Genomic DNA, 141,026 nt, shown 5'->3' with positions numbered 1-141,026 from the left:
CAGCTCGAAGCAGCAGTGAAGGACAGTAATCATATTTTCAACTGTGACACGAAGCGCAGCAACATTTTCTTCAGCCCACGAGAAGCATGAGAAATGCATAAGAGGCGCAAACATCTGAATCATCTCCAATATGCATCCTTCCCAGCTGAACCTGACTTTCCCACAGACGGAGTTTCAACATAGCTGCGTGGTGAAACCTGTGTGGTTTCCTTCACAAGGGCCAAAGCTCTGATTAGAAAAGCAGAGCAGGGATCCTCCTACTCGCTGAGCAACGACTTCCAGGCACTACTCCCTCCGGTCCCTATCCCAGTCTAAAGGCTTAAGTGACAACAGGCCTGGATGGAAGAGACGGAGGAGGAGGCAGCCATGGAAAGGACAACACATTAGAGAATTGAATATAATGCTGAACTTCCTATTGTACAATCCATAACTCAACTAGTTCAAGGGTGAAAAATCCTTTACTATTCTGGCCTCTGTCTCTACCCTTCACCTACATGCCTTCCTGACTTGAAGTGGCTGTCCTAAGTGATCACAACTCTTACATTTCATTTCATACATAGTCCCAACTCAGCACATGTACGTGACCTACACTACTTTCACAAGCCAGACACTCGGCACACATTTGTTAGGTGCACGCTCCTGGCCCAGCGCAGACCGGTCCTTCATTTCTGTAAAAAAGGATGTGACTGATAGCTCTGGCTAAGCCTGGAGAGAAGCCCACTGCGCTACGCCTATCCTCTCCTCCAGGGTGCAGCTGTCCATAGGAGGAGCTCCTCCATCATAAGAATAACATCGTGACTCCATATAAAACTCCAAACATTTACATTACAGCATAACCACAGCAGGCCTCCTTTTTTCCCTCCACTGTGGCTGTTTTGTGCTTGGGTATAACCAGCTGCTTATGAATAGCAGAGGCGACCACTGAAACACACCCAAATAAAAAAGAAAGAGTGTGACACTTAAACTGCGCTAAACGGGGCATGAAGCTCTTTGAAGGAGCCTGCAGCTCCAATAACTGGCTCTACAAAACAAGCGCTTATTGGCCAGATCTGACCACACCAGCGTATGCAAAGGATGTCATTACACTGAAGTGGCCTCCTTTCTTTTGTTTTATTTCCTTCGTCGCTAGGAGAGATAGCAGATGAAATGGCAGCCTTGTGATTGTGGAGTGCTGTATTAAGTGAATTAGGTGATCCTGCAATGCAATTTCTTTGCAGGATATGAAAATATTAATGGGATTCCTAGTATAGGCAGAGGAATGCCATGGGATTCACCTAGGGAGGCCTCGGGAACTGAGTTTGTGCTTCTCCAGAGCCACCAGAGTTTATTTGGGGCAGGGACACGAACGGAGGAAGTAAGATCACTGGCCCACTGCCCCGACTTTTTAAACCTGGAAGCTTCCCTGTCAACAAACAATACAGAGAGAGCTGCCTAGCAGTTCAGCTGCACCTGAGTCATATTACAGTGTGTGTGCGTGTGCGTGCGTGTGTGTGTGTGCAGGAGTACATAATGCAATACAATCACTATCGTCACTTGTGTGGGTGGCTAATCTAAACACAGCGCTGATAGGATTCTCCTGGGCTCTTAGGAGAAAAACCTGCCTTGCCCAATCCAAGCAACACAGCTTTTAGCAGCTGGTCTGCTGCTGGGTCAATCCCCACTACATGCTGTGCTCCAGTGCGGAGACTAGAGAGAGAGTGGATAAGGGAAACGCAGCCAGAAGACTATGCTGGGAGAAGAAAGAGGTCAGAGGCATAGTCACAGATGACTCACGATGGGAGAATGTTTGTGTGTGTGGGAATATTCTGGTGGATGTGGGAATAACAGCGACAGAGCTAAAGAGTGAGCGTGCGAGTGAGCAAACAAGCGAGGAGAAGCAGTAAAAAGCACATGAAATGGCATGCAGCTGCATTACCTGTGGCACAGAGGGCAATGAATGTCTGTGTGTGCTTGCGGACCATAGTCAGCTTGTCTTTGGGGATGGGCAGCCTACGTATGATGAGCTCTATGAAATCATTGGGAATGACCGAGGCCATGTTCCACTTCAACTTCCCCAGCACCACCAGTTCCCATTCCTGGAAGACAATGGAGAGAGCGGTTTGGTGGAAAATATGTCACGGCATTGTTAAACAAACCATGCATGTATAGAGTAGATTAAACCGAGCGGCCTGTAGAAGTTTGCTACTTAGTCAGAGGGTTCAATGGCATAATACCATGCTTCGGCTGACCGTGAAAAAGATCACAGTCCATCCTTATTCCCAGAGGAATGGCTCTGTAATAAGAGTAACATTTCTTCTCTTTATCTCTCCTCGCTGTATCTTATTATCTGCATGCCTTTCTCATTCCTCTCATCCTTTGTCTTCATATCGCCGGCATGTGACAAGCTTTGCCCTGCTTAGAGGCCCTGCCAATGAGACAGCTAGCCACTTCCTTCCTGTCACAAGCCTCAAACAGCTCGAATGGGTTTGCAACTAGACTCGTAGCCATGGGAAGCCGCCTCGACAGAGAGTCCTCGCCCCAAGGAAGAAAAGGTGTAAAGATTTCATTATTCTGACTTATGAAGAAACGTAGCTGTGTTGAGTCACAATCAAGGCCCTACAAATTTACTAGCACGTGATAGTGCATGTGATCCATATTACATTCCTTTCCGGTAAAGCTTATATAATATCTTAAAGGAATGAATGAAAGAGCGATGACACAACTGTAGCAAAATTCACTCAAAAGCTATAATTAAATGAATGAAATACAAAACACAGACTATTGGAGACTGATTTAACATGTCATTTTGGCGACCATCAACATGCATATTTATGTAAGAAGCTATATTATTTGTCCTATTGGTGTTTTATCTGACAACAATAAAACATTAAGATCTTTATAGTGTCTTAAATGAATGACTGGGATTAAAATTGATATTACTTTTACTTATGGTTGGTTTAGCATTCTTTTGTCCAAAATTTTGAAAGAAAGTATTAAATACCAGATCAAAGCAATATACAAGTTATGGACAAAATCCTGCCACAGCGAAATATCTTACTAGCTCTGAACCAGTGTGCAGCAGCATGCATTTCACCTTCCAGTCACCTATGCAAAGGTTAGACAACTTCTAATGCAACAGCTCTGAGGGATGATCTCATCTCATCATGCATTTTTTTTTCTATGCGGAAGTGCTGTGCCCAATTAAGGCATCAATTGTCACCGAGTGGTATGAAAAGCATGACCATGACATCACCCATATGCAAAGGACTTCTCAGTCAACACACAGGACATTTGTTATATTATTATGAGGATGGATAGTCCAAAAGAACCAGTAGCATTAATCTTTCATTCTAGGAGATGACTGAATCCTGCACCATTACAGAGGGAAATGTTTCTGCTTGCATGTCCTGCAAATCTTTTACTATTTCTCATAAATAGGCCGTGGTGTGCGATCAAGAGAAAGAAATGGATGGTAAAACTTTAATTGGTGCATGATATTTGCTGGGAAACATGTAAATCAGCACACCCAGAAAATTATACAACTAGACCTGGGATTTCAACTGTTGAAAAAAATGCTGTGAATAATCATTATTTCATGTTATTTCAAGTTATGTTTTGAAGGTGTAACTACAATCAGTTCCAAATAAAGTGGATTGGAAGCTGCTAGATAAGATCTATTTTGCATTTTTCTTCCAATAAATCAGGCAGCACAAGCCAAAAAAAAAAAAAAAAAAAAGAAAAAAAGATGGTACACTGAGCTTTGTGAGACGTGGCCTTCAGTTTTGTTTTTTAACACTGCAAAGATAAATGCTGACAAACTCAACTTCTTGCCAGCTTCCTCTAAGGAGATGTGTCACTAAATAGCAACACCCAAAACCCCAGGGCTGGCAGGGACAGTCCCCCCGTGCTCCTCTCTCACACGGGGCAGCCCAGGACACTGTCGACAAATGTCATCCGTTCACATGGGCTTGCTACTTACCTAACCTGCTGCACATATGCAAACGTTTAACCTATGCTAGCCCCTGCGGAGAATGTTGACTGTGGATGAGTGGGGCGGAGGTCTGCTGCGCTCACTTCCTGGCCAGCTGCCCTGACACAATCCCCCCCTTAACCTCTCTCTCTTCCAGCTGAAGCACCAACAGCAGCGTGTGCCTTATAAAGGGAAGAGCTACGCCATCTTCCATCTACCCATTGACTTCTCTGTGCATCCTGAGAGGATATCCAGGAATCTTAGGCCTTATGACAATATAACATCAAACAGGCCAAATGTCATTTCCCTCAGCAGCTGTGGCTAAAGAGAGGATGCATTAAGTGCCTCTGGAGCCATTTGGTTAAAATAAGAGGCTGGTCTAGGTTAACCTCCTGTGCCATGGTGATGTTTATGGTAATATAATCACTAGTCAGACTGTCAGACGCTCCCCAAATAAAACCTGAAGGTCTCCTGGTTGATTAATCACACACTGGTCTCTTTGGTTTGTTTGAGAGGAAGCGCATGTTGGTAAAAAAAAATCAAAAATGCTCTGGTGACTGCTGAGAGGCAAAGAGGGACGTGCTGCTCTGGTTTGGGCCAGTAGGTTATGAGCGTCTCTGCTCTCATAATGCAGCCATACCACATGACCTTAAATATATCTGAGATACTGAGACCCATGTGCATAGGCTACTGTATGATAAACCAAATTCTATACTGCATAACTGACACTAGATGGCAACACATGCCACTTCAGTCCATGGCTCCAAAAGAGGGATACAGCCTGTATTGTGTGCAGCTTAACTTATTGGAGAAAATGGGGCACTTCCTGTGAAACCAATTCAGCTATTAAGGCTTAATCTATAGGAATGATAGCCTCAAATGTGACATTGCACTTTACACCCCGATGAATGTGGCCCTTGAAAGATAAGCTACCCATGCTTACCAGCAGTTCCCGTGGTGTGATGGAGTTGTCTGTGTACATGCATAGCTTTTCTGCTGATAGTGGCCGACTGTCCTTTAACTTAGAGGCCAAGAACATGCACACAGCTCCCAGAAGCTGCAAATAACACTTTCTGGTGGGCATCACTGCTAAAAATCTGTCCAAATAATTTATGGCTAAAGGGAAGACATCTTCGGCACTTTTCTCCTCTTCACACACCTAGAGAAAGAGACAACATGTGTTCAAGAAATGTATTAGGCTATATATTTCGTGAATAAATCAACACAGGCCTGACAAAAGCAAAGCCAGCAGTAAGTAAGGCCTTGGAGCAAATGAGCAGTTAAAGATGGAGGTGGCTTTGCTTAACCCTGTGTTTCCTCTAGGCCAACTGCTGTCATTATGGGTTAAAGGTTAAATCACAATTTTTCCCATCTGCTTGGTCAGTCAGAGGCTGCAAAGTCAGCCAAGGTACAAATTCATTAGGCTATAGGTGCAGTAGGAAGTCTTTCAACAAAACCCACGCCTTTCCATTGGTCTTCCTCGTTACATCCGTCATCTTTTCAAAAAATAATTAAAAATAGAAATAAATTACCTACAGACTTTAAACCTTTTGCAAAATGTTGAAAAACTATTCTAAAATCGTTTCCGACAATTGCACTGACTTGTTTGCCTGCACGAATCGCTCATTTTTAACTTTAGAGAGGAGAGTTGTTTGCAGGCATGCTGCTCGACAAAAAAGCACCGAGCCAAGGCCTTTTTAAAAAATTTATTATAATTACTGGGAGAGGAGAATGTCGATGTTTCGTTTACGTAAATTAAGAATAAAGCCTCGCCTGTCGCCTGCGCTATCAAATCAACAAAAACTTTTGACTTTTTCGCTGTTTTCCAATGTAAATATGTGGCTGGCTGTGTCTTTGAAGCTGAACTTTCTTCGTGTTGGAATTTCCGAGGCTCCCACGCCTTTGGTGAGTCATTCTCATTCAATTGTCAAATAACAGCCGTGACAACTCTCTCCGGACTAAAATAGGCCTATTCCATTCATGAGCCCAAATTTCGGACGCGTTTGAACATGCAAAAAAGGCCAAACACACACTTTAAAAAACTCTTCATGACAACCGAGTTTTGAAGTCGTCGGTAGCAATGCAGAAAATGCCCACAAACCTCGTGCATCCAGCCTGCAACCATTTTTCTCATATAGGGCTGAATATCCTTCTGGACACGCTGGAAATAGGAGCTCTGCGGTAGAAACCTGTCCTCAATTGTTAATAAACTTTGCAATACTCTTTCATCATAGAGGATGTTTGGGTCAGGTGGGGCTCTCGGTGCTCGCTCCGACTCGAGGCACATAAGCTCCATGTTCTCGGCTCCTCTTCTCCCCCTTTTTTTTGCAAAATAAAAATAAATATGGTCCTATTGTCACAATACTGCCGGCAGGACTGGGGACAGTGGACAGGAGGAGAAGTGCCCAGGACGAAGCATGAGGCTGACACTGCAGGGTTTGGGCCAGTCAAGTCCTGCCTCTCCGTCTGCCTCTTCCTCTGGGTGCTGCTGCCCCGCGAGCCCGTCAAGTCGGCCACATTACACAGCAGGACGTCCTGTTGCAGCTTTCACAATAACACACGCTGCCGATGCAATGGCCGCCTCGCCTCTGCAGTGGGCTTTTGAGAAACTTTTATTTTGAAGGCGAATCCTCCCGGATTAAAAAAAACTTCCGGCGTTAGTCTGGATTTTTCTGCGTGGCTTAATTTAGGCTGTGGGAGAGTGGGGCTAGCTGCTGTGGGGGGATTGTGTCTGTGGCTTCATCTCTGAAACATGTTGGAGTAGGCTCAAGTCCAGTGGAGCTGCATAAATGTTCACTTTTGGAGCTGCAAAATGCAAGGCAAAACCATCCTGATCGGTCCAAGGAAATAATTACAGTGTTGTAGCCTACTTTTAAATGATTTTTCTTCATATTTTTGTCCTTGTATTGCAGTCAAAACACTTAATCTAATTATAATTTGTTACATATAAAAGCAGGGCTCACCTATAACCTGATTATAAATTTGAATGGTTTAGCAGGCTGAGGCTTTGTGCAAGCACGGGAACTTTGTGAGGAGTGTCTTATTGAGACATATTGTCTTTTTTTCCCCTTTCCCTTCCCCAGAGAAATAGCTTTACATTCATTGTTTTCTGAATAAATATTGTTGTGGTAGCCTATGTAACATTCTCAAACCTCACTACTCAACCCTCAAACACAGAGGGTAGCCTATAATAGACAGATTTATATTATTACTGTTTTCTTTAAGGAGACTTTTTACATCATAAATCATATGAATATGTATATTAATGTACCATACTGTTAGAAATAGTATCGGATTTTTGTTTGTGCATCACAAGTGAAGTGATGGATAGGCTACCTGATGCGGGTTACATACCATTTTCTGAAATTATGTTGTCTTCAATACAACAGTGTTTTTCATCTTATTATAGTATTTATACGTAGGATTAAATGGATATGAGAGCACCCACATAGCACAATAAGTCTGTGTCACATGTCCTGTCATGCAGTGACAACATGTCCTGACATGGAGTAAGTTGTCAGACAGCATTGTATCAGTAATAACTGAAGCCTCCAGTGAATTATACAATATGTTAATAACGGCATCTTGTAGAGAAAACCAAGATAGACATAATTATTGCATCTTAATGGGAAGACACTGCTGAGAAACACACTGTGGGTAAAGTGTGACAACACACCCATGTCTTCCCCTCTTTCCTATAGCTGACTATTTTGAAACAGGCAGACAGGCCAAACATGAGGCAGTGCTCTCTGCTCCACAATTGGTTTACAGACTCATGCTGCCTTCAGGTGCTCCTGGTAAGACTGTAAATATGGCTTGCCAGTGCATTCATGTGCTTTGGTAAGAAATAGCCCCAAATAGTGCCATTTTCCTATTGTTGTTATATGAATTAGTGCAGAAGTGAGTTAAAAAAAAAAAAAAAAAAAAAAAATGATTGAGTAATGTAAGTAAATTATAAGTGTAGGTCCTTGGGGGTGGAGGGGGTGGTTTCTTTAACATGAAAATGTTTTGGGACATTTTCTATCAATTAAACTGTTCACAGAAATATATTGTGATGTAATTGCTACTACTTTTGATTAGATCTTATCTTTTACATTTGAATGACAATTAAATGTAAGAGAAATGAAGTGTGTGGTTCCTTAGACCTGTTTACTTTTCACTGATAAAACTGGAGTATGCCTTTCATTTCTTTCCATCTGCAAATGTGTTAAAAAAAAAAAAAAAAAAAGAAGGTGACTGTACTTGGTACATGTATTCTGTTCTGCACTGAACCACATGCTTACTGACCTTATTCCCACGGTGGCCGCGTTGAATACTTGGGGTGGGTAAATATACTGGGAAGGTTGGCATAAGCCTATCTATAAAGCTGGTATTGCTCCAACACATATGTGAGGTTATCGCAATAAATAGCAATATTGGGAACAACAACATCTGAGTGTATCCAGTGCAAAGTTAGTTATCTTACTAGCTAGCTGCCAAGATTGTATGTCTAATAATTATCACTCTGTGTTCTGTACAGGCCCATTATTTTCCATTATGTTTTGTTAAAGAAATGTGTTAAAAATATGGTGAGTTTCTCACCCCGAGTGACCCCAGGCTCAAAGTGGCTGCAGCAGGAAGGTTTGTTATTGTGCGATGACCACTGCTGAGATTCAGCACATTCTCTCTCTACAATCATTGGTTCTTTTCATCAGATCATCGTGCTGCCAGATGAGCTTGAAGCCATAGGGCATGTGGCCTATAAAGGTGTTATGTTTTCAGATATCCTCACATAGGTGTGGATGGGCTGTTGATCCCTTTCTGGAGGAAAGTTTTCCATAAAGGATGTCCTTTGGCATTCAACCACCTTCCATGAGGATGGACACGCAAATCTGCAGAGAGTGCTTAATATTCGTGATCTATTTGTGATCTGTTCAGGATGTCTCAAAGTGTTTGTGTCTTTGTCCCTCCAAGACAGGACTTCTGCAAAACAGTAGCTTTATAATGTAAAAGGAAGCCATGAGGCTGTCAACTGCCTCTAACCCTTGATCACTGAAGGCCAGGGTTCAGTTCCTTGTGTTTTCTCAGTGCTGACTTCCTTCTCAAAATAAAGATGTGAAAACAAAAATGGCAAAGTGTTCGCACATAAAAATTAGACTTCACCAGTCACGCACTTACAAGCTCACAGAACAGCCATTCACATGTTTTAAGTGGGGCTGAATGACAGGGCCTGAACTGAGTGAGCCACTTCTCACTGGAACGACTTCACAAACTTCCCCCTTCACAGTCACCACCAAAGAGCTGAATGAGATATGGAGTTTCATTGAGAAAAAAAAGAGCACTATTGAGTTGTTATGAGAGCAGACTGAAGTGAGAGTGGGAACTGTCTCTGAGGGAATGTCAAGGTTAGCCAGATTAGTTCTACTTCAAAGGCAGGGATGTTTGAGAGCATTCATTTTAAATTTGAGTTTTTCATGTCAGAGGGTTCTCCCATTGCCCCTGCACAGAGAAGCTGACAAATCCCTGGGTCATTGTCATTGTCCAGAGGGGGTCTCTGCACTCAAGACCAAAGGAGCCTGCCATACCAGACAGGCAAAGTCCGACACTTGAGGGAAACAGAGGTGTTAGACAGATAAAGCTCCCTTACCCTGTTGCTGCTGTTTGTGCATGTGTCCTATGATAACACATGTCAGCCGCTATCACACACTCCGAGTCGCACAGAGGTAACAGAGAGCGCCCGAAGCCCTGGGAAAACGTGGAGGAGCGTGAAATCACCTTGATCCAAAGATTCCTGCTGCATACCAGTCCACTGAACCCACCAGAGCACAGGGCCCTGAGATGGCAGATTGCACAAACAGGGCCACAGATTAGGAGAAAGAGAGAGGGGAGACAATGAGACAAAAACAGAGAGAGGAGAGAGAGGAGGGGGTAGCGGGGTGATAGTCAAGATCTGTAATCCGAGATTGCCCTGAAGCTTAACATCATCTTATGCATTTCCTGTGCTGGGGCAAGTTAATCATTCCATGAGGGAGGCCTCTCTAGGATATAAACACAGGATTTACTTTGACATGCCAGTTTCAGGGCCAAGCTTGATTACAGGTTGCCCATGTGCTATGAGTCAAGTTGCCTGTTTGGGTTTACTGACAGTAGAGAAGAGGATGCTATGGCTGGAATGCTGTGGTGTGAACAGTGGTGAACACTCCTCCCAGTGCTGAGTGATAGCTGGCGTAGTTCAGCCAGGGAGCAGATAAAGTGGCTTCTGTATGTCACATGGTTGCATACTATATGCTTTCACATCAACTGATTACACCCTGCTGGAAGTAGACTAACCCTCCGCCCCCCCCCATTCCCAAACATGAAAAGTAGGCTACATAAATTCATGGATAGTTGCATGTTCTCGCTCTTTCACATGCTATTCCTGTCATGCTATCAGTGCCGTGGAGCGCGCCTCTATCGCCAGTGTCATACATCAAAGCCATCCTGTCACTGCCACTCACCGCACAGCAGCTACAGGAAGTGGGAAAGAGGGTGTTTTCCAAGAGAAGTGAGATGACTCACACAGGGGTCAGATTGAGACAATGGATTCACATGATCCTCTTCGAGTCCTGCTCATCGTCTGATAATTTGATAATGAATTATTGAGTTACCTTAATGACAAATAGCTCTGAGTTTTTGAGTGACATGGGGATTAAGACATACATTAGGGTTATGTATACACGTGCAGTGCCTTTCCCTTTCAGTCAACGCTGTCAATGTGTTTTGAACAAAAATATTAATTAGCGGGAGCAGCATACACCAGTGTGCCTGTCTAATCAGGATTTGATAATTATGTTTTTGGGGATTGTGGAAATCCTACCGCCATCAGTCTTGTGGCGCAACCAGTTAATTTGCAGTCAGCTACCCAACCAGATCGGAAAGCAAATGGAAAGTTATCAAATCAGCACAGGAAAACGAGGGTGTTTCCCACACTGTGCCTTTGGAATGTTTTGGCTAAACTAAAAGCCATCATTCAAACCCAAATGCCAACATTTGAAGAGACAATGACGGGACAGATAGCAACATCCGGGCCTGGTTTTTAGTCTGGGTTTTGAACACAAGAGGGTTTCTTTTCTACGGCTTGGGCCTGGGTCACTGGTGTGTCCCCCTCCTCCTCCTCTTCCATTAAGTCTGTATACAACTGTGACGTCCAGCAGCTTGCATCCCTCACTCCTTCCAGAGCCTCAGAGAACATTGCCCTATTCTCCACCATGCACTCAGGAGTGACAGAAAGAGAGAGAACCAGAGAGAGGAGGGGAGAGGAAGAAGGGACACTCTAAACAAAATGGGTTCTATGCAGCACCAGAATGTGCTTATACCATCTTGTGCTGTAGTGGAACCCTACATGGTGCAGTAATGAACTCTTAAAGGCCATGAGAAATATCCAGACTCACAGTATTAAAAGACCCTCTTAAGAGCCACACTATATACATTATTCTGATTCACCAGTGTTTGCTTTTACGAAAACAGATGGGTTTTTTTTTTGGTTCCATATGGAACAACGACCCTAACTGAGGAACCCTTCTTTTTCTGTGTGTAGGGGGTGGGGTGGGACACTTAGCACAAAAGGAAGCCTGGATTAAGTCATGAGCAGTAAGTGACATAGGTTGGATTTTAAGTGGGTGAGATCACATCCTCTCAATTAAACTGTGAACAAACTCATCTTCTCTTCATGTCCATCACTCTTATAGTCCAGGAGATCAGCTTTGCATCTTTGTCTATGCCATAAAACATAAAAAATGAAAAGTGCACCTATGTTCAAAGTTCGATGCGTGTGTGTGTGTGTGTGTGTGTGTGTGTGTGTGTGTGTGTGTGTGTGTATGCACGCACAAAGGACTGATGTTCTTCATGTGAGCATACTGCTAGTTTTCTGGGTGTTATGTAACTCTGCTGAGGGGCCCACTGCTCCATTTGAGCAGTCGATTCTGAAGCTCCCCAAACTTGCCTCCTCGTTTGCTTCACAACACACAGACGTCTCAAGGCGGCGCAGAAGATGGGGGGACTGGGCCGGGGCCAAGAGGCAGCGGCAGGCTGTCATAAGTGAGCAAGTGTGTGTGGTCAGAGATTAAGGAAGGAAGGACACAAACAAAAATTCCGGTGAAGGAGCTCCTGTGGCAGCTGTGGTTTTCTGAGTGGAGAGGATGCTGGACAGCTGGAGCAACCTGATTGGCCGCTGAGGCCAAGTGGGTGTGTCCTGGCGATAGCCAGCTTCCTCTGTGAAGTCTTAACTGAGAAGAGTGACAATTCATCAGAGACAGGATGTCCAGTAGGACGATAGATCCCAGGGGTAGATAGAGGGCCTTGCAGCTGGCCACTCAGTGACCTTGAAGCAAATAAAAGTTAGTTTTTCTCTCTCTGTCCTCTCTCATTTGCTCTCCATAGAAAAATGAGGCGTTAATCAGCAGCAGAGAGCTTCCAGAGGATTCCAGTAAGTCATTTATTTTAAAGCAATGGGCCTCACTGCTCCACAAATAACATTGCTTTCTTCGTCTCCTGACTTCCCTTAGACTCTGCAACATTTCCTCTCCAGCACACTTACATTTCCCTCCTGAGAGAGAGGAGGAAATGGGGGCCCGCGCAATGTGAACGAAAGTGCTTTGAAAGTTGCTCTAGTGAGGTGATATGCTCCTTGTAAATGGCGAGCAGGGAGGGAATCAGGGGGCAGACTGCTGGGGCCTGGACTGTCTGGGAGCTGCCTGGTGCTTTCCTGTGTGTGATACATGCTCACACTGGGCCTCCTCAACTTCAACAGCGGTATAAAGAGGCCTCTGTGAGGCTGAGTCAGCTCCAGTCTTAATTCACCTCATTGGTCTCATTGCTTGATTAAATTCAGACAGAAGACGAAGAAGGCCCATATTTCCTGTCATGCAAACACAAGGATAAAAATCATCCTGTCATTAGTATGGGAGTTGACGTCTGTCACATTAATGGCCCTCATGTAGAGAAACTGAGAGAAACTGAGCGTGAACTGAGGCTGGACTAAATATGTTGATGCAAACCGATAAGTACTGTCAATCCAATAAGCTTAATGGGAGTGGAAAATAGCATTTCTGTGAGGTAAGTCTGTTTCCTAATGACATTGTCTTAAAATTGAAACCATTCTAGGAATCTTGGCTGAACATGGCATCGCAGAACAGACTACATTTATCAATTCAAGCACTAAGGGGACAAAGCAAGAGCATCTGAAATGTAGACAGCAAAAAGCCTATTCTGCATGATATGGTCCTGCACTGACCACTTCAGTTCCACCACAAACCAGCTACATCTATGGGCCACACTGACCTCACCACCGCAGCCAGCAAGACAAACAAACAAACACTCGGGGTGATGGCGAAATCAAACATTTCTCCTTGCTTATTGTGTAATTTAGCATTCCAAAGAGCCCCAGACAAAAAAAACCCAAGACAAACAGGGGCATACCAGGCCTATCTGCAGGAAATGCCATGATATGAGTTAGCGTGGTGACGGTGTGCCCAGGGGCTGATGACTTCATCATTCACCTCTGGTCTTCTGGCACACAGCCTAGCTTTGATCCTGTCATGGGGCGGGGGGCTGCCGTGGAGGTCCAGTGGAGCAGAGGGGCTGACCTTCTCTCTGCAGACAGCTTGGTGGCCTCCGCAGGGTGCTGGGACCATCAGCCTGGTATGCCACTATTGTATCCATCAGGGCGTTCCTCTCTCTGACCAAGCCAAGGGATTTCACATTCTGCCCACCACTGAAATCATCCCATCTCTTACTTAAGAGGAATATGAGACAAAACATGCCTGGTATGGAGCCAGTGCAAAATGGTAATTGCCCCTTCCTCTGATACAAAGATTAAGTGTGTGGTCTGTGTGTCCATCCAAGCTCCTCCTCCAACAAATAACAGAAGAAGAGAGGAGAAATGGGTTTGATTTTTCTCCCATAATCCCCGGCCCCTTAAAAACAATCTGTCTTTCCACAATCCATGATGACTTTGGGTGCAGCCCATTTCAGCTCAAAGAGCCCAAAATCCAGTTCAACAGGCTGAGCTTTCGTTTAGACACGGAAAGAGAGCAAAAAGTACTTAGCAGTTGAAATCAAAACCTGGAGACTGGCGTTAACAAAATAACAACCTTGAAGGACCACATAGTTGGGCCTTGTCACCAAGCTAAAAGCTCCAAGCTATGTGAGGCGGATCAAGGTGATCATGACACAACACGCTTCACACATAAAAATAAGACATTTGATCCAACTAAACATTCTCACAAGGAGTGCCTTGTTCGGCAGTCTATCAAGTCTATTAATAACAGGTACCGCCCTCAAGAGATGCTTTCCCTGTTGCCTAGGGTCAATAAAGCGGAAGTCATTTATCCTTCTCACTGAAACCCAGGGAGGAATGGGGCTTGATTTACTCTGTTGTAATGGTTATCATTCAGATGTCAGTGCTAGACCGGCCTGCACCGGCCCACTTGTGTGAGACAGGGCAGAGAGAGGTTCACAGTGCTGTTGTGGCTCAGATCCTAGGCCGCAGCTTCCCAGGCCCGAGGCCTCGTCCCTGGGGGAACGCTCTTGCAGTTCCGGCCATATCGCTCTGCATCCTCAGCATAATGGGAACACATCGCATTAGCATGACCTATATACTGCACCCACCCAGAAATTGTGCATCAAAGACATCAAATATATAGTTCAGTGGGTTTAATCTAAGTTGCTAGTCAGGATCTTGTGAATGCATATCGATCAGACTCAAATGACATGCTTAATAATTGATTTTATGGTATGAATGCATGTAGCTTTGCATTGCTTTACCCTTCTAACCAACACCTAACTAACGATAACAGAATCCTGTTATTGTGCAAAAATGTCCCTCTTAATCATTTCATTCTCATGGAAATTGAGGGGCCAGGCTGATTTCCGGACAACCTTGAATGTCTTTGTTTCCGATTCTTATGTAATCATTGATAACAGGAAGTAGTGAGGCATATGTTATGGTTGGAGCCATGGCCAGGGCTCAAGCCCTTGGTCAGGGTTCCCACTGTCACTGAGGAAATGAAAGCACAGGGAGGCTCTCTTTATGGTTAGCCCATGAAGACATAAATACTCGCTGGGAGAAGCAGGATTTTCAATAGGAGTGCTGAAAACTGATGACTGGGCAAAGAATGCATTGCACAAGATGAAACAGCTTGATAGAACAGGCTCTAAAACTGCACAAAGACTGTAAGACTCAACGCAGCATTGGATTCATTCTCCAGCAGTTGTGCTCATGACCTGGTAAAACAGCAAACATTCTTGAGGAATCTGTGAAATGTGTAGCGTGGGAGGAGTGGTTTGACACATGTGGCTGTTTGCTAGACATGAAAAACAGCCAGGGCTTTCAAGGTGCGGCTCCTCTCTCCACCCTTTGCAGTCGCGGCTGTCAATCTGATATGTGTTCTCAGATGTGAGGGGACTGTGTATGTTTGTATTCGTTAGGGTCTCCCTGGTTCAGTCTGTGCCCCCGGGGCATGCAGATCCACTGATGCTGAGGGGTCAGTGGAAGTGCCTCGTTCCCACAGATACTCTTTACAATCTGCTTTCAAGATCATGTCACTATGCAACACCAAAAACATTCAACTCAACCAGTTGCACCCACATGATCACACTAAATTTCGACACGGTTGATGATTGGAGAGCAACTGCCCAGGCCCAGTGACTTTGCAAGAGCACTCAAACACACTGCAATAGAGAATGACAGACAGAAAGACAGAGGCACAGATCGACTACAGCAGGCAGATGGAGGGTGTGTCAAATAATGAGAAGTGAACTAACAAGCTGGCAAAGAGCTGGTATCTGAGATCTTGAACGCGACGTCTCTTGCGGTTCTCGACAGAGGAACAACAAAGGTATCAATGGCCAACAACAGCTGGGTCTGCTTCCTCAAGAGAGTGGTCGTTGATGGATGGGGAACATGATACAGACTCTTCCACTGTGCAGCCGCACAACAGCCTACATGACATTTGATATTTCAATGCACATGACCAGTCCAGACTAATAATCTTGACAGGACACCCGGAAGCATTCAAGTCTAGATGGACAGAGGACACGTGTCATTCTTGTCCAAGTTGTGAAATGTGCTTCTTCTCATTTTACAGATAAGAAACACAAATATATGACATTCAGTGGTGGAGAGAGTATGTACAAGAGAGAGAAAGTGATAACACATTCCCTCATGCTATAATCATTTCCTCCCTCCGGCACAGTTTCTGCCTCGACAGCTAGCTCACCAGCTGAGAGAGAGAGAGAGAGAGAGAGAGAGAGAGAGAGAGAGAAAGAGAGAGAGAGGATGTGCTGGGAAATGTGCCTCGGCAGCAACAAAAATGAAAGATAGGCTACAGTGGAATTTTTTCCTTTAACTTTAAATTTTACATCCAAAGTAAATGTGACTGCAGTTTACACAGCCACCTGCCCATTCAAACTGAACTTTCTGTCCTTGGATGACTTGATTTAGGAAGTGAAGAGGGTGAGTCATTATCATTAGAGTAACTCGTTTCTCGCCAAAAACAAAACAAAAAAGAAAACAAGCAAAAAAAAAAAAAAAAAACATGGCTACTGTACCGTTTTTGCTCAGAGACTTAAACATGGAAGCTTATCAGTGACACACACTTACAGTGGACTTTAAACACAACCTGTATGAGTCACTCCTCCTGCAGTCAGCATGGATATGAATGGAAATATCTGTTTACAGCCTAGTGCATCTGGCTCATGACTTTTGTCGCATGCGTCATCAATCTGCCTCCCATCTGTCAGGTCACTCTAATAAAGATACTCAGTGCTGTCGGAAATGAACTGAAGATGACTAAACAAAACAAATATTTATTTACTTCATAGTGAACCTCAAGGTCACGGCATCTGGTTCGAGTCTACGTGCTACACAAGTTCACAGCTTAGCTCACGGCGTTCACAGGAGATACTGATAGTGAAAGTATAAAAAACCAAAAACAAAACAAACAAAAGAAAAGAAATACACACATCGTTCCTATGAGAGCAAGCCTGCTCCTGGGAGAGTTGTGCTTGCTCAGCTTTTTGTCAACAGACGCTGAGTTGCATTTTGGTCATGACAGGAACTCTGATGTTCTCACCACCTACAGGTTCACTTTTTTGACCTCTGCTTACCACGAAGACCCATTTGTCCGTCTGTGATGTGGGACAACAGACAGACGGATGGGCACGTGCCAACACGCTGAGCTGTGCACCCAGATTCAATACAGCAAGCAAAGCATGTTTCACCAGCAAACATGTTCTCGCAAATGTTCTTGCAGATGCTAACAGAGATTTGGAGGTTTATGTAATTCTCTTCTCAGGGAACATATCAGAAAATCGCCTCGCCTCTCGATTTGTGTACAACAACCACATAGCAGGAAGCATGGTGGCATGACTGAGCAGCCTCTCTATAAAAGATAAAGGCCGTGCTTTATGAGAACAGAGGTATCCAACATCTCTGTGCAGCCCATATGCGGTGTGTATGACTGGCCACAGGGTAGAACCAGGTTTCATTCACAGATCCACTGCAGCCAATTAGCCTTTACTCATGTTGCCACATCAAATAGCTGCCTACAAAACTAATGAGATTAGTTGTTTTTGCATGTTATTGTCCTGCTGATGTGATTTGGGTCTACAAGACACCCATGTGAACCTGCAGAGGTTTAATCGTCTTTCCAGATGTTTTACCCGCTGGCCATTATTCACATGTGCAAAGAATTTTAGAATAAGAGAATGCCTTGTGGAGCTTTACATCATCTAACATCGGAAATGCATCCACGTTGCGAGGCATACGAGCCACTTCAAAACTGAAGAAACGGAGAGCTGATTTTAATATTGCAAACAATCACTGGTTATGGCTCCTCGGCAGCCCAGAGGTGCAGCGGTTCAGTCTAACAGTAATGGAACATTGTGTGGGCTGAGAGCACATTGACGTCGGCTCTCAGAAAACTTCCAAGAACACATGAAAATGCTTTTTGCAATGTCATAACATAGAGAATAGCAGTTCTATCCCGCCGACTACAGCAGTGGATTGTGCTGCAGATCAAACAGACTGGCCTGGGGCACATTATATCAGATTTCATTTTGGGTTGAGGCCCCTTCATTCATTTCTGACATTTACAGTTGGATCGGTGCGCCCCTCTTCGAGGCCTCTTGGCTCTCACTCTGCAGGCCCCACCAGCCTCTCTGGAAAAACCCAGTGCATCTGACTTGCATTGCCTGGCTCCACTTGTGTGTTCTGTTTGGCCCGTGCCGCTGGAGGAGGAGAGCAGGCCAATTACCAGCCGCTGCTCCGAGACCAACATGATGTCATCCTCCCGCTCCGCCATAACAGGCTGCAGATGAGAGGGCTGGGTCTCTCAGCACTATTCGCTTAACGAAAAGCAGGAAAAGCATGAAAAATCAACATAGGATTGAATATCTGTGAACATTAACATTTTTCTCAATCTGCATTATCGTCCATTAAGCCAGTCCTTTATGTATCCCCGCCTGTAAGGAGCATGACAGCCCTCAGACGGTGTGGATAATAGCACGCTATTTATCTCATGAGAGAAACACCTCGTCTGAATAAGACTGATAATGACCCAAGAGAAAACAACAGGAGCGTCATTGCTGAATGGGTTTCAAGGCCTGTTAAAGCTGTGAGACAGAAGTGAAAATTGTGAGGCAGGACACGTGTTGCCAGTGAGCCACGCCCATGAGGACGGATCACCTGCGTGATGCCGTGTGCCGTGCCCCTTTGGCCTCTCACACCGACCGCACTGACACTCCCTCACTCTGTGGCGTGCTGCAGTCAGCCAACTGTGTCCTCACATATCACAGGGGCATGTGTTACAATGACGCCGGATGTCACATAAACACTGTGATGTACACACAGACAGATACAAGCACATGCATTCACTCACACTCAGACACACGCTTTGGCGGCTGCTCAAGTGCTATCCCAGAAAGCCTTGCATTTTCGAGGAAATGTGTCTTGAAGCCACATCAGAGAATTCGAAGGGGCCTGTGGGCTGCAAAAGATCTCTCATTTCCATATGTGCTCCATCTCAGACGCCCCACAGCCAGTCCGCTACATAAAGGCGTCTTGAGGCGACATATTGCCTGCATTGTTGGCACAGCTTAGAGTAAATATAAATCCTCATCAGTTAAAGCACACTAAGCTGTGATTTTATCTTCTCTTGATATGAATCAAACCAAACCCTCTGAGAAAACAGGCATCAGTTCCAAGTGCCAGTGTTCATCCACAGGTGAAAACGTGGGGAAGGAACAGAGAAATGCAGGGGATGTGTGAATACCGCCAGTCATTCAGTGATGTGTTCATGCTCAGGATGTTGAGCAGAAGTCTTCCACTGTGACAGCGAGTCTGTGGTTGCTCAGTGTGATCTGCAAGGTGTTGTTTAGCGAATGCTTATTTGCAGGGTAAGTATAATTTACCAGAGACGGTGTGCACTGAATGAACAAAACACCAGGGACCCTTGCTGCTTTCCCTCATTAAATCTATATCAATCACAGAGGAGGAGATGCAGATGAGGCAGAGAGGCAGATGAGTTAAAGAAAAAAATTTTAAGCTTGAGAAAATTAGGATGTGGATTGTGCAAAAGGGGCTATGAAGATGTTCCTGATATTTTGTGCAATATGACACAGTATGACAATGACAGGAAATGAAGAGGTCAATTTCAAAATGTAAAAGTGGCAGTATCAGTTTTTCATTCAAGGAATTTGTGACCTCTATCCTTCATAAAATACCTTAATTTGATGTGTGCGACATAAGTCACTCAAAAAAGGTGCCACTTTTGTCTACATCTCTTTTTGACTGTCTCACTGCAGATCATTTCTGTTCCTCTTTCCTGTCTTTCTCTATACTTGCAGATGCATTATCTAGAGTATCTGTTGGTATCTGTTGTGGGAGAGTGAGCAGCTTTTGATGGTAAATTCCTCTCTAAATCTTCACAAGCCGTGGTTCAGATGCAGCTCAGGGGAGGGTGGTTGAAGTGGGGTCAGACACTTCACCCCAGCATGTGGCTGTATCAGAATCAACTTCATTCCCTCACAAATGAGAGAATGAGCAGTAGGATGATGCATGGTTAACGCAAGGTAAGCACAGCAGTTTCTAATATGCCATTCATTTCCTGGTCAGAGTGCCGACATTACGTAGCAGACTCAAAGAGAGAATCCCAGGAGAGATTGGGATTCAGGGAAAAATGACTAGATCTTCCACCCACACAGCACACCCAAGCTCTACCCACCATGTCTGTTAAATAGATGATTTAACTGTCTCTAAATACCATAAAGAAATAATACAGCCAACCCAGTCACGTCTACCTCCTATCATCCTCTTTCACGCGGGTTATCTCCTTTCTCAAAGAGGACCTCCACCTTGTCAATGTATCTTTGGGGCTGTGTCATAGAGACTGTGTGAGCTATGCCCCGCTTCGCATTCCTCTGCCATCCAACCTCTGTCCTGCCTGGACTTTCCCACAGAACCCTAAACCCTGTGAATGAGAGTGGGCCTTTGTTTCAGGCATTTTTCATCCTGATCCCAGCAACTTCCCCATGGTGGAATGCAACAGGAATGCCAGCGCCAGCTACCTGGCATTAGAGAGTCTTTGTCCGGAAATAGGAGAGGCTGAAGGAGAGAACAGGTCAAAGAGGTTTGACAATGGATAGCTCACTCTCAAGGTGCCCAGCCCACATTACTGAGCAAATGAACAGAACAACCCAGGTCAAGTCTCTTAAACACGTCAAGGTGCACCAAGGAGAAAAAAAAAAAAAAAAAAAAAAAAAAAAAAACATTGTTTGCAACTAGGACAGTTTCACTAGGAGTTCTGTCCTCTGTCATAAGACTTTCTCCCAATGTACAAATCATTAACTGGCACACTGATATAGCAACTGATTGGCATGCATACACTGGCACAGTTGAAATGTGTGTCTGCAGCAGTTAACAGGTTGTTGTGAGCTTATCACTGGCTGGGAGCTGGAACAGAAAGGCAGCGGTTAGCCTCAAGGTGCAATTCCATTCGTTCTTGTATACTGACAGATTGGTGAGGGAGGCGCTCACACTTAAATTAAAGAATGCCATGTGCAAAATGTTTTTTTTTTAACTGTTCAGGACTTTTCCAGGCCTTTTCATCTCACGCATACAGAGAAGTTTGACCAACTTTTTAAGTGACTTTAATTTGTGATATGTTTCTTGAGCTTGGATATGATGTAATGCATCATATGACTGTATTAAATGTGTCAAAACTAACAGGCTGTAAAATCATCTAACTGGACAATAAACCAGGAATCTGAAAACATTCCATCAAATGAGAAAAATCATTTGCACTGATGGCAGAGCTACACAAACCAGATTCCCCTTAAGCGTGGGAACAAACATGGAGGCATGCATGTCAGAGCAGGAGTGTGCTTTGTGGCGGGACGAACAGACAGACCGACGGTTAACTGGGCCCGTCAGTAAAGCTATTTCACCGGTAACCTGAGCAGCCCTACCTCTGAGACTACGGCTGATCTTTCCTGGATCCTGAGTCTGATGATAAGGAGCTGAGATAAGGTGCTAACTGAGGGGTAACGACAGAGCTAAGAAGACAAGGGTGGGACATCGAGTCGTATATCCCTGCATGTCATGTCTACAATTACCAAGGGGCCCAGGTTCACCCTCTGGTTGAAGCTACATGTAGTAATCCACTACCTGCTGCCAACTGTTATGGGCTGGACGTCAACTGATTTTCAATTCAAGAGGCTGGATCTTCTGCAAAATTAAAAAATTGAAAGGGTTGAAAAATAACTCTTAGGTAATGCTTAGTATTAACCACTGAACAGCAGTGCCACTTGCCGTTCTAAGTAGACTTGAACTCCAACCCTGGTTCCGGTCCAAACCAGACTGAACCGAACTCGAACCGCACTTTTTCTCCGGTGTTTAGTTGTGGCAGTTTGACTGTATAACATCCTCTTTCCTAGAAAATGCAGCAGATGTGCTATTTATTGCCCTGAGGCAGCCAAGAATCCTGGGGAGGAGAAGTGAACAAGTGAAGAGAAGCAAACTTTCTGCTGTCCAGACTCCCGTTCTCCCTCTAGAGAGGAAATTTTATGAATCCAATTGGGAAAGATAAGGTTTCCTGCTTGACATGATAGCCACTACGACAAATTCCACTGAAATTATCGGAATATATTCATACACAATCATATGTGATAACACCTGAAACCTTGAAACCAATCTAAGCAGATTACTGCAGAAACAATAGCCAGCATTCACAGCCAGTACTGGCAGCATATGAACCAAGATTGGCCATCTTGAAAGCAGAACTTTAAGTGTCACAGGTCACCAATCAAAGCAGATCAGAGGCATGCCTCCATATCACCAGATGGCCGCAACACCTGAAGGAGCAGCTGATAGGGGACTAAAAATATTAAAGGGAAATGTGTAATTTGCTCATATTTACCACTAGACCTCATTGAGATAAGTAATTTGAATCATGTAGGATTTTCTTTTCATGACGATGCAGATAGTTTTCAGTGCTATGTTCCATTATCTGATTTACCAATTTTTTTGAATAAGGGAGGAAAAATCTAAGTCATGCAGCAGACATTTGCCCTCAGTTCTTGTTTGCTATTTACAAAAGCAGACTTCACCATGGTCACCGGGCCTGCACACCCGACAAGGAGAGAGCAAAAGAGAGTCATTTCCTATTTGAAACCCCATTATGTAACCACACAGGGTAGCCGAATGAGCTGGCTGAAGCTTCAAGAGATCTGCTGCTAAGATAGGTTATGTAGGATTAAAGTAGATTAGGGATAGTTGTGATGGGGCTTGTGAATGGATCTCTGGGGTAAGGTAGTTTTGACATCTTCCCTTTTACACTGATCTCATAACTGCAACCGTGTTGCAGAGCTGTCAGCCAATAACCCAGTATAACTCCAGTCGCCATTCACAATTGCTGTTCTGAACAGAAAAAAAGGGAACCGTGTAGAGACAGTTCACAAATTTAGTTCCTTTCTATTGAGGTAAAAATAAAATAAAAATATGGAACCTGTGAATTTTGAATGAGACCAGCACTTGTGATAACATGAAGACTCTGACTTCTTGGCAAATGGAAATGACTGGAAGTGACACTGCAACTGATTCACCATCAGATAGACAAAGGCTGGGATACTGGACAGATGCCAACAGATTCAAAAGATTCAGATCTTACCAAGCAAGGCACAGGCATTGATCTAATCCTGTGAAAATCTCTACACAAAAAAGGGAAAACTGAAGAGTGTTTCTCAAATAGCCAATTCCCATTTTCTCCTTGACGCATCACGGTGCTGTGCTCACCTAGTAACTGGTAAACACACATCAACAAAGGCTAAAAAGCATTAATGAACCTCGAACATTTCTCCAAAGAAAACAGTATGGGTACTTAAGTGCTGCCACACTGCAAAGTCTGTGCAACATCATCCAGGCTACCAGTGTGCTGGGACCACGCTCACACACAGGGACACCAGCACTTGGAATGTGGTTTTGTCTCCTTGATTTATTGATCAATCACTGTCACGGTTTGAGAAATGCTATGTCTTAGCAATGAGATATGTAGGGGGCCTGGCAGGCCGGTTAAATCAAGATTAGAGGCACACTAAATAGCAGAGATTACAATCTCCCATAAGGTGTCTGAGTAACCACAGCTTGGGGCCAGAGTTCATGTTCAAACAATAGAGACACAGACATCAGGCACGCGCTTCAATAGAAACTCTGACATCCATTGAGTCAGACTTTAAGTGTGGCCTCTGGGTGTGTTACCTATATCATATTGTCGCACTGTGAGAGCCTCTAATGTGGTCAAGGGCAGGGTGTGGCTCGACAGGTGCTCATCTGACTTGTGGCACAAGCCGGACACATCTCAACATCTGCGGTGTTTGATGCATTGTCATAGAACATGAATAATTAATTAAATCCTACAGAGCGAAGAACTGGCGCTTTAGAAATGGAAGAGTTATCAAATTCCATTCAGGTCCCTATGTTGTGCTTTGTGATAAGAAAATCAGCTAAAATTTCAATGTATTCACCATCAGGGCAATCTGTCTGGCTCTTGCAGATACATATACCAAATGTGTCTTTAAACAAATACTGAGTATTACATTGCCAATGGCAGAGCATAATGTTTGGGAATCCTCTTTGGCAAACATTCATTTTAACACTCCAGTTTAAAAAGCACATAGTCTCTCTGTGTGTATCTCAACAGCCCATAGTGTTATTCTTTCCAGTATCAACTTTTAATTTCTTCTTGTGTGAGCTAAAGTAATAAGAGACGGGGGAATAAAGTGATCTCATGTCACAAGTTAAATGTGAAATCTAGCCTAATCATCATAACCATGGTCTCCACTCACATGCAGAGAGCTGAATCTAGCATTGCCAGGTTCAGCACCCCTTCCACCCACACACCCGCATTACCGCCAGTGTACATATCGTATACATCTAGCCCTGGCGCTGTGCTGACTGTGGGTGGGAGATACCACTATATAGAAGGCTGTGCTCGGGCTACATGGCAGCAGGATGACTAAGCATGAGGCCCACTGCCTGTGGCACTGTGCAGACATGTTCCATTCTGTCAGAGCCGAGCAGCACATAGGCACCATTTCACATGGTCCCCCAATTCTTGGCGAAGGCACTGGGAACTTCTGAAGCTCTGCAAACAGCCTACCAAGCATACATTCACTGTGGTTGGGAGTGCAGGCCAAAAAGTCTTTTTATCTGTCCTGACCCAGAATCCCAAGGTGGTTTTCTCACCGCATTGTCATGACAAATATAGAACATACAGGTAATCGTCAGCATCAGCGCTGTTGGTGCACTGATGGGAAGAGAGAGGGAGGGCAAAATATCGCCAAAACATCAAAGAAAATTATTAAGGTCAATCATAAGAAAAGAAATCTTGTGAAGAAATGCAATACTTAAAAGCAAATGCAATACTTAAAAGCAGTGTCAGTTGCTGCAGGGGGTATTTTTTTTTATTATTATTTTGGAAGCTCAAGTGAAAAAATGACTTCATTGTTCCGCAAAAGTGAGTCATATTGAGTGTCAGGAAAATGAACACTAAGGCCTTTTGCAGGTATTTCCCCTCAAACAGCGAACATCTAAGCTAAGCATTCTCTTAAAACCAACCCCTAGTATCATACAGTGCATTCACAATGTGTGTGGTCTCAAAAAAAAAAAAAAAAAAAAAAAAACGCATCAACGTTTTGAGCACCAAAACATTTGCTTTAGCACCACCTAGTGACCTATGGCAGGAAGAAACAAACATCAAACCTCTCACAGTTCTGTTGGTGTTAAAAGTCTCTATATGAGCAGTAAGATAAGAAAATGTTTCAAGCTTAAAATCCATAACATCATATCACCATTTACATTCAATAAAAATATACTTGATCAATTTATTCCTATGAATTATTAATATGTTCGCCATGTTGAAGGTGTAGTGCATCATGGTCCCTGATTTTAACAATTACACGTCTTCATCCATCCAGTCAGCCTGAACAGTGGGGTTGCTCTTCCTCTTCTTTTGCACTTCTTCTGTACATTAACATGTATGCTGTGTCTCTGTAAATAATAACAATACACTGTATTTATACTGCACTATTTAAAACAAAGTTAAAGTTGAAGAGCCTCCCAGAGTTAGGATAGAAAAAAGTATTTAAAAAAACAACGATTGAACATGGAATACAGTTCATACATATGGTGAGTTTTCAACTCATATTTTAAAGAAGACACACAGATTTCCTCAAGTAAAGAGTCCTGATGCCAAAAGCCCCTTGTCTTTAAATGGGACTGAGGAATGGACAGCAGGGACAAAGATCTCAAACTACATTCTGACAAGTAAGGAAATAAGAGCTCCCAGATTAGGTGGGTGAAGCCTTTTAAGACTTTAATGTAATTAATAAACTGTTAAAATTAACTAACAACAATGCAGTTTACTATGCAATGCAATGCAAGTCAACTGAAGGAGAGAGTTTTATAAATGAGACAAATAAAAGCAAAGAAGAAAAAAGCAACTTTGTGTCATAACAGGGAGAACTGATCTAACTTTAAATATAATTTAAGAGAAAGCAAGACTTAACGATTTAGATTTAATACTTCCACATTTTGATAGTTTGATGTTTGATGTTAGTTCTCAGATGTCCCAAATTTTCGATCATTTTGATTTGCTCATTAGGTTTTTCCTCAAAGAACATTAAAAAAAAAAAAAAAAAAAATGCAGACTTGTCCTTACTTAAGAAAACTGAATGATTTGGATATCATTCAGACAAGCCTTTTGTCATTGGATTTTAAAGGTATATGTGTTACGTATCATCAGTGCGACAATAGAAAAAAACATCATGTCTACAAAATGTCAAAGGGTAATGTATAGATAGCGAATAACAAGAGAACCAGAATGGAGCCCTGATGCACTCCACGGTCAGTTTTAGTATGGGAGGTGGAGGAGTTACCTGGGGCAACAAATCTACCACAATGAGAAATACATTGTGGTAGATCAAGAGACATTGACTCTCTGTTTCTTAAAACTAACTAATTAAAATGTTTTGATTAACTGGGCTGAAAGCAGCACTAAGTAACTACCAGAATCCAACTTTAACCAGCATCCACTGCTAAAAGATCATTTGTCAGTCTTAACAAGGTAGTCTCTGTGCTAAACTTTGCACAAAACCCAGATTGGAATCACATTTGCTCATGTGGTCGGTTAATTCCTAATTCACAATTTATGGCACTTTTGACAGAAATGGTCATTTGGAGATAGCAGAGGATTCAAGAATCTAGGCTTTTTCAATGGAGGCTCAATAAGCATTCCGTTTCAAGTATGAAGGAACAGAGCCAGAGGATAGTAACCCATTTACAGCACTCGGAATATGAGGGCAAATGGTTTCCATTAGCTCTTTTAGTCTAGTCTAGTTGGAATCATATGTGGAGAACTTATGTGGAGGACAAGAAGTATACTACATTTGGGATACAATCTCAAATGATTGATTTTTGAATATTCTTGCCAAATCGTAACTGTGGGAACTGGCCTGGTTTTAAAGGAGTTACAGCATTCAGCGTAGGTAGACAAAGGTCATTAAAAGCTATTAACCATATCATCAGTGTGAGAGAAATTCAACCAACTTTGACCGAATCTCATAAAAGCTGATGAAAGCAGAAAGATCAATGAGTATGCAAGCACAAGTGGTACACTTTTGCAGTGGGAAACCAGACTGCAAGACCGTGTGTAAAGGAATGCATCTGTGATCTGAGATAAAATCTTCCATGTTAATGTGGCTTAGAGACAGGCCCAGTGTAAAAACTAGGTCTAGGGTGTGTCCACAGTCATGCATGGGGCCCAGTGCATACCGAGTTAAATTAAAAGTCTGTAATATCTAACAAGTCAGAGGCAAAACCATTGGAGGGCTTGTCAATATGAATGCTGAAACCACCTACCAAAATGATCATGTCTAAAACAGGAAATAATATCAGAAAACATCAATAAGAATCAGAAATAAGGGTTAAAAATAAGGGTTTAGACTGTAATTATACAGTATTTTAGTTTGGAGGTCATAGTTCAGTAAGTTGCCTACATTTGCTGGGCCTTAACCATGTTGCTGTGAGGAACAGAAAATCAATTAAAAATGAACATTTTATCTAATAGGGATCTGAGATTCAACAAATTCAGTTGAGAATTTTTGGATGGTTAGGGTTTGGGGCTGGACCATGGTGTAGTCAGTAATTGATGCAAGGCGAGCTTCAACTCAGTGCAGTTGAAATAATGTCATATTTTCAAAATAACTCAATAATATTTCAAATATTTAGCATTTTACCTGTATCTTCCTCCATATGTTGATTGTACCTTCTCCCAGGTGGCCTGAATGATGACATGCAAATCACAGTCCAAATTAATCACATAGATACACACAAAAGAAAACATTTATATAAAAAAATACTGCTTTAACATTTTTTTTGTCTCTGCTGAGGAATCTTCAAGGGAATATGTAACTTTGATAGACTCCATAACAGTTCATGAGGGATCTACAATACTGACTGCCTGTGCTTCCTAAGGAAGACACAGACCCTTTTTTTTGTTGTAAAGAAAAACAACTTTGTCTAGAATTCATACCTGTAACACAAATACATGCACTATGGCAAAACAGACCCAGGGATTAATATTTCATTGTAACCAGATTCTACTTTGTCAAGTTTTGTTTGCTGTTCAAAAAGGTCTGAATACTAATATTGACGATAGATAGAAGTGATGGAGCCGACTCTGACTGCTCCATCTCCTATAGAAGTGTGCACTGAAAAGCAAGCTAAACTGTTTTACAAAAGCGAAATACCACCTTAAAGTATAAACCAAAGAAATGGTGTCATACATTTCAGGCACTAACTTCACAACCTGCATCGCTGATATAAAACTTTGAAGAAAAATCTCTTCGAAGCTTTGGGAAAGGAATCTATATGAGTTTTCATGTTTATCTATCAGTTAACGCTGGCTTTAACAAGTTCAATTTGAAATATTTTTGCTCTGGACCCACCTCTTGTACATGGCTGTCATTTGCATAATACCAGCCATGGCTCCCTTTGGGACGAACATAGGCTGTGTAGTGTCCAAACACTGCACTGCCAGAATGCACTACCACTGCATACAAAACATATTTGCAGTCCCCCTGAAAGAACAGATAACAACCTTTAAATCAGGCACTGTGCAATCTTTGGGTATACTCCTTTAAATAGCGTATGAAGTACCTTGACAAAGTCCCGTGAGAATGCCTCTTCTTTCAGGTTCTCCAAAAAGTCAAAGGTTTCTGGAAATGTAACTGTGCAATCAAGTTTGCGGGTGTAGCCACAATCACTGCGAAATCGGTGCAGTTGCACACACAAAACAGGCGGCAGGGAGACAAGCTTGCAACCCTGAAAGACCAAAGAGAAGATTGAGCATGTTAGTCGGTACTTATTCTGGACGACATTAAAACCAGTCCTCACCTGCTTAGACGGGGTTCTTTTTCCACACCATGCACAAAGGCAGCTGTTTCTGCCCCTTAGCTCCTGAGGCTCAAAGAAAGATGTAATGCAACCATCCTGAAAAAAGTTAACATGTTAGAAGTGGTGCTGAAGAAGAAAAAAATGAATGCAGGGGACCAGTTATGTCAAAGATTCGACATTTTACAAGCTAACCAAAGAATTGTGGCCCTCTCTTATATGCAGAGGTAGGTTGAGTAGGTAGCTCGCCATAGACTGAACAGAGGAGCACTCTGAACACTGAAGGTGTGTCTCCACTGAAATCTTGAACAGATTCTGGATGTCACCAGCCTAGAGGAGAACAGGTAAATGTAGTCAGTGCATTTGAAGACCCCCCCAAAAAAAACAAAAAACAAAAAAACGGGGATTAAAGACCAACCAGGACTTCGTTATCCATCTGCTGCTGTATGCGGTTCAGAATGCGGAGGAAGACCTCTTCAGCGTCATGTTGTGTATTAACTGCAAAACAAAACATTAATGTCACAGAGTGTGGGTTAAACCTAGTTGAGGTAAAAACACACAAGGTGACACTGAGCACCGGTATGTCTTGAGCATGTAGATAGTTGGTTACTCATACGCCGAATGCGGTTTCTGTCCAAACAGTGCAGGAAGTCGTGATGAGGAGCAGGCTGGATCTGGTCACTCTGCATGGCCCTAAGAGCTTTCTGTAGCTGCAGAGGGACATTATGATTGGCCTCTTGAATATCAACTGGCTTCCACCTGGTAAAATATGATATTAATCAAAATTATTCACCTCCACAGGAACTGCTGGCTGAACCTTCTGTCTCCTAAACGTCAACTTTTCAGGAAACAGTGCTGTGCATTTTTAGGTTATCTGACTGTTTTTTAAGGGTTTCAAAATGGTTTCTTAACCAATACAGGACCATGCCATGCTTCAACTGAAGGGCAATCACCTAAACTGGTGCTCCGAGGTTTACACACAGCCTCACTGACTAATAATTCAGATTCATAAACGTGTGGACAGTGATCCAGGTGAGGGTCACAGGACTTACCTGTTTAGTAGCTCTGTTAGCTCCCAGGTGGCAGAGAAGCACTGCAGCAACGTGTTCACGCAACAGGACAAACCATCGTTCATGAGACCTCTCACACCTGTAAAATACCACAGAGGCACAAGTCTAAAAAAAAATGTTTGTTTTTTTTTGTCAAATTTTGTTGCCAAACACAAAATGTGATTATAGTGGGCCTTGAGCAGATCGCTCTAGGTGCTGTATAATCTCAAGAACAGCGATTCAAAGCGGGGTCCCAGGACCTCCAGACCTCCAGGGGTCCACAGCAAAATGAGCAGTAGTCACATTTCACTGTTATTTCCCTCACAAGAGGACAGCTCAGTGAGTGAAAGAATGTTAAAAAGTGAGAACACAGTTCTGATCAGAGTTTCATTTCTCTCCAATTACAAAGCTACCATAGTACACTTATAATTTGTAATCAGCCTTAAAGAGCAACATTAAATACAAATGGGGATCCCCGGGCTAGTATCTCATAAACTGGGTGACTGTGGTTTAACCCATGCCCCTCCGGGTTCCTTTACAGAAAACAGATGGGAAATCTTTGTTGTACACATCAGTGCAAACTTAGCCTCCATTGTAAGGTACATGCTTCAAAATCAGTAAATTACCTGAAGAGCTGAAGAACATGTAGTCGACGAAGGAGAGCAATCTGCCGCCTCTGTCTGCCATCCAGCGGCTTGCACACATCGCAATAATCAATCGTCTCCCGTATTTGACACAGAAAAAGTCAAGAAGCAGCCTGTACACTTCGGGCTGGACGGCTCCGCAGCATCAGCCTCAGCGCACTTTCGTTTTCCACTCAGCTGAGTCTGATAACGAAACCATGCAGGAATCGAAACCTACCGAGTGGGCAGGCGCAGACCTTTTTAATAACACGGTCATAAACAGAACAAATATGTAAAACATCCGGCATTGGAATAAACTGCCGTATGTTCATTTACTGGGACTGATGTCGCTGTCAACTTTGTTTTTGTTTTGTTTTTTAACCCCTGTGATGTCACTTTAACATTCAGTGGGCGGGTCTTATAGCCTACTCAACTTAATTATTGATAATATTATAATAATGGCGATGCTGTCACAATATAGCCTACAATATTCCTACAGGGAGTTGCAGTTTATTTAAATTGTGTCGTTTTTCTTTAGATTACATGGTGAACAATTATCGAAGTGTATGATTCAGGTTAATTAATATTTCCCTCTTTTTTTTTCTCGAGCACATACGTTTCTGCACAGAACATAACTCCTGCTTCAAATGTCAGTGCGTTTTTGGTGCCAGATTTAAGTCAAATGCTGATGTATCTAACCTCAGTGTCAACCTGTCAGTAGCCTAAAACTCAACCAAGCAATTTAATATTTTTACAGTCCAGTCCAGTAAATATGAGTAACTCCCACAAAGCTGCTGTCAGTGTCAATGAAAATCAGTCCCCTATTTACCGTCTATGGGGCAATACCATATTTGCATCTTTAAGACATAAGTTTTGAGTCTATGGACACTAGTTTAGGAAGAGATAGACTTATTCACTTTACTGTTTGGACTGGAATTGGAATTACATACATTACATACATAACATTTTTCAAAGTGACAAAGACAATAAAGTTAAAAAGACCATGATAAATTTTCTCATAAACCATCAGTTAATGATGGACTCTTTACTTGCAATCAAATACACTGAACAATGAATCAAAACAGATGGACAGAAAAAGATTTACAGTCCTTTGCTCTGAGCAAGTGCCCGATAGTACGGTGCAAACATGGTGTTCCACATCTGCTTCAGCAGCTCAAGAAGTTTGGAAATCCAGACGAACGAAGAGGGAAATGCTGTGAATAAGAAACAGGGAACAATGCACTGATTAATTTCCAACCACATATTTCATTCTTAAACGAATCTGGTGCTGAGAAGACATCATGTAGTTTGGCCAACCTGGATCTATTCGAACAAGAAGCATGTAGAGAAGGACAACAGCCAGAAAGACTCTCCGCAGAGGGAATGAGCCAACGCTGATCGACAGTCTTCTATACAAAAGCCTCAGCATGGCTTCAAGTCTCTGGATCACAGCACCTGTACAACGCAAATAAACATACTCAGAAATACAGGTGATTTTATTTATTTTTAACTATGAGGCTCATTACAGGGCATGTCATGAGGGATGAACTGAAATCTGTGACCTCGAGGTGAAGCTCTGTGTGCTGTGTTTTCAGGGCTCGGGCTGCGGCTGGGATCTGGAGGCGGCTCCTGATTTTGACGTTGTTTTTCCTCGACAACATCCAGCGCTACCTGCCTCTGGTCCTCTGTGAACGCGCCACTTCCAACCTCACCGAGAATTAACTCCCGTGCCTCGTCCATGTGACCCAGAGGCACGAGGACGTGCAGCAGGTAGAGCTCTGCCACCGTCCCGTACCCTGCCAACCTGCTGTTGGACGGGCAGTGCAGCCAAACTCTGGCTGCCTCCTGCATCATGGCTTGTTCGCCCACTTTGGTGTAGAGAAGTATGCTGCCAAAATGAGAGAAAATGAACGCAGGAATAATTCATTTTCAAAATGGAAAACAGATTGGCAAGTCGCTCTCTAGGCCCTGACATTGAGTCAAACCTGAGTGATGGACTTTTTTTGCTTACATAGGTCAATACTAAACCTTGCTATGGTGAAATCAATTTGAAACATTTAGTTTAAAATAAGTCATGTTTCTTTCAACACCGTCTGACATTTTTATTAGCAGAATTGGAACTTTCAGGTCAAGTGGGAGAATATATGTTTGATTGATGATTAAAATACAGTTTAATGCAGGTGCATTTTTTAAAAGTTTGATTGATATGATTCAGTACATCCAAATTACATGCACTGACGACAGTATATAAATGTAGAGGATTTGTTGCATTTAAAAGCCAGAAAGTGTCTGGAAGAGAAAAATTCAAAAATGGAAAGTGACTGAAATTCATTGCATTCAAAAGATGAAATGAATATTAAATTAAAAGCAACTTCTTCTGATGACAGGTTATTTTTTCCCAGACATATGATTGAACCCTTTCCTTCACAGTTCTCTGCAGTGTAGATTATTGGACATGCCAAGCCTGAGCCAAAAATCAAAGTTTAGGGATCTGTCCCTATTCCACGTCCTGCTTATTGTCCAAACTATCACCTGACTCCTTTCACTCTTTTCTCCCCTTGTGCATTTATTCCCTGGTCACTTCACTCTTTCTCCCTCAGTCCCTTCTGTTGCTGTGTGGGTGCCATCTTCTCTGTCATTCATTTAAGATGTGAGCTACCACACAAATGTGGTCTTTAGGCCTGTTGATAAACGTATTTATAGATTTAGTCATCTCGTTCAAAGGTAATTCATAGAATTTCATTATCTTTGTCACATAAGTATTCATATAACATTTGCTCTGTGCTACTGTTTTCATTTTAACACACTGTCCCAGTTTACCTGAACTGCCATGCTCCACTTCATCTAATACTGGCTGGCTGAGTTGAACAGATAACGGGAGCCTAAAAAAGACATCTGAAGAATCTGATTTTGAATTTGAATTTGATTTCTGAATTTAAATCTGATGAGACAACTGCAAATAGCTTAGCTTCAATGTCCCACTCAGCCTGAAGTCACTCTGCTGATATCTGCAGTGTGTGCCTGCTGTTGGTGTGCAAGACATGTGAGCCATAAGCAAGTTCCTCCTCACCACATCTGCATTATCTTAGCAGGTATTTCCTCCTGGCGCTCATAATGCTGAAGGATCCAAGACAGTACCCCATGCCACTGATTCAGTTCAGCCAGGGCTTGAATCCCTAAAATGCAGAGGGCTGCCTTAAACTCTCCACACCTAGGGACAGAAGAGGGTCGAGTCAGACATAAACGTACAAACAGTCTTCAGTCAACAAGTGATGAACAAAGCAATCAGGCAAATGTGAGCCTATTGGTATGGGTCCTAAGTTCCCACGTTCCCAGTGTCCTAAGTTCCTATGTTCCTAGATTCCTAGGGTCCTATTTTCCCAGGGTCCTATGCTTCCGGTGTGCAAAGATCCTAACGTCCTATGTTTTCAGGGTCCCATGTTCCCAGTGTCCTAAGTTTCTATGTTCCCAGGGTCCTAGGTTCCTAAGGGCCTATTTTCCCAGGGTTCTAAGTTCCCAGCATCCTATGTTATCCAGTTAAATATTCTGTAAGAAAAAAAAAACGGCAAACGTCATCCTCCTGAATACAGAGCTGGGGAACATCTTTTTCAGAGCTGGGGAACATCAGGTAGGAACATAGGCTCTTGTCAACAGAGAGAACACTTGGAGAACACAAATGTGGAAGTGCGGGATACAGGATCCTTTGTCATTTTCCCAATATGTGCCATATAAATCTGGACCCAGAGGCCCCTGGGAACACAGAGATGACTTTAGCCCCAGAGGGGAGTAACAATGTCGGAGTGGCGTCACATGCAGCCTGTCAGTCACTTACCTGCTGTCCTCTTGCTCCACGCTGGCCAGAGCCTCCAGGCCTCTGTCACAGGCGTCGAAAGCTGCCTGGAAGTCCCTGTGCAGCACCAGTCGCTCCGCAGCGGAGTCCAACAGGCTCAGTGTGTGTGCTAAACTGGAGGACAGCGGCGGGCTGTGGCGCACCGAGCCGAGGCTGCGAGCAGGAGCCAGGGAGGCTGAAGAGCTCATCATAACTTTACCTTTTACTGGAGAGAGGCCAGCTGAGAGCAACGACGATATAGGCTGCTTTACGTCCCGCGGCTTCTACAGACAACGCTGCTGAGTGCAAAATAAAAAGCAAAGTGCATAATGTGGGTTCACTGTTTTGTTTACGATGTGTCGGGCTTCCTGGATTTGCAGGGGCTACCAATCAGATGCCGTGATCTTCGGGGTTGACTGAACCAGCCAATCATCTTCGAGTTTTTTGGAGCGTACGTCATCGTTTTTTTTTTTCCACCACTTGTAAACACGTGTGCCTTGTGCCTCTCTGTCTTCCACGGTGATTTTCAGCGACTTAAGTAATTACATGTAAGTTACGGCTGAATATTTTGTCATTGTTGATTTTTTCTAGCTGTCTGTTGTTACACAGCAGGTTAAATTAGCGGAGAGGTGACTGTTATGAAGAGAAATGTAGAGTGGAAAAGCGGCTAGATAGCCAACAAGCTAACTTAGCTATCTGATAGCCTGCTAGAAGTGCTGCTGTTTGGATTAAAGACATGTGATGTGACATTACAAGAACTTTGTGACACCTAATTTAGCAAAAAAAAAAAAAAAAGTAAAGTTAGCCAGGCACAGTTTTCAGGTAGAATGCCTGTTTTAGATTGCTACGATTGCTATGGTTGTATGTACCTACCTAACTACCTACCGAGATACAGTCAAAGTTGAAGTTACAAACACAGTTAAACTTGGATTGGTGTGTTGTGCTTTTCTCAGCAAAACCTCAAAATGGCAAAAAGTCTGCGAAGCAAATGGAAGCGAAAGATGCGTGCGGAGAAGAGGAAGAAAAACGCGCCCAAGGAGCTGGCCCGTCTCAAACAGGCTCTGGCCCTGGACGGCAAAGGAGAAGTGACCATGAGCGACATCCAGGAGATCGCCACTGTAGTGCCGTCCGACAAGGTCAAGAAGCAGGATGCTGAGATGGAGGACGCAGAGGCTGAGGGTCAGTGAGCACCTGAACGCATCCCAGCCAATAAAACTCAGCAGCTGTCACTGTCACAATAAAGTTCACCTGCTTTTATTACGACTTTCCTTTTAAAGCTGCCAGAGCATAAGGTAGACTGTTCCTAACAGAATATAAAATTATAGTAATTTGCTAGGATTACTTCTATTTGCTCATAATCAAGTCAGAAGTCTTGCACGTGTAAGTTAAGCTCATTCAGATCTGCCTTCCTTAAGAATTAGATTATAACTCTGCAGTGTGACACTAGGAAAGCAGCTGCCACAGGGTGTTTGAAGGCTAAATGTAACTAGTACAGAGGTGAATATTTAGATTTGATATCCTGCTAAGGACAAAAATATAATTTGAGACCCACTACATTCAATTTTGTAGATTTGCCAGGTGTGTTTAGTTGTGCTAGGCTGATTGGTTTGCTCCGTATGGCAAAATAGAGCCTACTGTTTGCGAGTGTGCAGCCAGGGCTGCTCAGGAATTACATTATGTGTCAATGAATTGACAGAACCTCAGGAAACTTAATCACATTTCTGCACATGAAGGATCAGTATACTGCTGCACCTACTGGCCCTCTGACAGTACATGCCAAGGGTGTTAACTACACAAAGGCGACTAAATCATATTAATTTAATTTTGTGTTATGTATTGCAGATGGGAAAATGGACATGGACAGCAAGCGCAACACGAAAACTAAGTTGGATGAGCACGGGCAGTACCCCGTATGGATGAGCCAGCGGCAGGCCAAGAAACTGAAAGGCAAACGGATGGCAAAGAAAAAAGGCCACACAAAGAAGAAGGGCATTGCCTGGTAAAACAGTAGAAACCGAAGGACTTAAACTTTGCCTTCAGAACTTGTGTGACACAGGGGCCTGGGATCAAGTCATGTCTTCCTGTAGTGGATACATGATTAATGTGGACTTGCTGCTTTTGAATCCCTTCCTGGTCAGTGGATGGTCACATTTTCTTCATGGTTATATCACAGAACCTGTTATTGTACCGTATTTCATTGCAGGTAAATGTTCTTATTGAACAAAATGAGTCACAAGGAAATCAGACGTACACGCTGCAGAGCAGGTTGATTCATGTGTATTCTTTGCAACAAATTAAATCAAAGGGTTTTCAGAGGGAAACCGGCATTTACAGTCCCATGCCTTGTTTTGTTCCGCTATATTTTTGTGAGTTTGTACGTATTTGGTTGCTTACCACTCTAGGTTATCAGTGATGAATAATGGACTGTAATAAAACATACAAAGGATACAGAAAAGTAATTTATTGACTCCAGTCAGTTCATTGAAGACATAAAGTGCAAGCCCTTGCTATCAATATGGATTTACTGATGGTGATTGCACAAAAGTATATTCATAGATCAGCATTTTGTTTTGAGATTTTCATTGCCATGGATGCATACCCTAAAGCAAATATGACATGGTGCAAAAAGTATTTGAATTATGATCAAAAACTATTTGGCATAAATAGGTGTTTTTTATTTTCCAATACTATGCTGTTCCTCCTGCAGACAGGCTCAGTGTATGAGACTTGATATTGTATAAATGAGTTTTGTGAAAAGAGTTCCCGGATCAAAAGAAGTCTCTCGGCTGTTGTACCATCACAAGAACAACCTGGCAATGAAACTCATTACAACATCTTGACAAAGGCAGCTGGGAACAGACCGACGCGGCCATGACACTGCCCCCTCCACCAGCCTTCATCCACCATCTCTATGTTGGTGATGACATCATCTGGGTCGAAGGAGATCTCGTCGTCTGCCTCTGCAGGAAGAGCAGACCAAAGGATTTGTCTCACAAACGTTGACAGATAAACACGAGGGATGTCACAAATCACAGTGCTAGAATTTTGGTAGCTGATACCAATACCAGTGAAATTCCACGATTCTCGATATCAGATTTGATACCACCAGCAAAATAATAAAACCAAGTAAAATCCTACATTATCCAAGTTAAACATACACACAAATACAGAGAACCCAACTATAGAGCATGTTCACTATTGAAAAGCTACCCTGTACAATGACATTGCGAGAAGGGATTTAAAAGAAGCTAAAACAGACAAACGTTCAATGTATTTAAATATATAGGCAACGTTACATGAAGAATGCCACGTTAGAATTGTAACATTTTTACAAACACTAGTATTGGTATCATTATCAAAATTTTGTGTTGACTTGATTCCTTGGTATTGATTCTTGTTTGCTGTAAAAAAAAATTTTTTTACATACCTCCCTGGTAGTCATAAATTGCTACTGCCATCTGGCCACTAGACAGGTCTTCATAGTCGTTTTCCACAGCTGTAGAAGAAAACACACACCATGAGCATTTTATATGTCACAGGGCAAAGTCAAGCCCTGCTCGCTGACTAACCTGATTCAGGAGGTGGTGCATCGATGTCTTCGTACTCTCCCTCATCTTCCTCCTCCTCCTCGGGCGCTCTCCCTGGCAGCGGGGGTGGCTGGTCTTCGTCTGGCTCCAGCTCCAGGAAGTCTTCTGAGCGTGGGGGTAAGCATGGTGGCTCCTCGTAGTCTGGTTCCTCCTGGAGAAATCACAGAAAATCTTTGGTTACACGATCTCTCCACATCTGCTTCTCCAACTTTTTGGAGATGAGCTGATTTCCACGAAACTCTCTAGCCCAGGGAAGAAATGCGGTACAATGAGTGGCAGTAGTTAAACAGATGAATGGAATGATTTCCATTTTTAACCACAGTTATGACAGAAATTTAGCTAAATCGGCTTGGTGCACCTTTGCCTCTGGTTCAGGCACTTCTTGTGGTATTTTAGGTAAAGGCCGATGGATTTCTGGCGGAGGCGTGTTGAACTCTGGAGCCGCATCTGGAACAGGTGGGGGACAAGACCTTTCTTCTCTGTTGCTCTCCTCCTGCAGGAAACACAGCAGAACAAAACAAGAAATTAGAGTGATCCCAAGGTTTCTAAAGACACCAAATATATCCTGCTGAATTACAGGGAAATGTATAAAATGATGCACAATACATCTAGATAATTTCTATTGGCTGTGGAGCCATAAAACAATGATATGTTGGGTTTTGAATACTTCATTTTTGGGCTACTCAAGGGGAAATTTAGGGGAAATCAGAGCTCAAAAGGTTATGAATCTCCAGTGCTCACACATAAATCTGGATTACACAGTTAGTTGTATATATTTAAAGCATTGTGTGTGTGTTACCTGCTGTCTGCGTCTGGCCTCCTCCTGCTCTCTCTTCTCTCGGGCTTGCCTCCTTGCTTTCTCCTCTTCTGCTCTCTTCCTGTTGTCTTCGTCTGAAGCCTTGGCCATGCTCTCAAACCGTGCCTTCAGCTTGCCTGCACCTGCGCTTGCTGCGTGCACAGATACAAAAGATACAGTTCATTTGCAGTGTTTTCCAACTCACTGCCAGTCATCTCAAAAAAGGAAACAATTAAACTCTCTTGAGGTAAATTGCTCAACAGCATAGCAGCTGTGACTGTGATGGAAAAAAAAGTGTAAACTTACAAGCCTCCAGTGGCTGTGTCTTCTCATAAGCAGAGGTAGGGGAGTCCATGTCTGTGAAGGCAGCTGCACTCTGTTTTCAGCAGGAGGGGGATCAGCTTAGTGAGGAAAGTGAAGGGAAGTCATTCTCATTGACCATCATTAGTTTTTCATTCCTACCTTATCCATGCGGTCTTCCTGTACGCCATAACGACCCCCAAAACCTTTTGAATAATCTGAAAACAGAGATAAGTGGGGTGAGTTTTTCATAAATCACATAACATATACGATGGTGTAAACTTGCGGTTGTTTCCTCACCTTTTTGTGACTCGTGTTTCTCCGTCTCGCCCCTATAATCATAGCCCAACGCAGCTTTATCTACTTTGTCCTTCTCGACACCATACCTGCCCCCAAATCCCTTTGAGTAATCTGGTGAAAGATGAGCGAACGCAGACAGTAAAATAAATGCAACATGCGATCAGTAGCATCAAGACTGACTAATGCTGTGCCGCTGTCTCACCTTTCTGTGACTGGTGCTTCTCCGTCTCTCCTTTGTATTCGTAGCCCAAGGCGGCCTTGTCCACCTTGTCTTTCTCCACCCCGTACTTCCCTCCAAATCCCTTTGAGTAATCTGGTGAGCATAGAAAATTAAATAACTACATATATGTTATAAGTGCATTAACATTTTGTTATCCAGTTTCAGTGTTGTATTCTGTGACTTGTGTTGTTTTCTGTGCTTTCATAACATCCATTCCACAATCTGGGAAAGGGATCGCTCCTCTGTTGGCTGTAACTAAAGGTTTTCCCTATTTTTCTCCCACTTAAAGTATTTTTAAAGGAGTCTGTCCTTGTCTGATGTGAGGGTCTTAGGACAGAGGATGCTGCATTGCTGTAAAGCCATCAGCCTGACATCAGCTTGTACCAATAAAGTTGATGTGACTGTAACATGCAATATTGTGAGGCCAGCAGCGTCAAGACTGATGCTCTGCCATTGTCTCACCTTTCTGTGACTGGTGCTTCTCCGTCTCTCCTTTGTATTCGTAGCCCAAGGCAGCCTTGTCCACCTTGTCTTTCTCCACCCCGTACTTCCCTCCAAATCCCTTTGAGTAATCTAAAACCATGTGCATTGTAAGAAACACACTGCATGGCATAAGATGATGGGCGGTTATGGTGCAACTTGCTTTTTTGAAGCTGAATTGATGGCCTACCTTTCTGAGATGTATGCTGTGCCATATCCCCCTTGTATTCAAAACCCATGGCAGACTGCACAAGTAACACAACACAGGGCATTATAAGGCTTGCAGATGTCTACACCACCAGCACCTCAAGACTTAAGCACTGGTAAAGTGGTAGAATTGTCTTCTTACCTTATCAACGCGGTCTTTCTGAACACCAAATTTCCCACCAAAGCCTTTTGCAGCGTCTGTCTGGGAAGAATGCTGTTCGACCTGAGCCACATAGTCATGCCCCTTGGCCACCTGGGTAGCAGAGACATGTTGAAGAGCAGAATAAGTAGGGCAAGGCCATGTGTTTATATTTTACTGACATCATGAGATGAGACTTACTATGGTTTGGGATTTTGGATATCAAAATATTGTGATATGGCATGAGGCTTGTCTTTTCCTGTTTTTACAGGCTACATTACAGTCACGGGAAGAAATTTTCTGAACTTATTAGACTGTTCTAGATGTTTATTATTTGCCTCTTCCTGCTTTGTCATCATATACACACTACTTTGATTGCTTATCAATAATATCCTATGAAAGCAGCAATCCCTACAATATCATATAGCAGCAACACTGAAAAACTCAGTCGAAGATATGGTGATATTTAATTTTTGCCATATTGCCCAGCCCTTAGACTAATCCATTACAGCCGATATAAGATAGATCTTGAACAAGGGGTAAAAATGAAAAAGAGAAGATCTGCGGATATTCCTCTGGGACAAAGCAAATAACAACCAGGTTTATGAAAAAAACATCCCAGCATGTTTAGGATATGAATGATTTTGACTGGTCAACCTTGTCCATGCGGTCCTTCTCCACTCCAAACTTCCCTCCATAGCCGTAGGAGGCTTTGGGAGCCTGGGCCTGTTCCTTGGTCTTCACCTGCTCATGTTCAGCAGAGACCGTCTGCCTGAGCTCTGCAACACTGAAAGGTCATGCAGGGGTCAAGAATGCAAGGATACATACATACTGATGTAAATACCATCACTGACCTGTAAAGTACTCTTATTCATTTATTTATTTACATTCTCACTCACCAGGGACAATGCATATTAATGAACATTTCCATTTCCACGTTAATGTAAATGTGCTGGCAGGTTATAACAAATTAGTAACTTAATGTCAACACAATGCTTCAACAAGCACTACACTACAATACCATACAATACAATACACTGCATTCATTACAGAAATAACAGAGATATATAATCAATGTCAGCGTGTACAGGCAGCGCCAGAGATGAGGTAGTATGATTACTCACAATGGCAAGTTTGATTTGCTTTACGCCACATCTTAAGTTTATTTTCAAAGGTTAGGTAATTAGTGCTCTCTCTTAATTCAATAAGTTGACTGTTCTTTTAGTGAGTGGCTCCAAATGCGTTTGGATTGTACAACACAGTCCCTTCTGGTAGCTGCCCTTGTTGCCCTGCTGCTGCGATCCTTCTGCATTATGAACTGTCTCAGTGACGGAGGGGCAAGCCTCTGCAAAGTGTTAAAAACTATCTACATTAAATAAACTGTACCTTTGTGTTATATGGCAAAAGTGACAGTTATATATCGGCCTTTGGGTCAAGTGTTTTAAGTGTCTGTGTATTATGTATCTGTGTAATCTAAATTAAGTATCACTGATAGCTTGAAGATTCTGAAATCAATTATATTACAAATTAGATGGGAAGAGGCAATCTGATCTGATTAACATCTATAATTTTTTTTGTGAATGTAACAGTAAACATGCTGTTTTTTGGTATCTCTCGCAGGAATATTGCAGTATGTTAAAACTGTAAATATAAACATATGTAATCATATTGGTAGTCAGTGCTCAAAGTTAATCACATCACATAGCTCATATTTGGTCAGCAAAAACAAGAAAAAATGGTAGCATGTTGACTCACAAAAACACACACACACACACACACACACACACACACACACACACACACACACATCGCATAGAGTCTAAAAATGCATAAGTGTGCTCTTACAAACAGTGCATGTCAGCAGTGAGCCAGCCTGGTGGTTTAGGCCTCGCTGTCATCATCCCATACTTACCCATATTAGGAGAGACTTGCTGCTTGACAGCTTGTGCTCAGTTATCACTTCCTTTTCCTGTTACTACACTGCGCCGTCTCTCAACTTTGTTCTCTGTTACTTGTGTTTTGCTACATCAGTGTTCAACATCTAACAAGTTCAATTATTTATCTGCAGACGCAGCATCATAGAGGTGTGTCCTGTGCGTCTCGGTCACCTGATGTGCTCTTTACGCCCTGAGCCCTCAATGGTCTTGGCCCCCCACCTCTGCTCCTGCTCCGTCACATCATTCTGAAACACAAAACCTAGGCTGAAAACAAATCACTCTGAAACAGGGGCTGGTGCAGTGGAGATAATAATTAAAACAGGAGTATTTGTGCCCAGACGTATGTCCTTTGTAGTGATCCACGCTCCTAGAGGCATACCTCAAAGTCAGGGTCCGTCTCCCAGTCGTCCCCCTCTGCAGCTACCTTCACGTTGACATTGTGGCCCACCACTGACTTCCACATCTGCTGAAACAAACACTCTGAGCCATTCAGGACAGCTACACATAACAGACTGTGTAAGTGCAACCAATGACCTGCATGAGCAAGGCATGGGATTATTTAAGTGCAAGGACCTTTATGCTTTTGTTGGACATAATTAAAACTACTGTATTCCACGAACACACACATATGAGCTGCAAAATAGAGATGGAAACAAAAAATAATGTGAAGCCACAAGCCCTGACCACCTTTTGCTGAAGTCACAAAAAGGAAGTTGAGCTATTTGCAGCGCTGAACTTCATTTCCCCATAACGAAACATAGTTTAGGGCCATATATCATGAAGGAGTAATGAAACACAGAAGAGAAACAATGTTCACTTGGTAGAATTATATGATCTTCAAACCCTCTGTGAAACACTGATATTATTCTGTTTTTCTTGAGGCAGCTATATATAAAGAAATTATGAATTATTATTAAAATCATTACGAATAGTATGAATGTATCTAGCAACGACAGAAAAGTAGTACAAGTGGTAATACTGGACAGACTGAGGTTGCATATTTACTAAATGACAAATACTTCATAATGTTAGAATTATATATGTGTATATATAGGCCCTATATATATATATATATATATATATATATATATATATATATATATGGACTTCACGTGATTTAGTGCAGTTGTTGAGTTTGAAAACTCAAGTATTGGCTAAAAAAAAATCACCATAGCTGCTTTACAAACAGTTCGACAACTTCCGAATTTAGCTTTTTCCTGAAACTAACGCAAGATGAACAGAATATACTCAGAAAGTATGTAGGCTAGTTTGAAGAAAACACCATTACCTTTAGTAATAAATACAGCTGCTATATCCGTGTCTGGAGAAGATCAGACAGCAGTCCGCTCTTCATCGACGGCGCGCGCACGAGGAGGACGAGACGACAATGTAGCACACGTGAACGACCGTTTATGTAAATAATTGATCATCATATGCCTCTTCAATTAATAAATGACACTTAAATTCTCGATAAACTTTTAATGTAGTTGATTTATTGCACACTTTTGGGAGAAGATAACTTTGTCAGGGTCTCTGTCATGTTGCCCCACTTTTGAATAGATTTAATTTTTAAAAAGGAGAACATTAATGCTGCCTTCTCGCGCTATCGGAAATCTTGCACTTAATAGTTTAGCAAAAACGAGCAAGTCCATTAAGTGGCACAAAAAAAGGCGAATGTTCGTGTGTGTGTGTGTGTGTGTGTGTGTGTGTGTGTGTGTTTAACTAATCAGGATGCCTTATTTCTAAAGTAATTAAATAACTACTAAAACAACATCTTGGCTACTTGATTGCACAATAGGCCGGGAATAGGTCTTCCCATGTTGGATAAACGGGTTCACCGACAGCCCATGAAGGCAGCATAAGATCCAACCTTGATTTCTTTGTAGCGAGGACTGAACACTTGGGGGCAGGCTGGCAAAACATAAAGCAGACACCTGCAGGAGGCTATAACATAAGACAGCTGACCACCCAGGGAGCCTGTGGTTTGGTTTCAGCCATTTAAACCAATGGTTAAAATTACAACCAAAATGACTTTATCTGTCAGATAGGTAGCTCCTTTTATTTACTTGGAAAGCTGATAGATCAGAGGCCTGTTGTATGTGGTAGTTACATTACAAACAACCTCCTCAAGTTGTCTCCCATCTGCTCATTGTAAATCCAACATTGAAAAGTGCAGTATTGTTTTGCCTTCTGAAATCTGTTGAGGCCCCACTGTGTAATTGGTATCCTGTTATCGATTTAGCTATTCATTCATTGGAGTCAATGTGTGTTTACAGTCTCCTGTCGCCTGATTAAGCTATTTGTACAAAGACTGTTATTAATACATTTAAACATGAGTGTTAGTTTGTTTTCATTGGTAGGTGTTGCTCATATGCTGATATTAATTAATTCTAGATTCCACATGAACAGCTTGTGTCACAGTGTGTATCTGTATAATATCCACACAGTCTTCACTTGCACATTAAAATATCCCTTTATTCAAAGCTTAGGATAAGGTAGTGATTAGGTATGCCAGCATAAACAGTGTGCAGATGTGGCTGTTCTTCACATCTGAAAGAGCCGTGCTCTGCTGTTACAAACTGTGAACATTTTGAAATGTCAAAATCAGGTGCCTGTGTGCCAGCACGTTTATCACAGCAAAGTGCTGGTCTGAACCTGAGTTTCAAATGATAAACCAGGAGGACGTGGTGACTCAGAGCGCTCTGTGTTATGAACAGGACACGGCTGGGTCACTCGCTTTCCCTTCATTAACGTCAGCTGAAACTGCAAATTACTTACTGATTATGAAGTATTCACTTGCAGTTATATCCTATGGATTGGGTACAAGAAATCTGAGTGTCTGCACTGAACTGTTTGTTGGGGCAAAAGTCCAAAAATAGTCAAATGTGTTTTTTTTTTTTTTTTTTTGTACCAAGATACACGAGTAAGTAAATAACAATGTGTAGACAAGACAAGATACTAAATTAAAAAGGTCCCCAGTGGACTGCATTTTAAAAATATTGGTCACTGATCTAAACCACAACTTAATTACATTTTATTTTTCTATACAGCCCTTTTAAAAGGTTATGTACAGTAAAGTGTATTCAGTGAGGCCAAACTATTGTGTAAGATGTATAGAACAAGACTGCTAAACAAAGATGAGTACAGAGTAGTCAACTGTACCAACAGTGAGGTATTGGAGAAACAAAGAGGGAATGGTACTGACAGATAAAAGACACATTTCAACATTTTGACACGGGGGCAATAAATTATGCTACATCCGAGCAATCTAGATGTGATGGACGTAACTAGAAGATCCAGCAGTCTCTCTCAGCAGGAATGGATCCACACTGTGCCAACATTGCACCTGAATGGCGACTTAATGTGCCATAAAATCAATAGAGCAAACCATAAAATCTAAATTAGTGCAACAAAAAGCATGGACTGGGAACATTATGGGATACATAGGAGACAATCTCACAACCAACCTACACACATAATAGAAACTACCTATAGAACAGAGGGTCCAAAAAGCCAAAGCCTATTTTTAACCGTGATTTATGCAAGAAGAAAAAATGATTGGAATGTATTAGAACAAAAAAATTGCACTGTGCTCCATTTTTGTGCATGATACTCGAGTAGGAGATGAAGCGATATATCAATACATCCTGAACCTCAAGCCATCCAATTGTAAAGCGACCCTTTTACATCCAAGTCTAAAGGCACGTGAAGAACACTATCTGCCAAAACACCTCTCAATCTAAATTTTTATCTAATGTATGGTTTCTTAAAAACGAGAGAAATTAAAGCTGTGTAGTATTTCAACAAACTAAGCATTAGAGATCGCTCACTACAAGTGTCTTCTTTGCTTTGTATCCAGCCTGGCTGTGAAAAACTAACACGCGCAGTCTCTCATTCTCCACATCAACATGGTTAAAATCAATGATGAATGCTTTCAGCTGCCCCTATATAAATCTATATACTTTGGCCATACATTTAGTGTTGTGGGTATCAAAAGTGCATTGTTTCTGTGTTCTGTTCTTCAACCCTAATTTTAACGTACGTAACAATGTAACAATATAAAACATGGCGATGGCTTGGGTTTAGTCTGTCACATTTTCCATTTTCTTTCCCTTCCTCTCGCACTCATCTGTCGATTTGTAAAAAGGGAGGTTGGCTTCAGAGGTATCCCCCCAGGCACAGCAGCAGCAGGACGTGCACAGTGAGCAGATAAAGGGAAAACAGTAGAGGGGTGCGCTGGCGGGAGCAGAAGGCCACACGGAGCATCCGCATCAGGCCTGGGCCACCTCTCCGAGTCTGTGACAGGACAGAAGCAAGCACATTAGAGGGTGAAAAAAAAAAATCAACTCATAAGTCACAATCATTATTGTTAAGGTGATAGCTAGTGGTACAAAACATGATGAGGCCCTTACCCGAGTGACGGCTCCTTCTGACGGCTCGATGAGGACGGCAGTTTCCGAGTGTTGTCCTTCATGCCACTGAGACTGGGTGTGACTGGTAATATGATAAGAGGAATGAATGCAAGTTGAAATTTTAACAATACATAATAAAAAATATCCAGTTAAGGTTACTGCATTAATCAGCTTATGATGTAATACCGTTTGAGTATGTCTTGTGAGGCTATGAGTTGCTCTTCAATTGCCAGCCTGCGCTCCATCTCTTCATCCAGCCTGATGTAAAAAAGAGGAACATCAATTCGTTTCTGAAAGTTGTCATGCACCTGTATTTCTCTATCTACAAGGAGGTATTAATGATACAGCACCTCCGCTGTAGCTCCTTCATCTCCGCTATGTGGGTGTGGCTCTCCAGTAGGCTGCTGCGTTCCTGTGGGGCTCCAGGAGCACTGTCCACTTCCTCTGTACCCTTAAATAAAGTTATGGAAGAGTGTATAAATATCCATCACACTGAATGTACATTTAAATAAGATTTAGGCCTAATTATTTGTTCCCAGTTTGTTATAGAGTGTAGAACTGATAGAAGTGAATACAAGATATTTTAAGAATGGCATTCTAAAATATGCTGTGGTGGTTAAATAACATTCAGAGAGCCCTACCTCTCTCTGATAGTGCTCCTGCAAGAGTTTGGGTTTAGGTGTACGAGCTTCTTCCAGCATGGTGGTGAGGTGACGCAGCTGTTGGTCCCGTTCTGAGAGCGTGGTGAGGGTTTGTTGCTTCAGCTGCTCTGCTTGGGCCATCCAGTCAATACGCTCCAGCCTAAAAGACCACACACACACACACACACACACACACACACACACACACACACACACACACACACACACACACACACACACACACACACACACACGGTAACTCAAAAGTTCCTCATGACATTTTGGTTTGGTAAGCCGATGATTACAATGATAGCTGACATAATGTGTGCCTTACCGGAGTGTTTCGATTTCCTGGTTGCCCATTTCCACCACACTCTCTAACTGCTTCACAGCACCCAGCATCTCCTCATTTTTCCTCTTCTCCTCAAACAGCTCCTCACTGACTTTAATCAGTTCTCCTGCTCCTAGCCGAACCAGCTCTGACTTCTGCTTCTGGAGCTCAGAGCTCTGATTCTTGAGCTGTTCTAGCTACAAGTCAAGACAAGGGAAGATAAAGTATGTTATTTATAGATGTCTGAGAAAATCCCCAATAAAAGCAAAGACAGGATTCAGTATTTGCACCAGTATAGTTGTAACTGTGTTACATTCATTACTACCTGAAACATTACTTTACATTTATCTTCAGATAAGATACTAACCAGTCGCTCCCTGTCATTCTGCAGGGCTTGTAGTGCGTTCTTCAGTCCCCACACTTCTCCAGTGGAGCCTGCTGGGCTGCTGTGTGCCAGCTGGCCCCCCGCCTTGTTTACCTCCTCTAGCCGAAGGCTCAGTTCCTGTGCTTTGTTTACTGCTTGGTCCCTGTTGTCCTGGAGGGAGGCCATGGCGCTCTTAAGTGACTGGTTCTCTGCTTGCAGTTGGGTTGTTGCCTCTTTCTCCTCCAGCAGCTTCTGTTCAACAACCATCAAGTCCCGGGCCAGCTCAGCTACCCTCTCCTGAGCACTCTCTGACTCCGTCCGCATCACACCCCCCTCCCAGCGCAGCTCAGCTAGCTCTTGATTCCTGGCAGTCTGCTCCTGCCTCTCCTTGAGCAGGTTTGACTCCAGGGCCTCCACCTGCTCCCTTGCCATCTGCAGCTGCTCCCTCAGCTTCTCAACCTCTGCACCAGGAGCGTCTCTCACCTGTAACACTCTCCCACTGTCACCAGCCTCACTAAGAATCTCCCTCTCCTGCCTGACTGACAAAGCTTCTACCTCTATGTCTCTCTCTGTGCCAAGGCCCTTCAGCTGAGCCTCCAACTCCTTACACTGCCTTTCCAGAGAGGTAATGCGTTCTCGCTGGGCAGCCAGAACCTGCTTGTGCTGTGAATCCTTCATGCTGAGGACTTGGTTGAGTTCATCCCGGTAGCCGTGGAGCTGGGCAGACAGCTTGGCCTTTTCAGCATGCAAGTCGTCTCTCTGAACCAGGAGAGAGCGCAACTCTTCCTTCAGGCTGTTATTCTCGCCTGCAGCCTCCTGGATCAGCGCATCCTTCTCCATCATTACCTGTGACAAAACAGTGCAAGAGTTGATGCCAATGGGAACCTGAGACAGACATGGTCATGCAGTACATACTGGGTACTACAACATGGATGATATATACTGTTAGCTTTTGCTTATGAAAATTACCTGCAGGTGTTTCTCCTCTAGCTGTTTGTACATGTTAAGGACTCGGTCTCTGTCATCCTGCAAGGAGCCCATGGCCTTCATGAATGAGTCCAGTTTGGCTTTTCTGTTGCTGCTCTCTTCTTCTGTCTTTTGAAATTTATCTTCCAGTTCCCGCAACTCCTCTCTCCTTTGCTCTAGCGCCCTCTCTGCTTCTTGCGCTCTGCTGTCAGCCTCTCTTCTAGCCTCCTCAGCAGCCTGGCGGGATAAAGCATGAGCAATAGACATAAGGAATTGTGAGACATGTTGTAATTTCTCAAAACTGATTGTAACACAAACTAGTATATACAGTGCTGTAGATTAAGCAATGTTAATACCTGAGTGACAGCTTGTTCCTTCTCCCCCAGAAGTTCCAATTCTCTCTTCTCCTTCCCACTTAACTCATTCTGCAAGCTCTCTGTCAAGACCTTGGAGGAGCGCAGGTCTGCCTCTAGCTGCTCCACATTTAGGCACAGCCTCCTCTCCTCAGCCTCCCTCTCTCTCAGTTCAGCCCTGGCCTGGTCAACTTCAGCCTGCAGCCTCCCAACACCCTCCTCCAGAGCACGGGTCCTGTGATGGACACCCTCCAGTTCATTTTCCAGTGCACGGGCTTCATTTTGGGTGCTCTGCAGCTCAGCTGTGGTTTGCTGAAGCTTGCGTCTCTCCTCCTCCAGGACAGCCTGGCTGTCTTTGACCTTCTTTTCGTTCTCTTCCAGTTTCAACTGCCAATCTTTGTCTGCTTTCTCAAGTCTGAAGGAATGAAAATCAAGCATAACATCTCACTTGATTATGGCGCATGCAAAAAATAGTCTTCTACTAGATTAACAAAGATAACTAATCTAAGGAAACAAGGACATAAAAAACAGAGTGACAGAAAAAAATTCATACCTGTCTACTGAAAGCTGAAGCTGGTCTTTCAGAGCAGTTTCCTTCTGAAGCTGTTCAGACAGTTCCTTGATCCGTGTCTCAGCCTCACGCACTTCAGACTCCTTCCCTTGGAGGGCACCATTAAAGCGAGCCTCCCACTGCCGGGCTTCATCCAAAACTCTGTCCCGGTCATCTTGTAGTGATGACATGCAGCGTGAGAAGGCAGCCAACCTGGCAAGAGACTCATCGAGGCGGCCCTGCATCTCTTGGGCCCGCCTCTCAGCTCCCTCTGCTTTTTCCCTGGCTTCTAATGTAGCCTCCTCTTCCTTCTCCTTTTCTCTATAAGCTTCTTCCAGCTTCAGCTCCATCTGCTTCAATTCAGCTCCCAGCCTGAACCTCACAGAGTCCAAGGTTTGCTCTGCCTCAGCTTTCATCGAAGCCTCCTTCTGCAAAACTGCCTGTTCAAAGGTCATCTTCTCAGCTAAGGTCTGCCTTGCCTCTTTCTGAGCCTCATCAAGTTGTGATTTACAGTTAACAAGCTGAGCTTCAGTCCTCTTCAACTCCTCTAGAATATTCGAAATCTCTAAACGAGACTTTTCTTGTTCATTTAGGAGCTCATCACGGCCAAGCTGCAGTGCCTTTGCTTCCCTTCCCAGCTCACTGATCCTCTCTTGGTACTGGATGCAGTCCTTCTGCAGCTGACGGACCTCCAGCTGCTTTTCCCGCAATAGCTCTTCCAGCTGACGTGCTCTGCTCTGGCTGCCTTCTTTGACTCTTTGTGCAGACCTCAGCTGTTGCTCCAGCTCTCTTTGCTTACCAGACTCTGCTTCAGCCTCAGCTCTCTCTCTCTGGGCCTGCCTCTTGTCTTCTTCCAGCCTTGCTGCCCGGTCTCTCTCACTCTGAGCCTGGACCTCAAGTTCGGCTCGTTCCCGCTCCAACCTCTCCACTTCCCGTTGCAGCTCTGCCAAGTGATCCCGGGTGTCTGTTGCCTCTTGCTGGTAGCCGGCGATGCTGCCATTGAGTTGGGCCAACTGGTTCATCAGGCGTTCCTCCAGATCATCCTTCTCAGTTTCAAGGCTTCTGCGGAGTTCTTTAAACTGTGCTTCTCTTTTACAACCCTCTTCAATCAGGCTCTTTTCCCTATCTTTGCTCTCTTCGAGGCTTTGTTGAAGAGAGGCCATAAGGCTCTCCTTTTCTTTACTTTCCTGGAGGTGATGCTCAAGAGAGGACAGTTCACCTTTGAGTTCAGCCTCCCTTTCCTGCCTCTGTTTCTTCTCTGAGATAAGAGCTCCCTCCAACTCCCTTATTTTATTCTCTAATACAGTATGATCACCTTCAGTCAATTCCATTTTTACTCTCTCCTCAGTAGGATGAGTGTGTGTTTCTGGTGCAGATACTGAAGATACTTTGTCAGTTTGAGCTTCCTCTGTAGTTATGGGCTGTTCTTTGTCTTCGGATTGTATTTCAGCAGGTTCTCTTTCAGGAATTTCAGCCATGACAATGCTTACTTGCTGAACAGTGGCAACCTCCTCCATAACAGCAGCAGAGTCAAGAGCTGTAGCTGGAATTTGACTGTTCCCTTTTTCTACCTTTTGAGCAAGTTGTTCCCTCAAATCTTCAATCTGCTGCCCTAAAGAGTCTCGTTCTGCTGCTGTCGCATCCAAATCAGCTTTCACATTCCCAAGCTCTTCTTGAAGCCTTTCAAGCTCAGCTTTAAGTGCCCTGTCTTTTCGTTTTGTTTCTTTCTTTTCCTCCATCTCTCTAAGGCTCTCATTCTCCTCCTCTAACTCCATTATTTTTTGCTGCTTTGTTTTGGCAAACTTTCTCATCTTGTCTTTGACTGAATCCACTTCTCTTTGTGCTTCTTCTGTCTGCTTTTCAGCCTCCTGCCTAGCTGCTTCATGAGTCCTCACTTTGGCTGCTAGCTCCTGTCTCTCCTGCCTAGCAGCCTCAAGGACACGTCTCACACGCTCTGCCTCATCACTAACATTTTCATAGGACTTAAGCAGAGTCTCATACTCATCCTTCATGCCTTGAATTTTTTCCTCCAATTCTCTGTGTGACTTGGCAGCCTCCTCTTTGACAAACTCAGCTTCTCTCTTAAAAGCATCTTTCTCATTTAGTATGCCTTCCATTGCCAGTTTGAGGCTCTCACAGGATGATCCAAGACTTTGGTTTTCCAGTAATGTCTGGTCAATCTCTTCAATCAGTCTAACTCTTTCTGCTCTTAGCTTCTCTAGATCATCCTCCTTAGCTTCCAATTTCTGTTGCAGTTCAGCTAGGACCTTCTCAGTGGTAGCTAGTTCCTCTTTCTGGCTTTTGTTTTCTTTGAGTACCTCTTTGCGAGAGATCAGAGCAGCCTGGAGCTTCCGCTGAAGCTGCTGGATCTTGGCCTCACTGTCTTTTTCTTCCTCTTGCTTCTGTGGAACCTCAACTTCTAATTTCTGTGTCCTCTCTTGCTCAGCTTTCAGTTCTTCCCGTAAGGAAGCTATTAGCTTGTCCTTTTCAGACACTGTGTCCTGCATGGAGCATAGGAGTGAGTTCTGCTCACTAAGCTGCTGACTTAGCTCCATGATCTCCTGGTTCTTATTGTTGAGGAACTGCTTAAACTCCTCCACTTCTCCCTGCAGAGTCACAATGGAGGACTCTGAATCTGCACATGCTGCTTTGGCTGCAGCCTCCATCTCTACTTTTAAGGTTTCAGCATAAGACTCAGCTTGCTGATACTTATCTCTAAGAGCATCCATTTCATCTGAAAGCAAATCAATCTGCCTCTCCTTTTCTCTCAGGGCTTCAACTTCTTTGCCCAATTCCAACAGTTCAGTTTCTTTCAGTGACAGACTAGCCTGGGTTTCCAGAAGCTGCTTCTCTAGAATTGTGTGAGCACTCTGCACAAATTGGACATCTTCTCGAAGAGTTCTCAAAGACAGCTCCTTTTCTGCAGAGAGGACCTCAGATTGTTCCTCAGGCTGCTGAATTGGGTTATTGCATTGCTGCTGTGATGATTCAGTCTCAGGTGAAGCAAAATCCACCCAGTCCTCTTGAACCCAATCACCTGCTGCTGCCTTGTCCTGCATTTTTGCCACAGGCTCATTCTCCTGATGAAGCACGTCTTTCCTCTCTATGTTTTCCTTTTTATGTGCCTGCAGTTCCTCTAACTCTCTGAGTTTAGTAAGAAGAACTTCCTGTTCCCCATTCTGTACCTCAAAACGTTCCAAAAGCTCATTGTATTCTTCCTTCTGCTGCTTCAGTTGTTCACGGTGGTGTCTATCCTTCTCTTTGGCTTTGCGAATGGTTTCTTTACGAGCTTCTTGGGCTTCCACAAGTTTCTTCTGAAGTGTTTCACACTCTGCCTCAAGAGCGGCCAGTTGAGAATGTAACTCTGTGTCAGTAGAGGGGTCAGCCTGCTGAATGTGTTCGGCTTCTTCACAAAGCTTTTTGTTCAGAGCAAGAGTCTCAGCGAGAACTTGATCCTGCTGGCAGATTTTCTTCTCAAGAGCCTCAACTGCATCTTCTTTGGATTTTAAGGCTTCCTTGACTCCCTTTAGCATCACCTCCATTTCCTCAATATCCTGTCCTCTGTGTTTTACTACCTCTGGTATATTTGTAGGATTCTCCACTGTTCCTATGCTTTCTTGCTCTTTCCATTTTTGTGCTTCCACCTCAAAATCAGCTACTTTCTTCATGAGCTCTTTGCGTTGCACAAGTGCCACCTGAAACTTCTTCTTCATGTTTACCAATTGTGTTTCTAGCTCTTGCTTCTCCTTCTGTAGACTAGTAAATTCATCGTCAGCACCAACTGTTGAGCCTCCATCATTCACTTTCTGTTTCTCTTCTCTTCTGGCTTTCTCTAGTTCATGTATCTGATCTTTTAGTTTCTTGACCTCGCTGCTTATCAGGAACTTCTCTTCTCCTACCTGGAGAAGTTTGGCAGACATACTGTCATTCAGCTCCATAATCTCTTGTTCTTTCTGGGTGAGACGGAGCTGTAGTTCACTGATCTCTGAGTTCTTCTCTGACAGTGAGGCATTGGTCAGATCTGTTGTTTGAGAGTATTCCAACAAGCTACTCTCCATATCTTGAAGCCTCCTTTCTAGTTCAGAGGAGAGGAGCTCTCTGTCCTCCAACTGAGCACTCAGCATCCTGGCTTGACCCTCCTGCTCAGAGAGAGCCCTCTGGGCCTCTTCCAGGTCTGTCTGCAAGGCCTGGATGCTCTGCTCCTTTTTTTTGCTTTCAGTGTGCAAGATGTCTATCTGTTCCTCTAAAAGCCGCATTTCAATGCTATGCTTCTCCTTCAGAGAGCTACCTTCCTGGCATATCTTGTCCAGCTCCTCTCTGGCTGACCTGAGTTCCTCTGCAAATTGAGTGACCTGGGACTCAGCCTCTACTTTGGCAGCTGCTAGTGACTGTCTTTCTTCCTCCTGACTCTGGATTTTCTCCTGTGACTGTGCAGATGTCTCTCTGAGTCTCTGGAGTTCAGCCATAAGTTCACTATACCTCTTCTGAAGTTCATCAGCTAGGACCTGGGCGAAGACCTGGCCAGAGGTCAAGTCAGAGTCAGTGGAGGGAACATCATGCTGAGTGAGCTGAACTTGCACTGTTTCTCGTATAATGACAGAGGAGGACTCGACTTGGACTGTAGAGGTTCCCTGCTCCATGCTGGTCTCCTCCCATGACTGCAGCTGCAGCTGGCCAAAGTCCTGCAGAATGGAGGGCCACTCCTGACCTCCATCTTGATTCACAGCTTCCAGGAGGGTCCAGCTGCTGTGGGCTACCTCAGAATCACTACTGGCTACCATCTCATCTGATGAGGCCCCTTTGGATTCTCCCGGTGACTCAGACTGAGGGCCAATGAGCTCTGGACTACTCTCATTATCAGCAGAGGCAGAGAGTACAGAGGTATCCTCTGCAACTAAGGTAGTCTCCTCTTCTGGTGTATCCTCCAGGAGGTCAGGAAGGACTGTAGGACTGTCATGGGGGTCACTGATGGTAAGCTGCCCCTGCTCTTGATTCTGATCACAGCTTTCACCTGATGCACCCCCCTTGGAGCTGTGCTCCTTTGCCTGTGCAAGGCATTCTCGCAAGGCAACCAGCTCATTGTCTTTCTCCAACAGCCGCTGCTCCAAAGCCAGTATGTGTGCTGGGGAGGTCAACAAAGATGAAAATGAGAAAACAAATATTTTTCTTTCAGCTTACCTTCAACAAATATTTAGTAGTACCTTTGACGAAGACTTGATCTGTTTCAAAGGTCTCTAAATCAACTAGTCTTTAAGGGTAAGTAATACCATGTATATGAGATAAATGGCAGGATCACCGTGTCAGTAAAACAAAACCACAGGCTATTTGTTCTGTTCTGTATATGTGCCTTTCTGTGCCCTTGTGTCTGTTTTTCAGACAGGCCTTGATAGCACATAACGTCTCTGCCAGGACAAACATATCAATAGTGGGTGTGTGTTGCTGCAAGAATATACTGATGCCTGGCTGTTAGGAAATTAATAATTAGAGAGCAGATTTATTGTCCTATTTTCTTACCTTGTCCAGCTTCAGATGAATCATGTGCTGATGGTTCACTCTCATGGTGGCCCAGTGATTCCTTGCACATCTAAGACAGAAACAAACATGTGTCTCTTTTATCAGGATTACAGCTTTGTGATCTCATGCTTTATGTTTTTCCACAGTGAAACATTGCTGTTTAAGAAGGAGTGAGACAACAGTTTTACAAACTTGTATAGGCCTTGTTGGTTACTTTTACAATGCAGGCTATGCCTATGGCTATATCACGCATAGCTGTAGAATGCAATCACCTGCTGAGGTTACAGTCGGCTGAGACTACAGTCAGTCGTAACAGTGGATCAGTGTAGAAGGGATTAACATTTTCCTTGACCGTTAAGAGGACGCAACTCATAAGCACTGAGCTTAGGTATTGTCTATGACCTTGCTTCAGACAGAGAGATCAGGTGGACAGACAAAGGGTCAGACCCTGGCTCGGGTGTCAAGCATGAGATCTGTCAGATGGCCCTGCTCACAGTGGTCGAGTGGACAGACTCTGGCTTTTTCAAATGAATAGGTAATGTAGTGTATACACATGGGGGCACAGGGCACATCAGATATAGACATGACAGCATGGACAGTGACTATTAATACTGACCAGTCCAATTTGCTCCTCGAGCTGCTGTATCTTGGCAACAGCCTCTTCTTTTTCTGTGGTTCTTCTGTCTAGTTGTTCTAGAAATCAAAAAGCATATCAAAATTTGATCAAACAGACCGTGACATAAATATCATGACACACAGATAAAATCGAAGGGGAATGGCCTACATCAGAGCGCAGGTGAAATTCTCTTACCCTGAAGGGTTTCCATGGAGTGGGTGACCTGGGCACAGCGTTCATCACTCTCTCCCCGCTCTTCCTTCAGCTTTGTCAGCTGGGCCCCCAGGGCATGCAGAGTGTCCAGGAACAGGGAGAGGTCAGTAGGGATGGGGCTTTCCTCTGCTGTGTGAACATCGCCTGAAGCCAGGGAGTTTAGATGTCGCCACACTTCTGCCAAGGTCTCACCCCTCCTCTGATTCTCTTCCAACTCTTTCTCAAGTTCATCAACTTTCATCCTCTTCCTTTCAAAGGCTTCCTGGCTGGCATGGATAGCTGCACATTCTGCCTGTTTCACAGATGCGAGTTCACTTTCAAGGCGAGTGATTTCCACCCTATCTCTCTCTGAGGCATCATGGCTTGCTTGGATGGCTGCAAGCTCAGCCTCTTTCATCAAAGCCAGTTCTCTCTCCAGTCTGGCAACTTCCATCTTTTCTTTCTCCAAAGCCTCCTGGCTACCACTGACTGCTTCATGTTCTGCTCTCAGGGAGGCCAGCTCCCTCTCCAGCCTTGCCACCTCCATTCCCTCCCTTTCCAAGGCCTCCTGTCTGGCTCTGAGGGCTGTTAGCTCTGCATCAGCCCTGCTAGCCTGCTGGGCCCACTGCTGCCTATCCTCCTCCCTCTGCCTGACAGCCTCAGCCAGCTCCTGCTCCATCTGTCGGAACTGAGCAGTTAGGATCTGAAGGGAACGAAAACAAGAAAGAAAGAGAGAGAACAAGCAAGAGGGTGTGAATGGTATGGCTAAGTTAAACAATACATAATAATGGCATGTCATCTAAAACACGGGTGTGTCTGTTTGAATAGTCTCCCTTTCATCACGCAGCAGCAATATGAGCAGCAAGTGTGATGTGTCTACAAATATCTGTGAGTCTGTGCTACAGTCTCAAACTCAACACATTTAGCTGCACAAATGGCATGCAGTAAGACAGGATCTGTACTTGTTTTTGCTGATCAGCGCTGTTGACTTCCTGCTGCAGCATTTCCAGCACTTCTGACCGTGAGCGCATGGCCTCTTCCAGCTCTTCACACCTCCGCTGGGATGAATGCAGAGCCTTGGGAAAGAAAAAACAAATGAGAGACCAACTATAGGAGTATATAAATGTGAATAGTGGGCATGTATGGTAAAACTGCCGGCTGTTTCAGTGCCAGCCTCCTTGAGATGGTGTGAAGTAAATTCCAATAATTTGGTATTAACAAGACAACAAGAAACCCAACCTTTATTATAAAACAGCTAATTCCCAGCATCAGTTCACCCGAGTTATGCTCAGACACAAACTGATTAGCTGTTGTTCAAGGACTACATTGTTGTTGTTTGGTAAGAAAATAACATTTAACTGTAACTAATTGAACATGAGATTTCTCAAACAAATGTGAACAAACACAGACAAAGAAAAGTATTTATTGGGTGTGCCATGGCTGTTTGATGGAGTTGTTTGATTAGTGTGCCACTGATGGTTAATGTTCAAAAACATTCTAAGACATTCTATGCCAACACAGAATGTTCTCTGTTGTTTGATTGGTTGATTGATTAATTCTGAGAGATGATTGGTATGGTAACAAATCGACTAGCTTTCATGAGCTGCTGTATTTTGTACCTGCTGAAGCTCTGTGTCATCCTGAGACTGCACTGTGACCCTCAGTAGCTCCTCTTCGTGTTTCTGGATCTGTTCCTGGAAACGCACATCCTTGTCACAGACGACAGCCTGCAGTACCCGCAGCTAATAACACAACCAGGGCATTCAGTCAGAACTCCTCAGGACACTTGTTAAGACAGCAGGACGTTGTGTAATTATTAGGGTTGAGGTAAGAGCTCTATCACCTGTTCAGCATGTGTCGCTTCCTTCTCTTGAAGGAGCTGCTCAGTGGTCTGGAGTCGTTCCCTAAGCACCCTGCTGTTCGCCTCCTCCTCACTCAGTTTGGTCTTCAGTTCTTGGAGCTCATCCTCCAGTGCAGCACCAGCTCCTGTAAAGGAGCTTTCTGGGCTCTGTTGAGGAGTCAACAGATATTCAGATTAGAAATGAAATGAGGAGGCTGAGTTTTATCACTTGTTTGTTGTAAACATGAGAAATGTTAGTCTGTACAAGATCTTTGTTGTAAAAATGCACAGGGAGATGAGACGTTGGTATAACTCTGTGATAATGTCACAAGCCCTGCTCAGTAAAGAAAAAAAAAACAGGCAGAATTCAACATGCTTCAAACTCACACTTGCTCCCTCTTGCCCTTTCAGATCTGTGATCTGTTTGTTGAGTGAAGCCATCTTCGCTTTCGCCTGCAGTTTGAGTTTGGCGAAGCGGGCCTCAGATGCTTCCCTTTCATTCTGTGGGTATGGAGTAAAGAAGCATTAAAAATGTATGCTCAGGCATCAAAGATGTTTGCAGAGACTGTAGCAGACTGACTTTTGGAGGAAAACCTTGATATCAAACATGTGCACACACAAACAAATACACACACAAACACACATACATAGACACGCAGAGTACTTACCTTGAGCTGTGCATCTTTGTTGGCTAGCTCAGAGTCCTTGTGGACCAGCTGAGTATCCTTCTCTCTGATGAGCTCCTTCAGCTGAACCACCAGTTGTTCCAGGTGGGCTAGCCTCTCCATGGCCTCCTCAGGCACCTCAGCCTCCTGTGGAGCCTGGCCCTCGCTGTGAGGCAGCTGAGGCACGAGTGTGTCCTGCACAAAGAAACACACACACATAATAGGGGATAAAGAAAACCTCATGCATATTAAATAGAATGCAAGCTGTGCCTACGCTGCCTACCACCCAGCACTTCTCCATACTCTTCTATTTTTTGGTATCCACTTCATCAAACTGTCTACAAATCCCCCCTGAGCATTGCCCACATCCAGCTGAGTTCCTGTAAACAACTGCATGATTGATGAATGTATGTAGTCAGTAATTACAGACTCCCAAGTGTCCACCTCTTTGAGACTGTTCTTTCTCTTGGGCAGACTTTATCACTCTCCTTGCAGGCTTCATTAAAAGCCTTTTCAATGTCCTTCTACTTGTAGGATGCATGCGATTCATTTATTCACTGCAGAAGTAACGGGATCTCAACACATCCAGTTTGGTGTAAAGACACTTCCTATCCATATGTGGTGAAGTGCTCCACGTGGCATTGTTCAGTGATTGCTCCTAGTGGACAATAACCAGCGTTATTGAATTTCCATCTAGAACAGACATTGCATCAACACATTCAGATGTCAAAAACGCCACAGGCAGTAACCATGACTTTGACATTTTCAGGCTGAATGTGTGTTGTTTTTGTGGAATAGAGGGTATTTTTGTATTGCGTTCTTACCTGTGGCTCTCCATCTGGGGCCTCCTCTCCAGAGAGCTCCTGGAGGACGGTAGCCAGACGGCTGAACATAAAGCTGGCACTGTGAGTGGGGGAAAACACAGAGGTTTGAGGCTTCATTGTGGACTAACATTAATTATGTCAGACATGCACCATTCCTGTGCTGCAGCTAAACAAGCCCAATTCCGCTTGGTAATGGATGAAGCAGTGAAATCACAATGCCAAACCTATTTTTCAAATTGTCTGCTATTTCCTGTAATGGTCATTGTTTAAAAAAAAAATATGCAAATTTGCCAAGTCATGACTATGAATTATCTGTGAGAGAAAGTAAAGCCAATGTAAATAAAGTAGCAACATAATCTATTTGTGTACCTGAATTGTACGGGGTGTGTGCTGTTCAGGTTTTAGTCTTGTGTGGCAGGATTTTTCTTTTTCAAGGTGCACCCATTTCCTAATACCAACTCCTTGACTCCAGGGTAGGGGTGCAACAGTCCCATATTAAAGCCCATATATATTAATAATAACTAGTTAATTTTGAACTACTAATAACTAAATTAGGTAACACAAGGAGTTGGGGGGAGAGGTGGGGGGTTGACTACAGAAAATGAATTAAATTAAAATCCAAAAGTCCAAATTCTTACTTTAATCTCAGAATAATCTGATTCTGCCATTATTCTGACTTTTTTCTTAAAATTTAGACATTAAAGTCAGACTTCTCACTTTTTCCCTCAAACCTCTAAGACTCCTTTCACAGCTTTTTGATTTAGATTAGACAGTGGGGGTTCTGCCTTTAGTATTATTCTATTAGTATTATTCTAGTGAGTGAGGTTAACAACTACACCGACGTATGAGTAAATAAAGAATAACCACTAGATTCAGTTCACAAATCAATGTTCAGAATGTAATCTGTTTTCATTTAGTAGACTTGATGTAGACCTTCATTTAGTCAACTCTGAGCTAAATTACAGCTAACACTGATAAGTGCCTGGATTTAATTACTAGTGTTAAAAGTCAAACATGAACTTCCCTCGGTGCACCCCGCTGTCCCCCCGAGCTAACGTAACACATTGGCTGTGAACCCGTAATCCATTTGCTCCGACTCGTACCGGACAATGCCGAGTCCTCCCGAAGCTGCCGGAGCCTGACTGCGGCTGCGTCACTCCTTAGCGAACAGCAAAGATTAACGTTAAGGCTAATGTTAAGCGAAATGGATGGCTAATTTACCGAGTGACCGGATGCTGGCGTCTTCAAACACAGCAGGCATACATGAAGTTTTTAGAAACGCTGCTCAGGAGTGAACGCGTCGAGAAACCACCCGCTGAGTGCTGAGGCTGTGTTAGTTGGCAAGGTAACTACAGCAGCTAACTAGCTAAGTCTGGTTAGCGTCTCAGCTCTTGGTTTGCAGCAGCTTGGAAATAAGGACAGCTTGTTTTTTTGCCCCTAAACAAGACAAACTGCTTTCTGTGTTTTGCTCGTTGCATGACAGCTGTGAAGCGCAGCCCAGGAGAAATGCGCGGTGGTCCCAGAAGGAGCGTTTAACTCACCTGTACGAGTGCTTCCCAGGTGAATGTTTCTGCCTTTTATTTGATATATTTCCTCGGATGGGTTTCAGAGCATAGCCACATCATCACACATTCCGGAAACAAAAGTTGCTCTGCGGTGATTGGCCAGTCACGATCTGCGCATGCGAGGGACTGTCTGCAAATTCCCACACGGTCAGGATCACGACTTCCTCCCAGGGAGCATCTACATGACATATATGTTTACAAAACGAAAAATGAGCCAAAAATAACTTGCATCTGGAATAATACAGGCAACATTATAAAAATGGGAGTGCATGAACAAAGAGTCAATCTGATCATCAACCACTGCAGACAGCTGGGGAGGAGTCTGCTGCTGCTTGCCCACTACACCACAGTGTTTGTGGCCTTTCTGGGTCGCACTGTGCTGTGGGTGGTGGAGGCAATGAGGTGGACCACACTGTTTGCACGCTACACAGTGTCAGTGTTTGACTCCGTCTACAGACATCTGCTCTGGTGGAGGAGGAGAGGTGCCAGGGAGATCTGCCCGGGCCCTGCCACGGAGCCGGAGTGACCTCACTGACTTACACCATGGTTTTATCTAACAGCATCATCCTGGAAGCCAAATCAAGACAGCAGCAAAGTGGGCCCACACTGGAGCCTGTCTTGAATCTGATGGAAGAGGAAGGGACTTAATGGTGTTGACTGCACTTGGCATTGAATGTGAGGACTTAAAAAAAAGAAAAGAAAATGATGAGGAAAGGCATGGAGGCCTTACTGAAGTTCACTGTTTTTAACTTTTTATTTTTTCTAACACAGCCATCAAACTGTGACATAGTATTTTCTTGTGCTATATAATCTTATATTTTAAAGTCTTGTTTCCTTTTGGCTATCACATAACTGTGATTTCCATTTAGTGATATAGTCATTATGTAGCCTCTGTCAAGAAAGCTATTCCAAAAAAAGAAAGAAAGAAAGAAACTAAATGTGAAAATGCCTGATACTGCCATGCATCACTCATACCAGGTTATATGACTGTTGATGCAAATGTGTTACTTTGATAACGCAAACTAGAGCAGATGTGTTCAAGTATAGAGAAGCCTTTTCAGCTTTAATCTCTTGCACTACAGTAGTGGTTATTTTTAATGGAAGGCTACATGAAGAATTCACCATGCCATTAGGAGCCAAATTTATTTCTTTATTTTTACATTTGTATCCAGTATGAAGGTTATTTCTCGTTTTATTTCAGGTTAATCCTATAAAATCCATACATACAAGTGCTTAACAGAATATTCCACCTTGGTGCAGCATTTGGAGTTTTTGGCAAACAGCCCAGTTACCTGTGTTGATGTCATGTTATGTGATGTTATGTTGCCTGCTAGTCTAAAAGTCATGTTCCTGGTTCTAACACATGGCAACTAAAGCAGGATGGATGTAATAACATGACTTTTACTGTGTCCTTTCTCAAACACTAATTTTGCCAGTGTGCAATTATCCGTATGAAGAGTCAGAAATGAACTACATTGCTAAATAATGCTTTTTTAACATTATGTTCCAGGGGCAGCAAATATTTGAGGGTGATAGTTTATGGAATGTAGAGGTGAAACCGTAGAAAAGATAAAAACACACTATAAGGTGAAATATTGCCTTAAAATGATCAGCAACTGCATAGCATGTAGTTATGTTTTTTTATTATTTACTTTTGTATTTGAAAATATTTTTACTTGTATTTTTGTAGTGTCATTTAAAAATGTAAACATAACACTAACTCGTTTAATTTTCATTTACTATTTTTGTCTGGCATGTGAGTGTTCTTGTCTTTAGGTGAATATGGAAGACAACTGAGTTGTGAGAATGCACTGTTGGAAGACATCTACACTCATAGCTACTAAATACAGCACTACTTACAAATATGGTTATAGTATGTATGGTATAATAACAAACTGACTGTAGGAAGTGGGACTCCATGTCATTCAAGATGCTTTACAGATGGTTGTGGTATTCTCATCCTTATTTGTGGTCATGGCATTGAGATTTGAAAGCTTTCTGCAGGTGTATTGATTTGAATTTGATCCAGTGATTTAACACTGTAATGGCTGTTCAGTTGTTCAGTTACTGTATATACCACTCAGTGACTCATGCTGTCTTGGCTTAGGACTGTGGTATCTAAATAAATCCCACTACCAAATAAATTTTTTATAATCCTGTTTATTTTGGGTAATTTCTAGTCTCAAAACAAAACACAAGCACAGGATGTGAAATGGTGGCCTGCTGAGAAATAAGAGTTTGCCACTTTCTCACGCTGTATGCCACATCTCCTTGCAACACCTTGCGGGTTTTAAAACGTGATGATTTCTAGAGCTCAGATATTTGCATTAATACCATGGCTATTCTCAGAAACTGTACCACTCACACCTCAGTGCACATGCCGAGCAAGGTGCACTCCCATCAGTTCAGGTCTATGACTAATAGTGCTGCACACCTGTCCATGTGAGACAAGGTGAGGAACACCCCAAGGTGTTGGTCAGCAAATCCCAAGGTAAATATTTGGCCAGCGATGGAAGACAGTCATCCGTCCATAGAGACATGCTTACACAGATTATCTGCAGGTACACCTGGATTATAACCAGTGATTAGACACAAACACAGTACACACAGGGGCGTGGTCTGTCTCAACCCAAACCCTGAACTGCTACAAAAGCCCCCACCAACACCCACTCTCACCCTAAGTCCCATTGTTGTGTGACTGTGAAGTGGGATACCCTCCGCTTCACAGTAGACCAATTGGGCTGTGAGGACTCTTGCTGTCTCCTAACAGACACACACATACACGCTCAGGTGCTCTGCAGAAATGGGTAATGCTTCAGGAAGCACCGTGGACGACCTGCAGGCGGTGGAGATGCACCTCTGGTACAAGAAGTTCATGACAGAGTGCCCCTCCGGCCAGCTCACCTTGCACGAGTTCAAGCAGTTCTTCGGCCTGCGAGGTTTGGACCAGGAGGCCAACGCCTACATAGAGCAGATGTTCCGGACCTTCGACATGAACAAGGTAAGATGTTGGGTTTCTCCTATCGGGCTGAACTCAAGCAATATGAAACCATGCACTGAGTGGTGACCTGTACATCGACTGCAGTGGCTGGAACTTTGTAAGGGTGCTGGGAAGAGATGATTGCTGATGATTGATATGAGTTACAATTTGGGTAAATTTTCAGAAAGGCCAGATTTATAAATGAAAGAGTCACTTGCATGCCCTTCAGAGAGCTGTGATCTGGAAAATAAAGCCAGTCACTAAGAATTAAAATGGTCTGTTGCCCAACTTTTCATGGATTAATTAGGGTTTGACCTAGACCTGTAATTAGCAATTATTTTCATTATCGAGTTATTTCCTGCAGCCCAAGGTGACGTCCTCAGATGTCTTGTTTTATTCCAACCAACAGTCAACAACCCAAAGCTATTTAGTTTACTGCCACAGAGGACTAAAGAAACCAGAAATTATTCTTCTTAAAAATGACTCAAAATGATTTATCGGTTATCAAAATGGCTGGCGATTACTTTGATAGTTGGCAATTAATCAGTTATTTGAGTAAGTGTTGCAGCTCTAATTTGGCCCTTGGATATTCTGAGGACACAAACTTTTAAGCTTGCATCCCAAATGAAGTCGATTCTTTTCCACTCTAGCATCCAGGCTTACTGAGACATATGAGTGCTCGTGCGGTGGCCGACCAACAACAGGCACGCGACTCACTTTGGGCCTCGGATCACAGTTTAATTACCAGTGGCTCAGAGCAGCAGAAAGGGTCATCATGGGATCTGTCTGGTTCACAATGTGCACTGCTATATTTAGTAACCCTGTCAGCTTCAATTACAAAGGGCTGCGATAATCTTTATGCATGATTTAATTGTGAGATTATCTCTTTGAGACAATGCCTTTATGCCAAGATTGCTGCCTTGTTCATGCACACAAGACAGTTACTCGAGATAATCCTTGTCCCTGGCACGCTCCACTCCACTCTAATAGCTTAGTGAGTTAAGACCAGGGAGTTTCCTTTCATGTGCAAGATAGAGCATTTGGTGACTGATTGGCTCTTTTAATAGCTGAAAAATATGTTTAATAAGGAGATGGTCATGTTTAAAACTTGTAATTTTAAGTTTCATGACAGCTCATCGACTGTAGACAAGATACTATTGTCCTGGTGGGTGATGAGAAAAGCTATAAAGTCATACATTTACATGATTAAAGTGCAGATGAGGTGATATGGTTTAATACTGAAATGTTGACTGAGGCCAGCATTGAGCTTAATAAGTATGTTTGTTGTCTATTTGTTTTAAAGGATGGCTACATAGACTTCATGGAGTATGTGGCTGCCCTGAGCCTGGTGATGCGAGGAAAGATGGAGCATAAGCTGCGCTGGTATTTCAAGCTTTATGATGTGGACGGCAATGGCTGCATTGACCGACATGAGCTCCTCAACATCATAAAGGTATGGGCCAGTCACAACACTGTTCCTAGTCACAACATTTTCTTGGCCTCAAGATGGTACGCTGACTTTTGTGTTTGTTCCTTTAGGCCATCCGTGCAATCAACGGCAATGAAAATCAGGAGACATCAGCCGAGGACTTCACCAACCGTGTGTTTGACAGGATTGATATAAACGGAGATGGTGAGTGTGTTTTGGCTCCATGCAAAGTAAACAAATCCTTCATTGAACAGCTTATCAATCAGGTGGACAGTGCTGAGACATTTATCAGCTCCACTGCTGGCTTAAGCAGGTAATGTAATAAGCTTAGAAAGAGAGAGTGAATGCAGGCAGCTTTTGAACACGCCAGCAATGTCAAAACCACTGACAAATTGTTACAAACCCTGTTTTACAGAAATAACATCTGAGAGCAGAGATGATTTGTCACTATAAGAATGCTAATAAAAGAATGCATCATTTGGTATGTGCTGTTAGGTCATTAAATCTAAATGAGTCTCATCTGCACTCCACAGGGGAGCTGTCTTTGGAGGAGTTTGTGGCTGGTGCACGAAGTGATGAGGATTTCATGGAGGTGATGATGAAAAGTCTGGACCTTTCCCACATAGTGGCCATGATCCACAACCGGAGGCACAGCGTCTAGGATCTGTCCCTTCAGACTACCTCATCCTATTTATAACTTTAATTACTTCTCATCTGGTAACAGGTTGAATCCAGTAACTTGGTGACAGTTAAACACTGAGATGACCTCTTGAATGTCTAAAAACAAATTGACACACACATGCACTTTAAAGGCATTGGTATGAGTCTGCCAAACTTTGTGCGCGGGCTCTTGTCCTTGTCTACCAAACGTAAGCTCTTCAAGGCCACCTTGATGTGAGAGATGATCTCTCAGACCGCCCTCTCAGTCTGAGCCACCGTCGGGTCACAGCCACGATGGTGGCGGATAAAGAAGGGAGTGGCAGCTACATCTACTAAACTGTGCTTTCCACATACTTTTCTCTTTTCTGAGTCCCTCAATGCTCTTTTGAGCAGTTTTTGCCAGTGGGATCGATAGGGGAAAGCTATGGCTCTTCACTGTGTTTAAGAATATACTAATTTGATTAAGATCATGGGTCTAATAATAATGGAACAAGTGTATTTCTATTTGAGTGTTTAAGACTCACTCACGGACCAAATACTCCTGTATTCCATAAAACTCCAAGTTGCTGAGGAAAGGCAAATAGTGAGTATTATTATGTCAGATAAAATTAACTAGTTTCATTTTATATAACATAATTATATGTACATATTTATATAAAAAATATATATTGATATATGTTATATATATTGAAATTTTTATTGGTTGTCTTTCATAATTGAAAAGCCTAACCAGGGACAGAGGTCGCAAATTTGCCAAGGCTGGAAACCTTGTATGCGATACATCTGTTGAATGTTTTTAACCTATAACAATGTCTCTGTGCATTGTCTCTAATGAATACATAAACAAGGAAATAAATAAATAAATAAGTAGTATTTCTGTGTGTGGGTGCACTTTGTGTAGAAGCTGTGACTGCATAGATGACATTTATGATGTTCCATGGCTACGCTCAACTGGTGCCTTCTCTGGGAAGACTATTGGTTTTTTTAAATGCTTTGTGTACATTTGCACAATTAAAATAAACAATTGCAGTCAACTGTTTAATGGTTCTGTGCACACTAATCAAAACCATGCTTAAACTGCTGGATCGATGCAAAGATGGTGCTGAGATTACAGTCTCTAGACGAGAACCAATCAGTCACAGTCCAGCCTCATGGTTGCCATAACAACTGCAAATGATTTTGGTGCCCCCAGCTGCTAAAAACATTTAAAGGCAAAAAAAAAAAAAAAAAAATCTAATTTGAATTGGTCTGCAGTGCACAAACACAAAGGTGCTGTAGCAGGAAGTAATGTAATTAATTTCAAAGTCAGAAAAAAAAAAACTATTAAGCCGTGACACTCAGACTCAAGAAAGAAAACATCACAATCACCCACAGGCCAGGCTTGCCTGTTGTTTTTTTTTCTCCAAATACAGCACTTGACAGAAAACACAGCTCAAATTATGCTGGCCTGGTTCTACTGACTGCTGACAGGATGAAAGTTTAAAAGCTGAATTTAATCATCTGCAAACACACAGCCTCATGAAGATCACACAGCCCTTCGAGGAGGAAAGCTTTGTCTAGTTTACTGTCCAAGGCTGGGGGATTGGTAAACTGGAGCCTAATTAAAGAAGCAGCACTTCTTTTTATAGAATTGCACTCCTAATACAAGCTTGTGAGTTTTTCTTCTCTCATAGTAAGAATCCTCAAATGACTCTAAACCAATGATAAAAACCAGGAGAGATACACATTACATGGAAGACTTTAATTGAATACTCTGATTCCTGTGCATCCTATTCCTATGGAAGGGTCTTATTAGACATGTTATTATTTGCATTTGCACTTCTGTGACAGCCCTACAGCTGAATGAATAACCTTACTGTTTTGATGTTTGAGAGTTGTCTATATAGCAGGGTTTTGCTCCGATTTTGCTCTGAGACACACAGAGAGAGTAGATTAACCAATATTGCTTGTTTATTTATTGCAAATACCAATAGTCAATATACCCAGACATTATTTTTTTCTATAATGACTGTGGATTTCTGCTGGTTGTATTGAAAACAGGTCTATCACACCAGAATCCCACATTCTGAGGCAGAGATTATGCAGAGGATTAAAAAACACACACACAAAAAAACCAAACAAAACCAGTGCCACTCGTCAACCACAAGGGGGCAGCGACACACAAATGGAATCCGTTGGTGCTGCAAAGTTCTCCCTGACAGCGGGATAGATCTCATCATGTGGCCAAACACTTTGTCCTTAAGCGCATTCCTGTATAAATCCCTTGTGGAAATCTCTCGTCTTACTGTCGCTGTGTGTCACCTCTCCTTTAGGCACAGCAGAGTTAAAGGAAGTCATACAGGTACTTCACAATGTCAAAATTCACCGTCCTGCGAGAAAAAACAAAAACAGAGTACACTGTCAACATCAAAAAGCCATATAGCAAAATAAGCCAAGAGTAAAATGTGAGTACCTTTCAATAATTATTCTGTCTCAATCATGTGCAATCTCTCTCTCTCCCACACACACACACACACACACACACACACACACACCTAGATATGGCACGGATAAAGTCCAGAGAAACGGCACATTTGTACTTGGGGGCATCGATCTGGTCATCATGCCCGACCTGAGCCAACAGCTGCAGGGTCACAAGGGAGGAGATCTGAATGGGAATAAAGGGAAGAAGACATTACTCTGTGTTCCACTTCCATAAACACCCTTTTTCCACACTTTAATGCAGAGGCACAAAATGATTAGAGCCAGCTGCACAGATATGGGTAGAACCTAATTTTTATGCCGAGGGCCAGAAATAGATAGGCATTTGGCCAAAGATCCCCCCACACACGACCATTTGGACAGAAAACTCACTTATCCCACAAACTGTGGTCATTAGGTTTGATTTCACACCAAACCATAATTTATTTGCATCAAGAAATGGGAATGTTAAGATTGAAAGATTGCAAATTATCATTTAGAAAGCTGTGGTCATTATACACTCTGTCTCATTTGCTTATCTGACATGTGCAAAAAAGTGTGAAATTAAACTTTTTTCTTATTTGGTGGGAACTTAAAGGACTCCTGGACCCACTTTGGGAGTGACTGGCATGGAAATTAATTAAAACTACTCTGGGACTAAATGAAGGCCAAAACTAAATCATTAAGGAGGAAGGTTTAACTTAGGAAAGTGGAAAAAGCAATGGAGGTTTAAAAGAAAAGGGGTGTGTATGGTGCAGTGGCAATAATAATCATTTAGCACCAATAGATGTATATGCAAATATATATTTTATAAACATAATATTTTACAGCGGGTTCCCATTTTATGATATTATAACTTATTGTATTTTAGGAGTGGTTACATTCTACAACTGGTTGATTTTATAGCTCACACCAGTGTCCTTGTCCTGGGTTAGTCTTATCCATATCTGCTCTAAGCTGTCGGAAGAATATGTGCGTTTACCACTATGTCAAGTGGAGAAATACCACACAAATTATGCAAACAAACACTCTGATCAGTGGTGACTAAATGCTATAATCTGACCTGGGAGAAGATGCTGGCAGTGGGAGCCACTCTGCTGTCCACAACACTGTAGAAAATGGCCAGCAGGCGGTCCAGAGGGAAGGGCTTGGGCCCCAGGAGATGGTTACTTGTCTGGGGGAAAGTTGAAAGCCAATAATGACATAATAAATGACACAGTTTCAGGTTGTGTCGGACACTTGCAAATGAAAACTATGTTAAGATAATCACCTTTTCGTGCTTCTTCAGGAAGTTTGTTTTTCTCACTTTACCATGGTGCTGTTGGAGGGGAAAACAGAGGGACTTCACACAAACTGAAGAATAATTTTAAAGAGCCTCGCTGCTGGTGGCACTAATGAAAATTAACTGAAAAACCTTTTCACCGACCTTGACAAAGAAGCGTTTGTCTGTGCGGGCAGGGTTGTAGGATGCCAGGTAGGCGGCAATCAACAGGAACTTGGAGTAATAAGGAAGTTCAACATGAGCGTGAGCAGACAGCCCTTGGTAGAGAGAGAAATACATTCAATGATACAGATGCGTCCAGCACCAGGAAACCGAAAGGAAAAATCCACTCATGGATAATCTAACACCGTGATGTGACATCATCAATCTGTCACGTTCAGTGCATCCCAGCAGTTATTTTCAGATTATGTGTTGCAATTTAGTTTTGTGGTGTGCCCACTTCCCCACAACCTGTCTTGTCTACCTCTACTCTCTTTCCCACATTTCCCAGAATAACTTTCAACCTCCCACAAAGAAAATGCCTGAAATAATATATTAAGTTGTACATGTGTATAGAATAATGTCTGTGGCCAAGACACCATGCATTATGTTATCTTTATTAAGTGCAACAGCCTGAATTTTGATACACGTGTTCCCACCTCTCACGGCTCCAGTGTCCTTCTCCTCCATTTGCTGCAGCTGCTCCCACTGAACACTGAACAGGGGAGGAAACACAACACACACTGTGGTGAGAAGGAGCACAGCGCAGACCACAGCTAATGGTATTAGAGACTACTGCACTGCTTGTTCGCCCAGTGTTATCCAATGAAACAAAACGGAAAGGGACATGGTTTGATCATTTCTGATTTATTTAAGGAAGACAAAAACAGACCTGGACACCTCCCGAAGATACACAGTCTGCATGGCTTTTTTCAAATGAGGCTCAATGTTTCTCCACAGCTTGTGCGTGTCACTCTCTTTCACTGAAGACAAATAAATAAATAAATAAAACATCACAAAAATAGACGATTAAACCACAGTAATAGTATGGGACCAGTCTTTCATGTTTGCTTGGAATATAAAAGTCAGGGATGCAAACAGGAATGCAAAAACAAAAAAACAATTGTCCAAGAGGATGATAAAAGGAATAAAAGGAAAATGCACCTTCAAATGAAAACTAAAAACAAAAAAGGGTGAAAGATGGCATATTGAAAATTGATGAAGTGCCTGTCAAATGAATGAATACTTTTTCTTAAGCATTACCTTTTCCTTCCTCCAGAGGCTCACAGAATTTGGAAAAGTTGAGGGCAGCCTAGTTTAAAAAAAAGAATCAATCATATTAGAATGAAGGCAAAACAAAACCACACTGAAAAGTCTCCACTCTGATTGATGAGCGAGTCTTAGTGTGTGTGTGTGTGTGTGTGTGTGTTTGTGTGTGTGTGTCTGACCAGGTGGCGAAGCTCTCGGAGGTCCCGACACACCGAGTAGAAGACTCCCAGGAGGATGTTGATGTAGGACGAGTAGAGCTCTGCAGAATAAGATGGATGGCTGTCCTGGGCCAGGATCTGCTGCAGCTCTCCTGGACGGACACACACACACACACACACACACACACACACACACACACGTGTAAACAGTCCTACTGTCATCCTTGCTCTGGTACACACAAAGAGGTTTATAAAAAGCCAGTTGGAGATGTTGATTTCTCACATATCAAGTACAGTTACTCAATCACTCCCACGTTTAAGTGTTCAATTTACACAGTGGTATTTTGGAACACAATATTCACCCACTGCCGCTGCCAAAAGTGTAAGAACAAAATCGCAGTTACAACAGCATCTGACACCACATCCACGAGTGTCTCATTAAGCAGCGCGGTGAGGGATATTCATGACACTGGATGATGCAGTGTTTGTCTCTTAATAATAGTACCTTTGCTGTAGTCAGGGAAATGGAGCTGAAGGGGTTCGAAGCAGCCCGTGTTGGGTCTGAACTTGTCCCAGACTATTTCACTGAGCAGGATGACAGTCACGTTGTCCTGAACCTGAAAACAACAAGTCCAACTGTTACAGAGGCTGTAAACAAAACACGTGTCGGTTGAATGAGACACAAATGATGAAGCAAAGTCAACTTATTGTCCACTCACAAGCAAGGTGCAATGACAAACTGGCATAGTCATTGCTGACTACGCCAATTTGTCATTTAATCAAGCAAGATTAATCCCCACTCTAAAGGGCTACTGAGCTTGCTTTCATGATACTGTAAGGATCTCTGCTCTTGATAATTTATGGCCAAATTGTGATTCTGAGATACATTTTTTTAAATTAACTGTTTATAATGATACTGTGGTGATTCCAGTAGAGCAAATTCCCATTCAGCCCTAAAAATGAACTCTGAGGCAACTGCACCACGCTACATAACCTGAATTTGAAGATTTATTTAGCTGGCAACAGCCTTAAAGCTTTGGGTCTGGACTCTGACAATAATATTACAAAAGTTTCTTTATTGTTACATCAATTATTTTTCTTGATTAATTTATGTGATAATTATCAGAATAATTAACAACAAAATAATATTTAGCTCAACATCCTGTAACCCATCACATACATATAAATATACAACCCAATTATCACTTCAAACCCCAGTGTGGCATCACTGAGGCTGCCTGACATGCCAGCGACACATCCCTATTAACACTATCACAATACATCCCTAACAAGATGCCAGTCCATCAGGAAACAATTAACTTTCACATTAAGTCACACAAATAAATAAATACATACATACATACATACATACATAAATAGGTAATTTTTCATCTGATGTCTTTAATTAAAATGCTGTGGGTGATGCCCATCCTTCCTTGAAGGAGTCCGATGAAAGAGCTCCTCAATATTCTCAGCTCAAGGTCATTCATTATAAAAGGAGCTCTTCTAGTGCCTCTTTATCGTGCACTACCCAGAGCAAACAAACAAACAAAAACAATCAAGTGGCTTCATCAGTATGTGAAACAAAGCGGACACGCCACGTTCTCACCAATTCCTGAAGACGCAGAAGAGCTGGGAGGAGATTTGCATCCATGTCTCTGAGAAGCTCAGCCTTTTCCATCACCTAGAGAGACACCCAGTTGTTTGCTGCTGTTTAGTACAACATGCATAATCAATAAGCCAGAGGTTATGAATGGGTGTTTTATTGTAGCACATTAGTGTGCCTTGGAGTGGGCTCATTTTCAAGTGTAAAAAATCATCAAATAAAAATATTAGATTAAACCCATTAACCCATTCATGTTTTGGCAGAAGATCACACATATTTCCTCCAGGGCAATGCATCGGGAGCCTTGTTTGGCATCATGTTTAGCATCTATTTGCATATGTTACCATTATTAATATTTCCATAGAAGCATTTAAGTAACATATCTGGACTATAAATAATTTGATGTTCCATAGATTATTATGGTTCCCCAAAGTAAAAAATCCTGAAAAGGTCAAACACCAGTAATATAAGTAACGACAGCTGTTCTATTGGAAAGCAGTCAACTGAGAGAGAAGGATGGTTTTGTTGTTGTTGTTGGTCATCATGTGCATTGTACTCACAATGTATCGTGTCTGCACAGCGGGGGAGTGGGAACACTGCTGCCTGTAGATGCGTACAAAGTCAGACAGGGAGGGACTGCGGGGGAGCAGGGAGGCAGCATCGCAGCCAAAGAGGGACAGGAGCACTTGTTCGAACAGGAGCGCAACAGAGACACATTCAACACAGCTGACTGTGGCATGAGGCAGCTACAGGGAGGGGGGAGAACGGTGACAACAGATTAGTGTGATGCATGTGTGCAGGTAATACACATCTCTGCACTGGAGCAGTGCTGTCATATTCATGACTTATCCTTTGTTTTAAAATCATGTCACAGCTTCTCTCTAATGCTATTTGGTGTCACTATGTGTAGGCCTAAGCACTGCGATTCAAAACAGATCACCTGAAAACAACAGTGAAAGTTACGATAAGGAAGCAGCGTTTCCATATTAGTCAATTACCCAAGGACCCTACGCAGAGTGATTCACAATGACCAAGCATGTAACGGTTAAGGGTCTAGCTAAAACACATGCATGAGTGTTGATGGACATGCTGCTTTTTTCAATGATGAAATCTTTTAGGCAGCTGTCCTAATCCTGCGGGATCATGTAAAGACACCACAGACCTCAATCTAAAACATCTTTGTGGTCTGTGTGTACAGCAGTAGGAGCGGCAACAGAGGGGGTGATGAAATTTGACTATTTCTCATTTGCTGGTTGGGAAGCACTTCTGAGGGCAGGCGTCTATTCCTCACCTCCAGTTCCCTCAGCAACATGTGTATCACATGACTCTTCCCTGATGCACGATGGCCATAGATGAAGATGGAGGGGAAGCTGTGTTGTTCCGGCTGTGAGAACGAAAACAAGTTAACAACAAAAATCAGAGCCTTGAAAAACTTAATACCAATGCAGTGAAACTACAAGCACAGTCTGCATTTTAGCATAATCAACAGAAGTTGAAGCTAATATTGAAGAGTTAACTCTGAATATGTTGCAGACAGGTTTTGTGAAGTTACCCTAGTCGAGCAACACTAAAACAAAGCATGTAAGCATATAAAAAAGACAAAGCCAAATTAAGAGTGTAGTATAATCGTATAAAATTGGCATATGCCTCATTACACGGCACACTGACATACTATGACACCGTTATAAAGTTCACAACCGTTGAGCCCTTTTTGTTTACAGATCAAATTAATATTCTTGCAGCTCAGATTAAGTGTTTTAAACAGAGACCTACCCCTCCCATCACTGACAGAAGTGTCCCAGCTTGAACTTCTCTGCACGGTAACTTGTCCGCGACCCTCCGCAGCCTCTCCTCCTCGTAGCACGGATGCTGAAGCAGTGCTGCCATCCTGGTCTTCGTACTACCAACCTCTACAATGTGTCCGCTTCGAGGAGACAGCTAGCTGCCATGCGGCTAAAAACAAACAGGTTTCACCGCTAGCTTAGTGGTAGTGTTGGTGAACTGTGAAGGACGACGGCTCTCCGTTAACAAGCGAGGCAAACGGGAAACTATTTCCTGTAAATGACAACCTTCCGTGTTTAAATGGCTCTATATTAAAAAACGCCTAACAGCGTTAAAATGCAGTGTGGCTTCAGTTCACGAAGCAGCATGAACCGATAACAACACTGACAGGAGTTTCGCGCGCTCCTTCAGACTGCGTCACGCAAGCGTCTTTGGTCATTGGTCAATCATAAACAAGTACAGAATTATGGGTAATGTAGTTTTTAAGTTATAGACTACCCATTTAGCCCGATTAAAGGGACATGAATAAAATGTTAAGGTCTGTTTGGGTGCGACTTTATTGTCGACTTTATTTTATTTTATACTTACAAGATCATCTGCCCACACCTGGACCCCAATGGGAAGTGGTAGAAGATTAAGAAAGAAAGAAAGAAAGAAAGAAAGAAAGAAAGAAAGAAAGAAAGAAAGAAAGAAAGAAAGAAAGAAAGAAATTGCAATGTGTAATATAATGGCATGAAACATAATGAATATCAATAACAATACTGTTGTACTGAAGGTTATTCAGCAAATAGTGTAATTACGTGACACTAGGCGTATCCTCTTTGGGGGCAAATCATCCAAGTGTCCTTGCAGCCTTTTCTTTTACAGAAATCAGTGTGCCTACACTTGTTTTCGCATTTGTGCACAGAAAATTATAGAATAACCGAGACTATTTTACTGATCCAGCCAGAGAGGGTGATGAGATGGGTCAAACATATAACCACATTCACACACACACACACGCACACACACACACCGATTTCTAAATAGGCTACATACATACATGGATGGACGAAATAATAAATAAACAAATAAATAAAAAATGGGAACTATTGTCTATTAATACTACCTGTATATTTACAGGATGTACCCCTATCGCAGCAAAGGTAGCCTGAACTAGCTATTATAGGGATATTATAGCCTAGTGATATCAGGTAAACACAAATAGAATCAGGTACTCTAAGTTTAATTTAAAGTACACACAATACAGCCTACTGCACATTTTTATAGAAAGATTCTTGTAATACTGTAGTGTTTTATCGTTAGGGTCGGTTATTTATAACCCATGGTATCATTTGTCTGAGCGTCATGCGCATATTAAAAGCAGATGGGGGAGGAGGTGGTGTGAACATCATTTCATGTGCTGTGCAATGTTGTGTTTTCTTATAGAACTGGTGTGTTTTTTTAAGATTTCGCGCGTGTGATAGGGAAATAACACGTCAGCCCGGGGATTAAGGGATGTGGGCTGGCTCTATAATATCCGAGGCTGCCCTCCAACTCTAATTCAATAGGATCTAAGCTGCGGTTGTTGATGGTCTGTCAGCATCGAGCGCAGATGGATCGTTTAGATGTGTGGTTTGAGCAAGATCTCCGGGTATCTCACATTGCGAACCTCCCTCGGATAAACTGTGTATCGGAATAATCTCTGCCACGGCTCAGGTAGGGGCATTTTGAATGTGAGGGCTGGGAGATAAACCTATGGGCTCCTGAAGAGAGGATGGATCTCAGCCTACGGCTTGTTTCCCCGAGCGCATGTTTCGTTGTCGTAGTCTGCTGAATGATCGGAGGATAGGCTAAAATAAAAACAGCAAAAACATAAAAGAAAAAAAATCAGACCGTGCCATGAATGCGAGAGTGCAGTGATGCGGGCGCAGCTGGGAACATACTGGACTTGTGCAAAAGCAGAGATTTCCACAGACAGGCAGATGAGTAGAAGTTGTGGACTGACCATGCCTTGCAGGATCCGATGCTGCAGATGTTAGTTTGGGAAAGGCAGAGTAGTGGCTCCTAAGCACAGAGTAACCCTACTCACACACAGAGAGAGACCGGAGGATGGTCCCTGGGGCCCCCACGACCACCACTATGCTCCCCGCGTCGGAGGCTGCCAAAATCTACCAGACCAACTACGTGCGTAACTCTCGGGCCATCGGCGTCCTCTGGGCCATCTTCACCATCCTCTTCGCCATCGTCAACGTGGTGTGTTTCATCCAGCCCTACTGGATCGGGGACGGTGTGGACACGCCGCAGGCAGGCTACTTCGGTCTGTTCCACTACTGCATCGGCAACGGGCTGTCCCGGGACATGACCTGCCAGGGCAGCTTCACCGAGTTCAGCACCATCCCCTCCGGTGCGTTCAAGGCCGCCTCCTTCTTCATCGGCATGTCCATGGTGCTGGTCCTCACCTGCATCGGCTGCTTCGCGCTCTTCTTCTTCTGCAGCACCGGCACCGTGTACAAGATTTGCGGCTGGATGCAGCTGGCTGCAGGTAGGAGACTCTGCTGCTGCTGTTGACTACAGGTGGAAGTTCACAAAGTATGTCAGTGGTTCTCAAAGCGGGGTCAGGGTACCCCCATGTATCCCAGAAAGGATACCGTGGAGTCCCCATTCTGCACAATGAGGATCAGTTTAATTCTGCTATCACTGATTCACTGGGAATTATCCTAATTACAGTATGAATGATTGGTCTAATCAGGTTTCACTCATTACTATCTACCCACCTAAAGTGTAGACAGTTATGAAATATATTATTACATCAATACTCTTCCCATGTAGAGTCCCTAAGACAAAATGTTTAGTATCTTAATGTGAGTCTTTCTGGGGGTCCAGTTTACAATTTCACATTTTGTTCAGGACCCCATGCGAAGACATCAAGAAGTCCCATGCCCTCTTGGGAAGCACTGGCCTAGAGATTATTAATCCTCAGAACCATGTAGTGATGTAAATAACATGCAGATAAACTATGACTTCAAGTTGGTGATCACCAAGCAGGCAACCACTAATAGGGCTACAAACAAAAATCTGTTACATTTTCAGAAACATATGCATGTTCATACCTTAAGTCTACCACATATAACATCCATCACTTACTGTATCAGTTACTGTGATGTATATTTTGAACTGATGCCATGTGTCAGCTGGAAAAAGTGGATAAACTCTGTTCCACAAATTTAAAAACAGGCTGTGTAAACTGGTGGGCTCACTCTCTGCTACTTTACTGAAACAGGTAAGTCCCCAGTGGTATTCCATGTGCAGTGGAAAGTAAGCAACATTAGATAGTGCTTCCCTTCTACCCAGGGGGTTAATTTGGAATTATGCAAATAATTATGTTCTGACTCAATTAGAAGAGGTCTCTCTAATGTGTGTAAATCCTCCATGCACAGTCACACCATATGAAAATAGAAAGGGAAAACTGCAATCAGAGGACCAGGACGCTTCTATGTTGTAGCGTGGGCTGAAGTGCTGCTTTTCACCATTAATGATTTTCTGTTGAATTTCCAAGATCCTATTTGAAACAGACAGAAAATTTGCTAGCGCATTGATTTTGATTTGAATCCAAAATGACATTTTCAAATAACTGATGCAACTTAGCTTCATATCTTAGCCAACTATTGGCCAATCTCCAGTTTGACATCGCTCAAAGGAAAATTACACTGAATGTCAGCATTTAACAACATTTCTTGTTACTAGATTGTAACTAGACACTGGTACAAATGTAAGAAAATCACTACTACCCACAGGCCATGTCATTCACATGACCTTGACCAAAAATGCGCTGGTGAGATCGCTGGATCCTCGTTGCACCTTGGGAAAAAGAGGCATTGTTAATAGAGATTGCAAAACAAGTATGCAAATAAACAAAGAGTTTTTCTCTTGCAATGAAACATGCAATATTACACCAATGTACAGCCCCACTGGGAAATAAATAGCACAGGATTGTAAAGGTGACTGATACAAAAACCAGGATGATTTTGAGTATAGTTTTTGGTTCAGAATTAATTTTACTGTAGTGAGAGAAATCTAATTTCTGACTCTACATCTTGATGATTCTACATTAGCGATGAACTGGTTCACATATTGAATTAAATGTCATAAGCAGTAACGGTCACTTTCATGCGCTTATATTTTTGCCTTGTAAACATCTGTCATTATTGCAATTGAAGAGGTGTCTGAAATGTCCACTGACCACAAGTGTCACAAATAGCAACCACTGAATCCCATTAGTGATGAACTTTTCACCCAGTGGTGTTCCACCTAACTTCACGCCGACACGAACGTTCGATAGAGACAGAGGTTAGAAGCAACACTAGTCAGGTACACTGTATGTTCACGTTTCATTTGAAGCACCCCTTGCAGCAAATGCCTACTGCACAGCCCAAACTATAGCAGCTGTGAGCTGGATTATGTTGGAGAAAAAGCACACACCACTGCATCATGTTGGGCTGAGCTCTATCTAATGAGCGGCACAGCCTGGCACTTTGTGTCTTTGCAAAAAAAAATTTCTTCACAGATCAAAGCCATTTCTTATTCCTCTGAGTCACATGTTCACTTTCCCAGTTTTCTCACCATATCAAGGGAGCAGATCTGAGAATATGCAACACAGTCAGGTGGGGAGGGGTTGTTCTTAAATGCCACAGTTGATACAGGCATCTCCCTTGTCTTCTGTGGGAGTGTGTACACACTGTGCAATAGGTGTTGTCAGTATTATGAGGGGAAACCAGCATTGGTGATGACAGTAGAGGCTGTGGGCTGGTCGGCGGCTTGTTGCTCTGTGTCTCCTATTGATCAACACAGCACTCGCCTCAGTCGCAGGCACAATCCATGTCAGCGTTCACCCCTGCAGCTGTTCCCTCATTCAGCCCTATCGCTTGATCTGTCTGCTTTCGTAACACTTCTCCTCCTCCGTCTCATTCGCTCAAAAACGCCATGTCGAGGCCACTGTGAATTGGCTATTAAGAGATTTCCAGGGAACTGTAATCAGCAATATCAAGGAGTTTTCTCTCTCTAAGCAGTCTCAAATCCCGGCGTGATTGTAAAAAAATCCTCCCGTGGCTCACTGCTGTCAGATGTCATTTCAGGTTGAACTAGCTGCTGTGATGTGCTATCAAAGCCTGCACATACAGCTCAGTGGCACCCCTCTTCTTCACTGATGGGATAACCTGAATGTTTGATGAGCGCAGCCCACTAGCAGCTAAGAGCTGGGTCTTAAAGATAATAACTAACAATAACGATGATCACTAGATTCAGATAGCACTTTTGCCTTTTTACAGAGATGTGCAAAACTAGAGCCTGGTTTGACTGTTTCTTTCTTTCTTTTTTTTCTTTTTTTATGTAGGTTGCATAAAGATTTCTCTTTGATTCACAGAACATGTTTTGCATAACTTCCAGCTTTGCAGGCACATATTACTGGCCTCAGGTTCCTGCCCAACAAGAGAAGCATCTCTTTGGTCTAGGATGAGGTGAGCGAGTACAATGTGGAGTAGCAGTCAGATAATACCTGGCCAGCTCTGACGTGACGCTGCTCATCAGCCTCACTGTTCAATAACCTGTATGGCCTGATATTGAGACTGAGACACACACACACACACACACACACACACACACACACACACACACACACACACACACACACACACACACACACACACACACACACACACACACACACACACACAAATACCAAAAATGAAGATTGCCATAGAATGAACAGCCGCCCAAATGTCTGGAGTTGTGGATGTGTAATCCATGGAAACAAGGTGTGTTGTTGAGACTGCTATTGAAGCATTTACAGTACAGTCCATTTTCTGGTTGCTTGACTACCAGCTCCCTGCACAGTAAGTGGCTTGCACTCTGTGCCTACTAAGTGGTTCTCCAGAGAGACAAGCTGGCATTAGCAGCCGACAATAAAAGGTCCATTTGGTCGCTGGAGGTTCATTGATCCATGCGTTTCTCTCCAGAATAGCACGAAGCACGGCTTTAATAGGGGACAGCGACTGTTGCTGCATGGCCTTTTAGGCTGTACTTGGGTATAGTTGATGTGTAAATGTTTAGCTGCGGGTGTGTTGCTGCGTATATGCATGAGTGACAGACAGCGCGAGGCAGTGTGTATGAGTGTGTGTGTGTGTGTGTTTTTCAGTGGGCGCGCACGTATGATACGCCACAATAGCTCTCTTCATATCCAATTGTGTTCCTCATATCAATTTTTCAACCTGTCATCTCACGCTGTTATGTTTGATGCATGATAACTTGATTTGATAGAGTCTGACTGACTGTGAGTGCTGATATTATTATGTGAGCGCTCGGTGTGTTGTGTGGTATTCAATTTTACACCTCTTCAGAAAGACGGCAAGTGGAACTGGGACATACTTATCACGATCATATTGTGTCTGGTAAAGAAGAGGGTGAGATACGGGAGACACTATCACAGCTCGTCTCGAGAGAGAGGGGGCTAGATAACAGAAACTAATACACCGAACGCTCAAGAAGCTGAAATCTGAAAATGAGGCACTGCATGTTTTATTTCTGGTTACATACTTACACATTCCCATTCACTTTTCTAAACAACCACGGCAATTTCTTAATCAACTGTATCTTTTTAGAATCCATTTCACATTACATTCCAAGTTTAAGTCTAGTTTAAGTCTTTTACATAAGATAGTCAGATACTAAAATTATGATTGTAATACAGAGAATCTTATACAATTGTGGCTTTCCATCTTTCCCTTGGCAAATTGTAGTTCATGGAGAAGCAGGTTGTGGACAGGAGCCCAGGAAGAGCAGTTGGCAGCTAATGTGGATGCAACTAATGCATAAAAAAATATATGAATATATGCTATTTATTTGGAAGAAATGTGTAAACACTAAATAAGAAGTTTCATTTTTAACCCATCCACATGTTAAGTTGAAAATAACACATCTGAGTCATTTTTCATCTTAGCATAGGTCAGTAATGACTCACATGAGCCAGCATATGCTGTGAACTAAGATTAGACTGATATTGTTTGCCAGTATATTGGGGTGATATTGGCCTTTTATTAACTATCAGCTATTGGCCGGTTATGTCGTTCGCTGTAGATATGATTGAGGCTCTGCCCTGACCTTGGTTACATAAAACAGCCTGTAAAACCTGTAATTAAATTTTATTTTCTTTGCATGGCAGAGTTTCCCCTACCGCTGAATATGTGAGTATGTACCCTGCCTCAAAGAGATGCAGGAATAGCATTCTGGTGGAGACACAACTTGGAGCATGAAAAACATCAAACTGAAAGATAGTCAATGTCTGCGATCTCAGTCTGCAAATGCTGGCATCGGTATTGGCCTTTACCTGCCAGGGAACACAGCTCTTTGTGGCTTAGATGATTCAAACTCTAGTTTTCATAGCAGTATTTGACTATCAGACTAGAACAACCACCTTTAATGCTTTAGTCGATTGGCAGCCGGTGCACTGAGGCATTCCTAGTTTAGATATTTCGAGTGGCATGAGCAAGAGGGTCATGTGGCGCCTCTCAGAGCTCCGTTTCCTGTGTGACCTCACTTAAGGCCAGCAGCTAATGACATCATCCAGGTCTAAGTATCATGACGGACAGGAAGACTTTGAGAGGCTTACGGTGATGTAACACGGCTACATGAGGGCTGAGAATGCAGAGATGAACACACACATGCACACACACTCAGCTATAAACACATACACATAGAGGAAGCCACGAACCAGCGCTTTGGAGAGCTAAATGTGTTCATCTGAAGGTGTTTAGATGAAGGCCCACCTGCTCCCGTCCAGCTTGAGGAGAGAGAGACAGGGCGACCGCCACCAGGGATCTGCCCTCCCGATCCCATCCCACCTCCCCAAACTGTCTCACTCATCTTCTTCTCTGTTTTCAGCCAAGTGCACAGCTGGTCGCCCCTGGCAGCTATACTCTTTGTTTCAGTGTACACAGTGCTACATCAGAGGTCATGGCAACATCGCTGGCTGTCTGCCATACAGGTGCTGCCTGCAGGGGAGACAGATGAATTCTGTTTTAAGCCTGGGAGAGGTCACAGCACTTTTAGACAGACAAAAAAAAAAAAAACATACCACCAACAACAATATAATAGTATAAACAAAAGGGAATGTGTGGCATTTTCAAATTGCACTGAAGAAGAACTGCAAAGCGAAAAACGAGTTGGTATTGATCAACACCGTTCTTAATCAATCAATGAATCAATCAAGTGAATCAATCAGTGAGTTGCTGCTTACATCCTTACAGAGGTATTATGGTAATTTTGTGCTCTGGGGCCATAGAGGGTCTCATTCTTTAAATATTATAAAAGATATAGAATCTGTAGGAGCTTTGCTTGATGGCTCCGTCAGAAAGTCATGCTGTGCACAAACCAAAAAGCCTTGAAATGCGTCCTTTCAAGTTTGGCTCCCAGATGATCAGCAATCTGCTTAATAGAGCTGTCGGACCGCGCAATAAAACATCCAAACGTGACGTGGGCGAGGCGATGTAAAGGTGTCACAGAGGGCGAGGTGTTTTATGTGGAATAGTGACGTGAGATGAACGTCATGGTCAAGGCGCTGCACGTCGAGCTGGAATAGAGGTTTCCACTGCTGCTCCTCAGCTGTCCGCAAATCTGCTGCAGCAAACGCCACGCTGCAACCAATTACTGGACACTGTAACCATGCCGGGGTTGCTGCAGTATTGTGCATCCTCAAACAAGAGTCATTATGTCTTGTATGGTCTAACTGTAGTGCTCTTATTTAAATTCGACCCTGTGCTTGAGTAGATACACAACCACATGATGCTATTGCATTGGTATTGCCAAGGTCACATTTTCAGCCATTTAATATAGCCAGTAGGTGAATAATTTGTCATCCTGTGGTGATAATAAGTTTGTCAATTCTTCATGCGCTTAAGTGGCTTTAAAAATGAGTTGAAGCATGATGGACAGATGGGACGCGGGACAGGCTAGGGCCTGTTTGAGGTAAAGCAAGAGTGGCGTGTCTGATTAGGGAGTCACAAGGTATTTAGAGATTTAACTGTGACTGACAGTTCTGATTGCGGTGTAGTTAGGAGGTGGAATGAAGAGAGAGACGGAGATTATGGGAGATGGGAGAAGTAGGAGAGACTGCCAGGGCTGCCAAACAGATGAAAATGACATCCAAATTCCCCATTCCTCAAAGTGCTGTGGGACTCTAATTATGTTCCACAAAAATAGATATTCCTCCATTAACGCTAAATTGCAAAGAAATGATAGGGTTCGTACTGACATGGGAAAATATATATGCACAAATAAAACTTAACACAACAGCTCCAGGGCCACTTTGCTTGAAGCATGCAAACACCGACTGGGTGTTGTTTGACTGAGTCAAGGGAAAACAGCCACCTTATTCTTCTGGATGCCTGTATTGTGGAAGCAGCCCAAATGCAAAGTGTGCACCCAACGGCGCTTTTAATGCCATCGATTATCGGCCAGCTCAGGACAGGTACTTTATGGGGATGCGCACTGGAGACCTCGCGGGCTCCATTACCTGGCCATTAAAGCGGCTTTGAGGAAGCACGTTTGTGTAAATGCTGTGAAAAGACATTAAAGGCAGTTCTGCAGCGCCGGCGTTATTAAACATAGCTGAACAGCTAATTATACCCCCAATTTGACTGAGTGACACAACACATGGAAAAAAAAAAAAACACAATTCCTAAGAGCGGTGCATCTCTCTCCAGGGCGGCCTATAGCTTGATTTCTGCACTGTTTGCCTGAAGGTGGTTCATCCATGTTTCATGAGGTGCGCATGTTTCCCTCATGTTGTGTTGAGGGGAGAGGAAGAGACTCCGCAGCTTTAGAACTCTGTTGGCATTTCCCAGCACCGTGTTGCCCTTTAAATTGGTGGGGAAATGATGGGATTTTGTCCTGTTGCCAGACAGAGGCGGTGGTAGAGTTGATGGCGAGATAATGAGGTCTTTCCAGGAGTCTCTGCAGGATGTGGATATGTAATGCTGTAGTGTACCTGATGTTTTAGTGGTTAGTAACACTCCTAATCAGGTGCTAGTTATGGAGCTGTAGAGGAGCTCGCGGCGGGGGATGTGGAGGGAAATGAGAGCACCAAATGGTATGAAGGAATGAACAGGAATGACTGGCATCTCACGGTTTGACATTTGCGTAGAGTTGTTGAATAGTCTGGAGCAACAATGCGCGTGTGTGAGAAAGAAAGAGACTACCAAGATTGATAGGTGTGTTCATCTGGTGTGTGTGCGCGCGTGCATGTGCGCATGCATGTGTTTCAGCCCGGCTGAGTAGGAGTATCATTGATGCGAGCAGCCGTTGATGTTAGGATATTTTTCTCCCTGTAAAAGAAAATGTTCTCAATCTGCTGTTGTATTATCCTCTTGTATTATGCATTCCTAAGGGAGCGTCACTAAATAGCTTGCCTGCTCCCCACTGCACGAGGGATCAGTGACAAATCCCCCAGCAGGGGAAAGTGATAATCTCGAGGAGCATAAGCTTGTCCCAGAGGAGAACAAAACACTCTGCCTTCTCTTTTTTCCTGTTTCCTTTGAGTCCTCTGCGAAGCTCTATCCCCACGCTCACTAATTTATTATGCGTTACAGTTATCAGACTATTTCTCCATGTCACAGGCGATCCATGGAAGTGAATGTAACCGTCTCAGTTGACGTACAGTGGTTTAGACTCAGATTTATCTCACTTCACCTGTTATTCTGAAACTTCTTCTATACTTCAACACAGCCGGGCACTCGACACACAGGAATGTTCTACCTCACAAAGTCGCTTTTGCGTTGAGTTCCTGACGTGAACCGACCCGGGTTAAAGAGGCTGTGTTAGACAAGGCATACATGTCTCACAAATATAATCATTTATAATCATCATCAAAGACATTTAATGGAGAAATTATCAAATGTATTTTTGCTTGACTGGTTAAATTTAGAAATGTCCAATAGAACGGCCCTTCAAAATATTATTCCCGGTCAGCAACTCAGATAAGATCAACGTAGTGTGAGTTTGCCATGTGACATCACATCAGCGCGGGAGTGCAAACAGTGCAAAAATTCTCTTTAAATCAGTTTATACTCGATTAAAACTTGATCTTAGTAGATGTGTAGTTAATGTGCTGTGAAAACACGCTGTAACAACAAGTAGCAGGATTTAATTGTTGTTAATGTTGCTAGATTCTCATAACATCAGCAGGCAGAACAGTGATGACTGACATAGCACATTTGACAACACAAGTAACACAATCACTTTTTTTGCAGTGGTTACACTTTTATGTATGTATATGTGTTTCTAAAATGTATGTGATTTTATTTATACTCGACATTGGTCAGGGTCATGCACACAGCCCAGTTCCTTCAAACGCAGCAATATTTTTCTATGTATTTTGTGTTATTTTTCATTCCCTCAAGCTCCTGTTGAGTCTTTTCCCCTGACCGGGTGATGGTGAAGGTTTGAACCCTGCTGTTGCTCCTCAGCTCTGTGTTTTTGTTCATTTGGCTTCTTCAAACGCCCAGCAGCTAACAACAAAAAGCATGTACCGCAACATGAATTTAAACATTGTGGCTGCCAGCTCTCACCATCAGATCACTTCAGCCAATCAGCAATAAACAGCGTCGTAAACCTGCCAGCAGGGTCCTTCTGGTTCCTGGTTGACCTTAATAAAGCTCCTTTTTTTCCTTGGACTTCCGTTTTAAATTTTTGGATCTCTGTTCTGCCCGTCCTACAGTTGTTTGGCAAAATATGCAGCTCTTGGAGACAATATTCAATCACCCTATTAAATAATTGGGATAATTATTAAGTTGCAGTTTCTTTTCATTCCTTGTTTTCCACAACTGGGGACATTCTGACCAAATTTTTACTCTGTGCAGAGGAGAAAGCCTCGGAAAAGGTTAGTTTATTTACGGTAGTCCCAAAAATCAATGGGGACTTGAACTGAACCCTTGGAGAGGAGTGGAAAATCCAAAGTTCCTGTATTTTAGTGCACAAGGAGTGTCTAAAGATTTGGTACCACTGCAATGAAGAAGGGGGCCTTCTGAAAAACTTTGAGTCATACCAATTCCCAGCATTCTCAGCATGAAAATTTGAATACGTGGGATTTTCAGTCGCTGAACTTTCACACTGAGCGAAGCAGAGATGTGTTGCCGGTTCAGAGCACTGCAGGGTTGTTTTGCCCGGGCCCTGGCACACTAACAGGCATGTTTCCTGGGTCAGTAGTCTGGTGTGGAGGGGGCATCAGAGGCTTTTTGCACAGCTGCTGCGGTCCGTCCACACCCTGCAGGCCAGCCGAGGTTTCCTGAATTAGAAAGAGGTGACGGTTCACACACCTCTGTTGGTTGAGGCTGTCATGTCAGGCACAGCACTGAAGTCTTCCACGCCTCATTAAGGTTTGATTATCCCGTCTCCCCAGAAGTAATGTAATTAGTGTTGCCAGGATGGTGCAGGAGGAGGTGGAGGCGGGGGAGGAGAGCCTGATTGCAGCCTTGCCCTACTGCCCTGGCCTGTGCCGCTCATCCCCTGTGTGCTTAGAGACCTACATACTGTGTCAACTTAATCCTCGGCAGGAGAGCACCTCTCACCGCCGGCCAACGGCCCCTCATAAACTCCAACGACCACGAACTCTGCAAAAGTTTTACCGCCAGAGCTAAAAACAAGAGCGCGGCTTTGAGGCTTGCTTTGCTGTGATGGAATGTGACAGGGTGAACGCAAGGAACAAGACCCCAAACCAGCAGCACGCCAAACAGACAGCCCAGTGACTTGGCTGCTTCTCGATCCCTCGGGGCTTTCGCTCTGAGCCCGCAGATGGTTCACCGTGGAGATCTTTCAGACGCTGAAGCCGGTTTAAACGACCTTGCAGATTTAAAGCCGTTGTTCTCTTTGTTTCTTTGCGGGCCCACTCGAGTCGTTTCCATATGAATTATACATATCAGCATAACGGCAGCAAATCATTATTCTCTCAGACCCGAATGAAAGCCTCTGAGAGCGTTTTGTATCTCGAGTCTCTCTTGAGGTGCATGTTTTTATGTGAAATTCAGTCTTGTGTCTTGTTAATAAATATCCTCATTTCGATTGTGTTCAGGGGACAGCAGCAGCAACTGCTCCTATTCTCTATGGTGGACTTGCTCTCAGAGCAGGTGGAGAATGTAAATGAATCTCCGTGGCTCTTCCTAAATGGCGAAGTGAACACGTACCTGCAAGCTGCAGTAAAAAAACACAAAACAAACTGTCCGCTGTCCACGTAGTCGTCCCGCTCTCCCCCTCCCCCCTCGGTCTGTTTGTTTTTTTACTCGGCCCTGAACAAGCGCTTCCCTCCCCGACTTCATAATTACAAGATGAAGCGAGTTGAACTCCGCTTAATTAGGAGCTGAGGGCCAAAAGAGAGCAGTTTTTCACACAATTAATCTCGGCCCTGAGGCTGCTGAGACAGTAGCATGTTTCATCACAAAAATGAGATACTACAAGCCATCATGTTTTCATGAACATGTTTACTATGCTGGACGAAAGGCACTTTATGACCCTAACACTGAATAATTACACTACATTGGGCAATTATATGCAAGAGATCCTTCGCAGCTCTTAGCCTGACCCATTTCGATTTTATTGTGATACTCTGCACCATTTTTATTATATAAACAACTGGCAGTGCAGGAAAGTTTTTACAATGGCTGTTTTAATCACTCCGTGTCTGGTAGGTCTGATATCCATTTTTTTTTTTTTTGCAATAAACAGAAGGAAAAGCCATTCTATGAGGGAAGGCGGTGCACTTTGCCCCTTTTGAATGTCAGTCAATGAAGGAGACTGCTTAGCGTCCATAACAAACTGTATTTCGGTTCATCTTCATCATGTTTATCATTGTATAATTCATTTTTGAGTGAGTCATAATGCATGTATAGCAAAACAACACAACTTTTATGATATGCGTGATAGTAGTGAGGTTTTGCATCAGCAGTAGTTGACCACGCTGCGGTGTCCGAATACTCACGACAGCCGGTGAAAAAATATGAGCAACTCCCATGAGGTTTGCTGTGATTGGCTGAAAACAGTTCATGCCATCTTAGTCACTGGTCTTCATGCATTCCCCAGTGCTTAAGAACAAAGGTGAGCAGCCTCGCTGTATATTAGATTGTCTTTTAACTGGGTTGTCAGCATGAGCAGTGACAGCCACCACGGAAAAGAAACTCAGATTTAACCAACAGGAAATCTAATCTAAAACATGTTTCAGTTCCACCTAGACTGTTTGACGGACAGGTGATCTCTGGGAAGTTCAGCGCAGAAAAAAAAAAAAAAAAAAAAAAAAAAAAAACACCGAGGTGAAACTAAAACAAACATGGTTTTTAGGATTACAACTTTAATTAGGGACTTAACTGGAGACACAACAAACACCAGGCTACCGGTTACATAACACCTTGGAGCAAGGTCAGCCTGGTACATTAGTGGGCTAAGGCGCCAACGCTGCTCTCACAACATGCCCTCTTTCTCTCGCTCCCGTCTTTCCCGCTACTCTCTGCTGTGCGATGAAACACGGCTGCCACAAATATAATAAGAGGAAGATATGGACAGTCTTCACCTCCATGCCTGACACTGGAACCGGTTTTGGTCTTTTTGTAAACAAAAGAGCGTCCAACAGACAGCCGCCATATCAAGCTGTTGTTTGATCCATTAGAGCAGATGCTGTCGTTGTTGTCGTTGTGTCCTCCACGGCGGCTCGAATTGTTGTCAACACGTCTCCTCTGCTGCCGCCAGCCTTCACATGTCTGGGATCCCAGAGGAGGGGCACGGTATATAGATTTCCCATCGGGCTTTATCTTCTTGATCACCCGGCCGGGGTGGAGGAGACGGGCGGGTGATTTATTCTCCTGCTCCAGAGTGAGGGAGCGAGACAAGGGCATGGTGACCCATTTGAAAATGAGCAGAGAAGCCACGAAGGATAAGCCTGTCTGTGTTTGTTTGTGTGTGTGTGTGTGTGTGTGTGTGTGTGTGTGTGAGGGCCCCTCGTCTCAGTGTGTGCATGCACGTTTGAGCTAATGAGTGATGTTGGTGTCTGCTCATGTCGAGGAGACGGATGCACAGGCCCAGACTTTCCTCATACATCACACTCTCCGAGAAGCCAGTTATGACACCTGGCTGTCATTGTTTTTGGGTGAATAATGCTCCGGCGCCCGCTGATTGATAGTGAAGGCGCCATAACGAAGGTTGCACCACACAGCCCAATTTCCACCAGGTCTGAAAAACAGCTGTAAGCTTTCGTTGTCGATGACAGTGGCAAGACGCAGCCGGAAAAAAAAAAAAACTTTTGGCGAAGCCGCTTCGCTGTTGCAGGAGGTCTTACCACGCCCTTTCACCCTTTCCTCCTGTGGCATATCTGTTTTCGATTTCCAGCGGAGGAAGACTGGGAGCGGGCACGGCAAGCTTTGGCTGTGGCTCACTTCCTCAACAATCTTTTCAGTTCAAGCATGAGAGAGCCGGTAATGAGGCGGCCATGCATGATGCTGTGTTCAAAGCCTACACTCCTTATGTATTTTTCTCTTTCTTTCCCTCCGTGTCTTCCCCTTCTTTGATATATAGCTTATGCATCCCCTGTGGGCCTGGACATCCCAGTAGCTCTAACTACACCCGTGTTTCATCCTGGAAAAGGCAAACTGAAACTCAAATCCATTAGGTGCCTCCATGGAGGACAATAATCTACTTCCCCCTCAAATAGCTTTCTCAGCAGGCCGTAAATGCAGTGGCCTTTCATCTCTTCAATTCTACCCCCTCATCAATCAATATCCTCATCATAGATGTGGAAGATGCTTTGATGAGGGCCGGGCTGCAGGCTATTAGCAATCACACAGACATGACTTCCGGGAATACATTTTCTGTGGCCTGGAAAAGCGCCTCAGAAGCAGATTTCAGTCTGGCGGTGACCTGAGCCGGTCAAAGTGCCACAGTCCGAGTTTCAGTGCCTAAGAAATGTCTCACTGACGCCCATCATAGTTACACACATAAATTGCCCCCTTTACACAGCCAGAGTGAATAGGAGAAACTGAACTTGAATCCATTATGTGCTGTACAAAAATCAGTTTTCCTGGAGGCTGGTATCGCTGTGTGCATCCTCCTAGGTAGAGGCTTTAATTACACTGATCATCAATCTATGATTATAAGGGCGGTATTGAGCTGCAAATGAGAAAGTGCGCCATGCTGCGTGGAAAACATGACTAACAATGTTAACATGAAAAACATGTTGACGGGGGGATTGTATCAAAGAAAGCTTAGTGAAGACTGTGAGCATAAATAGAATACAAATGAGACCCGAGCTTGTGAGGACATCAAAAGGCTGCAGCACTTGTGTAGCAGCGGAACGAGCTATTTGATAAACTTGGCAGGGGGAGTTAAGAACGGCGAGATGCGGGAGCGTGTGCATCCCCCTGGACTCAGATGATTACACTGGGGAGTCGGGGAGAAGAACAACTCCTTCCATGCACTTGGATGCTGCTCTTTTGGGTCCGAGAGCAGTGTGTGTTTGTGTGTGTGTGTGTTTGTGTGTGCATGTCCATGTGTCTTGCGTCTACTCTGCAATGTATTGCTCTGCGAGGCCCCACTTGTTTACTGTCACCATTTTCTGAAGGTCACGGATCAGAGAACACAGGCTGTGTGTGGGGCGGGCGGGGGGGAAACGGAGGACGTGTGTTGTTTCAGCGATGTTTGCAGCCACCTCGCCGGTTAATGTTCTTCCTCCCTGAGCTTGCCGGTGAGTGAGCCTGCTGCCGGTTGCCATGGAAACGGCACTCCGCTGGCAGCGTCGTATCGCTTTCCTCGCTGTGTGACCGGCAGGAGAGTTGCTTGGGATCATCGGGTCCTCGGGAGCTGCGTGCCGGACGGAGGGATGCACTCTGGGGATTAATGTGCTGCACAGGAGTTCAAGGTGTCTCCATGGCAACATGCTTGGATCAGAGCCCCGTTTGGCCGTTCCCTAATGCCAGCCACTTCCTCCGGGTCACAGTGCAGGTCAGGAGAGCATCCCTGTGGCACTGCAGCATCACAGCTGCATGAGAAGTGAGCAGATGTGACTTAAGTCTGTCTGAGTCAAACACAAGAGCGGCAGCACTTCACGCAGCCGCAGCTTTGTGCTCCAGGAACACAGCCCTCCCTTCAAACGGCCTGCTATTATAACAGCTTGCTATCAAAGTATCACCATGTCTTTCCATTGTTAATTCTCTCCTTTGTGTCTCCAGTGCCCCATTATTGCCAGCTTGCATCTCTCTATTCATGCCAGGTGGATTTTCCTCAGCGAGACAGTGCTTTGGATTCTCTCTCTCTCTCCTCCTTACATCATTAGTCATTAGCGCCGAGCATTGCAGAGAGAGAGAGGGAACGCTTGAAAGAAAGCGAGGAGAACATGTACTCCACCATCAGCACAGATCAGAGGCACGTTAAGAGTTACTGAAGTGGAGTGGAGCAATCCCCTCAGCCCAACATCAAAGGCAGATGGTTTTGGAGAGAAAATAAGGACAACAGTAAAACATTCAGTAGAACTGCCAAAGTTGTCTGCCACTTCACGAACGCCTGTCACTACATCTGAGGCAGCGGAGAGAGAGCGGCGCAAGCAGAGGGAGCACTTTGATGAAGCGCTGATTGATCTAGAGTGAAATGTGTAATGTACCTGGGCTCGGTCTATGTGTCGAATAGCACAAACAAGCATCCTTTGGGCTAATTAGAACCAGATCATTCCCTTTACTGATTGTTTCAAATAACATCTGACCCTCAAGCCTTTTCTCTCTCACTCTCCAACTGAGAAAATGAAATAATGTTCCTATTGCATCATGCCATGCCTCTCGCCCCATATGCCTGTAGCTGAGCTGGTTCTCATCCAAATAGGCTTGCCATGACAATATTGGGCTTATCCTGCTCATGGAAGTGCTTCAAAAACATTATGACTGTAGGGGGATTTTAGCTTTGCTGACATTGAGTATACAAGCTTAAACACATGTTCTTTTTCTGTCTGGGAGGCAGTGTGGATCCTCCTTGGCAGATGCTTGTTTATTCCTCAGGTTCACCGGTGGGAGTCTGTAATTAACAGGAACACCTGTTCCAAATCGAGTCCTGCGTTCCCCCCACCCAAGAGGATCACAGGAAACGGGGTCCTCTTGTACGGCAGAGAACAAAAGTTGCTTTGGATTATGGTTGCGGGGCTCATGTGTGAGGATATGCCGCTTGTATGACTCCTCGGGAGGGCTGGGACATATGGCAGGGCTCATCAAAGGAGATGAAAGAGAAAGAGGAAGGTTGAGAAGATGAGAGAGGCTTTCATGAGTCATGTTCACACCACAGTACCGAGGTGTTGGTTTAGTGCTGCCACTTGTAGTCGTCCATATGAATCCAAGTATCGCTGGAGTGATGACAGCAGGGGAGCACCGTCACCATGGCAATGCAGCATCTACCTGATCCGCCCTGCTTCCATCTGCTGATTGGACGATTGGTGCAGGGAGTGACTTCTCGTCCCTGAACATTTTTTCCGTGGTCAGTAGAAATCACAGGGAAGCTTTGATTAAAGGTTGCCTGGAAACACAGACGGAACTCGGATAAAACTACTCCGACGTTTCAGTCAAGTCAGGCAACAAAATCTGGTGCCACATTAGAGTGAATGCAACTTCTGAAATCCTCTTAAAGCTCCTGTAGTCAGCAGGGGGCTCGTGCATTACAAGAGGGATCTAAAGAAGGAAAACAATACCTCCACCCAGGAGGATTATCATAATAACTTTAATGCAGATTATCTCTAAAAGAGGAACGCTTGCTTTCTATGGCTTCGCTTTGCCGTGGGTTATAAATGGGCCAGTTTGAAGTATCTTAAAATAATCTTAAATTGCTCACACAACTGTGAGCAAAGAGTTTGTGCAGCGTGAGCCTGTTGTTCTCACACCCACTATCAGCTTGAGTGGCTGACATTTTCATTACATGAGTTTACAATATTTTCCCATTTTCCCTGGCAAATTGAATTTATCAAATAGTAGCAGTGGTTTTGACAACTAAATTTGATTGAAGAAAAGGTGTGCATAACCTTGAACCAAGGTCAATTGTGTTTGTCGGAGAAATGATGGCACTCTAATAAAACAATAACTCTTACAGTTGTGGGTTTGATAGAGACCCTGGTTGCTTGCACCTGCTTGAGCACAGGGGATGATTGGATCGTAAATTTGGTCCTCAATCAGTTTTATGTCTTCTCAAGGGACCTTCCCCAAACTACCTTGTCTTAGACAGAGTCAAATTCTACTTTTCAAGAACTGGATGATTCCAGGCAATACTCGGTCAGATTGGTCCTGGTGAGTAAAATAACCAGTAGATTAGCAAGTATTGCCCTGACTTGACTGAAGTCTCTTTGAAGTGTGGTTTCACAGTGTGCCATTCTGTGATGGTGGAGCGCTCGCTGTCTGGCGCTGCATTTTTAAACAGGCCCTTTTCCCCCCTCACATGTCTCAGATGAGGTGCATTGGGATTCCAATCTTGTAACCCTTGTTCCTGCTATATTCCTCCAGCCGTGGCTCTCCACACCTCCCCTCCCCCCCTTCTACCTATCATTTTCACTCTTCACCTGAAAGCGACACATAAATGACAAACAGAGACACACACACACACATATCTCTTAGGATAATGATGCACAGCTCTTTCAGTTTCCGACCTGGTGTCTAATGACTCTAATAAGCTCATCCTCATTCCCGACATCACATTGTTTCCCCCGTCACACGAGGCATCCTCACCTGACATCCTCATCATCCTCCCATCCACTCCTCCCAGCTGACAAGCAAACACCATGCAACCATTCATGTTATTTTAAGCACGGGTTGCACAGGGAGGAAAAAAGCAGCTTTCTCCTCTGCTATTCCCTCTCATTTCCCGTCTCTACCACCCTTCTTCTCCATCGTTTCTTCCTCTCGCTTTCCCTTTTCATTCTTCCTCTTATAGCTCTTTGCTTTATCTCCTCACCTCTCCTTTCCCATCTCCTTCCCTTATCAGCCACAGTGACAGGAGAAACACAGTGTGGTGGTGGAGGTAGAGAAGGGGGGAAAAAAGGAGCATGCAAATGGCCTTTTGTTGCCGCCTGTGTGCTGGCTTGCATACAGAGCGGACCAGAACGACCTGGCTGGTATCTGAGGCGCTGTAATGTAGCAGCACTGTGGAGCAGAATAGAACTGCTGAATACGGCTGGTTGAGATTTCAGCACCGCGATGCATGGACAGCTCCCCAGGAGAAAGACTTGTTTGTCAGGCTGTCAAGATAGAAATGGAAGCAGTTTATGGGCTGGGGGTTTAATGCACTGACACCTCAATAGCCTTTATATATTTCAATGGCAAATGCTTTGTAGGTGAGTTTACTCATACTGGGAGGCGTGACTGTTCTGTACACTTACATATATACCATGAACAACACTGCTTGGATGCAGCTAAGGAGAAGCTACGATGTAGAGGGATGGTAAACCAAGTAAAAAAACAGGATTTTTTAAAATTTCTTTTAAATTGAGTCATTGAGTGCTATTTTCTTCATGATCCACCAAGATTGTAATAAAATTGACTTTTAGGGTCTGTATTTTCGACAGGAACAGATTTCAGTTTCCTTGTAGGGTAACAATGTTGTTTGGACCCTGGTAAGACCAGCCAACTGTCCAGCAAAGTGAAAATAGCTACTGCTCTGTATCAGATTGAAGCATTTTGATGTAGATAGGTAAAATAATCCTTGGTAACTTATGGTATCAACAATCAGGAGAATATCAATAAGCCATAAATAACATTTCAACAGCATGGCTTTATGGAATATGGAGTTCTGGGCATGATGCACCCACCAGCGCCATGATTGGTCGTTTTTGGGGCGTACCTGGTGGGCCACTCTGGTGGGTTTCATAATAACGTAGCGGGCGTCCAGCAATAATGTCAAGTAGGAAAATTCAGAAAACACATAAATCAGAATGTCAACAGATCTGCCAATATGCTGTTGTAATATAATTTATAGCTGTTGACATTCTCCTGAGTTTGATATTTAACTTGTATGTCAATTGATATTCTGTGACAGTAATGTTGGATCCCCAGCAAAACCAACCGTGCAGCTCAGGAGAAATCGACTGATAGGCCTCTCTATACACAGAAAGGACTTCAGAACCCAATTCTACACCCAGTCATGACAATATAAAACATTCTGATGAATAATTACATATTCCCTTTAAGTGCTCTTTTAGGTTATATTCATACTCATTACCCCGCCTTCTGTGACACAGCACATTGTGTGACATCCAATCCTCTGAACCATACAAGCTGGAGGTGCTGTGACTTCGCAGGAGCCGCTTAATCCACCCTGCCAGTGGTCGACGGCAGTGAACAAACCGTGTGAGTGAGTGGAGCTAACGTAAGCGGTGTCAGTGAGGATGGGGTTTTGCGGCAGACTACACAGGATTCATGATGCAAATCATGACCCCCCACCCTTCTTTTCGTTCAGCTCCAACAAACACACACAGATAGACTCCTCTGTTGAGCAGAAGGGATCAGGGCAGGGGGGAGGAGAGAGAAATGAAAGGGAGTGTGAAAGAGGAAGAGGAGGAGGCGCTCTGTCCTCACGCCTCCACGCATCTGTCGGTTTCCGCCCCAATTAACTCCCATTAATATCATTTGCCACGATCCACCTTGATGCTGATGCACAGCGCATACAGTATGTGCCCACACAAACGCTCCCCTCCCCCTTCACTCTCTGAGCATCTCTGCCCGATATTCCACAACACCTTTCCACCTCATACTGCCATGCCACAAAAACACACACATACACACACTCTCAGAGTAAATGAAGGAACTGTGCAAAGCAGACAGCCACAGCTGAGCCTGTGGACAGCATCATAACGAATGGCTTGACGTGCGCATGTGTGTATGTGCAAGTGCATTACAATAGCATGTGGCACGTGGACAAAGGCGACCGAGTTGCCTCGATTATGCCACTTCCTCTGCTGATTGCCCGCAGAAGCGTTGCCAACATGCGCCATCAACAGCTGTCAGCTGGAAAGTCTTCGAGGAGAGAGGGGGAGGCAAGTGTGTTCAACTTGTGTGTGCATGTGTGTGTGTGACAGCCAGAGAGAGAGAGCGGGGAAGCTATCATTCAATATCAATGAGGGGATGTTTGAGAAGGTTTTAGATGGTGGAGTTAGAAGCAGGGTGCTGCAGAGAGCGGAGAGACCGCACTTCAACCTGGAGGAGCGGCATCAAGCTCCTGTGTCGCTCTGCTGAAGTGTCCTCGAGCAAAACACCGAGTCCCCACAGGCTTGAAGGGAGCTGCTCTGTAGCTGACCCTGCAACCATCAATAAAGCATCATATTATGTATTATCAGTTAATGGCAATATAATACAGTGGGTTGTGAGCTGCGTTACATCTACCATCTTTTCTCCTTGATCAATCTGCTCAGGCAGCCACTGTGAATGTGAGGAGTCAGGATTATGATGAAGTGACCCATGGGAGACAAGGGATCTGCAGCTCCTTCTGATTATCCTGCACCCAGTTGTGCACACATGTAAACACATATCAGTCAGGCATGAGCGTAAGATGAAATGCTTGGCTCTCAAAGACAAAAATTAATAAATACATAAATAAATTCAAATGTCCCATTCCCCGCAGTACCACCACAATAACTCCCATCCAAACTGGTAATTAAGAATTCACAGGCTCTTCCATATTTAATCATGTGATGCATATTTTTTTGTCTCACACGCAAAAAAAAAAAAAAAAAAAAAAAAGGAGAGGGAGCTGAGAGATGGAGATGTAGTGTAGCTCATTAATTGACCTTTCTTTCCCTCTGGGTCAGAGAGCTGTTCCCAGGAGCCCAGTGTGAACTTCCGCTCATTACTCCCACCTCCTGCAGCCTCGCACTGGAGGGCTGCCGAACGAAGCTGAATGAAGCTCGCTCGGAATATTTTTTCCGAGCAGCCAATGTGCTCATTTCACAGTCAACCTCGATTGTCTGAAGTGGCGAGTGTTATAAGCTGTAGCCGCTCCGAGGGGAACGCAGCTCTCTTCTGAGTGTTACCCTAGGCCTTTAGATCGGGAGGTTTGGAAAACATCACTCATCTGAAGACTCAAAATGAACTGACATGATTCCTCATCTGAGGGTTTCATAATGTGTTCAATTATTTATGGCGCGGGTGAGGATAACACACAATCTGCTGCGTACCCCACAGAGCCGCAGCAATGTTGAGATAGGGGAATCCATCCATCTGGAGATGAGGAGATTGACCCCGTTTGCCCATTGGCCCAGTCAAGTTGCTGGTGGTAAAGGCCACATACTATTGGCACGCAGAAGCACACTTTTGTTCTGTGGCAGGAAAAAAGCAATTAAAGCTCTACTAAAGCTGAAAGATTGTGCTCTAGACAGAGTATATTTTATTACATGTTTGGAGACGGGAATGCACTCCTTGTGTTTGAGCTTTGATTTTCAGCCTTAAAAAAAATAGCAGCTGAAAAGAGGACGAAATTACATATCCACTGAAGCTGAAAGATTTACCTTCAGTGTGCTTTATGTGGTAGATTTCTGTGCATTTTTGCAGTGGAGAACACAGACATTTGGACGTTTGGTTTACTTATCGAAGAGCTGGAAGAGTGATTATCAGTCAGTGAGTGGGATTTAGATGACATTCACATTCGCATCATTTTGCCGCTTCTCTCACCCATACGGACAATTAGTCAGCAGTAAGAGTTTCGATGCCTTGCTCAAGGGCACCTCAAGAGGAAACATGGCTGTAATTTGTGATGTAGATGGCTGTTGTGGCTGCAGGAAGCCGTCCTGCCCCTAACCCGCTAGTCCGCCCTGCCGCTCTCACCACAACACAGGGAAGGACAACTTGAAGCATTTCAGCCGAGAGTGAAACCTCGTGTCTCTTTGATCTGCTGTTTTCCACTTTGAGTTAAGCTTTACGAAGATTTGCGCATGAAACAGAACGCAGTTGAACCCAGTCTATTATTATTACAGGTTTAAGCCTGCAGGAGCAAGTTGTTTACACAGGAGAGAATTGCACACACTGTACCAAATCCTCTAATATAAATAAAAGAAAATCCACCCTAAATCAGCTCTCGTTGAAGGTGCGCTGAACGTTCAGCCTCATGTTTTTCTAAAAGAAGAAGCTGTCAGGAATCTCACCTGTGATGTTCTCAAATGACACTTCAACGGCTCGACTGACAGAAATCTGTGGATTTATATATTCATTTGAGCTTTGCACCCCCGCCTTGAAAAATAGTGTAATAGGAGGAAAAGTATACAAATACCATAATAGTTATGCAGTACGTACTCATATTATCACCTTAATTATATATACACTAGTGCCAAATGTTTGTATGCCAGCATTAGATCACATCCTTGGTTCTTTTTTTTTTTTTTTTTTTTAGCTTTTGTTTTTTTGTTTAAATTTTTTAACCCACGGTCACATGCTGCCTTCAAGTGCTGTTGGACATCTCATCACTACATATGACTGATATAACAAAGTGGTAAGGAATACATTTTTTTGTGATACCCATGTTGCTGTGATGTGCATGGGCGGGGAGCACGGAAGCTCTGTCAATAATTGATGATAAAAGCGATCAATACAACAACTCTGGGCTAATGAATTGATTAAACATAAATGGCATGTCTGATGCGCCTTTTCTCCTCTTCATTCTTCCCGTGTATCAGAGAGACGCTTCAGTTTCCAAAACAATCATGAGCAAGTTATCATGTCAGACTGAAAATGTGAAGATGCAGCGTTTACAAATGTAACCTGAGGATCTTGCGAGGAGCACTCGAAGGCGGCAGCAGGATTCAGGGACGACACAGCAAAATCCTGTTTTAGGTTGGAATTCTTCACTCTAAGAACATCGATCTCCAAACTCGGGGAGGCTGCCGGAAAAGTCAATAGACTCAGTGCCTCTTGGGAAATGTAGGCGTGGAATATGGATTAGAGCACTTTCACGTCGATACTGGTTATTATTACGGACCTTGTTGCCGGCGTTATTGGTACAATCATGAGCAGGACAGCCGTTTGCAGTTTAACTCATGACTAACAGAGATTAGAGAGAAGGCAGGGAGCCCTGACTCAAACGCTCAGTCTTGTCGCCTCTGCTCATTCTCTGCCTCTGCTGTCTCACTTTCCTTCTCTCAGTGTCCCGCGCTCTCCTCCTTCTCTTGTTGCTGCCTGAGACACACAGGGGAAGAGGTGGATGAGATGAGGAAGGACAGGAAGGGAGGGCAGGGATAAGGTTAAGGGGGGGGGACCAAGGATCTGTCATTTCCGGAGATTATCCATCTGTTTAATCTGGTGGCAGAGCCTGCCGGTGTGCTAACCCTACACACACACACACACACACACACACACACATATACAGTACATGCACAGAGTCTCTGACACTGTGACTTAACTGTGACAGCACTGTCAACACAGAAACAGACCTCTTAGACCTGTAACTGATTCGACTGGCCTGGCCCGGCCTTGTGTTGTGTGTGTGTGTGTGTGTGTGTGTGTGTGTGTGTGTGTGTGTGTGTGTGTGTGTGTGTGTGTGTGTGTGTGTGTGAGAATACAGCTGCCTACTGGCAACAGTGCTGTTGTTAGATGACTCTGCTCTCTAACAGCCCAGTCTGTCATTGTCAGCCATGCAGCAGAAGGCTAATGAAGGCAGCCTGACTTGCCAGAGTTGTGACATGTGGCAACATATTCTCTCTCTCCCTCTCTCTCTCTCTGCTCTCTGTCTTTGTCTGTGTGTGTGTGTGTGTGTGTGTGTGTGTGTGTGTGTGTGTGTGTGTCATTCCACCTCCATCTCTGTCCTCACTTGTTCATCTCCTTTCTCTGTCACCTCCATCCTCTTCCTCTTCCCTCACTTCGCTCTGGATGCAACCGGACACAAACATAACTCTTGTTAGTGCCTGTATGTGTGCAAAATGTATGAATGAATGAATGTGGATGTATGGTTTCCATATGTTTTAATACTGAGTATAGCTCAGTGTGGGGATAAAGAAAAAGATGGTTTAACCTGTAGCTGGTGATCATGATAAAGCAAACAACTACTGAGGTAAATAAAAAGCAATTCAATATAGAGTTCACTCACAAACACACATATCTCCCCTGTATTCATCTGTGTAAACCATGTTTTTCCTGTTAATGTCATTCTAAACATCTTATTCATTGGCTGATTGGTGATAGTGGCTTTATATTTATATATTATTATATTATTATATTACATGAAGCATTACGTATATACATCTTTTTTTCCTCATGTGACTCACATCAGTTTGATTCTGCTTGCTAATATGTACACTGTGAATTCACTTCATTCAGATTTATGCCAGTCTAAAAGGTTTTGCAGTCTATATCTGATTAAAGTGTGTGGCTGTCTTTACCTTCCTCTGCATCCCTGGAGCACGCTGCAAATGTCACACTGACTACCTCATGTGCTTTTACATTTTTTCTATGAGCAGTGAGGTGTTTTTTGAACTCAGTAGTGGCCTGGATCCAACATGATGCCCTTCCTTGGCAGACAATTAAGCATAGCAAACCTCAAACGGTGTTTCCCTGCTCTCTCGTGTCCCGCAGGTACATGTCTGATCCTGGGCTGCATGATCTACCCAGATGGCTGGGACAGCGACGAGGTGAAGAGGATGTGTGGCGAGCAGACGGACAAGTACACGCTGGGCGCGTGCTCGGTGCGCTGGGCCTACATCCTGGCCATCATGGGCATCATGGACGCGCTCATCCTCTCCTTCCTGGCCTTCGTCCTGGGCAACCGCCAGGACAGTCTGATGTCTGAGGAGCTGCTGGGAGACAGTAAGACACCAATCCCTCCATGGCACGGCTCCTGTAATCCTGCCGCTCCCACTACTCCATGCACACCGCAGCACTTGGCAGAGAGTTCACACAGAATAAAATAAAATAAAATAAAATAAAGATTTTTTTTTTTAAGTTGGTTCTGATTGAGTTTTGTTATACAAAGATTACTGAATTAAAGCTGCTCTGGAAGTAGAAATAGTCTCATTGGTTGAGTTAGTGTCTTACAAATTGGAAAAATAAATGAGTGAATGAATGAATGAATAAGCAAATAAATATTCACTCACATTATTATTATTATTATTATTATTATTATTATTATTTAATTTTTTATTTAATTTTATTATTATTTTTTATTTTTTATTATTTTTTATTTTTTAGCAAGACAGCTAACTGTATTTTGGCCATAGTTTCCTTTTGACATTCAAGTTTACCAATCAGCGAACTTGAGAAAAAAAAAACCTCTGTGGTTCAACTTCTTCAACTATAGGTCATTTATCAGGATTAAAATCATAATATTTATCATAATTCAGTTTTTGGCCTTCTATGCCATTAGACTGTCTTACATTTGAATTGATGAGGACTTGATTTCAGCAAGCATTCTATCTAATTTAATTTCTGGATGTCAAAACTTCCTCTGCTGCTCTAGCAGCCTAAGCCTGCCACTGAACCTGATGCGGCCTTTATAATTACCTGCTGCACTTACCAGCAGGGGAAAAGCCTGCTCCAAATGAACCCAGCTCACTTCATACCCACTTGTCACACTTACCTTTAGAGCGAAATCCAAGCAAATCCTTTCCTTTCCTCTCCCAAGTTCTGTGGAAAAAAATATAATTAGATTTATTATAGTAGCAGCTTGCTGTATAACCTAAAGGAAACTGTGGTGGTAACAGTGAATAGAATCTAGTTAATAACATATTCCCACCTAAAACTTACCTCCACACTGAACCAAATGTATAATGCACCTTTACACTTGCCTGAAATGCTGATTGCATAAGAAAATGATTATTTGTCCAAAAGTCAGTCTTTTTAAATGTCTTAAAAGGCATGTAGACACCCTGAATGAGATTATTTTTGTTTCCACAGCAGCTCTGCCTCCAAGAAATGTTTGCAGAACTAAAACTGTGATCTGCTTTTAAGAGTAAAAGAGTAAAAAGCAGCAGTGTGATGTGACAGGACCTACAGTACAGCACACACAGCTCTGAGCCACTTTGAACAAGCAAATCCTGCCTGAGTCTGATCTTCACTCCCTCCTGTAATGTCCTCTGCCATTTGCAGGTTTTTTTCTTCCCCTCCAGATAACAAATGCAACACATTATTGTGAGGAACTTCCCAGTAAAGCTCTATACAATAATGAGCAGTACACATCAAAGACACCATCTGCATCCTGCTGCCACACCACAAATCCCAACCAGCAGCTTGACAATAAGGAGCACTCGGAATTAAAAATGTACCTTGTTCTCGGCAGGGTTGCTTTGCATAATTTTTACACATACAAGTTATCAATTTGCATACATTAGATGGGTGTTACATTGCACCTGCATGGCTACTCTGCTTTCCTCAAACACCAGTGTGGTTTCTGATGGGGAAGTGGTATAGAGTGACAAAGAGATAGGGAGAAGAAAGACGACAACAGCACCGGGATTCAAAGACAATGAGAAGGCGAGGACGAGAGCACGACGCCAAGGAGGGAAGACGGAGATGAAAGGAAGCGAGGGAGCAGCGAGACACAGAGACAGAAAGGGATGGGTGACAGGGAGGAAGAATGCAGCAACAGCAAGGGTTAATTGAAGCCTGGGGATGCTGGACAGAGTCATGAATTACTAATGGCTGTTTACACAGCTTGCTGCCAGCCTGTCTAAATGAATCACAGCCACGCTATCAGCTGGGCCACAGTTGCCTGTTAGCACATATAAGCAAAGTGACTGGTAGGAAGAAGCCATTATCAACCGCAGGACCAGAGAGAGGACAAGGAGGAGAATGGATGGATAATGAGAGAGAGAGAGAGAGAGAGAGAGAGAGAGAGAGAGAGAGAGAGGGAGAGAGAGAGGGGGAGGTGCAGACCTACTGCAAATTTGAGAGGAAAAGGGGACATGGGCAATTTGTCCAAAAATAAGCATTAATAAAACTGCATGTTGCAAGTAGGGGATGTTTGCATTCATCCTTAATGATAAAAGCAAACATTGCACATCACAGGTGAGATTCCTGACAGCTACACACACATGCACTTTGTGACGGGAATCCTGGGTAATTCAGGCTACTAATTCAATTATCAGTTCATATATAACTGATGTGCTCAACTATCTTTGCAAGCAAAGTCCCTTTGGAGGTGAGGGCTCTGCTGTCACATGGAGCTGGTGCCCGGTGCCCCCTATTCCTGTTGGTATACTGCCACCTGCTGGCTGAGAGTAGCTGCAGCAGCCGGGCCACTTGATATTTTCCATGCTGCGCTCTAACTGGCCTCTCTCTCTCTCTCTCTCCACAGAGACTGGTAATAATGCCATATAATGCCTGCCCGGTGGCAAAGCAGTCACACACACATACACACAGGTAAGGAACTTATTTGGTTGTAATGTAGCCTGAGCACATGCTATCAGGGGCGCCGCCAGGAATTTTGGGCCCCATGAAAAAGATATATATATATATATATATATTTACTCGATGATGGTTTAATAATTTTATATTAGTTTTTACCTATTATTTGGGGCCCCTGTCAGGCAAGGGCCCTTGGAATTGTCCTAACTTTCCTCCCATATACGGCGCCCCTGCATGCTATTACTGCTAACTAATGATTTTTTGTTGAATTGTTTTCATATGATTGTAGGCCAGGCGGGGGCTCTCAGACTATTTCTAGTTCTGGACCCCCAAGTATATTTTCACGAAGCAGCAGACCCCCGTTTGAAGTGATCTTGCACTGTAGCTGCCCTGATTTGAAAAGATATTTTGGTTTGTGTTAAGTATTAAATTGTGAATCTTGAACACTGACATAGAAGTGGTGAGATTATAATATAACGGATTATCGTGGCATTTAAATATCTGTCATTTTACTGAGGACCCTGTTGAAGTCTCTCGAGGAACCCCTGAGGTCCACGGACCCCGATTTGAGAAGCACTATTGTAGGGAATGGTTGCTCTTTATTCGTTCCTTTTGGCTGCACACTGCATTAATTGCAGCAGCTTCTGCACTTACTTCCCATGGTGCCTTGCAGGTCTCGCTGCCCAGACGTGACGTTACTTCAGGATCCGGCCTCCCACTGCTGGTCCAACCTGCGGCTGGGATGCAGCGCTGACGCTTTGGAGAAGGAACAGATCAAAGATGAGGAGGTGCGGAGGGAACCGAGCCTCGGTGGAGACGAGGCTGCACTCGCCCTCTCTGAACAGACTCGCTGTAAAATAGCCTCCTCGCTCATCCCAGACTCTTTGTTTTAGTTTTTTTTTTTTTTTTGCTGGACCTATTCTTCACAGCTGCAACAAAACACACATCTTTCAGATCCAGTTTCACTGCACCATCTCAAGCCTCGTACAGTTCAGACTGTCTCTACATGACAGCTCACAGGCTCAGCTGGAAATGCGGTGGAAAGTCTGGCCCAGGCCGTTGTTACAAAATCACACGACTCCTCCCGTAGTAATTCAGCTCTGGGACTCTTGTTGGATTAATGCCATGGAGGGAGGGCCAATCAGATCGAATTAAATCAGAACAAATTAACCGCACTTTGACCGACACAACAAGGACTCGAAAGACTTAAGGTCAAAGCTGTCAAGTCTTCTCTTTGTTATCAAGTTGTCAACAGTGTAGTATACCATAACACCGAAAAATAACTTTGTGCGCTGGATCCTGTCTGGACTCGGGTTTGTTTGACCTTTCATTCAGAAGGTAGAGGCGAAGGTTAATTAAAAGGGAAAAAAAAAAAAAACAAGCTTTACAAAAGTAAAAGTGCATTTGATCCCACTGAACCAACAAACCGGATATAGACTCAGTATTGGCAGTGAACCCACTGGGATGAACTAACACGAGAAGATGAATGTATGTAATTATTAACAAATGTTTGATGTGATAGAGTCAGAAGATAGAGATTAGGTTTTTCTAGTGAGAAATCTGCACACACACAAAAAAAGAAAATTTGAAGTGCACAGAGTAGGAGAATATGTCAGATGTATCAAATCTATATTCTGTGTATAGCTACATGTTAAGTATGTCCCTGTACTTTGTCTTGACTTTGAAAATGTACACAATTGATGATGCAGTGTTTTCAAGTTATCGGTCCATTATTAGTGTGTGCCATACTTTGTAATCTGACAGTATTGTGGAATAGTGAAAAGGCGTTTGAAAAGTGGCTAGGCCGGCCGGGGGGGGTGCAGCCTGTGACCGGACGGGTTTGAAACATCGGTAACTGTTGTATCTCTTTGTTTCCTGTCATTCCTCATCGTCTCTTATCTAGAAACATGATGGAGCGGTGGGACAACCTTGGCATATACCACGGCTCTTTACTGGACGTCCTTATCTGCCCACTACAATTCCGATTTATTGCCATGGAGAAGAGTTGTAGAACGAGTGAAATGTGAAATGTGTGATTAAAAAGCTGCAACCCTCTATCAAATAAATGTTTCCACTGCCACACGGCTGTAAAAGAGCTTCGTACGAGTTCTCCTTGTGAACGTGCCTCCTCTGACGTCACTCTGTTCCTTTAGCTGTCGCCACGTCCCGCCAAGCTCAAGCTCAAGATGATCGCTCAGAAAGGATCAGACACAATCTACTTTTCCTGGCCCATCAGCAAGACCGTTTTCTGATCATAAAGGGTCCAGATTAATAGGTTTTCTCTTTCCAATTCAAACACCAGGCACTGGCAGACATGCTGAACCCTTTTTCTGTGTGTGTGTGTGTGTGTGTCCAGATGGGCCAGTAATGATATGGAATCACAGGAAACACATGAAACACTTTCCTATATATATATGTATCTTGTAAATCTGTCATTACATCAATAAAAACATTCCTGGAGAATTTCTGTAAAATTGTTAATGTTTTAATGGCTAAAATTAATGAATTAAATCCAAGCCAAAGCAAAGAGACACATTTTGGGATTATATCTAATATTAACTTGACTAAAAGTAAAACTGTCTGGCATCAAGGGCATCTAGGCATTAAGTCGTCAGGTTTCAGATTGAAGATGAAGTGCAGATGTCCCTGTTTTCCTCTCTTTTCTTTTTCTTTACAAAGCAGCAGTGTTCGATTCCTTATATTTGAGTGCTTTTGAAATTCTGTTGACACAAGTGTCTTACAACTTAAAGTGCTGACAGTGCAAGGCGCTCCTAATCTACCAGCAGGCACAGCCCGACACTTAAACCCCCTTTTTCAACTTAGTTTCTATAGCTTACAAAGGAACTTTATGACAAAATAGCGTTTAAAGTCAAATGCAAATTTTGTGCATGACTTTGGGAAAATGACTTTCTAACAGTAAGGGGGAAGCCAGAAAGAACAAGTCCACCCAATACACTGCAGATATTGTAGCTGCGATGCTTACGCGTTCCCTTGAGTGAAACTTACCAAGAACAGGATTGCCCTCACAATGACAAAGGAGACTCACTGACGCTGGAAGTGGCAGCTTTGATGTCCCAACAGCCTCCTGGATTGAAGGGAGAGATGTGCAAGGCCATCGCTTGACAAATAGTCTATGGTAGATGGAATTAAAAATGCATTATTTTGTTGTACAAGTGCCATATAAATGTAATTACTAGACAAAGTGAATGACACTCTATCTCGATTTTCCACGTTTGACATTAAATGTTTCTAGTTACTAGAAGAAATTTAAAAAAGCACAGATCAGTTGCATCATGTTGAAAACCTCACTGTCACCTCATTTACCGTGCTGAATCCCATTATTTGTCCCTGCTACAAACCAGTTTTCCGTCTGTGATCAAGACCAATATCCACCAAGTCAACAACGGTGTGTGTATTTACATCAAATTTTCTGTGACAGAGAAAAGTCTTGAACAAGCTTCCCCCCACAGGTATATTTCATCCTCTCAGCAGCAGCTCATTGCCGTCCTTGAATGCTTTCCGTCTCCTGTCATGAAGGCTGAGAGCAGAGTGGACATCTGTCAACATGTCTGGCAGCAGAAACGGCGGCACAGCATTTACTCAGACAGAGACACATGACACGACAAGTGGTATAAAACTGTCATTACAGTGATTTATTATAATGAACCATGAAAATAGCCAACCAGTGCAGTGTCTGTGAGTTTCTCCCCTCCACACAAACATACACTCACACACACAAATAATAAAAAAGACAAAGTTTTAGAGTCCAGAGAGGAAAAAAATAAAATAAAAATAATGCTACTGTCACAGAAACATTCAGCTTTGCCAAGAGAGCGTTCATATTTACAACCATATTCCAAAATGGGATGGGAGCGAATTGTACAAGCATAGAAAAGAAAAGAAGCAAATATTTACAACCTGTTCCTGGTGAAAGCTGGAGTAACCACCTATACATTAAATTACACTTTCTACAAATAACCATTGATATTCAAAAATAAACCGCTAACGTCCTACCTATGGGCGAGGCCACTTTAGCTACCTCAGAAGACTACGAGCACTCATTGCACTGCGACACTTTCTCTCACACTTTTCACCTGTGACTTTCACACTAGACAAGCAGGCATACTCCTTCACGCTCTATCACACACTCTCTCTCACACTCACACACACACGCGCGCACACACACACACACAGACACACACAGAGTGTGCAGCCTCCTGGGGCAGTGAAGCAGGCTCCCAGAAGGGTCTTTTCTGTATCTCTGCAGCGGTGCACAGATATTTGTTGTTAGACAGAAGAATAAAAAAAATAATTCTGTGTTTTTTTTCTCTATACAAAAAGCTTTCTCTTCGCTATAATGAGCCACTAGATTAAACAAATAAATGGTGTAGAGAGCAGACAACAGACAAGAGAAGAAGAGGAAGTGAAAGGAGTAACTGACAAAGGAGGAAGAGGAGGGGATATAGGCTGGAATGTCCATAGATAAACAAAGTGCCGGGCCTTACAACAGGAGTCCAAACAAGACACAGGACAGAGAGCTTTCCTCTCCATCACAGGAAGGATATATAAAAACAAAAGGAGGCCAGAGAGAGGGTTATGAGCACCGGGGGATCGTCCATCTTCATTTTGATACAAAGTCTGTTTTGAAGATTAGTTTGCGGTCCTTTTTTAAAAAGTACCCTTTCATCCCACGTTCAGCTGTTTTTCCATTGGCCATGTGTTCAGGTACATAGAAAACATATCTACAGCTTATGTTACACGCCCCTCTCACACTGAGTTTGTAGAGGCAGCCAGGAGCGCCACCAGGGAGGGCGGTCAGTGCCATCCTGTGCCCAGGTACCCCGAACTGTGGAAGGGGGTCGAGGACGCAGGGGCTCCACGAGTCCCACTAGGCATCTGGGAGGCTGAGGGCTGGGCCTGGGCCTGGCCTGGCTGAGTCTGTTGGGGAGGCGGAGGGGGAGGGGGAGGCAGTCCGGTCTGCTGGTGGGGTGGAGGGTAGGTGGATGGGGGCACTGAAGGGTTCGCGGCCGCACCAGGGTGCAGCAAGGCCGGTTGAAAACCACCTAAGTTCTGAAAGTGGTGGGGCTGCATGGGGGCGCTGGTCGAGGGGGCAGGGGGAGGTGGCGGAGGAGGAGGCGGAGGGGTGAGTGACAGGAGGGTGCTGCCAGCAGGAGGCTGCTGCTGCTGCTGGGGGGTTTGGCCCTGCGGGGGAGGAGGTGGAGGAGGTGCAGCTGTCAGCATGAGCTGGTGCTGCTGGATGGGAGAAGGCTGCAGGTTGACGTGTAGCAGGGTGGGGCCAGGGATTGGGTGTGGGGGTGGAGGTGGGGGAGGAGGCGGGGCAGCTGAGCTCTGGTAGTGCACACTGTGGGGAAGAGTCTGCATCAAGGGCTGAGAACCAGGAGGATAGGGGGACGTGACGGCTGGCTTGAACGCAGGAAAGGGCCCGGCAGGTGAGGCGCTCTGGCTGGGGTAGTAGGCTGCCGAGGCTGTGGGTGCTGGTGGAGGAGGGGGAGGCGGCGGGGGAGCACTCTGGCTGTTGTACTGGGGGAAAGGGGCCGGGCCAGTCTGAGCCTGGGGCTGCGGCTGGGTTTGAGGCTGGGCAGAGAATAGTGTCCTCTGGCTGCGGAAGGGCGAGCCCTGAGGCTGGGGCTTGGGCGAGTGGAGGAGTGAGGGACCTGGATAGTGGACCGGGGAGGAGGGGAGAGGGGAGGTATGCAGCTTAGTCGGGGTCAGAGGGGCTGGCTTGGGGCCTGTGGTCTTGCTTGGCGGCTGGGTGGTGGGATTGGGTGTCCGAGGCTGAGCGTCACTTTCTTCCTCCTTGGCTGGCCGACTGGGCGGCTGAGCGGTGCCAGCGGGACCAGGTGAGCAGGGCTGGAGGGGCAGAGAGATGGGTCAAGTCACACAGTGTTGACATTTTGTTGAGATGACCAGTAGCTGAAACATATGTGGTTTTTGCATTCTGTGTTCATGAAAGAAAAGACTGGGCTGTCTGTTGTCTTACTGCATGCGTTGGGGTCTTCTGAAGACTTGGAGATGGACAATCTCTCACTGCTGGTGTGTCACCACCCTCTGTCTCTCCATCTGAAACAAGGTCCAACAATATTACAAACGAGTTAAAATGTCTGAAATGAGTACAGATCTTTCATGTCGATGGCTGTGTGGCCTTGTCATTGTTCCCACCTGGTTCTTTATCCTTGCTGAGCAGCAGAGCTCTGTGATAGCTGCGTTCTCTGGCTTGTTCCACGGAGGTGGATGACGTCCTGAGAAGAAACACTGATACTGTCACAATCTTATTCCTGATAAGACCATGTAAGTACTATAAGTACATGAAGTACTGTATATCTATGCGGTACATGGCACAATATGAGTACACAAAAAGATGTTCCATAATGACACATGCAGATACTACGCTACAAAATTTTCAAACTGACTTGGCGGGTTCGGCCTGACTTTGAGAACTCTACACTGCACAGAAAGATTGGCTGGTTGATTTATGTTTAGAAAAGCTTGCAACATCCCGCTGAACCAGTATAGACAGTCACTTCAATCTCTTATGTCATCTCCCGAGCGTGGCTGATGCAACACTTGACATGCCCTAATGCAGTATGCTATGAAACGGCCGGCAATCATTTTTAATTATTTTATCATACTCTGCACAAAATGCCCAGATTTAGTTGTGGGCCTGTGGTAGGGGAAACACTGTGTTCTTACAACAAAATAAAACAGATACAGGCTAGTGCTATGATTTTATCTACTGAATCCTCATCAGTTAGACAGTGGAGACTTGCATATGGATGACGAGAAGGCTTTTTAAAGCTTAGAGACAAATGACACATCGATTACATAACAAGGGTGCACAGCTATAGTCACTATTAAAGAAATATGAATTCAGTGTATGTCAGAGAATGCGTACCACTGTCCTTCTCCCCCCTCCTTCTCTCCTTTCTCTCCAGGGGTGTCTGCTTCCTCACTGGTCTGGGGCTCCTTTACAGTGGTGGTGATGATGGTGTTGGTATTGCTGGGAGCTGTGGGAGCAGGTGGTAGGGGAGGTTCACTGGTGGTGTCTATGGCAACAGGGAAGGCTTCCACGGTCAAAGGCGGCACGGTGGAAACTGGAGAGCTGCACTCTGTCTTGGAGCCGCTGCGACGAGCCTCACGCTGACGTTTCCTGTACTCTAACAGGGACACCTGGGAAGATGCAGTACCATGACGTCATTTATGAATGAAACAAATCCACAGTACAACCCGCAGAGGGCAGCATTTGGACAGATGTCATGGACACAAAAGAGCACTTAGAGGCATGCAGTCATTTCCCTCCATCCTGATTTAAGATCATCTAATCTGCACTGCCTATTGGAGCAAAATGAGTCAACATGACTAAATCATGATCTGATCATGGATTGCCAACCACATCTACTTGTGTACATATGCTGCATGACCCTCTGCAGTCCTGTTAAGAACATTTTTTGCATTTCTAAATTGTTGTATATTGTTCTTCATGTTCTGGTATTCCTTATATTTATAATGTAAGGAATAGTAAATCCGTACATTAATAATGTAAGGAATAGTGTTTATAAGTGTGTGCACTGCATACACACATTTAAATAAGTTTTCACATACTTATACATTGATTACCTTTTAGTCCTAGTAAACTCTACAGATGCTATTTTGCTTAGCCAATTAGTGCAGTAATCCATACTTTTTCACAACTGTGTGCAATAGTTTATTATAAGTGCAACTGTACATTAGATTTAAAAAACAAACATACATCTTCTCTTCTTATTAATACTTTTATTTCATTTTTCTTTTCCCTTAAGTATTTGCTGCTGTAACAGCTCCCTTTACCTCATAGAGAAGTATCTCCTTACCTCACCATGCCCTAGTAATACCCTAGTCCACAGAGCCTACAACAAATAGTCGTGCTGCGGCTCACCTTTTTCTTCTGTGGGGGGTTCTGCGCTGACCCCCCTCCCTCTACAGCGTTGTCCCCACTCAATGAGCGAGAGAAGCCCAGGGAACTCCCTTCCTCAGGGCAGGGGTAGAAGAGCTGACCCTGGCCTTCACTGAAGGGGGCTGAAGACCCAACCGCTGTCCCTGTTCCTGCTGTGCTACTCCCTGCCACCCCAGCTGGAGCCTCAGGCCTGAAGGGAGCTGCCAGGGGCTCTAGAGTGTGTGAGGGGGTGAGATCCTTCAAGTTGGAGTTCACTGGAGAAAAGTTCAGGCCAGCTGGTCCAACAGGACCTCTCTCTGGGCTTTTTATCCAGCCAGGGTAGGAGGAAGAGGCTGATTCGGAGGCAGAGGAAGCCTCACTACAGCCTTCCACGACTCCGCTGTCAGCCCTGTCTTCTCCACCACAGTCAACAGACTCAGCTGCAGGAGGCTGGGGGCTCACAGGGCCTGACATCTTGCCCTCTGTTGGGAGCGCGTCTGAACTAGCAGCCCTGACACAGGGGGAGGAGAGCAGCGAAGGGGGACGATCAGCCTAGGAAAGGACAAAGGGCTCAAAATTAATTGACTGCACATTTTTAAAGAATGAAATACATTTTACTTTCGGACATTAGGGCTACTTGAAAATTACTGTTTGGATAACTGATTATTTTGAGAATTATTGTATAAATTTAATGATTTGTCAGCTAAAGAGGACATAAGCAGTGTCGCTGTATGCATGCCAAGAACTGAAACTAATGTTACTATTGCTGTACTAAAACCAAAATAAGCTGAAAAAACTGTAGCTGTGTGCTAGGATTAGTTGAGAGGTTGTTGCTTAAACATTAGGGGCATAACTGTGAACTGATCTTGTTATATCATACTTAAAATACTCCAATATACTTCTGCAATATGAAATTTTATTTTCAAATGCTAAAGCTACCTGTCAAGCCAGACACAAACAGACACAAGAATGCAAATTGGGGTAATTTTACTTTCTTAACAACAGTCATACAGCAATCAAAATTGTACCTTATTTGGGGGAAGAAAATCAGAGAAAATGTTGTTACTATTATGCCATTATGTAATAACGTATTACTTTATTCCCACACTTGCTTCCGAGCTGTCATACAACTGTTGGCTGCAACCATTTTCAAAAGACAAAATGAAAAGAGGAGGAAGGCCTGAGCTGTCAATTCATCTTTTAAGATTATGAATTGACAACTGACAATATTGGCACAGATGAGTAACAGCTGCATCTGTGACCAATTAAAAAACTGTAACTCTTGCTGTCTCTTCCACTCACCTCTTGGGTAATGGGTCTGCAACCGCCTTCTGGAGAACTGTCTACTGAGGATTCACTCTGTGTACACAAGGACAGATATAAACATCCTCTCACCTTTCTTTCTTTATGTTAGTATTAGAGTGTGAACACCATTGGGATTTCAATAAAGTGAGCCTTACCTCCTGTGGGGCACTAAGTGTCTGTGTTGGGGTACTGGGTAAGGGCTCCATACTGGGCTCTTCAGTGCGGGGACGTGGTGGGGTGGCCAGCAACAAGGGTGTTGCGGGTGTTTCTGATTGGTCCGCCCTGGTTGGCGTGGCACAAGGGGAGCCGTAGGGTGTTGAACTCTCAGACATACAGGCATCTAAAGGGCTCAACCGCCGCTTTTTCAGAGGCGTGGGCAATTCTGTAAGAAGAAAAGCAGTGTGCTTAAGTGCCTTCAGTGTGTAATGAACTCTATGTGACTTGTGAAGTGGGGCAGAGTATGGCAAAGCCCTAAAAAAACATATATACAAATGCAAAGGATCTAAACTTTTATAATATCATTATAGCATAATTCTCACAGATATGTACTAATTAGCTTACCTGGTAGCGAACAATTTCCATTGTAGGGTAGAGGGCTGTCAGAGTCTCCGTTGATGGAGGGGCTTAGAGGGCCCTCACAAGGCATGAGGAGGCTGGGCCGTCTGGCAGGGCTGGTAGAGCCCTCCTCCTCCAGAGCCTGCTTCAACCATCGCTGTAACAAAGAGGGGTTTACTAACTGTACAATGGACACATCTGAATGACAAATTCAAACTCACAGCTCTTCAATGCAGCTACATCCTAGTACTCCTGTCCCTTCTGATATTAGTGACATTTCTTCCGCAGTGATGCATGACATGATAGGAGACTGAAAAATTTTTGAGACACTGGGAAACATCTCAACCAATACTGCATCAAAAACAGTGTCTACTTCAGACTATATTTGGCCTCATGTAAAGGACTGACCGAACCATACCTGATGAAACCATAAGATGTTGTATGTGTAGACAGCTGTGTTGGGGGGCTAAGAAAGTCTTTGGCCAAATGTACTTACACTTGACATGTCTTGTCTTGTGAAAATTAAGTGTTAAGTGTTTCTATTCTGCTGAAGCACAACGACATACCTTTTTACAGGAGCCAGTGGTAGGCGGCGTCTCTGGCAGCTCTCTGGAGCGCCGTCGCCCAGTGGGGACCCCAGGGGTGGTGGGGCTACGGTTTGCCAGGAAAGGGGAGGAGAAGCGAACATAGTGTTTGGGCGTGCTGTAGACCTGTGGCGAGCAGGCCATGCCTGGTAGGGCGTTAAGTTGGGTGGCAAGGACTTCGGGGTCACTGCTGATTCTCAACGGCCTCTCTGGTGCTGGCTCTGGGGTTCGCACTGCCCCTCGTTCCTGCTGCTTGTCCCCCACCCACTCACTGACAAAGTGCTGCTGCAGAAAGAGCCAGAAGATGCTTTAGTGAAGATAGAATGAATACATGGAAAAGCCTGATGACTGTAAAACATTTTGCAAAATATCCTAACTTGGCAACTCTACTAAGCAAACAAGCAACTACCACAATTTGTTTTAAATTATTTCAGAGTCAATGTTTCAAAGTGCCTATTTCAGTTCATGTCTGTTCAGGCTATAAGGAGCACTCACCACTTGAGTAAGAGGAGGTGCTGTTATAGGTGGAATTAATTATCATCAATGTAATTCACCAACTATATTTCAGTGCTTGAGAGCATAAACTGTTTTTGCAAGATACACTAGGTATTGGCTTGAACCTGTATTTACCATCAATGTAGATTAAAAACAGCATTTCATGCTGTCAAGCACTCAAAGCATAATGGTAAACTCCAATGAACACAATTCACTGCACATACGATACAGTGAATTGCATTGCTCACACAGTTGGGGGTCCTCCCGGTCAGACTGTCTGTGCAGGCATGAACTGCTAATGATGGACCCAGTGGGGTAGGGGAAGATGCCATTTTTATGTATACCTCAGCAAATTAGTGAGGCAAGCATTTCTGCAGCAAGGATCAAATAATATGCTATTGCCATCACCTTCCTGAAGGAAGGGGGGCGGGGGCGAGGGTGGGGGTGGGGTACTTAAGGACTGCAGGATCAATTTTGCTTTAATCTTTTATAATAGCCTAGTGTTGGTAAATCAGAGTCAAATCTTTGTAGGAGAACAGTCAACTAATGTTGATTTATCAAACTTTGTGTGATTAGCTTGTGTTATAGTGAGAGACTTCTGATTGAAAAATTGAGATACTGTGCAAAACCCACTGAAGAAAGTTGGCCTCCTGTGGGAAACACTGTAGAAGATGCTCCTGTTAAGATGTGACACTGGCAAAGTGTCTGACAATCACAAAATTGCTTAGTTAATAGTAGGGACATTACTATCGCCAAGGCAGAAATTGTAATGTGGTTGCACCTTCTTAGTTTTGAAGTTCTTGTGCCCGGAGCGGTTTCGGTCAGGTGCAGGTGAGCTACTCTGTGGAGGGCTGGTGTCTGGGGCTTGGGAGGTAATGGCCTCAGGTTCGGGAGCACTGGGCGGCTCTCCTTCGGGGGCTTCAGTGGCCAGAGGTTCTATGCACTCTGCTGGAGAGCCAGGGGGCAAGTCAGAACAAGCACTGATGGTGCGAGCTCGCCGACGCTGCTGGCCTATGTGCGTGCGGTTCCTGGAAAAGCTTTTCCTATTCCGTGAGCCTTTGACCTTTGCTGGTTTCAGTCCTGGCTCCTCTTTCACCTCCAACAGTGGCTAAGAGAGAAGCAATGGTGTTATTACAATACAGTTAATGACAAGGACTTGTTACCATGTTCAGGAATCAGGGTGTCAATGCATTTATCATTACATTTATTAAAACAAAAGTACACGTCTTGCCAGTCCCCCTCTGAGACATGCAGTGTTTTGACCTGTAACGGCAATGTACCCTTTAATCAAAGTAATTTTGAAAATGCTAGAATACTGTAGTGAGATGGATCCTTCTCTGACGTTTCATCAAAATTTTATCAGTGGTGTTTAAAACACAGCATGCAATAGATAGCTGTCAGGAATCCTTGCCCTCACCCCAGATTTCACAAGCGTGACAATTAGATGTTATAACCCAGTCAAAACTGGAACACTGCTCAACGCACCCATTTATGTCACTATCTGCAGTAAGAGATTTTGGTTTGTTAATTATCATTTTCCGCACTCCCACCTGCACAACAGCTGGGGAATCTGCCGTTTCTGGTGTGGCTGGAGGTTCCTCCTTAATGTCACTGCGGCCCCCAACCTCTGTCTTGTTGCTACCAATTCTCTCCAGGGCCTGCTCCCTGCGTTTCTCCCTCTTCTCCATCCGGGCAAAGGCTTGCAGAATGGCCTCCATCTTTCGCTCCTCTCGTGTCTGCAGAGTTAGCAGTGGGGTTGGGGTTTGGGGGTGAAGGTGGAGAGAATGGAGCAGAACTATTAGTGCATTGAGCACTACTCTTCGATGGGAGCCCAGAGACAGGGATGCAACCGGTTAATGCGCGTTACACAAAAAAAGGGAAAGAAAAGCCGGTATAGCTGGCAGGATAAAAATGGTGCAGAGATAAACAGAAAAAACACCCATCATTTCCGTGCTGAGACACACAAAAAAGGAGGGAAAAAAGAGAAACGAGAAATGGAGAAATGTTGTGAGGATAGGTCAAAAGGTGGCTGGGATACATACCGTGCCAAACCAGAGGGTTGTAGTGTATAGCACGTCTAACATGACTGTGTGTGTGTGCGTATGTGTGTTTGTGCCACAAAGACAATTTTCCAAAGCTCCTTCCTTAAAAGCTATGGCTACCCCCACCAAAACAGAGCACGACCTTCATTCAGAATACCCCTCTGACATACTCGCACCACAACAGAAATTGAGACAACACCTGTTGCTGCGGTGGTCAGGCTGAAGACATGGGTCTCTAAGAGGAGACAGTTAGTACGCTTGTAAGTCAGTGGGGCCTCTAGGAGGTGGGGGGGGGGGCATGTAGGGAAACTGGTAGGTGGATGGAGTGGGGTTGGCTATGTACGGGGTCAAGTTTACCTCCTTGTGTCTCAGTCCCTTCCAGCTGGAGGCCCCCCCGACAGGCAGATGGGACTGCTCCACTGGGTTGGCCTGAATGTTCAATAAAGAAACAGCCCAGTTTAGATGAGTCACCTCCTTCACATGGATGCACAACAACTGGACTGGTCTGGACAGGGGCCTGCCTAAACTTCTGGTGCTAAAGAGGAGGCCTGTGTCAGGTACCATAGGTGCTGACATAGCTATGTCCTAGTGCACAGGACTGAACCTGGCAACAATGTTACTACCTGATGATACTTAATATTTAATACCTAACGATGCACTACGAGACAAGAACGCAACACAGCAACACTTTGCTCACCGTCAAGTGAAGGTAATTCCTAATGACATCTACAGAGTGTCGAGGGCACTTTTTAAATAATGGCTGCTGTTCTTCGCCATTAACATCTGCCAAACCATTGCAAGGGTTTCCACCCTTATGGTAATCCCACATCCACTGAAGTTATATTGCTCCAACAATAAATATCTCATCCAAGCACCAAGCACCAACCACCAAGCAAATGTTAAGCCCACTGAACAGTGCAAACTGCAAAGGGATGCATTCAGTTAGGGGAACATTACACACCATGGCAGGATCACCTTTTCCAACCAACAGAGGCTTTTATTTGCGTAAGACATACCTAACACACACACACACCTTCACCATGTTATCGCCCCTGCACCTCACTGTAGCATGGTTAGATTTACACGCACATGCAGCCTCTCACACACGCAGACACACAAACATTTGAGATCAGTGTGTGCATGCACATGTCTTTCTTAAGCAGTAGGGGTTTCTCCTGGGCCACAGTCCATAGAAGCCTCGAGTCAATATGACCCTGGCAACAAACCCTCTGCAGCCCGTCCTCTTTCCCTCCCTTCATCCATCCATCCCTGGCTCATTAGTAGAACTGTACGTTGGCCAAAGATGAGTCAGCACTTTACGCCTTGGGTCCACCGTGTGAAATGGAGCTGACTGCAGGGTAATTTCCAGAGTGTGTGTATGTGTGCATGTCAGTGTGTAGCGTGGCAGCCCATGTGTGCGATCCCATCTCTCAGGGACATAGGGCTGTTTGGAAGGGGGACAAAGAGCAGAGTGGAGAGAGAGGTCGAAACAGTAATTGGCTGTTTCAAACTCCTGGCTGTATTGAAGGTGAGAGCTATACTCAAAATATAATACACACTGGGTATAGTCACAGGATGCACAAGGCCAAATCCACTGGTTTCGCTCCCCTTGACAAGAGATCGTGCTGTAAAGAGGGCCCATGGCTCGGGAGACAATTTATGTGTCATATGATGTTTGGGCGGAAAGAACAAGGCAAATAATTGAGATATAAAAAAGACAGAATAATGATACACAAACACCTGGCCTCTGCACTGCGAGAGCCGAAACAGAGAAAAAGACTACCTCTGAAAGAACAGGGAGGCCAGAATGAGTGAGAGAGAAAGGGAAAAAACACAGAAGTAGGACTGAGCAAACAGCAATAGGTGCATTAACAGCAGTGGGAGTGCTAGCAAGGGGTGAGTTATGGAGTGGACGGTTGTTTCATGAAAGAGAAAAAGAAGACAGCTGCACCTGTCTAAGCCATAGCCCCCTTAGCAGACAAATGTTGAGTCCACACCCAGAGCAACAGGGGAGAGCTTTAGTTTTGTTTTGGGTATTTCTGCTGGGTGGCTGCATGGCGGAAAAAAGCTGTAGCCCCTAGCTTGGGACACTTACCATCTTCCTCCTCCTCTCTGCAATCTGCTCCTCTGACTCCATCTCTACTTCATTGCTAACGGAGGTTTTGTCTTCTAGATCCTCATATAACTCAGGATCCTGTAAGAGGAGGGGAGAGGGCGGGATGGCGCTTTATCATGGCTGATAATTCAGTCTGGTTACAGACTAGAGGGAGATAGGTAGGAGTGGAGGAGGAGGGAGGTAGGGGAGAGAAGGTGGGGCAGGGGGAGTAATTTGAAGGATAGGGGAAAGTAATTATACTGAGCATTGTTTGGGTAATTTAGTGGTCGGTCTGTGCACAAAAACACACCTGCTCAGAGACTCTGGTCATACAGTGCCCTAGTGTTCCAAAAGTTTTAAGGGAACTCGCTTGTGGTAACTGGTCCACTTTAAGGGTATCCTGAGCTTTCCAAGCACCCTCTAGCACAATTAATCCTGTGTACAGCTGACATACTATGCGCCGTGCATTATGAGAGAACATATGTTTGTAATAGTAATGCCTTCCACTTTTATGTTCTCTGTCAGAACACCTCACCTGACCATTCCTCATTGTAGCCATGCCACCAGCTACTGACTCCATAAAGCAACTGGATGTCTGGCTGAAGCTGTCAGATAGAGAGAACTGTCATTCTGGCCTGACTTCAACATGGCCAAAAAGGATTTGCCGATTTATTCATGTACAAATTAAATCAAAAATTAAATTAAATAAAATGTGGCCTCAACATGATTTCTGCTTTCAAAAAGACAAATTCTGATTTTGATCCCAAGTTATAATTTAAAAATTGTGACTTGGCCATGTCAAACTGAAAGTGGCATTTCCGGAATAGAGGACAAAAAAAAACTAAAAAAAACCTAAAAAATTCTACTGAGATTTTCCCATCCTCAAGAGGCCAGTCCCTGATATTGCTAAACATAATACCTCTCCACAGGAGAGGAATACAGTGCAACACAGTCCCACTGCCAGACAAGTGACACATCACTGTCTCATGTAAAGGGGAAAATGGCAGTATGCTAAGATGTTAAAAAAAAAAAAATGGGGGAAACAATGGTGGATGCATAAAAGGGCTGTTGGCCGGGGAAAAGAGGGAACTTAAAGGGACGTACAGTAAAATAAGGTGTCTAATAATGGAAAACACATGCAGAGGAAAGACACTTCACCAAGATCAAACAAACAAAAATGACATGCATAGCACCATACGCTTTAGGTAAATGTATATTAAGGAAAAATATGTTACAATAGAAAACAAAGTCTAAATGGGTAACAAGTGACTGGTATAGCGGCAAAGAGGGTGAGACTGGATGCATTTAGTTCGGTGTGGACAGCAGGTAGATGATGTATTCTTGCCTGGTTGTTTGAAATGGAGAGGCGGAGCGGTGAGAGTTTCCTCTGCTTGCTGTCGCCTATGCTCTTGCCCTTCCCCTCGCCATCCAAGCCCAAATTCTGGTTCTGGCCCTGGTCATCCCGAGCGGTCTCCTTGTCCTTGCGGCTCCCTCTGCGCCGACTTCCTGAACCAAGGTTTTCTATGGGCTCCAGGTTGTGCTTCAGGACTGGGCACTCCTGGTTCCCCTTCACACAGGCACAGTCTACCTTGTATTTACTGCAGTAAATACAAGAAAGACAAAATGAGACCAAGTCAAGTTCGATGTTGAAATGAAGTTGCTCTGCTAATAAAGTTCTGCATTCTGCCTGCTGACTTTACTCACCAGCTGCCATAGTCAAAATCAAAGCCAATGGTGATCTCTGTGCCCTTGGTGATAGGCCTCAATGAGTAAATGTACAAATGCAGCATACCATCCTCAATGACATGCCGCACCTGAAGGAGATGGAGCAAAACATAAGTTAAAACAGGGTAGGTGAATAGAGGGGTGTGTGGACAGTGTTAACTGTACAAGGCCTATAATGAGCTGGATTAACAACAAGGGATGAACAACATAGAATCATCCATTCCAGTTTTCTGAGCTGGGTGCTTACTTCAGAGTTGGGGGTGCAGGAACGTCGGATGAAGCGTGCCTCATTGCCAAAACTGCGAGCATCCACACACATCTCCAGCCCATCAAACTTAGAGTAAAACAATACAAATGGGTACGGTCTAAAAAGCAAAACACAAAAGGGAAATACAAAGTATTAAACAGAGGTGTTAAAATTCACCAAAAATGACCACAAAGTAAATGACCACACTCAGATTATAGACCCGAACACATCAAGAACCATATCAAAGGGGAATTTTGTGGACTGCTGAAGTGTCCTGACCTCTTGAAGAAGTATCCGTTGGCCTCAAACTGCTGCCGGAGCATGAACTTGCCCCTGTACTCTATAATGAGGGAGTCGGGAGCCAGGTCTCTCACTGCCTTCAGGATCTTCTTATTTTTCTGGACCTGACTCTGGAGAGGACACGCAGCAAGACAACAGTAAACACCCAGGACAGGCACTGAGCAAATCTTAAGAGGGAGCTTGTGCTCTAGGCTGGCTGTGTGTTTGAGTATATGAATGTGTTTGTGTATTAAGTGGGTAATTTCAGGGTGGGTGTGTTTTCCATGTTTGCATGACTATGTGTGTACAAGGGGTTACATGTGTGCTTTACCTCCACAGGTGGCTTGAAGGATGCTGGATGCGTGTTGTAAGCCAGACTCTTTCCGTCACCTTGCTCTTTGACACGCAGCAGCACCTGGACGTCCTCACTGTACTGATTGCTACTGGCCTCCTCATAGCGCTCCATCCACGTCTTGATCTTGTTCTCCCACAGAGATGGGTGCTCTGTCGGCTCCTGCTCTGGAGCTGCACCCTGAGAAGGCAAAAAGAAGGAATAGTGGAATGGTTAGGTGTGGATAAAGTTGAAATCATGGACTAGTTAAGGACTTAAATTGTGGTTGTGCCTGACACGTCTGTGACTTTACCTTTACTCTGGAGGATTTTCTGGAACCCTCTCGGAAGGCCTGTTAGATATGTAAAAAAAAAAAAAAACCAGACTCTTTAATAACAATTTCAATATTCCAGCATATAATGCATAGTGTGCTTTGACTAGTTCTATTATAAATTAACACAAATCCAAGTAGACCTTCTTAGCTCGGGCGGAGGCTGCTGGAGGCTCTTTTTCACCACTCCTCTTGCGTTTTTTGTCAGCCTGCTTATTGCCAAGGCGCCCAGTAGTCAGGGTGATAGTGGTGGGCGTGTGTTGGAAGGCAGAGTAGAGCTCTAGCGGCACCTCATCTCCACTCTCTGTGGCACTGGTGTCCCCGTCTGGATAAATAAACAAATACATATTAGTTTCTATAAGAGAGCACTGAAGTAACAAATTATTACCAAGTGTCTCATATGCAAAGCTACAATGAAAACTATAATTGCTGTAGGCAGAATCAAAGTTTGTCAATTTATGATAAGAGAAGATACGGCAAGATAAGATATTTGACTGTCCTAAAAGGTTAATTACTTTGGCATTAAACCATGACTTGTCTTGGAGGTGCATAAGCATCAAAGAACCACAAGCTGAAACAAAAACCTTTATGAATGACGTTCCCACACCATTTCCTCTATATTATGTCTTTGTGGCTTGTGCAAAGATTAGGAACTGACAGTTTGTTAGTCGTCCAGCAGGTGTCAGTGTATTACAGGACAAGGCTGAAACAGACCTGGCTTGGCCTGCAGGGGGAGGAGGCTGTGGCCTGACACAGCCTAAATCCTGGTGTGTTCACTAACAAGCTGGCCATTTACTGCGGCAAGGAAGCCAGTAAAAGCAGAACTGAGAGATCTATCTATGGTCATGGACAGAAACTCTAGGTAATATCTTACACTGAACAGATCATGCAGCTCTTTATAGCAGGCAGGATGTGGCAGAACAGCAACAATGAGGTCTCAAGATTTTACCATTTTACCATCAAAAAAGACTAGTTGAGTCTAAAATGATGTTTGAAATTAAGACCTGTATATCCATCATGACGTCTTGCTTACCAGACAAACATTCTCTCTTTCTAGTCTGCAGCAAGATGGCCCTCTCTCTGTCCAGGTGCCGTGGTTGGCAGCGCTCACACAGGTAGGTCTCAGGAATGTTCTGCCTGTCGATACCCATGCAGTCTATATGCTGCCAAGCACTGAACAACAGACAAAACAGCATAACAAAGTGAGGTTTTGATGAACTATTCAGTCACTGAGGAGTGAGTTGATTTCATCTTTAATCTTAACGAGTTTGGGCCCTGGACGGACAAGCGGTCACTGACAAATTTATTAAATGGGATACGAAGGAAGAATGAAGTCCAAATAACAGAAGCAGCTGTTTATGGTTTGTACAGCAACACAAAAACATGAGAAGATGCAGCAGTCTGCACTAGACAAGGTGTACAACTACTTGTGCCGACCAATCAGTGCCGTGCCCTTTACCTGCACTTGTCGCAGCAGATCATGTAGCCGTCATCGTGGGTGAAGCCACAGATGCAGCGGGTGATGTCGGCCCCGTAGCTGCCGTCCTCTGAGGTGCTGAGTGTGGTGCCCCTGGACGCCTCGTCCTGCCCCCCTGGAACAAACAGCCCTCCCTCGCCTGGTCGGATCAGCATGGAGGGCGGAGGGGACGCCGGTGGCGTGGGTGGGGGCCGTGCCCCATAGTTATGGTCCTGATGAAAAAAAGACAAGAGGATAAGGGTCATGTGCTGCATCTAAGTAATGGCTTACTGTACTGATAAACATCAGAAAGCAGTCTGGTCACATTGAGTAAAAAAAAAAAAAAAATGAAATTGTGACTAAAACAACAACAAGAACAAAGCCCTAAATATTTTTTTTAAGTGAAGTAACCTATATGGTTAATGCACCAATCAATAAGAGTTTAGGTGATGATAACTAATGACTTCACAAGCTCCAGCATTCAAACCAAGTAGAAATAGAGGATGAAATAAAACTTCCTGTATAGACAGGAGGATTGAGAAAGCCAGTCTGTTACAGTTCAGTGTTCTACTTCAGCCAAAATGGGAGTTAGCCAGTAGCTGACTTGGCTGATGATTAACAAGAAAGGAGGGCTCAAGGTATGTAGGTCATGTATAAGAGGGTGAGATGCAGCCGAGTGTGTGTTTGTGTGTACTCACAGCGTAAGGCAGGCCAATGTAACTGTGGGAGTGGTGGGAGCTACTGCTGTAGATCTGATGTGGGTAGCTGGACTTTTCCACCACCACAGGACTGGCCTCCACCGATTCTGGTCTGCTGGGCAGCAACACAAACAAAGAGCTCACAGTTAAAATGAAGGGATTTTACTTACAAGATAAAACTGAGGAAAACCGAATGGATCTTTCCCCTCTAACAGAGTGAAAAGTGTATGTGCGTCAGACTGCTTTGCAGGCTACTGTTGGTGACACAGAGTGAGAGTGGCAGGAGGATGAGTATTTATGCGTGCTACAACTATGAGAGTCAGACTGTTAGGGGCCAGGGGCAGTCAAAGGCCTTCGCACATCCAACAACGCCCTGCCTGCTGTCATATCACCTTAGCTGGACTGCTCATGCCTGAGAGCTACACAAATAACAGAATGAAGAGGCCTAACCCACTCCACTATAAATGCTGGTATTACCTCTGAGCCCCGCATCTAGAAGGCAGGCACTGACTCAAAGACGTACTCTGATTCTCTTTCCCGCTCACACACTAAACTACAAGAAGGAAATCATTTCTGTGAGCTAATTCACACCAAACCGGTAAATCCACTTTCCTCAGGCGACAGTGCAGTGGAGGACAGAGCCTGTTTGGCTATTTGAGACCAACCCACCCTTATTGTGACATGATTAATCTATTCTTCAGTGGAGGTGTGGGGTGACTGTAGAGGAAGAGGTAAGTGGCACTGGCACAAACCAACAGCAGGATTCTGAGGCATTACAGAATAAAAAAGAAGGAAAAAGAAAGTGAAGAGAAGGGAAGAAAGCTATTAAGGAATGACTGGGTACTACAGAAAAAGCAAGGTGCTTCTAAGAGGGAGTGAGCTGATATTGAGGTAAGTTGCAGCAATAATAACTGATATGAGATAATCAGATATCCACACGTCTAAAGTTCAGTCAAGTGACAACATGACTTAATTGTTCCTTTCTCATTATGCCTTGCTCATAAAACTGCTCCAAGGTCAGAAAGACAGAGAAACCCTCAGGGAGTGCATGTGTGACTGACAACACGCTTACTTCCCATTTTCCTCTCTCTAACACTAACATACACACACGGCCAACTCAAATCTCCATGAGGGCTCAATACCTCTGCCAAAAACTCTCCGTGAACAAGGAAAAATACATGAAGAGAAAGAGCTCGATAAGCGCCCTGGACAGCCACTCAAAAAACTGAGTGAAATGTGTACAAAAGACCCTAGGGACGGCATTTGACTATGCAACACTGTGACTCCATAACAGATATGGAAAATAATCAGGTTGTTGGATCGAGTATTAAAGAGGGCGGCACGTTAAATACAAGCACAAACAATTCTCATTCTGTCCCTCCTTTTCCTTCCTTCCTTCCTTCCCTCATTCTCCTCCATAACTCTCCCCCGCTTAAATTGCGTCCCAAGGTAAAGTGGTGATACAGTACCTGTGACAGCCCTTCTCAGCCCTACTGCTCTTGTTGCATGCTCTAAGAGCACTGTGCAACATTTCCTGTGTCTATTGCCGCTCAAGTATTCACTGTCAAAGTGAAAACGTAAGTGTATGCATGGTTTGGAGGCGGGCCCAGGGGAAGGTGTGTAGAACAGATTAACTGCTACAAAGACAAACTTCTCTAAACCAAGGGTCTCACTCAAAAGACAGAAGAATTTCAAAGCTACTTAAGCACATGCTGTACTGTCTGTAACTTTCTGACAAAAATGATTAACCAGGCTAACATCTACACTTCATAATAAAGGGATTTGAAATCTGGTGGAGGCATACATCATTCAGTGGCTAAATGTTCAAAGGACATTTCTTTCAGTGTAAAACAGTAACTCTAGATGGGGCTTTGTAGTATGTAGTTTAGTCCTATCAGTGAGACACAGAGAGACACAGAGATGGAGACAGAAACAGAGACCAAGACAGAGAGGGCAGATAAGTGTATGAGCCTGTTCAGTGGGTGGGAAGTGAGCGTGTCTGAATTTATGTGTGTGGTGCTACAAGGAGTGTATCATTCATGTCTCCACTCCAGGGAAGTGGAAAGAAGAGACAGAGTACAGAGTCAGAGTACTTAGAACATATTACACAGTGGGAGGGCTGCAGATGCTAAAGGCAGTCATCAGACACCAACAAAAACAGCAAAGCAGCCTGCATCATGAGAATGAAAGATAAGAGAGCAAGAGAACTGGATAGGAGAGAGGGTGGGAAGAAAAGAGACAGTTATGGAATGAAAGTTTCAATTAACGCGACAGCTAGATAGATATGTGCTAATCATGGCTCATGCAGCTCAACAGAGCCCTTACTAAGGAACGGGCGTCATTTAAAAGGCTTGCGTGCACACACCTGCTGAGGGGATAAAGCGGCAGAGTGGACAAGTGTGGAGAATGGAGAGATCAACAGAAGGAAAGAAAAAGAGCAGCCCTGAGCAACCAGAGGCAACGCCTTCTCTCCAAAAGAACTCCCACTCGCTGCCATGGCAACACTCCGTGCTCTGTCAGCGTGTGCGCGCACGCTGTGCTCTGTGTGTCACTGTGGACACACACACACACTGCACTGCATTAGCCAACAGCTGGTCAGGCTGCTGCAGGCTTCAGGGAGATGTGGAAAGGACGTGACGCGGTTCCTCTGGTGAGTAGCCAGCCTTGCTGTTCCAGTCTCTGCTGGCACACCAACAATACTCCCAACAACATTATGTGTGTCGAGCTAGGCTCTGGATAGACCCTGCACAGAAGCAAGGGGCCGCCCTTTTTAGGCTTGTCTGCTTTTAAATAAATATGCAGTAGGCTCGCGGATACATGAGTGAGAGAGAGAAAGAGAGATGGAGAGAGAGAGGGAGAAAGAGGGCCAGAGAGAGACGGAGGGAGAGAGAGAGCAAGAGAGAGATACCCCTGGTAGCCTGGGACAGAGAGGCAGCCCTACTGCACACAGTGCCAAGGGGAGGGGGGACGCAACGGGACCATTTAAGACGCCTTTACTGTGAGAGGACCACCTGTCACTCAGGCCGGTGACCATGGGAACAGGCCCTGCGCAGTGCGGAGGGGAGGGGTGGGTGCAAGGGGCAGATACCATGGCAACACAAGCTGTCGCGGCAACAGCTCTGATGAAGGCAGAGGGGAGGACTCTTCCCCCTTTTAAAGAGACAGAAGCACCTTCAAATGCCAATGACGTATTTGTGTTATTCTTTAGTCATAGGAGAACCTCTCACTTGATTTATTTGACCAGAAAAAGCCACGGCAATGTCCTTGACAAGACCATAGAAAACAGTGTGAGGAGGGGTACGGGAGGAGACTTGTTGCCATGGCTCCATGCACCACTCTGCTTTGCTAACTGAATGCAGTGTACACATGTGCGAATAGCTACACGTGCCTTATCATCAGAGAGGGATCAAGGCAAGTGCTACTGTGCTGTACTGTTTTACTGTGCTTATGATCAACACTCTGAACACAAAGGCAACATATAAGCTTACATTCTGGCCAGATTCATGTGGTAAGATGAGAAATGGGTGAGAGAGAGTGAGAGACAGAGAGAGAGTGTGTGTGTGTGTGTGTATATCATCAATGGCAAAGCTCAACTCTACATTAGACCACACACCAGTGTTATGGGGTCAGTCCTAACGCTTTGGATTAACCGCAAATTCCTTACCCAATATCAGTTACCAAATATTTGTTGTAGAAGACATCAATATGGCACACACACCAAGAAATGAAGCAATAACAAAAGATGACGAGATGTTGGAAGAAGAAGGCATGTTTAAAATAATATAACAGTGATTAAGATTGTAGGTTTGATGAGTGGTTGTGAATAAAACTATAGGGGCGAGAACTGAGAGCGGAGGCAGATTAAAGGTGAAAGGAGGTTACACAGGGAGAGATGAGCAAGAAAACAGAAAAAAGTGAGAATGAACTTAAGATGTGAAACAGAAGACAAATGAAGCGAGGGGCACGTGGTGAGAGCGCAACCATAAGAATAACTGGGGGTGGTGGTGGTGGTGGGGTGGGGGGGGTTGAATCAAGGTTTAATGGGACTTGAGAGTGTATGTGTCAATGTTACTCACTCTGAGCCTGCAGCCATGTCCAGGTATGAGGTGTCTGCTGTGTCCACCCCTACTGGGATGACTATGCTCATGACGTTCTCTGCTGATCAGTTCTTGTTCTACTGAGTCCAGAGCATGGGAGTCCAAAACACTGAGGCATGCCAGCCACAGCACTCATTGCAGACATCTAAGTGCATCCACAAGGCCTGAAAATACAGAGAGAGACAAGAAAAAAAAAGGAGAAAATAGAAGGGACGGGGGGCAAAGTGAATCAGTTAGCAATGTGTGGCAATATGAGTGGTAGCATAAATAGATGTTCACTTCCACAATGTGTCATCATCTTTCATACCAAGAATAAAGCTCTTGCCACACTACAAAACCTATCAACGCAAAATTACAATACAAGTAAGAATGAAAACAGGGTATTTCCAGTACACGCTACTGCATGATTCAGACTTTCAGGGCAGTGTATCAAGCGATGCAGCACACCGATAAATGTCTGACAGGAATTTCCCCTCTGACAAAGCTAGTCTACCTTAGCTAGCTGAGGTATTGATTAATGAAAGGGAGAGGGGGAGATATTGTAAGGTGAAGCCTGAACTGCTGCTGTTAACTGTGCAAATGCGACCTCTACACAGTGTCTGCCAGGAATGCAGGAAGCAGCAGTGCAAGGAAGTGTCCACACAGGGGAGCAAGAGAACACAGAGCAGCAAGCCGCCATGAAAGGAGGGAGAAAAATGCAACAACACACAGAAGCCATTTTTCCCTCGTTTTTACTGAAGATTGCTCTATTCTGAAGACTCACATATGCACTCTTCTTCCAAATTAAAAGCACACACTATATCCAACCCGAACCCCTGTTGTTTGTTAATGTTGCCATCTCTACCAATGCAGATGGACAAAATGCACTCAAAGAGGAAGTCATCAATAATTAACTACATTAGGTGTCAGGCAATAAATGTAGTGTCCGTCGCTCCCTAGGAGGTGGTTGTGAGCACCAAGCTACACTCCCAACAGCAAAACATTCTGATAAAAACCAGGACATACATGACATAATGATGGGAATATTAAGCCAATATTATATCTGATGTGCATGCAGACAGGAGCATATGTGTCAGTGTGGCTGCCCCTGATACAGAGAGCTCTCTTGATAAGCGGGATTAGTGGGAGGGACAGATGCCGAGACAAAATAGGCTGGAGGTCACACCTCCGCCTGCCCATGCACATTAGGGCCAAACAAAGGCTCAGATCACAGTTCAGGATATGGATGGGAGAGGGGCTACACAGCAGGGATACATCATGCACAATGTGGTGACATAATTTACACCCTAAGTAAGCAATAGCACACAATCATCACACAAAGATCTATTCGTGCATGCTCACATATGAACCCTCTCTGGCCTGAGCATGTCCTCTGAACCACTCACACACATACAAACTCTGTAAATGCACATTTGTACATATGCATGTACACATTCATGCATACACAGTGGTCTCCCTCTAGGAAAGCCATCTTTCATCAAAAGGCAAGCTGTCAACCCTGAATGCACTGCCTCTATCTGGGGAACTCATAGCTCACAGAAAGAAACACACTACAACAACATTTTATTTTATTATTTCTTAAATGGTAAAACAGCTACCTGGGGGTGCCCTGGTTGCTCACCATGTAGAGCATGTACCACATACTACTGAGGCTAACTTAGCTACAGCAGCCTGGGTTTGAATCTGGTCCAGGCACTTTGCTACATATCATCTCCCCTCTCTGCCCTGTCTTTTCAGTCTCTCTCCATTGTGCATGTCTAATTAAAAAACAAAAAGCAGAAATACAAAAAAAAAAAAAAAAAAACTTTATAAAGAGCTACAATAATAACTTCATATACTGATTTACAGGCTACTATATTATCTCCAACTGAGCCACAAACTGATGTTACGACAATGATGTTATGTATCATGCTTCTTTTCTTTAGTCAACTAAACCTAAACCAAAAGCAAGCCCTTGTGAACTTAAAGCCCTGTGCCATGAAGTGAAATGGCAGGACTAGCCAGAGCCACAGACACAACAGCTGTCAGCTCCAGTTGTAATAAATAGCAGGACGAAGACCCCTGTGTCGCCATGTGTCATCTTAAGTTACTAAGGTTAACTAATGTATATTTTCAGCAGTATGTGTTTGTTTGTTTTTTCCTTCATCCAAGTCTGATTCCTCAGCTGGGAATTAACTGTTTTAGTTAAACAGCTATATCACAAATGGGTGTTTTCACAATGGAAGCTGACTGTAACCATAACACTTTCCTTAAAAAGGATGGGGCGGTTGGCCAAAAACTACTGAACTGACAGATCCTCCCTTTTGTATTATCTGAAAGGCCCAGTATGTTTAAGTGCTGGTAAATGGCCTCCCTCTGAAGCAGGGCGTCTGTTCCCACATCCAATGGGTCTGTCTCCACTTCATCTAGGGAACCCTGCTGTCACTGCTAAGGAATGCACACACAAGATCACATTCACACATACATAACCCCACCATTAAACAGACAGATAACCCCCACCCCGTCCTTACAAACATTCCTCTACAAGGAGGCTCTCAGAGCAGCAGTGTGCAAACATACACAGGCACTGCGCTGCGGCCAGACACAGTCAAGACTGACAAAAGGGGGGGTGGAAAAAAGAAAAACAAGTACAGTACAGCAGCATTCCTGACTAAATCTGAGCTGCGCTGTGACTGCCTCTACTGGCTCCTCCCACTTCCTTTAGCAGAGCTGTCTGTCACATTACAGAAACGCAGCCAAAAAAAGGAAAGGAAGAAAAGGAGGAGAGAAAAAAAAACACCCCCCTCCCCTTCCTGCGCCCAGTCACCCCGCCCAGCCGGATTTCTCTCCCTCCTCTGTGCACTTCCTAAATAAACCTGAGAGAGTAAAGCAGAACCAAGGGGAAGGGGAGTGCCGCAGACACAGCTCCTAATTACAAGGAGGCTGAGAGAGACCATTTAAAGCCACCTTTGGCCACATCCACTGCCGTTATGGCAACAGAAGAGAGGAGCGAGGGGTGGGGAAAATGGGAAATATGCACTGGGGAGGGTCAGTAGAAGCAGGACTAAGAGTGAGGGAGACTGACAATAGCACAACAAGCGACAAGATGGAATAGGTTTAGCTATGCTGTAGCTCTCGTGTTCTTCCTCTTCAATTCTCCACCTTTCATGTCCTCTTGCTGAACAGACTTTCTTGAGCTGGAGGGAGCTTTAGAAATCATCCACCGCCCATCCAATTCAGAGGCAGCAGGGTGGGGGAGGTGTACATGGGGTCTGTCTGACAGTGACGCTACACAGCCTGGACTTGGGTGGACTCTGGGTGGCAGAGTGGAGCACATAGCGTAATCCAGTCTCTCCTTTCTCCTCCCTCCTCAGTGAGGGGACACAGTCACGTCATTGTGTGGGGAATAACTCTCCTTTTAAGACAGAACCGCACTGAAGTCAGTGAGGGAAAACCCATACCCACACACTATACAACTACGCATATCAACTTCCCTCTCTCCTCAGTTTATTACCACTGCTGTATGTGTAACTGTGCTTTCATTCTCAGGTTCGCAGCCAAGTCTCGACCGATTATGTTTTCTTGATAAGGAGGAGGAGCAAGAGAGTAAGAGATTCCAACTGAATCCCCCTGCCAAGCTGACGTGACTTCGCACCATCTTCATAGCTGGCTGCAGTGACTCAGCCTTAGAATACACAAATAAACTCACACCAAGACAGTCATGTACATAGGAAGCGTGACCCAGATGGAATGTAGGCCTGGCCCTCTTTTTCACAGTACCCACAGTGGGACACATCGCATCTGCCCTGTCCTTCATAAATCACTGTGCCCATGCCTGCCAGCCCTCCCTCTGCACTCCAGCACTGAAGGTGAAGTCATACATCAATACAGCAGGGGATATGGATTTGTGTGCTGTACTTGTGCAAGTAACACCAGTGGCCACTGAGAGCAGACTCACAAGAGGGACTGTGATGTTGGTAGTGAAAGCCAATAGTTCAACAGAATGCAAAGGCTAGTGTGAATGTGCACTTAAAGGTAGACAATTAGGAGACAGCGGTGTTGTGGTGTCCCTGCTCTGCAGAACACCCTAACTAGCAACCAGTAAACAATAATGGCTGAGGGCCAGCAGCACAGCCAGCTGACAGAGAAACAGAGAGGCAAAGTGCAGAATGCCCTGAGGGCTTCACTACATGTCCATTACACAGGGGGCATGGAGCCATCACTCAAAACAGCAAAAAAAGGAGTTTGTGATATGCCACACATGACTGTGTTAGGTACTTTTAAAGATAGTCAACTTGATTGTTTTCAAACCTTCAATAATATAATACTGCAACCACAATAAAACTGCTGCAAGAAAGATATAATACAACAAACCATACAGGGGACAAAACTATATCCTCTGTGCTCAAGTTGGTTCAGTTCAGGGTGTGAATGAGTTAAAGTCAAAAAGAATAGGGCCTGACAGCAGACTGGGGGATCCCTCCTGTAGTCTGAGTAATATCTGTTCAACAGAGCCCCTGGGGCACCATCTCTGTGTCTCCTTTCCATCCTGGACCACTGAGTATCACAGCCAGGCTACGAGTGGTAAGGGGGGAGCACCACTAATCATCTATTAACTAGACAGGGATGAATGAAAACATCAAACCCACTGGCACACGTTAAGGTGCTTTTCTGTCTCTGTGTGACTGAGCCTTGTGAGGACTGATCTATATGATGTCCTGAATCTGGAGAGCTGCCCTGATCATTGGAGAGTGACAGGCAGGCGCATATGCAGCTGGCTGCTAATTACAGCATTTGGAGACTGCATTGTGCAGCTAACTAAAATGTGAGCTAAATGTACACGTGTCCAGAGAAAAGGGGCAGAATTTAGTCATCATATGCAGGGCAAAAACAGTAAAAGGCACTCAGGTCCCGCTATGGTAGTGTTCCATGATCAATTTCATGCCTGGCTCGCAATGACATTACATCACCCCCATCAACGCCTTATCCCCCCAATTGGCCTGCTATCCTGCTCCAACTCCCATCCTGCCTTGTGCATCTACCAATGGGTGCTAGTGTAACATATTTGCAGCAAAGGTACAGCAACAGGAAGCAAGTTAGCAAGAAGTAGCAGGGCTGCAGCTTCAGCAGCCTCAGCCCTAAAGCCACCTGTGGGGGAGGTTGCTTGCTAGTTTAAAGAGGGATCTGTTACGGCCCAGCTAGCAGCACAAAAACAGGTCACCTGAGCCCTGGCTTCTCCTCCTCCCAGCTGGGATGTCACATGACTGTGCTGGGCCTTGGAGCCAGGCAGCTTTGTCTGTGGGTCTCTCAGGGTCTGGGCACCACACAAGTGATGACGCTAGAGATCAGGCCATGACCACATAGCTTAGCCCCATTGGGTGACACTTCACTAGGTGAGTATCTACACAGATGCTACTGTTTCAGGGCTGAGTGTGTCATCTTGGGACAGAGATGAAAACAAAAAACAAGAGGCACTCTTCCAAGTCGAGGAGGAGAACAGCACAGAGAAAATGAATGAAAACTGTGGCCTTCACCTGCCCTATCAATGAGCCCATACAGAAAAAGGCATCCTCTGCACTTGCTTGACATCTTTACTGTGGATCTTTCTCAATTGAACACACTGAAATAGTTCTGTACTTAGCTTGAGGCGCCTTAGTTGATCTGTGTGTCTGTCTTGGGGTTAGGGTTAAAGGAAAGGTGTGTCATCTGAGACTGTTATGTCTCCCGGCCACCTGCCACACACTGCTCTGTCCCTATGAGAGGGAAGAAGAGGCAGCTCTCCTCCCTTCAACTGTCAACACAGCAAGAAGGCACACACATTCCTACTGGACGTAACCAGGCACATATACAACCAGTTAGGTATTTCCAGCTGTGCGCTGTGTGATCCTGCAGACAGAGATAGCTATAGCCTCAGATGTACTGAAATGCCTGTAATTGCATATTAATGTGAAAATGGTATTAGGACGAACCAGAAGATATACAACAAAATACAAATATCATACCCAATATGCATGAAGGAAAGCTAGAATAGTTTATCAGTGTCAGGGAAAGAGGTCTCTGTTCCTTTAAGAAGAAGAGCTAGGAGGCTGGGGATTTTGTGTATTATGTAGCAGCCTCTGATTAGGCACAGTAGGGCCAAAACTCATCTAGTATTCATAACCCCTCCACACAAGATGGAAACCCATGCCATTCTGCTGTTGCTACCTGAGCCATATCAACAAGAAACAGGCAACTTATTACAAGTTTCTGGTTGACTCTTACTCTAACAATGGAACAACTTTATCATGATTCTAAGCTGCTTTGTGAGAAAAGCTAAGGCTATCAAGAGCATTCAAGTATCTCTGACCTTGTGCGAAAATATCACAAATTAATCATATAGCCACTTAGGATTGGTTGCCCCTGCTTGCCAATCCCTCACCAAGAGAAGTTCTGAAGGCCTATGTCATGCAGCAGGAAGGATTTTACGGTATGCTCCTGCTGCTGACAGATGCTTCAGCCAAACAAGCACCTGTGTGTGGTAGATCCATCAGTATAAGAGTGTCAGTCAGCTGTGTGGGTGATGATACAACTTCCTTACAGAGCAGCTGTTGAGCTTCATTCATATGAAAATCACATATTTGCCTCTGATAGTTTGTTCCTAAGTCTAACAAAACATAACTAAAAACACACACCCAAAACCATGTTTCAATCCATCCTCTTCTCCATTCAGCTAACATTAACATTGTAATGAAGGAAAGGAAGAAGGAAAAAAGCATTCCTGGCAACAGTCATGAACAGGCATTTGTGCAGAGGAGAATGCCAAAGTCTGCACCACGGACCTGTCTTCATCTTGTCCCACAAGCCGACCAGGAGGAAAGGACAGTGCTATGTTGCACCACCACAGGGCATGTGAGAGCCCAGGGGCTTGACAACACTGGGCTGGGACCTTTTCGTTTTTATGCTGTCTATATTAGATGGCATTTTATGACAGCACTGACAAACTGTGTCCCAAAAGAATCAGGAATATAAGGGTTACATAGAGTACGTTCTCCTCAAATACTTCATTCCCAATTAGGATATGCAATAGAGCAGAGGTGGGCATGCCATACGTGGAAAAGGTCAACTGCAATCCCTGGCCTAGAACAACTTAAATGTGACCATTCACATCTGCACTCAACATCTGAGAAGCGCTCCCTGGACAAGCCTTTGCTTGTAAGAACCTCAAGGGGGAAGGGCACATGGACAGTAGGGGGTCTTTATCAATGTCAGTGGAGAGTAACAGAGTCACAGCTGTTGTTTCAAACTCACCTCATTGGACTCAACCCCCCAAAATTCATTACAGGATTCAGGTAAGCAACCTGCAACACCACACAATCAATAGTAGTTTCTGAATTTCTGAATTCCATGTGAAATCACCTCTTGAACCAAATAAAATTAAAAAATGGTGCCACTGAAGATAACTTTACATGGAAACATAGTGTGGTGTTATTCTTTACAGGGATTAAGTTAGCATAGTCCTTAGGAACGCAAAGAAAATATCCAAGACACCCCTGTTTGTGACCTTGTTTTACTCCCATTCTGCACAAGCATCACACTACCAGCTCAGGTGATATTTAAATTAAACATCCACTAATTATTTTCTGTTATAACCGGCCTGTTCACATCCCTCCAATGTTTTGATAAAACATTCAGTGCAATTCTATCACACCAGTGGGGGTGCAAGAAAAACGATTAGAGTAAATGCAAATAATGGATGTGGGTTAGAGACTACTGTGTTAACTTTGTGGATGTGTGAATGGTTAAAATTATTTCAGATAAGTGGCTTGAAGTAAAAGAAAGGGGTTGCAATAAATTATTTCACAGGAACAAAGAGCTGTATGTTTATTTCTTCATGCAACTCATATACACCCTGACGAATGCCAATCAGGTTTTAAAAAAAAAAAAAATCACCAGGGTATTTATGTGCTATCGCCTTACAAACAACAACACTATATTTAATTTTCACTGATAGTAAACCATATACCCCCATCAACCACCACTACAACACAGAATGCAGGCAACAGTATATGATGTGACGCAATGCCGGAGGGTTACTGTTATTCATTTTGATTAAGGGCACAATAGGGTCAGGGACTCTTACTGTTAAATAAGTCACACGGCACAGTTTGTTGCGAGCGAGAAATGGTCCGCTGTTTTGCGGTAGTGGTGTTATTGTTATGCCTGACTTCAACTAAAATAAAAATCATGTGTTGTGTAGTTGCTTTCCGGTGAGTATGTCGGCGCTGCAGTCAGTTCAACCGATAGGGGTGTGGAGGGTATAACGTTGCTATTATGTTACCACAACACCCTAGTCCAGTCGCCATTTTCATAGCGCTTTTCTAAGGACAGCGAGACAATCGTGTAGCCAGGGGAGCCTCGCCATGAGAAGAAAATCCCCAAGAATGCTATCAGTCGTCTCTTTCACAAATTCTACCTTAAGTATCACCCTGTCGGTACAGTTTCTGTGTTGTTACCATTAGTTTTTTGTGAAGTCGTCGAAAGCAAGCCAGTAAGCTAATAGGCTAACAATTATGGCCAGCAATGGCCTCTCGAGATGTAGCGCATGCTAGATAAAACACCATTCATTCAGATTAGCCAGACAACAAGCTAAACACGATTTAACCTGCAGTAAAATCTAAATTTGTGACGGGTCGTGAGAAAGCAACGTTAAATCGCGAAACCAGCAACGTCAAACACGGCGACAGTTGAAATCACATTAAATGCACAGTGTCCAACAGTAAAAAAAGACGAAGCTAACGGTAGCCAGCGCATGCTAACAACATACGTTAATGCGTGGTAAAGTTAGCCAACTAAGCTAGAGCCGACACCAATGAAGTGGATTACTTGGCTCCTCACAGACGGGAGCGAGCAGCACCGATGTAGTGAGCTCAGTTTGGAGCAAACCGAACTCGCTCTCACAATTAATATGTGTCAGGTCAGTAAAATAGCGAACTGCGACAGTGTAGTTGACTAGCACTGCTAACAATTTCATTCGAGTTACAAATTGTATGGGATAGTTTCAGCTATACCCGAAATTGAACATCCCCTCCCCCACGCTTGCAGCATTTGAATCACTTACACACTGAATCTAAATTAAGTGATAACGAAGTGCGGTTTTAAACTGATATAAAATAAGAGGGCATCGTCATCTTTTGTCAGCTAACATTAGATATGGCAGGATGCACTTATTTTAACGCAACTGCGATTTGGCAAAGCTCTTTAGTCTATTAGCTTTAGTGTTAACTGTGGGTATTTATTTCAACAGCAGGTCTTGCTTTGAACTTGACTACGATAACAGATCGAGTACCGCTGTATTTCGTGTTTAGATGCGTACAACGGCTCCTTGTCCTTTGGTTTGAACGGTGCCACTGTATAAACCATCTCTGAACGGAAATAATGATCTCTGTTCGAGGTGAACAGGAAGGTGGTCACCAAGACAGATTCTACTGTCTGACTAAAATATGGTGCTTTCACACTGGGTGACATCGTGCCATAAACATGGATTTCTAGAAACGTAAACTAACCAAACAACCGGGACGTTTGTTGACCGCTATAGTTGCAACGGGTAACACACAATATAAAAGGTAAACTTATTATGATTGGTTCAAACCTGGTAGGAATTGAATGTAAAGTGCGTAAGGTTAGATAATAAACAAGTTATCCTCACTAAAAACCAAACAAACGTAGCTATGAAACCGTGCGCAATATGGCCTGCGGTGTCACTGTGTCAAACTAGCTGGATAATATGCACGTAAAGGGACACTCTTTTTCACGTAGTTATCATACAAGCTAGGCGTTAATTAATGTTGGATTTGTATTAACAAGCTCACTATGCTGCAGACTGTTTATGAGGGAGCTTAAAGGCTGGAAAACAACAGTATTTATGTTACACGTTAACTGTAAGGCAGATAAATTAACCTAACGATAGATGCAGCGTTTCCGTCGACTGATAACGGAATAGGTGCTGACGCTATTCTTGCTATAACACCAAATGTTCAAGATCACAGCCTCAAAAGATTATTTATCCCCTAACTGTTAGCGTGTGACGTCTCGTGTATTGCCATAACGTTACTATCAGCAGAAAGTCAGAGCCCTATTCAGTCTGTGTCAAGCTAATCTGTGCTAGTAGCATGCGCTAGCTAGCAGGCACTGCTTCTCTTTGCGTTACGCTAGCCAACTTGAACTCACAAGGCGACTTGTTAGTTGAAGTAAAAACAAAAATAGTTATATCTGGGCGGAAATGAATTGAGCTATCTACAGACCATGGACTAACGGCGCTAACTTAATCAGCTAACATTAGCAAGTAGGCTAAACTCAGCTGGTACTACAACTAGCCAGCATCAGCATGATGTGCCTAGCCAAATAACCAAGCAGCTATGCTAAGTAAGCCAACAATAAGCCTTTCAGCGTATTTATTATATTCAATCTATAACTATCATCCTATGCAGTGTACTCACCGTTTATGTCCACTCTAGAAAACTTGAATAACGAATAAGGGGATCCGGGTAAGACCCCCGTCGCTTTCCACACAGCCTCCACAACCAAAACAATACTTCTGTCCACACACTGCGGATCACTATCAAAGCTTTAAAATGTTTGAACGTGTAGTTGTCCTCTGAGGAGCTCTTTCCTGTCAAGATTCCTTGCCTCCGGAGGCAAATAGGGACCCTGTTTAGATTTGGAGTCAGTTCGGAACCGTTAAAACTGTGCCCTACCTACGCCGACTGTTAGAAATTAGATCCCCTCTCACCAGTCTCTTTTCCCTTTGCAAAAATGGCGGCCCTAGCAGGACTGCTGAGACCCCGCCTCCTCCACAAGCCCCCCTCCCAACCACTAACCTGAGCTCCGCCCTCACATCCTGCGGGGTTACAGGCCCGGCTTTACAGGGGCGCCGTGACCGCTCCAAATGCGCGCTCACGAAGAGTCTTTCCTCCAGTAAACGCTAATTCTGTCGGTGCCGATCTGACTTGGGCTGAAGTGCTGTATTTAGATGTGTCAGGCATAGACCGCTGTAGTGTTTGGACTGTAAAAAAATTATGTGTTACTGAATTATTCCAGAAGGCCATTTTCATTTTTATTTGCCATTTGCCTTAATAACAAGACACAGAATATGGCTCTTTTTTTAGGTAGGCTAATGCTCTTGTTATCTAAAATGTTTTCTGAGACGTTTTAATACTTTTTCCCCTCTACCTTTCCTCTTTCCTCTCAGGGGGAAATGGTGCAGTCTTTGCCTATTAATGGCGCCTCCATTACTCATCTTTAATTTCCTACCGATAGAATGAAGCGTGAGTTATGTAGGTTTCCATGTGTATGGACTGTAATATATTGGCATGCATTTGACTGAATCACTCATTTTAGTCCAGAGTTATAAATAGACATTAAAGGGACAACACACCCAAACGACTCCTGACCCTCCACTGTCTTCTTTAAAATGTCACATGAAGACCAAGGATGGAGGCCAGCCACGACTGTCGCTGTTTATCCTCACTTCATCACCATATTTGGCCTATCACGGGGCGCATGGGGCAGAAGTAAAACAGAAAAATGAAATGTTGGGTGTTTTAGATTAAATATCCCTTTAATTCACCCGGTACCCACTACCATGGCTGAAAATGAGCACCTAAATCCTCTACCCAACGCGGTAGGAGGCAACTAAAGCGGTTATGTAACCCCCTTACACAAGAGCAGTGTTTTTCTTTATTGAACTGACGCTCGGAAAGGATAGCCTATGAAACACTGACCAGCAGGCTGCGAGATTAAACATGGTCAACGATCGCTGGCCACAAAACACGGGGAATATTGTGCACATCATTATTGAACTACACTGCTGGAGATGAATTGTAAATGCTCCAATTTTCAGTCGGAGTCTAAAGTTTCAAACCGCTGATATAAGTATATGTGGGGATAAGCCCACTATAAATAAATGCACCCACATTTCAGGCTTATCAATCTTAACGAAATAACATACATCATAGTGATAAAAGTTATATGGGGATAGGGTCTTTTATGGAAAAACATAAATCGGTGTTAGTCTGAAAAATATGTTGTGTAGAGTGATCGTGTCCTCCCCATAGGTGGTCACATTTTACCCATCTTTTTTTCCCCCAAAACATATTTACACAATATCACTGACATGATCTCGGACACATTTTACATGGGGAAAAAAATATTCTGATTATTTTTCTGACAGTTTTGTGTTCACCCATCCGCCACATCTCTCTAGAAATATGTATGTAGAAATCCCTTTGACATCATATATGATATATATAATGTTTTCCACAAGGCTGAACCAAGTCTGACCATCTCTGTCAGTCAGTACCGGCCCACATGGAAATTATACCAAAAATTATACATTATGAGTATAGCCTACATCTGTTTTATATGTACATATTCATTCTATAGATCTTTTGTAGATATATTTTTCATTATACATATAGCCTATGCAAAGGTTCAAAGGTGAAAGGTCTATGGATATATTTTTGTATTTTATTTTTTATCATTCTTACAAAGTACGCAAAGGTTTTTCTTTTTTCTTATATTCTTTGTATTGATCTACTTTATTTTACCACATGGGTTTAATTTTTCTAAAGATATATTTCTCCTAGTGTTGAGAGGTATATTAAGTGTAGTCTGCTTTTGTTTCCTGTGCCTTGTCTGGACACCTTGCTGCTGGAACATAATTTCCCAATTTTGGATACAGTA

The 141,026-nt window shown here is 43.9% G+C and overlaps 10 protein-coding genes and 1 long non-coding RNA gene across 18 annotated transcripts in view; 4 read left to right on the top strand and 7 right to left on the bottom strand.

Moving 5' to 3' along the window:
* Nucleotides 1-6,245, bottom strand: part of ccnd2b (cyclin D2, b) — an 11,971-nt gene extending 5,726 nt beyond the window's left edge. Inside the window, exons 1-3 of the mRNA XM_030046219.1 lie at nt 6,051-6,245; nt 4,893-5,108; nt 1,916-2,075 (exon numbers count right to left, since the gene is read on the bottom strand). Of these exons, the coding sequence (XP_029902079.1) occupies nt 1,916-2,075; nt 4,893-5,108; nt 6,051-6,245 (571 nt within the window). The remainder of the gene's footprint in view (nt 1-1,915; nt 2,076-4,892; nt 5,109-6,050) is intronic.
* Nucleotides 6,246-24,925: 18,680 nt separating this feature from the next.
* On the bottom strand, nt 24,926-30,735 carry usp18 (ubiquitin specific peptidase 18). Its single transcript, XM_030045975.1, has 10 exons — nt 30,589-30,735; nt 29,966-30,062; nt 29,530-29,672; nt 29,332-29,411; nt 29,109-29,243; nt 28,917-29,012; nt 28,680-28,844; nt 28,469-28,600; nt 27,758-27,801; nt 24,926-25,511 (listed from the first exon to the last, which is right to left on the bottom strand). The coding sequence occupies exons 1-10, from the start codon at nt 30,665-30,667 to the stop codon at nt 25,439-25,441; spliced, it is 1,044 nt and encodes a 347-aa protein (XP_029901835.1). The 5' UTR covers nt 30,668-30,735; the 3' UTR covers nt 24,926-25,438.
* An 868-nt stretch (nt 30,736-31,603) lies between these two features.
* Nucleotides 31,604-35,303, bottom strand: pex26 (peroxisomal biogenesis factor 26). Its single transcript, XM_030046121.1, has 6 exons — nt 35,288-35,303; nt 34,418-34,713; nt 33,656-33,796; nt 32,148-32,473; nt 31,903-32,040; nt 31,604-31,799 (listed from the first exon to the last, which is right to left on the bottom strand). The coding sequence occupies exons 2-6, from the start codon at nt 34,624-34,626 to the stop codon at nt 31,687-31,689; spliced, it is 927 nt and encodes a 308-aa protein (XP_029901981.1). The 5' UTR covers nt 34,627-34,713; nt 35,288-35,303; the 3' UTR covers nt 31,604-31,686.
* llph (LLP homolog, long-term synaptic facilitation factor) lies at nt 34,821-36,873 on the top strand. The gene is made up of 3 exons (XM_030046122.1): nt 34,821-34,962; nt 35,368-35,593; nt 36,257-36,873. The coding sequence occupies exons 2-3, from the start codon at nt 35,380-35,382 to the stop codon at nt 36,415-36,417; spliced, it is 375 nt and encodes a 124-aa protein (XP_029901982.1). The 5' UTR covers nt 34,821-34,962; nt 35,368-35,379; the 3' UTR covers nt 36,418-36,873.
* A 34-nt stretch (nt 36,874-36,907) lies between these two features.
* On the bottom strand, nt 36,908-43,742 carry hcls1 (hematopoietic cell-specific Lyn substrate 1). The gene is made up of 16 exons (XM_030046120.1): nt 43,669-43,742; nt 42,760-42,843; nt 42,552-42,625; nt 41,101-41,230; nt 40,447-40,557; nt 40,288-40,342; nt 40,080-40,190; nt 39,600-39,710; nt 39,398-39,508; nt 39,260-39,315; nt 39,104-39,173; nt 38,801-38,949; nt 38,360-38,494; nt 37,984-38,152; nt 37,842-37,910; nt 36,908-37,374 (listed from the first exon to the last, which is right to left on the bottom strand). Exons 2-16 carry the CDS (start codon nt 42,841-42,843, stop codon nt 37,241-37,243), a joined length of 1,569 nt encoding a protein of 522 aa, XP_029901980.1. The 5' UTR covers nt 43,669-43,742; the 3' UTR covers nt 36,908-37,240.
* Nucleotides 43,743-44,829: 1,087 nt separating this feature from the next.
* On the bottom strand, nt 44,830-61,279 carry golgb1 (golgin B1). Of its 2 annotated transcripts, XM_030046118.1 has the most exons (20): nt 61,190-61,279; nt 59,649-59,727; nt 58,828-59,019; nt 58,547-58,660; nt 58,163-58,327; nt 57,939-58,061; nt 57,282-57,395; nt 56,323-57,022; nt 56,128-56,204; nt 55,512-55,581; nt 50,001-55,119; nt 49,451-49,862; nt 49,098-49,331; nt 48,132-48,974; nt 47,768-47,961; nt 47,434-47,593; nt 47,143-47,243; nt 46,979-47,050; nt 46,793-46,874; nt 46,539-46,676 (listed from the first exon to the last, which is right to left on the bottom strand). In XM_030046118.1, exons 2-20 carry the CDS (start codon nt 59,715-59,717, stop codon nt 46,539-46,541), a joined length of 8,979 nt encoding a protein of 2,992 aa, XP_029901978.1. In that variant the 5' UTR covers nt 59,718-59,727; nt 61,190-61,279. The 2 variants fall into 2 exon arrangements, with proteins under 2 accessions (XP_029901979.1, XP_029901978.1); XM_030046119.1 differs by lacking the exon at nt 61,190-61,279 and having other exon boundaries at nt 44,830-46,676; nt 59,649-59,717.
* Nucleotides 60,766-63,374, top strand: LOC115355352 (uncharacterized). Its single transcript, XR_003927872.1, has 2 exons — nt 60,766-60,993; nt 61,132-63,374. It is a non-coding gene; the product is annotated as an uncharacterized LOC115355352 (long non-coding RNA).
* A 642-nt stretch (nt 63,375-64,016) lies between these two features.
* guca1aa (guanylate cyclase activator 1Aa) lies at nt 64,017-67,155 on the top strand. The gene is made up of 4 exons (XM_030045800.1): nt 64,017-64,214; nt 65,497-65,646; nt 65,733-65,826; nt 66,156-67,155. The coding sequence occupies exons 1-4, from the start codon at nt 64,017-64,019 to the stop codon at nt 66,281-66,283; spliced, it is 570 nt and encodes a 189-aa protein (XP_029901660.1). The 3' UTR covers nt 66,284-67,155.
* A 1,059-nt stretch (nt 67,156-68,214) lies between these two features.
* On the bottom strand, nt 68,215-75,249 carry orc5 (origin recognition complex, subunit 5). The gene is made up of 14 exons (XM_030045799.1): nt 74,810-75,249; nt 74,328-74,420; nt 73,597-73,782; nt 73,040-73,114; nt 71,936-72,047; nt 71,452-71,582; nt 71,267-71,315; nt 70,896-70,986; nt 70,663-70,718; nt 70,169-70,281; nt 70,013-70,060; nt 69,806-69,916; nt 68,817-68,929; nt 68,215-68,651 (listed from the first exon to the last, which is right to left on the bottom strand). The coding sequence occupies exons 1-14, from the start codon at nt 74,921-74,923 to the stop codon at nt 68,606-68,608; spliced, it is 1,338 nt and encodes a 445-aa protein (XP_029901659.1). The 5' UTR covers nt 74,924-75,249; the 3' UTR covers nt 68,215-68,605.
* Nucleotides 75,250-76,229: 980 nt separating this feature from the next.
* On the top strand, nt 76,230-105,736 carry lhfpl3 (LHFPL tetraspan subfamily member 3). The gene is made up of 4 exons (XM_030046016.1): nt 76,230-77,342; nt 101,392-101,622; nt 104,108-104,172; nt 104,831-105,736. Exons 1-3 carry the CDS (start codon nt 76,910-76,912, stop codon nt 104,128-104,130), a joined length of 687 nt encoding a protein of 228 aa, XP_029901876.1. The 5' UTR covers nt 76,230-76,909; the 3' UTR covers nt 104,131-104,172; nt 104,831-105,736.
* A 2,048-nt stretch (nt 105,737-107,784) lies between these two features.
* kmt2e (lysine (K)-specific methyltransferase 2E) lies at nt 107,785-139,101 on the bottom strand. 7 transcript variants are annotated; one of them, XM_030045840.1, is made up of 25 exons: nt 138,782-139,101; nt 128,307-128,491; nt 124,231-124,345; nt 123,536-123,765; nt 123,110-123,249; nt 122,220-122,401; nt 122,059-122,097; nt 121,746-121,946; nt 121,415-121,545; nt 121,136-121,253; nt 120,868-120,977; nt 120,509-120,761; nt 119,164-119,262; nt 117,426-117,497; nt 116,577-116,762; nt 115,808-116,134; nt 114,514-114,816; nt 113,954-114,104; nt 113,548-113,774; nt 113,390-113,446; nt 112,091-112,639; nt 111,071-111,345; nt 110,338-110,417; nt 110,159-110,238; nt 107,785-110,028 (listed from the first exon to the last, which is right to left on the bottom strand). In XM_030045840.1, the coding sequence occupies exons 2-25, from the start codon at nt 128,375-128,377 to the stop codon at nt 108,973-108,975; spliced, it is 5,052 nt and encodes a 1,683-aa protein (XP_029901700.1). In that variant the 5' UTR covers nt 128,378-128,491; nt 138,782-139,101; the 3' UTR covers nt 107,785-108,972. The 7 variants fall into 7 exon arrangements, with proteins under 7 accessions (XP_029901700.1, XP_029901701.1, XP_029901702.1 ...); XM_030045841.1 differs by having other exon boundaries at nt 124,231-124,342; XM_030045842.1 differs by having other exon boundaries at nt 114,514-114,813; nt 124,231-124,342.
* Between the last annotated feature and the right edge of the window lie 1,925 nt (nt 139,102-141,026).

The sequence above is a fragment of the Myripristis murdjan genome, chromosome 23 (genome assembly GCF_902150065.1).
Source record: "Myripristis murdjan chromosome 23, fMyrMur1.1, whole genome shotgun sequence".
Taxonomy (NCBI): domain Eukaryota; kingdom Metazoa; phylum Chordata; class Actinopteri; order Holocentriformes; family Holocentridae; genus Myripristis; species Myripristis murdjan.
This window is presented reverse-complemented; position numbering and strand designations above follow the sequence as displayed.

Bases quoted from the DNA above. Each gene is read 5' to 3' on its own strand.
- usp18 (XM_030045975.1), bottom strand. From the start codon at position 30,667: ATGTGTGCAAGCCGCTGGATGGCAGACAGAGGCGGCAGATTGCTCTCC. The intron at 29,412-29,529 runs GTATGAGTAACC...TTTGTTTTGCAG, and splicing joins GGACAGAAACCGCATTCGGC to TTAATACACAACATGACGCT. The intron at 28,845-28,916 runs GTGAGGACTGGT...TTGGTCTTTCAG, and splicing joins AAAGAACCCCGTCTAAGCAG to GGTTGCAAGCTTGTCTCCCT.
- pex26 (XM_030046121.1), bottom strand. From the start codon at position 34,626: ATGATGAGCTCTTCAGCCTCCCTGGCTCCTGCTCGCAGCCTCGGCTCG. The intron at 32,474-33,655 runs GTGAGGAGGAAC...TCATTTTGGCAG, and splicing joins GCTAAGATAATGCAGATGTG to CATACTTCTCTACACCAAAG. The intron at 32,041-32,147 runs GTCACAGATTTC...TGCGTTGTACAG, and splicing joins ACACAGAGCTTCACCTCGAG to GTGCTGTGATCCAGAGACTT.
- llph (XM_030046122.1), top strand. From the start codon at position 35,380: ATGGCAAAAAGTCTGCGAAGCAAATGGAAGCGAAAGATGCGTGCGGAG. The intron at 35,594-36,256 runs GTCAGTGAGCAC...TATGTATTGCAG, and splicing joins GGAGGACGCAGAGGCTGAGG to ATGGGAAAATGGACATGGAC.
- hcls1 (XM_030046120.1), bottom strand. From the start codon at position 42,843: ATGTGGAAGTCAGTGGTGGGCCACAATGTCAACGTGAAGGTAGCTGCA. The intron at 39,316-39,397 runs GTGAGGAAACAA...CTCTGTTTTCAG, and splicing joins GAAACACGAGTCACAAAAAG to ATTATTCAAAAGGTTTTGGG. The intron at 38,950-39,103 runs GTAAGTTTACAC...CTGTGCACGCAG, and splicing joins GACACAGCCACTGGAGGCTT to CAAGCGCAGGTGCAGGCAAG.
- golgb1 (XM_030046118.1), bottom strand. From the start codon at position 59,717: ATGTTCAGCCGTCTGGCTACCGTCCTCCAGGAGCTCTCTGGAGAGGAG. The intron at 58,661-58,827 runs GTAAGTACTCTG...CCATACCCACAG, and splicing joins ACAAAGATGCACAGCTCAAG to AATGAAAGGGAAGCATCTGA. The intron at 58,328-58,546 runs GTGAGTTTGAAG...ACTCCTCAACAG, and splicing joins AAGGGCAAGAGGGAGCAAGT to AGCCCAGAAAGCTCCTTTAC.
- guca1aa (XM_030045800.1), top strand. From the start codon at position 64,017: ATGGGTAATGCTTCAGGAAGCACCGTGGACGACCTGCAGGCGGTGGAG. The intron at 64,215-65,496 runs GTAAGATGTTGG...TTTGTTTTAAAG, and splicing joins GGACCTTCGACATGAACAAG to GATGGCTACATAGACTTCAT. The intron at 65,827-66,155 runs GTGAGTGTGTTT...TGCACTCCACAG, and splicing joins GATTGATATAAACGGAGATG to GGGAGCTGTCTTTGGAGGAG.
- orc5 (XM_030045799.1), bottom strand. From the start codon at position 74,923: ATGGCAGCACTGCTTCAGCATCCGTGCTACGAGGAGGAGAGGCTGCGG. The intron at 70,987-71,266 runs GTAATGCTTAAG...ATTTGTCTTCAG, and splicing joins GCCTCTGGAGGAAGGAAAAG to TGAAAGAGAGTGACACGCAC. The intron at 70,282-70,662 runs GTGGGAACACGT...CTCTCTACCAAG, and splicing joins GGACACTGGAGCCGTGAGAG to GGCTGTCTGCTCACGCTCAT.
- lhfpl3 (XM_030046016.1), top strand. From the start codon at position 76,910: ATGGTCCCTGGGGCCCCCACGACCACCACTATGCTCCCCGCGTCGGAG. The intron at 77,343-101,391 runs GTAGGAGACTCT...CGTGTCCCGCAG, and splicing joins CTGGATGCAGCTGGCTGCAG to GTACATGTCTGATCCTGGGC. The intron at 101,623-104,107 runs GTAAGACACCAA...CTCTCTCCACAG, and splicing joins TGAGGAGCTGCTGGGAGACA to AGACTGGTAATAATGCCATA.
- kmt2e (XM_030045840.1), bottom strand. From the start codon at position 128,377: ATGAGCATAGTCATCCCAGTAGGGGTGGACACAGCAGACACCTCATAC. The intron at 121,254-121,414 runs GTCAGGACACTT...TTTGCTTTTTAG, and splicing joins AACGGATACTTCTTCAAGAG to ACCGTACCCATTTGTATTGT. The intron at 110,418-111,070 runs GTACGCATTCTC...GTTTCTTCTCAG, and splicing joins GAGGGGGGAGAAGGACAGTG to GACGTCATCCACCTCCGTGG.